General features: G+C 41.6%; 8 protein-coding genes across 12 annotated transcripts; 7 read left to right on the top strand and 1 right to left on the bottom strand.

Annotated features, from left to right (window-relative positions):
* The first annotated feature begins 3212 nt into the window (after positions 1-3212).
* On the top strand, positions 3213-7481 carry manea (mannosidase, endo-alpha). The gene is made up of 5 exons (XM_061062921.1): positions 3213-3478; positions 4460-5058; positions 5487-5596; positions 5961-6037; positions 6437-7481. Exons 2-5 carry the CDS (start codon positions 4569-4571, stop codon positions 7068-7070), a joined length of 1311 nt encoding a protein of 436 aa, XP_060918904.1. The 5' UTR covers positions 3213-3478; positions 4460-4568; the 3' UTR covers positions 7071-7481.
* Positions 7482-9251: 1770 nt separating this feature from the next.
* fut9a (fucosyltransferase 9a) lies at positions 9252-16033 on the top strand. The gene is made up of 3 exons (XM_061063075.1): positions 9252-9804; positions 11630-11867; positions 12172-16033. The coding sequence occupies exon 3, from the start codon at positions 12180-12182 to the stop codon at positions 13260-13262; it is 1083 nt and encodes a 360-aa protein (XP_060919058.1). The 5' UTR covers positions 9252-9804; positions 11630-11867; positions 12172-12179; the 3' UTR covers positions 13263-16033.
* A 6673-nt stretch (positions 16034-22706) lies between these two features.
* On the top strand, positions 22707-26297 carry fhl5 (four and a half LIM domains 5). Of its 2 annotated transcripts, XM_061063278.1 has the most exons (6): positions 22707-22843; positions 23014-23191; positions 23382-23556; positions 24711-24880; positions 25052-25238; positions 25365-26297. In XM_061063278.1, the coding sequence occupies exons 2-6, from the start codon at positions 23030-23032 to the stop codon at positions 25514-25516; spliced, it is 846 nt and encodes a 281-aa protein (XP_060919261.1). In that variant the 5' UTR covers positions 22707-22843; positions 23014-23029; the 3' UTR covers positions 25517-26297. The 2 variants fall into 2 exon arrangements, with proteins under 2 accessions (XP_060919261.1, XP_060919260.1); XM_061063277.1 differs by having other exon boundaries at positions 22718-23191.
* Positions 26298-26628: 331 nt separating this feature from the next.
* Positions 26629-33414, top strand: si:ch211-266g18.9 (transforming growth factor-beta receptor-associated protein 1). 4 transcript variants are annotated; one of them, XM_061063026.1, is made up of 11 exons: positions 26630-27642; positions 27842-28036; positions 28236-28390; positions 29365-29447; positions 29581-29928; positions 30099-30156; positions 30244-30387; positions 30558-30692; positions 30778-30922; positions 30995-31416; positions 31513-33414. In XM_061063026.1, exons 1-11 carry the CDS (start codon positions 26967-26969, stop codon positions 31654-31656), a joined length of 2505 nt encoding a protein of 834 aa, XP_060919009.1. In that variant the 5' UTR covers positions 26630-26966; the 3' UTR covers positions 31657-33414. The 4 variants fall into 4 exon arrangements, with proteins under 4 accessions (XP_060919007.1, XP_060919006.1, XP_060919009.1 ...); XM_061063024.1 differs by having other exon boundaries at positions 26629-27642; positions 30995-33414; XM_061063025.1 differs by having other exon boundaries at positions 30099-30387.
* A 21954-nt stretch (positions 33415-55368) lies between these two features.
* col10a1a (collagen, type X, alpha 1a) lies at positions 55369-60656 on the top strand. The gene is made up of 3 exons (XM_061062856.1): positions 55369-55521; positions 55916-56057; positions 58190-60656. The coding sequence occupies exons 2-3, from the start codon at positions 55931-55933 to the stop codon at positions 60022-60024; spliced, it is 1962 nt and encodes a 653-aa protein (XP_060918839.1). The 5' UTR covers positions 55369-55521; positions 55916-55930; the 3' UTR covers positions 60025-60656.
* A 4584-nt stretch (positions 60657-65240) lies between these two features.
* On the bottom strand, positions 65241-68108 carry LOC132993149 (myristoylated alanine-rich C-kinase substrate-like). Its single transcript, XM_061062827.1, has 2 exons — positions 67835-68108; positions 65241-66779 (listed from the first exon to the last, which is right to left on the bottom strand). The coding sequence occupies exons 1-2, from the start codon at positions 67928-67930 to the stop codon at positions 66180-66182; spliced, it is 696 nt and encodes a 231-aa protein (XP_060918810.1). The 5' UTR covers positions 67931-68108; the 3' UTR covers positions 65241-66179.
* Positions 68109-74444: 6336 nt separating this feature from the next.
* fyna (FYN proto-oncogene, Src family tyrosine kinase a) lies at positions 74445-96350 on the top strand. The gene is made up of 12 exons (XM_061062717.1): positions 74445-74620; positions 83038-83294; positions 85808-85904; positions 88147-88245; positions 88702-88805; positions 89183-89332; positions 89490-89654; positions 90730-90909; positions 91282-91358; positions 91863-92016; positions 93510-93641; positions 94710-96350. The coding sequence occupies exons 2-12, from the start codon at positions 83048-83050 to the stop codon at positions 94916-94918; spliced, it is 1614 nt and encodes a 537-aa protein (XP_060918700.1). The 5' UTR covers positions 74445-74620; positions 83038-83047; the 3' UTR covers positions 94919-96350.
* A 295-nt stretch (positions 96351-96645) lies between these two features.
* Positions 96646-100839, top strand: LOC132993068 (E3 ubiquitin ligase TRAF3IP2-like). The gene is made up of 10 exons (XM_061062718.1): positions 96646-97015; positions 97178-97621; positions 97733-97875; positions 98753-98900; positions 99054-99253; positions 99617-99705; positions 99800-99868; positions 100027-100131; positions 100251-100325; positions 100473-100839. Exons 2-10 carry the CDS (start codon positions 97194-97196, stop codon positions 100641-100643), a joined length of 1428 nt encoding a protein of 475 aa, XP_060918701.1. The 5' UTR covers positions 96646-97015; positions 97178-97193; the 3' UTR covers positions 100644-100839.
* Positions 100840-101577: the final 738 nt, after the last annotated feature.

Raw genomic sequence — 101577 nt, forward strand, 5'->3', positions numbered from 1 at the left:
GGCAATTAACTAGTACCAATGGTCAGTTATTTACCTGCACACAAAATCACATTCATGGTGTACTAAAAGTGCTTACAAAATAACCGTTTACTTGTCTTTGGATAAAAAAAAATCAATAAAAAAGGAATGAACATATTTAACAGCACATGTTGCAGTTTTTGAAGTGTCTAACTTATCTGAGTGTGTACAGTGTGAAGAGACCAAATATTCAAAATAAACAAAATGCAACCTTCAAAATTGCTCCACAAAAATGCCAGCTTTACTTCTTTCGCATCACCAATCTTCTTCAGGTACACTGTAAGAAGGCTGGTGGAGTCAGGAGTGGGTGGCAGGACCAGGCAGTTTTCCTATGTGATAGTGATGCCACCTGGTGGTTAAATACAGTAATGCAGAATTCAAACCAGAGAGCTCATGATGGGCTCTTCAGAACACTGACAGTACCAAATGTTAGGTTGTTTACCACGAGGAGGAACTTCAGTTTGACTGTTCGACTAACCAGCGACTAGCCTGGTTGACGGCTTAAAGGAGATGCAGTTGATCCTTTTGCGGACAACAGTTGCCTCTTTTTTTTCTTCTTTACTGCTTTTTGTGGAATATTTTTTTTCTGTTGTATTTCTTTGTTCTCTATTCACATTGTTTACTTTTTATTCACTTAATTTATTTCCTAATAATGATGACAATAATAGAAAGGAAACAAAGCGGTGTTACCAAAAGCTGTTTTGCAATTTGTACAAGTTTGTTGGAAAGTCTACAAATTCAATAAAATGGATGGAAACCAAAGTTGTTGCCATTTTTTTCTTCTAGAAGTCAATGCTTAAATAATGTCTCTATTTTGTCAACAAAAATAACAATTTCCTCTACACGTGTCTCAAAATTAAATGAAATCTTTTAAGAGAGCCTGACAAGTTTATATACAATTAGTGTGTTTCTGTGTAGAATTAATAAGCTGAGCAGAAGGAAAAGGAAGTGTTTTACTGATCTTTCATTCATGTATTTCTGTCACTCCACCAAGTGTGACTTTTTTGGCCAGCAGACGCTTCCTGGCCCATTTTGTAGCCGTGTGCATGGGCTCTGAATACAACCACAGGACCAAAGGCAGGAGAAAACATGGAGCGCCCAGGTGGAGGTGAGACAAGATCCAAGCAAAGGCGACCCACAGTCCCACTTTCAGAAAGAGGAGCGTGTAGTAGATGATGGTGTTCTGTAGTTGGGCCGAGGAGTTCTTCTGAGGGAAGATTTTGATTTGTGAATTCTGAAACATAGTGATCAATGGAGAATTAAAATGGCTCATTTTATGTGTAATTTGCTTATGAAATAGCTTCTCTTTACAAACCTGCTGATCCAGTTCCTCAAACAGCATCTTATCCCAGTCTTCAGCGCTCAGGGAGAAGAGCATATCATTGGAGAGAAACCTTTTTCTTCTTCGCCCAGAAGACTTTCGCACGTTTGATTCTTCCTTCATCAACATCGGTCTGTCTGAGTTTTTCAATCAAGTGTGGACTTTAATTAACATTCAAACAAATGTTTCAATATTGGCATGAACGTTGATGTAATTTTTTGCCAATGTCTGAAAGTTGAATAAATTCAAAACTAAATGACAAGACAGATGGATTAACATTTTAACAAAATAAATCAACCAAGCAAGCAGATCTTGTTCTCTCTCCTTGAAAAGAAACCATATTTTGTAGCCAAGAGATATTTAGCTGCAAAAAAAAAAAACATATATCTCTTCATTAAAGATGCAGTTTCTGTAGAGAAATGTGAAAGTTGGCGAAATTGACAGATTCTGTGGTATATGTTCATAACTCCATACACAAACTCCTCAGAGGAAAGTTTTGTTGGCGGGCCCACAACATTGAAACTGCTACACTCCTGCTAGCTTTTTCCAATCAGTGTTCCAGGGAGCCATTTTCTCCTTTGAATAAAGTTTGTGTATTTAGTTCAGAAACATAGAATTGTTTCACTTCTCCAACTTTCAAATTTCACATACATAGTGCATCTTTAATATGTTAGCATTTGGTTTAACTTACAGATTTTTCCAGTTGATGAAGTTGAGCTCCAGTGTTGTTTCTTTTCAGAATTCGATGTAAGCAAACTACAAAATAAACAAGAAACCACTTAGAATGTTTTTATTTGAAATAATGCAACATAATGAAACACAGAGGCTTATAAAGTATTTTGCAGTTCATTTATTGGTGATTTTTAATTCGGTGATGTTTGTGTTACATACGTTTCCAAATGGATGAAGGATGACATTTTTCCTTCTCATCATAAACTGTAAATAATAGTTTCTCACTCAGTTTCACCGCTGCAAGGCGAGAAACATCATCTTCCTAATTCTTAACAATCCTAACTTCTACAGCAATGAACAGTATGTCATTTATTTGCCAAATTCTATCTTCACAAAATAAATGTTTCAGAGAAATGACCTTCTTATTTTATGTTTGAACAAACTGAGTTAAAAATATACGTAGCGATACTCTCACACCTAAAATCCTCTCACAAAAAATATAATAAAATAATGAACCTATGCAGTCACCTCAATATTTTACCCAATTAAAACCTCTTGTGTTGTTATTTAACTCTTACTTTTTCTCTCTATACAGACCTTTTTAATTAATAAACAGACCTGTTGGTTATTGTTGTTGTTATTTTTGTATGTTTGTCACCATTATATCTGTACAATCTGATTGAATTATTTGTTTGTACCATAAACGTGATGAAGAAAGTTTTAATAAAGTGAAAAAAAAGAAAACATCAGCCTCCTACACAACATGAATGGGTCACGACCATTGCGCATGCGTAGTAGAGCTGTTTACATCTCTGATATTTTGCGTAACCAATCACACTGTTTTTTTTTTTTACTATTTTCCCCCTTTATTCATAACAACAGAACACAATTACAAAAGTCATTGTATACAACAAATCAATTACCTATTTTACATATCACGTCCATGCTGTAACGTTACACCGCTGAAATCATGTTAAATGAATCTGATTAGAGGGAATTAAAAGTGAAATAAGAGGAAATAAATATTTAAAAATAAAAACAAGGGATAAAAAGGTTCAGTTGTATGTGTTTGAGGGGTTAAAGTGAAGTTTTTAAAAAAAATACTACAATCTGTAATACTTTCCGTTGAATCCCTAACCCAACGACAACAACCAGCCAATCAGAGGCAGAGTAGGGTGGGTCCCACCTTCGCCATTGGTTGAGTTTCCTATGTTAACTTCCGGAATAAGCAACTGAACCAGAAGTGCTGGCTCCGTCTCGTCTCGTCTCATGCAATGTAAATAATAAATGAATTCTCGTTCAAGCTGTTCGGCTGTTTCTTTGAGAACGAATAAACATTAACTACTAAACGGACCCAGTTTTAAATTAAAGCACGCTACATTTTTAGTAGCGGAGGATTAAAGTGACCATGGTGTAACCTCTGTTATTCTGCACAGCTGCTGACCAGTCCAAAGTTCATCAGTGCAGGTAGAGTTCAATGTTAGCTTGTTTTCTGTCTATAGGTGTCGATTAACAGTAGTATTTGCTACAATGTATTTTATAAAGCACAGGAAGTGACTGTTACTGTATCTGTGTGACAGGACTTCCTCATGTTCTGTAGTCATTTAAAATAACATACAGTTTAACATTTTTATGTTTATAAGCACTCCTTTTGTTTTCAGAGCCAAAAGCCCTAAACATACAAGGCAAGTTTATTTCTAAAGCACATTTTCAACAACAGGGCATTTCAAAGACATCAAAAGCATCATGACAGAGGAAAGAAAAGAAACATTAAAATAGAACATTTAAATTTTTTTTTTAAAAATCACTGGAATTATTAAATCTGAACATATGTTAAAATAAAAATAATTCAAATAAAATTAATTGAAATAAATAAAGTAAAAATATAAAAAAGAATTAAAAGTTACAGTGCAGAGTTAAAATTAAAAATCTTATTAAAGCTGTTTAATTAAAGGCAGCTGTAAACAGGTGTGTCTTCAACCTGGATTTAAAAGAGCTGAGAGTTTCAGCAGACCTGCAGTTTTCAGGGAGTTTGATGCAGATATAAGGAGCATAGAAACTGAACGCTGCTTCTCCGTGTTTTGGTTCTGACTCTGGGGACAGAGAGCAGACCTGTCCCAGACCACCTGAGGTCACTCATGTATTTTGGCCCTAAACCTTTAAGCGCTTTATAAACCAGCAGCAGGATTTTAAAATCTATTCTCTGACAGACTGGGAGCCAGTGTAAAGACCTCAGAACTGGACTGATGTGATCCATTTTCTTGGTTTTGGTGAGGACTCTATCAGCAGCGTTCTGGATCAGCTACAAATAGATATATGGTTTTAATATTTATTTTCAAACCAAACCCCTCAATCGAGGATTTAACCTTTTGGTTGCATTGCTGTGTGTGTGGTAAACTGAACCATAGCTGAAAAACACTTATATCTCTTGTTTCCTCAAACCTCCAGGTTAAACAAAAACTCACTGACCAAGCTTCGATGGCATCCTGTCCGACAAACATCCATCACCTCAGGCTGAACAGTGAAACGTGGAAAAGCCTCGAGCGCTGACTGAAGAATGGCGAGGTTCAGACGTAAATTTTGCATTGCGTTGATCACTCTGGTGTTGCTTGTGCTCATAGTAACGGTGGTCTTGAAGGCGCTCACGCCAGAGGACTCCGCGTTCGGCAGCCCTGATGGCGTGGAGCTCAATCAGATCCAGAGAGATGACCGTAAAGCCGAGCAGACCAGAATGAATGACTCTCCTCAGCCAGGCAAAGATGCTCAGCTGGAGGCTACACTGAGGAAGTTCCCTCCTCCAAACTACTATGTCCACGTCTTCTACTACACGTGGTATGGGAACCCAAAGTTTGATGGGAAATACATCCACTGGGACCATCCTCAGCTGCCACACTGGGACTCTAAGGTGGCTCAGGGGTATCCACAGGGGAGGCACATCCCACCTGACGACATCGGGGCCAACTTCTACCCCTCTTTAGGGGCTTACAGCTCCAAGGACCCCTCTGTTATTGAGGCTCATATGCAGCAGCTACGCATAGCAGCCATTGGTAAGAATGAACCCAAACTTGAGTTAAGGGCCCGTTTTATACAGATATGATTGTATTGTGATGTTATGATTGGCCCGTGCTATGTTCTTTGAATCTAGGGATGGTTATCGACCAATTCAAATTACATTATATAAAGTTTCATTATGAAAATTAGTGTTTGTACTAGTTGCATTAATTTAGTTATTTAAAGCTGTCGAGAGGCCGACCCCACTATGCCTTCATGTTATTTTACATACATATGAACTCACCAGTGTAGGATCAGTACTCACTACGGGCACTGCATTGTATTTACAGTGTATGAATAATCTTTCATTACATTTATGAACATTTATTTTTAGTGTTCTTTTCTCTCTGGTCCTGGATTTATTTATTTATTTATTTATTTATTTATTTATTTATTTATTTACCTGTTGTATGTTTACTCTCAGGTGTCATCGCTGTTTCCTGGTATCCTCCGAACATGAAGGATGATAACGGTGATCCAACAGATGTCTTGGTGCCTTTACTGATGGAAGTGGCACATAAATACCACATTAAGGTCTGTATCAGGAGATGAGTGAGTTTGGATTTGTATCTGGTATTGGACTGAAAGTTAGATGTACAGAGATCCTTAAAAGTACAGATTATTGGGGCGCAGTGGTTAGTGCGTGCGTCCGTCCCATGTATGGAGGCTGTAGTCCTCAGAGCGGGCGGCACGGGTTCAAATCCGGCCTGTGGCTTCTTTCCTGCATGTCATTCCCCACTCTCTCTCTCTCCCTGATTTCTGAATCTATCCACTGTCCCATCTCTCCAATAAAGGCACAAAAAGCCCCAAAAATAAATCTTAAAAAAAAAAAAAAAAAAAAGTACAGATTATTCTCCAAACTAAACTTTTTCTGTTTCTGTCATTGATGTGTTATCAGGTCATTTTCCACATTGAACCATACAAAGGAAGAGATGAAGTCAACATGTTCACTAATGTCAAATACATCATAGACAAGTAAGTGTTGCTGTTTTCAGTCAAGTTTCAGCGCCCGATTGGGGTTCTGGTAACCTAGTGGTTAGTGGGTGCGCCCCATTTACAGAGGCTGAAGACCTCCAAGTGGGCGGCCCGGGTTTGAATCCGACCTGTGGCTCCTTTCCCGCATTTTTCCTGCATGTCACCACTCTGTCTCTCTCTCAGATTTCTGACTCTATCCACTGTCCTATCTCTAAATAAAGAAATAAAAAAAACTCAAAATCAACCTTAAAAAAAAATATATATCAGCCTGAAGATCGTTGCGTATCCATTCTGTTGTGATTCATTTAACCGATCTGTTATTATCATGTTTGATCCGCTCCTTCTACTCCAGTGACGCTGTCTTTGTTGTCGTCGATCTTGTTCGTCTCCTCCTCTCAGGTACGGAGAGCACCCTGCTTTCTTCAAGTACCGGACAAACACTGGCAAGCTGCTCCCGCTCTTCTACGTGTATGACTCGTATCTGATGAACTCTGAGCAATGGGCCAAGCTGCTCAAACACACCGAGAGCAACAGCATCAGGGACACGCCGTATGATGCCATCTTCATCGCTTTGCTGGTCGAAGAGAAACACAAGAGGGACATCCTGACTGCTGGTTTTGATGGTCTGTATACTTACTTTGCCACTAATGGGTTTTCCTATGGATCCACTCAGAAGAACTGGGATTCTATTAAAGCATTCTGCGAAGACAACAACCTGATATTCATCCCGAGTGTGGGTCCAGGGTACATCGACACGAGCATCCGACCCTGGAACTTCCAAAACACCCGAAACCGCATCAACGGCAAGTATTATGAAACCTCTCTGAGTGCCGCGTTGCAAGCCCGTCCCGACTTCATCTCGATCACATCTTTTAACGAGTGGCACGAGGGCACTCAGATTGAGATGGCGACTCCCAAAACGAGCCTGACTGTTTACCTGGACTACCTGCCCAATAAGCCTGCAATCTACCTAGAGATAACTCGCAAGTGGGCTGCCATATTTGGCGGTGAGCGACGAAAATGGCAGGAATGATGCGGCTGTAAGCCATTGCAAATGTTTATTTATGGTGGTATAAAATAATAACAAGAAGAGTAAATGAAGTTAAGACCGCACAACAAACTGAATATTTAGATGAGTTCAGCCGAATGATTGACAAAGCTGCAGGCAAGTGGACGAGATTGTCTTTATTTGGGCTGTGGTGATGTATGTGATTTCATTCCACTTGAATTAATTGGTTTAACCGGCGTCATATTTTTCTTGTTTACACAATCAGTATGATAAGTCACCGTCTCCACTGTGCACGGCTGAAACTGTGGAAAGGCATGTTCAGGTGTTCCTGTAATCTGTGACTGTATTAAACCTTAATAGAAAGGAATCAGATGCACCCTGTAAAGAAAAAAAGAGTGAAAGACACAAATAAACAAAGCAGTCTGCCGGTGAAAAGCTGTCGCCTCATTCTGCTTCCAACTCTGACTCAGTCCAAAAAAACAGCACAAGAGAAACACAACGTAGATCTGCTGTTTGAAAGTCGCGTCACTTTTTAAAATCTGAGATGAATCATGTTGACAACAAAAGTAGATTATGTTGCCTGTAGAAAAGTTGACCTTCTCTTGAATGTTCTGACCACATGGAGAATGGTACATGGTGTCAAAGTGTTTCTTTGTGAATGTGTCACTTTCACGCTCTTCCTATATTTCTTTGAGATTTCCTTAAGGTGAAAACTTTTAATCTGTGTCACTATAATGAGCTAAAAATACCAAGTTCATATCAATATCACCTGGGAGGGTAGAATATAGATGTTGCATATGAAAACCACCTTACTTGTCAGGTGTGTTCCTCGTGATGTTATACAATGTCCCATGGGGCTTTGCAGGGAGCTTTCTAGTTTAAGTCATCCGGGATGTGATACAAAACATTAAAGTTGCCAGATTGCAAAACGATGAGCTCTGAAAAAGGAAGCTCCCAGTTCAGACGAGCATTCTTAATATGTGAATTACAACAGTCAGTATACTTCTTCATGCACAGTTTAATGTGAGCTACACTTAAAGCTCGATTAGATCATTTAATTAGCACAAATCATGTTCCACTTCCGGGTAGAAGCCCAGCACGGGCAGAAAGCCTCAGACCAGTTTGGGTCTGATTGAGGCGTATTTAATTAAAGAGTAAATCGATCCCTAACTGTGTTATCAAGGTGTTTAAGTCCGACTTTGAGAAATTCGATTCAGTACAGTTTCAGTCGGACTAACATGCTTACATGTATTTGTAAAAGTCCAGATTTAGCCGGACTATAACACAATACATCGACTTATTCTAACTGCATGTTTACGTACTGAGTCCTGCATGTTCACAAACCCATTTACTACATTGTAAGTACAAATGTTTCTGCTGCGGTCATCAACAAAAACACCAAAGTCAAAGTCAAAGTCAACTTTATTGTCAATTTCAAAATATGCCAGACATACAGTGGAATCGAAATTTCGTTTGTCTCCGTCCCGCGGTGCAATACAACCAAAATAAGGTAAAATAAGATAAGGTAAAATAGATCAAATAAAATGAGGTAAAAATAAGATAAATAATATTTACAGTAATAAATTCTAAATTGTGCAAAAGAGATTTAACATTGGTTTTAACATACAGCACAATGGTTTAATGAAGGACATTACATTGCACTGTTGGAGTATCCAATGGTTTTTGCAACTTCACTTGTCTCTTTTAAGTCCCCCAACTTAACGGAGGTGCAAAAATGAATGGCTTGAGCGTCCCCTTTGAATGATTAATTAATGAGCTCATAGTCATAACTGGTTTAATGGTGCAGTAATGGACACATTTAGAAGCTCAAGTGCCTCTTTGTAGAATCAGAAACCAAACCTTACGTACTGAGACATCAATCTGTTGTTCAAGGCAGTGATAGGAGTAAAAAAAAATGTGGCATGAATTACTTAACTGATGCTTGATACAATTAGTGGTTGTGTTGCAGTATCATCACTGACAGGCGGTCACAGTGCTGCCAGTGGTTTAACACCGCTACATGGTAAGAAAATGGTACAAAAAAAACAGTTTTTCTGCTATTTGGATAAACGGTGGAGCCAGGCTAAGTGAGGGGAAACCTTTTGGTCCGTGTTTCCTCTCAGAAGCAATGAATCACCTGTTTATTCAATGAGAACCTTGAGCAGATGATTGAAGTGTAATATGCTCTAACGCTGAATCTCAGCATCCCCCCACACCCACACACACCCACACACGCACACACACGCTGAAACGCGCACACACTGGAGCTCCGCCACAGCCTGCAGCTGCATTGACGGTAAACAGAGCAAGGTAGCGCATGGGCAGCCAGCAGGGAATTATTCCACATCGCATCACATCCCTGAGCATACATGGCGTCTTCACACACCGAGCCATGATTTTAACGTGCAGGCTGACGGGGTAGCGGCACATTTTTTTTTTTTTTCTATCTTTGCAATTTTTTTTTTTTTTTTTTTGCAGCCATCATATTCTGCGTCGGTGTGCATCACTTTGGGGGGGAAGAGAATCGGCGCACATTGCTACAGTAAGGTACCATCGTTTTTTTTGTGTGGAGTCAAGACGATGGATGTAGCTTCATCCGGATCTTTTGCTGCAAAAACGGCGGACAGACGCGGTTTTTTATTCCAAACGCATCCGCATCTTCCGTACGTTGCAAAGTGTCTTTGAGAAAGGGGGGAAGCGACGGACCTCTGGAGGAAATGAGAAGAAAGGTCTATTTTGACTCACGCCTGTCGAGATGGTGAGTGAAATGCATGGCTATGTGTTTTTTTTTTTTTTCCTCCTCCTCTGCATCCCATGGATGAGCAGCGGCAGGCTATCTGGGTTTGACAGCAAATCTTCACGAGCTAATTAAAAAAAATGTCAGAGAAATTTCACATTTTCCTTTTGCTCTTTGTTTCTCTACATACCGTCTTAGTGCACCGGGCGATTATGTGAAATGTTGTTTCTCCTCCATTGAACGTGACTTCTATTTTAACTCTCATATGGTTACCCTGAGTGGTGTTTGCGCTGCACAACCCCGTAGCCTACATTTTTCCAGCATCATCCTCCCCGCGTATATTTATATTCTGCGCGTTTTTTTTTTGGTGCACAAAACTGTGCAGTCCATCAAGTTAGATGGACGCCAAAAGACAACCATTTTAAAGTGGACCATACAGCATCACGTTTTTAAAATGACCTTCAGTGCTCGATGGCTGCAAATTGATTCTCACCTGGGATCAAGTGTCCTTTCGCAATCACTTGATGTGGCCTTCCTGACAGAGTAGGCTACACACAGGCTAAATCACGGGGGGGTGGAATAGAAAACAAATGCCTTTTTTGCAGCACATGAGCGTTTTTCCCATCACCCTTTAGCCCACCTGTCAATGAAACCACGCCAGGGATTTGATGCATCTCTGTGACTGATGCTACAAAAATCAGTGGCTGCGTTTTTTTCCCCCTGCCTCTCTCCACAGTCTTTTCAAACGTAGCCTCTCTGCAGACTACTCACCCATGCGGTGCTCTCTCTCTCTCTCTCTCTCTCTCTCTCTCTCTCTCTCTCTCTCTCTCTCTCTCTGTCCTAAATACATCAGAACGCATTTGACAAAAAACCCAGGCTATGCTATTAAAAATCTGCATGAATGCATGAGTTTCACATGCATCCCTTAAATCTCTTGTGTACATGGATAGAAAGAGAAGAGGAAAACATTACCACCTCATGTTAAACACTCTGACCTTAGCGCCATCACCATGGAGACACTATAACTTTACCACACACTGCATATTTAATAGATTTTGATCTCTACACTGCCATTGATACTCCTCAGCATTTCTGAAGTTATATTGCATATTTTCCACCGACATATATAAAAAAAAAAAAGGTATATGCATGGGCTGCATCTTCTGTGATGCACAGGGCTTATCGCTGCTGCCGGCAGAAAACATGTTTCAGCATTATAAGAGGATTTGCAAACATGAAGTGTATTGATACCATAAGCCTTTAAAAGGAGTTGCACTTATCTGGCACTGATTTGTGTGGCCTCTGTGCGCAGATCTGTGCACCAAAGTCACAGATGGAAGAGTTGAAGGGGGGCTGTCGTACAATACGGCCAAAATGATTCACCATATGTCATGTTTGACATTTCATTTGGGGAGAATCTGTAATAAAAACGGGATTTATGAAACGATGAAAGTCCTCTCTAAAGGTCAGTTTTGCCTTTTCTTTTGCCTATCTTTATGCAACCTGCAGGTGTGTTGAGCCCTAGAGAGCTGAAGAGTCAAGGGGCCTTTCTCCTCTCCCCAGCCTTAAGATGGCAGTATTCTCATACATTACATGTTGCACAACTAATAACAGCTGGAAGCTTACACCCATGCTTAACCAGCAAATTTGAAATAGCACTCAAGATTACCTGGCAATTTGTTTTTGCAATAACCTCAGTTGTTTTCATTCTATTTTCCAGCTAATATGAAAGATTTGTCGGTGAAGATGAAGCCCATCTCTGCATGTTGATTGATAAAGCTTTTCCTTCATGGATGCATTAGCACTAATTGAATGTCTCTGATTCTCTCTTCCTGCTCACGTAAAGGAGGCATCATTAAGAAGACCTTTACATTCCAGATCAAACACACCTCATTTAGATCATTGTTATTCTGCGTGAGAGCAAAGAAGCCTGTCTTAGTTGTGACCTACACATTTCTTTTGCCTATGAGCTCTGAATCACAAAGAAGATTGATCCCACCCTCGACTCCATGTAGGAACTGCTCCCTCCGATTCCCCCGGCCTCGATTCGTGCTTGGATTTCAGCATTCAGTCAAATCCACAAGGTTGGTAACATAATGAGCCTGCAGAGGCTTCACATTTTGTTTGGGAGGATTGATTGGAAGTCGTGGGTGCAGGGCGTATTCTCGTATATATAGCAAGAGTAAAAAAAACACTTTGTTCCCATGCAGATGCTCGCAGGCTGTAATTAATGCACAAACTATGTTCAGGTCCAATGATCCAGCATGATAGTAATTATTAAGCCATGGTTTGATGTCAAACAGGTTTACATGGCGATGAGTGGGGTTGTTGTTTCCTGTTGATCATGTCTTTAATCTGGCACTGTTTTCCTTCAATGTTCCCTTTCAGGACAGAGTATGCCATCTGCACCTTTTCACAGAATCCTACGACCCCTTCTGCTCGGCACTTTCATTCTGGGATGCTTTGTGACTCTGTTTTTGATGTATTTTAAACCATCCACCAGCTGGTTATCCGGTCCCGTAGAGTCAACGGTATCCACAGACCGGGTCAAGAACCTCTTCTCCACCAGGAGCGATAAAAACGTGACCACCGTGCTGATCTGGCTCTGGCCTTTCGGACAAACCTATGACCTGGGCGTGTGCAGCTCTCTCTTCAACATCGAGGGCTGCTTCATCACAGCGGACAGGAACTTCTTCAACAAGTCCGACGGGGTCGTCATCCACCACCGGGACATCTGCACCGATCTGTCCAACCTGCCGCCGCTCCAGCGACCTTCTTTCCAGAAATGGGTATGGATGAACTTAGAGTCGCCGTCCCACTCCTCCCAGCTGCCTGGGATCGAGAACCTGTTCAATCTGACTCTCAACTATCGTCAGGATGCTGACATTGAAGTGCCTTATGGGTCCATCGTAGCAGCGGAGGGCGAGGAGGACTTTGTCCCACCCAGCAAAAACAAGCTGATCTGCTGGATTGTGAGCAACTGGAACCAGGAACATGTGCGCGTGAAATACTACAACGAGCTGTACAAACACATCGAGGTCCACGCGTACGGGCAAGCCTTCGGAGAGTACATCGCTGACCAAGACTACTTCCCCACCATGGCCAGCTGTAAGTTCTACCTGTCCTTCGAGAACTCCATTCACAAGGACTACATTACTGAGAAACTCTACAACCCGCTCTCTGTGGGGACCGTGCCAGTGGTTCTCGGCCCGCCAAGGCAGAACTACGAGAACTTCATCCAGGGGGACGCTTTCATCCACGTGGACGACTTCACCTCGCCCAAGGAGCTGGCTGATTATCTGCTGCTCCTGGACAAGAACGAGGAAATGTACCTCAGGTACTTTGAGTGGCGACGGCACTTTAAAGTAAAGAAGGCCTATTTCTGGGCAGAGCACACATGCCTGGCGTGTGATTACCTGCGTAGGCACAAGGAGTACAAGTCTTTCAATAACCTTGACAAGTGGTACTGGGGCGGATAGTGCTCTGAAGGGCTATGCAGTGCTTGTTTTTGTTATTGAAGGCAGTGCTTTAAGATTTTTGTCCTTCGGTTAACATGAAGGTTCATCACTGTTCTGTCCCGTTCTCCCCAATGTTTTTTTTTGTTTTCTTCAGAGGCCCAGTGAGACATCCATCTTGTTTTTTTTATTATTTGCAAGCCAATTTTGCTAAGCCTTATTTTGCCTTCTGTTTTTCATTTATTATTTATTTTTAACGGATTACCAATGCACTTCATTTTTATTGCTATTTTAATCTTTATTTGGCTTAAAATGCCCACATTTGCTGCTATTTTTTTAATTTATGATTTGTCCTGACATTAGTATGAATGTGTGATGAGTTAGCGTTTGTATGGATATTCCGGTGTAACAGATATCGTTCATGATGCAAGGTTTTTTTCTTATTTTTTCCTTAAATATCACCTTTACTTTAAATGGCACGCAGCATCCACAAGACTATTGCTGGCTGCAGAGAGAGCCTGGTTTAAAAATAGAAAATATTTATGTAATATTTATTACAGTGAGGCATTATAAGATAACTAATCTCATCTGTGCTAGTGATGCTGTCACCTATGCAGTGTTTACTGAACTTAAATGTGAAAGAAGTTCAGTTGTGTCATGTACATATGGTGTATTTTTGGAAATATGCATTCGTCATTTCCCCCCATATTTTTATAAGTTTGCATTTGCACTTCTAATCCAACTGTTTTTACATAATGTACATTATGTGGCTGTAGTTGACATATGGTGATCATTACCGCAGTAGTCTCTGACAGCAGATGTGACTCCACTCCGTGAGAGGGAGGTTTCTATTTTAATATTATTGTGAATTGTTCATTGTCACATGTGATGTGTCGAGGAGCAGTGGGATCCTGGTGGATCATGATGATAATACAGCACAGAACCATTGTACTGCAATATGAAACTCCCACACACCACATTATGTTGCAGTATGATTTCATCTACAGAAGTCTGTAATTTAGAGTTGAACACAGTGATGGGAAAGAGCACAAAACGAACATCACCCTCATACCTTCGATTAAGCTATTTTATTGTGTCTACTGTACTGTCATCCCACAATGTGACCTTATGTATTTACACTCATATTCTCTTTTCAATAATATCAAGCGGATGATGCCATGTGGGCCAAGTGGATATGAATAAGGATGAAGTCAGACCAGCTGAGATTCTGTCCACATGTTTGGGATCTGTAAAGGAAAATGTGAAGGATGTGAAATGCCCTCAGTTACTGCAAGATCATCCATATTTCTGTCTTTGAATCATCACTCCGCCGTGTTGTTCGGGGAGTTAAGAGGTTGCATGTGAGAAATATTTTTTTTCTGTTTACGCTCCTGTTTACAGTTGTGTGGCTTGCCAGCCAACCTACACCACTTGAGATCACACTACTCAATATCTGTAGATAAAACACATCGCTATTAAATGTTGTCAGAACAGCCAATCCACGAACAATGCATCTCAACAGCACTCAGCAGCTATTGACATGAAGAGTCAGTTTATACAGAAGTAACTGTGCGAAACTATGTCAACATTTTATGCAAGATGAGCCGGCATTTTCTTGGTCAAAGTACTCTAACATGTTTCAGGTTATTATCATTTTGATATGTCTTCACTTTCAAAGGGACCATTGATGTAAATGAGGATGAATTCACTTATTTTTCTTACAAAATATGGTTCCAAATGCCATATTGAAACCTGTATATAAACCTTGTAGTGTACTGAATCTTCACCTGGATCAAACCAGCCCAGTTACACTGATCATTCCTGATTGTGCACCAGACTGAGGAAGCTCCAGCAGTGTTTGCGACAACGAAACAATGTGTTGTATATATTTTTAATGTTCAAATCTCTTTATAACATGCCAGTGTTGTCATGCAGTGAATGTGACCTCGCTGCATCTTTAAAAGAAATGTTGGTGCTTCAAAAGGCTGTGAATCAAGGCAAATGGAGAGAAACACTTGAAAAGGAATACAGCGTCAGAGACAATGGTTTTAGTGTTGTGAGTTTTCATCCAGGCAGAAAGCTTTACACTGTTTTCTTTTTTTTCTTTTTTTTTTTGAGTGGGCAGTTATCTTTTTTGGCAATGACATAATTGAAAAAGTCGTGCCAAAATGCAGCAGAGATAAATTACTTTTATTAATGTGGAGTTTTGTGGCTGACTGTGCTGATGCCTGTCTTAGATGGAGATGTTGTGAGTTAAAAAAAAAAAAAAAAACTGTCATCCAAGGCCTCGGCTGCCCCACAGATTACTTCTGAAACTGCCACTCATGGTTTCATACTGTACAGTCCAAACTCATGTAGGAAAACAAAGACTTCTTGTCCAATGTCGTTGGTGACTTTGAGGATCAAAAGATTTTGATTTTTTTTCCCCGTGTTGTCTGTCTCTTTCATCCCCTCTCCCGCTCTCTATTTTTGCACAAAAACAAACATGAGGAGCCTGAGTGTGTCACAGCACCAGAGAGTGAATCAGGATGTCTCTGAATACTGTCTGACCTGGCCCCTAAATTAGCTGGAGAGTCCTTAAAAAACACTGAATATGGATGGGGATGAAATCTTTGTGTGTGTGACTGAACATGAAGTTGTCTCCAGTGATGCTCATTTTCTGCCAGTTCACTGAAATGATCAGTGAGTCAATCAGTTGAAGTTTTTTGCCAAATCATTGTATTTTGCCAAATGTTGTGTTTTAACTGTAGATGTCTGATAGTGTCAAAGAAAATAAAGATATTGATAAATGAGAACGATTGAGTTAAGCATACAGACCTTTTTTTGTTGAGTAACTGCTAATAATGAAGAAGTATTAGATGTAACCTTTGAAATAAATACAACAAAATGTTTCTGATATGAAATGCATAGTGGCTCATATTAAAGCAGACAGTTACAGCATATTTGTCGTGAACATATTTAGCTGTCTCTTCCACCACGATCTCTCCAGAAACCTTACGCAGCGGGGAAAACGTTGCAAGAACCAGAAGCTAGCTTGATGCTAGCTTAAACAGGAAACAGATAACTGACTCCTAAGCCTTTGAAATTATAACTGAAACTTTTATCATCCAAAAAAAATCGATGAACAGCTTCAACGTTTTTTCAAGTGTTAAATGAGAAAATGTACATCTCTCATGTTTTACAATAAATACGTAACAAGCTAGCTAGATGCTAGCAGGCAACAGAGGGAAACGACTATAGCTGTCCCAGAACTTGTACGTTTGAAACGGGAGCTTGCCGGCCAGCCAACTAGCGGCTTGACATAATTACTGTGATGGATTACATGTTGCCGAATAATATTAAAATGATCACGTAGTTCCATTAAAAATAAACGCTTGCATATTGTTGTTGAATTCTATTTGCTTTTACTCAAGCTAACTTGATGCTAGCTCATCGAACAGAGCTCAGACTGGAAGTACGGCGGGTGACGCATATTTAGCATATTGCTAACGGCATACTAACGGTCTTGTTAGTATGCGGTATGTATATTTTGATTTATTAGTAGGCACTGTGATGTAGGCTATGCGGTGTCGGACACAGCCTAAGTGTTTCCCACTATTTGCTAGTGTTACTATGACTGGGTTTGTTAAGCTAACTAGATGTCGGCTGTAGATTCAGACCTGACAGTGTAGCTTCTGTCATTTGTTTCTCTACAAGAAAGCATGTAAGAGTAGCCCACTTTTCCAACTATTCCTTCACATTTGAGTGCCAGCATCCTTTTAAATTGATCCTGTCTGTGAATTTTTGAGAGTTTCATACGTGTCAACTTGATGCCACCTAACACAGCGTTCATTCATCTGCATCAGATATTATTTCAACATATGTAGGCCTCTCTGTTCTCCACTGCCATGTAATTCAGGCCGGCGTATAAATAGCTATTCAAAGGCCTTGATAAGTGATTAATGAGAGCGTGAAGAGTGTGTTGTGTTGGTTACACCTCAATCCTCCGACTGTTGTTGGTTACCCCGTAGCCTCTCTGGCACTCTGGTATTTGAAGTCGCCTTCCTTCACCACACGGAGATGACACATCCTTGTCAACTGCCTTTGCTCAACGCTGCGGGTCAAAGTGTGTGATACATGTATGTGTAGGCAGGATCCGTGACAAAAGTAATCCCATGATGTCAATTGGGGATTAATGTGAAAGTTCAGGTGGCGGGGAGGATTTTCCCTTCAGTTTTCATAACTGACAGAGGAGAACATTGACCTCAGGTGTGGATTTCACATTAAAGATATATAGCATGTAGGCTACATGTCTTTAGTGGTTATGATCAATATCTTTTTTTAAACAAAAGATAAAATACTGCATGTAACCTAAATAGTGTTTTTTTATGAGACAGGCCTACTCTGAAGTTGTCGCAATTGTGTCTTCAGCCAATTGTATTTGTATATCTATGAAAATCAATATGCTATTGAGCCAGCATCAAACTGAAGATGGACAAACTTAGTAACTCATGAGAGAATAAATTACAGTATTTAGAAACTAAAGAGCAAGATATTTTTGTCGAGGCGTTAAAAAAACCACTAAACAAATAATTAAAAGTTAGATATCAGACTTTCTTTCATCAAGCTGCCAGATTAGCTAGAAGATGAGCCAATATTGACAAAGTGGATAAAATAGTTGCCTGCAAAACAGTTATTTGGCCTATTGCTAGTTTGCAACAAACATAGAAACATTCCCCTTCTCAAGAATTTAAATTCTCTTTTTTGAATCTTAGCAGGGAAATTCAGAAATTGAAGCCCAGAATAGATTTCTGCAACACTACTAAAATATTCTTTTTGGACCCGTGCATGAAGGGACAGGACACATTTCACCAAAAGGCGAGACCACACAGACAAAAACAAAACAATAAACGATGGTAACATGCAGTAAAAGACGTGGTATTAAACTTGCATATCATACAAATACAGTTTGGATGCTTAAGCTTAAAAATAAGAGAGAAACTAGCAGAATCACATCACATCCTTTGCTGGCCCTGTTAGCACAGGTCACTGTGATGATACCAGAGGGGAGAAGATTAACCTGCTAATGACCCATATGTTGACTGCAGATATGCCTCCACTGAGTTTTGTGGAAGGAGAAAGCTTCTGTGCAATTGATGGCGCTTATCGAGCTGGAATATATGCCATCATCACGTAGAACAAGAGCTGAAAAATGTATGAGGAGCGCGCAGTAGAATGGAGCTGAACTGCAAAGTGTCTGTTACTAAACAGCTCTCAACACACATGTTACCATCACTTGTCATTTCATTCAGAACTTGGATTTGAAGACCGCTGTCCTACAGACACGCGGTAGGAAACATAGTGGGCTACCGGGAGGTCCATGTCCGACCATCATTTTTTAACTTATAATATAATTAGCGAATACTCGTTCATAAAATAAGGCAAGGACTTAAGCATTTAGATTACTGTAAATGCCCATCACTAGACCCATGTACTATTTTGGAACAAATACAGTTAACTCAGGCTTTTTTATTTGTTCAGCACTTCATCAGAATTAACGATGAAATGATTTGGCTTTGTTGGAAAAGTGTTCTTGAAAGCTGGAGCATTTTAATTTCAAGCTCTAAAATCCCTACGGTAGAATCCCCTCCTAATTTTGCATTTATTTTGCTTTTCAATCACATTTCTGTTTTGCAGCCTGACCCAAACTCTGGGTTGACATTTCTTTTTTCAGGTGATATATTGAAGCATGTTTTTTTTTTGTCTCTTTTTAGTGCTGCTGCTTCAGGCACCTCAAGGTAATCAGCAGCTCCGTCTGCACCGTTAATCCAAATACCACCGAATCCGCAGGCTGGGAGGGGGGGCGAGGCATCGTTTAGGCAGACATTTTAATGGGTTGTGCATTCCTAGGAGGAGACAACTTTCACAACTCCTTAGCGTTCGGGATCATATATCTGACTCTTTCATAGGCCTTGTCGGCCACTCATAACATGACTCATTTTGGTGAGGAGGAGGGGGGGCGAGTGGATTCAGCATAGGCATTACTCGTGCGATCATGGGTCCTCCCTGAAGGGGTGTAAGGTTTTGTGAGATAGTAGACTTGGTAGATTGTATCTCCTCGCCCCCCATCAACCCCCTTTGTGGCTATCCTGTTCAGTCAAAAAAACGTTGTGTTGAAAGCCGGCTCTCCAAGTCGCAGGAGAAGAGCGCAGAGGCCTGCTCAAAGGACCAAATCTGTGAGAGTCCTCTCATTAACAACTAGAACTGCCCCTCATCTCGTCCTAATGGATCCCACTTATGCTGTCATCGCCATGCCAACCAGCTGTCAACTCTGCTGCATCGTGGCTTTTGTGCTCCGACTGTTTGGTGCTGATCTGTCTGCAGTCTACAAGCAGTCACCACCTCAAAGGAGCCACCAGAGTAACAGCTTTTTCATCTACTGTGAGATCTTTTCCATCAAGAGGGGACAGAAGGGGGGAGGAGCCCGCCCTACTCCATATTGTGAAGACTGAATGCATTAAGATGAGAAGACACCAGAGTCCAGGTCAAATAGAAGGGCCCTTTTTATTGGGCCGAGACAGGCCGCGTACTGAATCTGTTGGCAGCTGCTCAGTAGTCGACTTCAGAGGATTAAACAGGCAACAAGGAATACGCAAGATCAGCAAGCCTTTTTTGCTCCACAGAGTGGGCCCTGTCTGGTGTGGGAGTTAATAACCCACGAGGAAAAAAAAAGAGCAGCACCTGTTATCTATCAGATAGAAATCAGAGTGTTTATGATAGAACAGGCGCTCGCACAGTACAGATTAACACTCACAATATAAACACAGTATAAAATAATCCTTCGCTTTTAAATCCTGTGAATTATGTTGACATGCAATTTCCTTTTTTTCATGACTTTCAAACAAAATACTCTTGAGGAGATGAGAGTTTTTGTTTTGCTGGTGAATATAGGTCATCTCCGCGCCGGGCCGATGTCACGTGATGACAGACATACAATGAGGCGACCAAGATTAGAAAAGCTTTTGTGAGACAACGACTGTATTCGTCCCACAGTTGGTTGAAGGTTTTAAGGTTTTTAAGGTCTGCGCGGCTTTGTGTTTTGTAGTCGCTGATCTGCACATCAGCAGGGAGCAAGGCTGCAATGCAATACAGTGTGAATTTAATCCAGAACAGCCGATGACTCCGTCTAATCCTGCAGATCCACCTACTCAGACGTAAACAGAACCTAAAGGACCGCCCGACATAAAATCACAAGTGTCTCCCACACCTTCAATCCAGACATGATATGGTTATGTTGTCCTGAGAGCCTTACATAAGATGCAGCGTTTAGGTCAAAAATAACATCTTTCATTATTCCTCGGAGGTTTGCTGATACCACTTACAAACACAAACCACATGTTCGAACATCATCCGCTGATCCTAAAAGTGGAGCACATCTATCTGTCAATCTGTCTATTTACAAAGACCGTAATGCTACATGAATTTCTTTACAAGGAGTGGTGCTGAAGTGGACGCAGAGAGAAGAGGAGGGGACACGGTGAGGGGGTGAGGGGGGGGGGGGAGGGTTCATGTAGACAGAGTTGCATTCCTGTCGGCCTCATCCCTGCCACTGACCTTCCTGTGTGCGTGTACCAGGGATCCGGCCTGTGGGCTGGGCTGGTGGTCTTCCCGGGCTATTTTTAACAAAGATGTCCGCTCTCCCCTGATCCTTTTGGAAAACTGATATGAGCACATGATCCAAGAATCAAATGTAATTAGTCGACTGTCAGTCAAAACGGCTGAAGAACTGTGATATTTTTCAACCAGGTGAAAGGATTTCTGAACTGTTTTAGATTTAATAAAATGGTTTTAACAACGTTGGTTAATTGTATTCAACTTGGGTCAGGATAGCAGCAGCACAACAACTCTACCACGCAAGGCCAGGGCGCCCCAAAAGTGTTATTCTTCAATTTTACTAACGCGTAGTTTTGATCGACAGTAACATACTCTAGCTTCTTTGAATATGTCATTACTATTTTACAATAGAAGGCTAAAATCAAGTGATTTGATTTGACCAGAGGCATTTCATTAGTGGTGAGAAAGAATATAACAACGCTTGTAGAGCTGTTGTTTAAAAGCGTTATTACACCAGAGGTTATGCTGTCATAATAGATTTGAGCACGGCTGTGATAACATCTGACCGTTCTGACATTCAGTATAACAGCACTCCCTCTTGTGTACAGCTAAAATAATAAACGGATCCTTTGCGTTTTAGTTGCAAGCTCAGCTTTCTCGACAACTGACAATAAACTGACAATAAATAATAATAAACGCTCTCCCCGAGCAGCTGAGGGCTCCACAGTCTGCAGACGCTTTTAAAAGGGCCCTAAAAACCTTTTTAACAAAGCCTTCTGCTTGTGCTTTTAATTTCCTTAGTTGCTTAGTTGACGAAAATTGTTTTTTATTTCTTTTTTTTTTTTTTTCTGTAGCACTTTGAGATTTTTTTTTGCAAAAATGTAAAGTGCGTTACAAATTAAATGTATTATTATTATTATTATTATTAATAATAAATTCAGAAATTCTTACGATGAACTAGAGCCTGAAGAAACTGCAAGGGTGACAAATAAACTGCATTTAGGTATGAGTCATTTACGCAATAGTAAAATGAAATAATACTTCCAGAAGAGGAAATAAAAAAATTGGTACCATTGGAAACAGTTTACTAAGATCTACTGTATGTACATTTACTCAAGTTGTTTGGCCTTAAACACACATATATTTAAAGTGTATTGCTGTTTATTTTTGTTCCAAAGCCATATACCAAGAGAGTGTTTTTTAATGAGTTTACAAATGAATCACTATCAGCTAGACTGTCACCATCAAACCGCCATTCTTGCTCCTCCTCCCTTATTTTGCCGTGGATATATTGCACATCCACGGGGCCCACAGCTTCCCTCTTCTGAAGTGCTGCCAAGGCGCTCTCGATATCTACTGAGAGGTCCTGGCATTATAGTACAGTACCTGGCAGCCAAAAAAAAAGCTGCTGGCGCCTACCTCTCATCAGCCATCTGCAACTGCTTGTGTGTGTATCAGGCACTGACAAAGGCCACAAGTGTGTCCAGGCATGTCACAGCATCTAAATAGACGACTACGTCTGCCGTGGCACTGATATCAAACTAATACTCGAGGGGGAAAGGGAAAATTATTTTGCCTCTTTGGGGTTTTAAAAAGTCCATCTTTTTCCTCACGTGTATTTACGAGAAATTTATCCAAAAAAAAATGTTTGGATGTCATGCTCCTTAACGTTTACCTGTCTTTGAGACCTAAACCACATTTCTTATTGCTTTTATACATTCCTGTAAAAAAAAAAAAGAAGCAACTGTGATTAAATCATTTTTAAAAGCTTACCCATCCCTGCACCACCAGCTCCCTTAAAAGGTACAGTATGAAGCAGTGGAGCATGCATGGCCATTCTCCCCGGAGATTATCGCTAATAAGAGGGCCTGTATTTATAGAAGATCCCCCCCCCACAGTTGATACCCCTAATCCTGCCTCACCCCTTTTCATCCCTGCCTGGACTGCTCACTCTTTGCAGCCCTCAGATTCAGTCCCCAGGTTAGCCTCATCCACTCCACTTATCATCCGAGGTAGAGACTCCTCTCCTTCTTGCATCTTTCAGATCATTTTAAAAAGAACTGGAAACATCTGTTTGGCAAGATTTTCTTGGAAGCATTCCAAGCGAGTTTCCATTTTTCCCTTGACTTCTTCGCTTGTCCAATTTTTTCTTCCTCCTGCTCTTTTTTGACCTGCAGCTAAGAGTAAGCAAAACAAAAATGTCGACCAGCGAGCGTTTCGACTGCCACTACTGCAAAGAGTCCCTGTTGGGGAAGAAGTACATAATGAAAGAGGACACGCAGTACTGCACTAAGTGCTATGAGAACCTGTTTGCCAACTGCTGTGAGGGCTGCTCTTTAGCAATTGGATGTAACAGCAAGGTAAGGAAGCAGAATCTCTACCCTGAGAGTTTTTCATTTTATTTTGGTAAGTTTTAAAATAGGATTGTTTGTATGTAAAGCTTCAAAGTCAGAGTGTCACATGCATTTTTAACCCGTGCATATTCCCAATAAATATTTCCCTTACCTGGAAGTTAAAAGTGAAATATACAATGTGCTAATATGCCTATAGGACCTGTCTTACAAGGATCACCACTGGCACGACCAGTGTTTTAAGTGTGCTAAGTGCAGCCGATCTCTGGTGGAAAAAGCCTTCGCCGCCAAGGATGATCTGCTGCTCTGCACCGAATGCTACGCCAATGATTATTCCTCCAAGTGCACGACCTGCAAGAAGACCGTCATGCCAGGTACATGTCTGGATAATGGTTATGATGATGATGACCATGAAAAGGGTTAAACCATACCTTCTAAAATGTACATCTCAATACATCGTCACATGTTTAGTAGTGTTAGTGTAAAAAGACTAAAAGTAAGTAACTTTGAAAGTACTAAAGAACCCATGTTTGACAATTGAAAGGTCACTTCAACACTTTGTGACTGATGTAAAAAAACAACAACATGTATATATATATATAATAAATATATAGATACAATTTGGGGAAGTTAGTATTTCCATTTTGATATTCACAGAGTTTATCTCTGTACAGTAAATATGAAGCCTCTTTATTGATATGAAAGATCTCAATCTAAAGAATTCCCTGCCAGCAGTTCTTGTGCAAGCCTAGCTTAGCAGGGGGGACCGGAAACAGAATAAACCAGATGGCTTGAATCTGCTTGGAGGTAACAAAATCTTCCTAAACCAGCGCCTTTAAAGCTCAGAGTTAATTGGTTGAAAAAAAAAAAAAAAAACATGACAGAAAAAACAAACTGTCAAAGTTGTATTTTACTAATGTGTCACCACAGTATGAGAGGCTAATCAGGCTTAGTATGGGAGACTCTTTTAAGTACATGCACCCCATGTACAGAGGGTGAAGTCCCCGAGAGCAGGCAGCCCGGGTTCAAATCCAACCTGTGGCTCCTTTCCTGTGTGCCATTTCCAACTCTCTCTCTCTCTCTCTCTCCGTGATTTCTGCTTCTATCTACTCTCCCATCTCTACAATAAAGGCGTAAAAAAAAGCCCAAAAATAAATCTTTAAAAAAACTCCATGACAACAGAGTTCAGTCCATCAAACTGAGTGAGATTTTGTGAGCAATGGAAAGCTCCAGAACATCGATTCAATGGACCTCAAGTGTCTTTTTAATTGCTCAGAAAACGCATGCTGGAACATCTGCAACCGCATGACAAACAGACATCTTCGTCTGGTACATTTAAAACGTATACACCTTAAAAAAAACACCAGAAAACAATGCAGCCTCACTCTTTCCCAAATGTCTTTCCTAGATGATTAAGACTGCAATCGTCCTCCTCCTACAGATCAAGCAGGACTATTTTGGGCTGCAGTGTGTTTCTGTCATAGAGGTACCATATGCTGACTAAGCTGCTCTTCTCCCTCTGTGCCAGGTTCCCGCAAAATGGAATACAAGGGGAACAGCTGGCATGAGACCTGCTTCCTGTGCCACCGCTGCCAGCAGCCAATAGGAACCAAATCCTTCATCCCTAAAGACACCGGCTACTTCTGCGTGCCCTGCTTTGAGAAGCAGTTTGCCTACCAGTGCTGTGCTTGTAAGAAGGTACGGCTACAGCTGAGTGGTTTTCTTTTATGTATCGACTGCTGCCGCGCAGAAAATCCCCCCGACTCCCTGATGTTTTAATCACACTCAAGCTGTGGCTGCAGAATCAGAGGATGCACGGTAACAGGAGTGTGTGTCTCTGTGTGTTCTCGTTTGTCGCTCATCTTCCAGGCCATCACAACAGGTGGAGTGACCTATCAAGACAAGCCGTGGCACCGCGAGTGTTTCCTATGCATCAGCTGCAGAAAGCAGCTGTCGGGCCAGCGCTTCACCTCCAGGGAGAATTACCCATACTGCCTCGAGTGCTTCAGCAACCTGTACGCAAAGAAGTGTGTGGGCTGCACCAAGGCGATCACCAGTGAGTCAGCGGCAGAGCTCATGTTTACGTTCACTCTGACCCGCCATATGAGACGCTGATTTGCATTAACGTAAGACTTTGTCTGATTAAATATAAAACACTTGCTGCTTTGTTTGATGTGTGCAGGTCTGGCGGGAGCCAAGTACATCTCGTTTGAGGAGCGTCAGTGGCACAGCGAGTGTTTCACCTGCATGCAGTGCTCCGTGTCGCTGGTGGGACGCGGCTTCCTCACCCAACGCGACAACATCTTGTGCACCGACTGCGGCAGGGAGAAGTGATTCTTTCTTTCCCTTGAAGGGGTCACGGCAACACCGACAGCTCTTATTCTGAACGAGAATGGGTTTTAATTCATGAATATTTCTCCACAGCATGCCAGGAACATAAAGAAACTCTGAGTGTCAGATGCTTTTTGGTTTTGAATATGAACACATGGCCCACAAACACTAAACAGTGATGTTTTCATGCAGATGTTTTATGAAGACTCACATGTATGTTTAATTTAGGACGCCATTTCGTCTTATTTTGATGAATGTTTATTTTGCTTATTCAAATGTAATATGCTCCTTTTCCTTACATACGTTGATTTCAGTCAAGGCTATTTACAAGCTTCTGGATTTAGAAATGAGTCTATTGACACATAAACTTAATTTATTTAATAATCTATTCATAGCTTGAGTCTTTTCAGAGTGTAATCCTGGACATTTGCTGGTTTTAGTTTCTTAGGCCTTTTAAATTTGTAATTATTTTTGTGTCATATGACATTCAACAGTTTGTTTAGCTGCTTGTGTGGATACAAAAAAGCACTTAAAAATGCCATTTTGGATTTGAGTAGTGTGAGTATTTTCTGACATTTAATGGACAAAAATGTTTATTGATGGATCTAATAAAAAGTGTATGAGTCACAGCCCAATTTTCTGACTATTATTAGACATGTTTTTCTGTTATATGTAAGAAAATTTAAGAAAACATTTGACAAAAATGACTTATAATAATAATTTCTGCTTTGCTCATGTTAAATAATACACACTTCAATAAAGGCCTTTCTGGGAATATCACACTCATGTGGATATCATTCCCGGTCTCCTTTAGTTCCTCATAAAAATTCCAGAGCGACAGATTTAGCTGATGTTAGGTTTGAAATCCAGATTTTTATAGGAGCATAATGTCCCCTCTCAGTCACCCTTTAGACAATCATTGTCTGAAACAAATCAGCGTGTGCTTCTTCTGTGCTTCCCTTGACCCGGTCGCACCCAGCTCGTTCACATTGTAAACAAACCAAGAGCGACTATATATGGTTTGATCAGCAGATCACTTGCGCTTCTACTTGTCAATTATCCACCGACCAAAATCCACAACTTTGGTTCAAGCCAAAGAAAACAGGCGGACGTAACTGTGGGTAACCTCGAAAATATCTGTCCTCTTCACCATACCTATTGTTTTGATACTTGTAAAAGACGTTTTTTTCTGTATGGGCAGTTTTGATGAGTTGTGTAAGTGTCCTCACTTGGCAGGATGAGTGGCGGAAAAATGCTGACTAAGGTTTCCTGTCACATGGGGACGAGAAACTGGTTTTCACTTCATCAACTTGTGCAAGATTCAAAGAGGGAAGGGAGAGCAGCGGAGAGGTAGGGACATTGTATTTTGCACATTTCATTAAGACCTTTTTTTTTTTACCCTGATAGTTTGTTGTATTTGACCCTAAAAGTCAGGCGTCTTTGATTTCCTAAAATGGCTTTCAGAGCATTCACACAAACACACGTGTATGAAAAGCAGGCAGCCTTAAAAGAAAAAGACAAAAGCAGCATCCAGTGCATCGAGTGCTATGATCAGAATGTGTACATAGGAAGTAGGGATGCAACAGTGCAGCATCTAATCCTTCCCAGCAGCACCGATGGAGACCGGATAAAAACCAGAGACGGTAGGGTGAGAAAACTGGGCTCGAGCAACCCCGTTGTCCAACTTAGAGTAGTCCCGCTTTTCAACCATCTTCTGGTCCTGTGGGACCGGAGCGTCACAGCCCTCAACATGTTCTCCTTAGAGCCGCTTCCCGCGCTGAAAAAGATCCAGCACGTGTCTTTGTTCGAGGTGTGCGACTCGGCGCTCGTATCCCAGAAAGCGCGCGTGGAGATGGTGACCTCCTCCAGCCGCAGGAAGGTGATCCGGATCCACGTGGTGGGCGTGGACAGGTGGGAGGTTGTAAAAGAAGTCCCTCTAGTCCAGGACCCCGTGGCGTTGGCAGTAGACGGCGCTTGTTTGTGTGTAGCCACCGGCGACAGGTATCTCCTCTGTGATGTTTCAACCGGGAGCAGCCAGGAGCTTTTCCCTCACGCTCACGGCAGGCAGCGTGTCTTTGTTACATCAGCTGGCAGAGGGGAGTTCCTCCTGAACGGGCCTGAATCTTTGGGTAAGTGCTCCAAAAAAAAATAAAAAATATTCAGACACGTGTTGCTCTCCAGACTGTCGAGGAAAGAAGCCTCCATGTGTCGCCTCTCTTCTAAAAGCAGCCACACAGTAAATGATCTCGTGTCACTCCTCCGTTTAGCAATCTAGCCAGAGGATATTTGTTTAGCCAAGATATCATTTTCTCCATCCTCACCCCTCAGGCATGTTTGTGATGAAGACGGGGATCTGCCAGCGCCCCCCCCTGCAGTGGCCTCAGGAGGTGCTGGCAGCCCGGGTGTGTTTCCCTTACATCTTAACCCTGCAGCCCCAAGTGCTGTCTGTCTACAGTGTACTAGATCAGCAGCACAAGCAGACTGTGAGCCTCAGAGGAGCCAAGGGTCTGCACTCCACATCAGGTACACCGGGCAGCACCCGTCCATCACCTAATCCTGCAAAGATTGCAGACGGAGAGGCCGTCAAATTGTTTTTGTTTTAGTCAGAAAGAGATGTCTCTGTCTCAGTTTGCGCCGATTCAGTCAATCATTCTGCCAATCTCCTGTTCCTGGACTCTTTTGTTTCTGAAACCCAACAAAAAAAAAAAAAACTCCTCCTCAGATGGTGTGTTAGTGTTCACAGAGAGAGACATTTTCAGCCTGCGTCTGCTGCCGTTCGAGGAGCAGGTCCAGGCACTGGTGAGGCTTGAGAGGGTGGAGGAGGCCTTAGTGCTGCTGGATGGAGTTCAAGAACGTCACCCGCTCGACTCATACGAGGTGAAATGAAATGTGTAGACGGAATAACGGAATCTAAACACACCCTGAGTTTGAAATCGAAAGATATCTGTGTATAACTGACACAGGCCTATTTATAGTACTTACTCTTTTCTCTCTTTTGAAACCTAAAACTGTAACATTATTCTGCAACACAGCACCTCAAACTTATAAACCAAAAGGAGTATATAACCATACTTTTAATAACTATCTTTAGGGTGCATGCTTGATTGATAATGTTTGCTTTGTTCCTCTTGTTAGATTTAGATTTTAACATTTGCAAAAAAAAAGTAGCTGTGACAGAAACAAGAAGACACTTTCCATTCACCCAAGCTGTAAAATAACTGCAGTGCAATTATTTTCACCACTTTTTGGTCATGAACTTTTAGAGAAAATAAAAATATACACCTTTTGTAAGCACAAGACCAAAATTCAGAGATCCACACAGTGAATGCAATTAAGTAGGTGCATAGAAATTTGACAAAATCAGTAAAAACTTCAACCTGCTGTCGTCGTTAGAAGAAAAACTCAGTAGTTGTTGACGTGGTTCAGTCTGGACCAAAGCGACCTGTAGTGCATCAAACACCAAAAGCACAACTTTAATTTTAGATTCATACAAACCACTGATGTGTAGATAATAATCACACATTACAGCCCAGTGTTTGATTTCAATATTCCATCGCTGATATGAGCTGCTCATGAGCGTTCATGCTGTTGGATGATTACAACCGAGGGCAGCAGATGGTGTGAGAGATTTAGTGTCATTTGTGGCTCATAACGCAGGTCACAGCGTAGAGGTGACGAGGGTAGAATTAACACGCCGATGAGTCATCAGTAGTTCTTTATAATTAGTTGTTTATCGTCCTCTTTTAATATGCTCGTGTTCCTTTGTCCAAAGATTTGAGTTCGCTTATTGTTGGTTTAGTAAGTTGATGCATTATGTTGCTGGTTTAAAGAGGATCTTTTTGTACCTACAGGAGCTGCAGCAGGACATCACTTGCCTGGCTGGATATGTTCATTATTACCAGCAGAGTTTTTCTGAGGCCAAATATCTATTCATGTGAGAATATAACCTTTTTCACATTACATTCTAAACGTCCTATATACATCTGAGCAAGCAGAGGGAATTTTGTGAAGAGTGGGTCTGCTGAATTCTACTCCAAAGTCTAACAAATCAATACTGCCTTGAACAGTAAAGGTGGTCTGGACCCCAGAGAAATCATCCGCCTCCACCCCGACATACAGTGCGGTCAGTGCGAGGACTTTCAATCCCGGCTTGATCAAGAGAACAAGGCCAGGGATCTGCAGGCGCTCTGGCAGGAGGACAGGAAGGCGCTTCATCATTACCTGGTGTTCCTGGGAGACTTTCTCAGAGCAGTCAGGGGAACAGAGCGAGGCCTGGGGTGCAGTCGGGAGGTGGACTGCGCCCTCCTGAGGCTGTACGCAGAACTGGGAGACGATGAAAATCTGCAGCAGCTTGTAGCTTTCCCCAATGAGTGCAGGCTGGATCACTGTGTTCCTGTTTTGGAGCGACACAACAGGTGAAAATGAATTATTGCTGAAAAGGTGGACCGTAATCAGACTTAGTAGGAGCTCAAAAAAAGGCTTCAGTTTTATTTTTGGACATTTGGCCGATTTGCATTTTCTCTGATGGTGCACTTGCTCTTTTATTTATTTCTCTCTCTCTTTTTTTCTTGTTTTTTTTCTACAGATATTTCACATTAGGCTCCCTCTATCAAAGCCATGGAAAGGAAATCGATGCACTCGAGGTATCATTTCCCCAAACTCCACAAATTGTATGCATAAGATTTGTTTTGTGTAACAGTCGTATGTTTCAGCCTTTTTTTTTCTTCCAGACTTGGGTGAAAATCGTCAATGGCGCCCACAAAGACCCTACCTGCTCTGATGTGTACGGACACATAGTTTGGACCCTCAGCCAACTGCAAGACAGTGATGCCGTGTGGAAATTTGCAGACTGGACTTTGCACAAGAAACAGGAGGTACCTCTTTAATTTGTAAGCTCTGAACCTAACTGCAGAGGGCAGAGTTGTACAATACAACTTTGTGTTTCAGAGATAAGCACAGAGCAAATTGCCGCCCAATGTATGAACTAAATGGCTTTGCTCACAAGACTTGATTGGTGATTACATTTTTACTTATTCCAAAATAGATAGGTGTGCAGATTTTCATCGGGCGTCCACCAGATGCTCCATTAGAGACACAGGATGTCCTTGCTTTCTTGGAGAAGTACCCGCTGGCGATGCTTTTGTATCTTGAGTTCTTAATCCATGAAATGAAGAGTGAGGTGGGTACAGCAGCCTCTACCTAATCTAATCACCTGACTCCTTTATTAAATGCGTGTAAACATGATTGGTGTAATTCACCCCCAGGAGGAGAGGCATCACAGCCGTCTGGCCCTGGCATATGTTAGTGAGGCGCTGCGGAAGGAAGAGGAAACCGATTTGATGAAGACCAGGGGGAAGTTGCAGCAGCTGCTGTGGGAATCTGAGTTCTTTGACGTCTCTGTTGTTTACGGTGCGTGGACGCCCGATGAGAAATCAAATAAGAGCTACATTTCGCTAAAATTATGTTTTATTCTCATCGCAGAGAGAATCAAGTCTACAACCCTGCACGCGGAGAAAGCGATCCTCCTGGGTAGAGTCGGTGAGCACGCCGAAGCGCTGCAGGTGCTCGTTCACCAGGAGAGAGACCTCCAGGCTGCGCAGGCCTTCTGCTGCAGGGCCTCCCAAAACCAGGACTCACAGTTCAGACGGACCCTGCTGTTGACCCTGCTCCAAATCTACCTGCGCTCCGACGACCTCACTAACGCCGCCATGGATCTGCTCAACGACAACGCGCAGGTCTTCACAGCGGAGAGCGTGATCCGGATCTTGCCGGATACCTGGTCCGTGCAGCTGCTCTCCCAGTTCTTAGTCGCATCCCTCAGACAGACCTTCCACCAGAGGCGGATGGCAAGTCTGCAGAAGGCTCTGAGCCAGGTGGAGCTCATGCGGCACAAGGTCATTTGGGTGAGTCCAACAGGATGGTTCACATTTTTCTTCGCTCGGTTGAACATTCTGTGTATTCTCTGTTTCCTTTTTTTTTTTTTGCTCTCTCCTCTGCAGATGCAAACCACAAAAACAAAGTTCAGGCTGGACGAGGAGCAGAAGTGTAAGGTTTGTCAGAGAGACTTTGCAGAGCCACAGTTTGCTTGTAACCTACGCGGTGAAATGATGCACACAAGGTGTTGTGGCCCCTCATCGTCGTAAAGAGACACAGACACACCAAGTCTATTCTGTGTTTATGCAAATACGCGTGTCTGTTTCCTACACGGTCATTCCTCGAGATTAGACTGGGCAAACTCTGTACAAAGATTCCCTTCATGCAGTCTGGACCAGACACTTTCCCTAATTAGAAAAAAAAAATACATTTAGTAAATAACAGGTTTCAGAATGCAAAGAGAGCAAGCTGTGCACTTTTCAAGAGTGGCATGTCTGAGCCGTTTCCTTCAGACATTGTGGACAGCAATAGCTATAAAGTGAATCTTGGAGGACACTCGGGTGGATGTGTTCACTGATCAGACAGTACTGTTTTCACATGGAAACCAGCTGTGGTAAACCTGATGACTGGAGAGAGCTTGACCATCTTCCATCGCCCTATATATGCATCTCCGCCATCCTGGTTTCCATAAACTGTGTATATTTGTCTCCACAGAGCCGGGAATAGAAAGTCCACTGAGGAGCTTTTTTCATGCAGCCTTTTGCATGAAAATGTATGACCCCTGCAGATAATCACAAGTACAGGTTTAAAAAATGAAAAGCAAACAACTTCAAGAAATGAAGAGTTTGGGGTCGCTTCTGTTAGTTTTGTTAAGCAACCTAATAAGATGTTTGTGATGTTTATGAACGCGGAAAACAGAGAAAATCATCCACTCTGTATTATTAGGGAACATAAATAGACGTGTACTCCAAATAGTAGCACACAAAAACTCCTCTGTGTCCACACGTACAGTATAAATCTGGTAGATCAGCGTAAACACATATAATTAAGTTTGATGACACTCAAACTGTATTTATTTTTTCTGTAATTTAGTCATTAAGTCTAACCATAACTGTTAGTATTTCTTCATCCTGATGCATTTTGGGACAGGAGCGAAGGAGACGCCTAAACGAGCAGAACGGTTGCAGCATTTGGCTCGAGTCTGAACGCTTGTTGGCCTTGGGTGAGGGACTAATTGCACTGTAGATAAATAGTAGATAATGAGTTCATTAGAAGGCAGTATCACTTTGTGATGCCCTTGCCAAGATTTCTTCTGTTTTCTCCACTAATGAGGAGTAGTTGGAGTTCTCACTGAGGGTTTCATATACTGTACAGTGTGGGTGTTGTGAAGTCCTTTCAGAGTCCAACTAGAATTATGGTCTACAAGATTACACCGGGCTCAAGCTTTGACCTGAAATTTCTCACTTTGATTGTATAACTTTAACCTCTGACTCATGTAAATGAGCTGAATCATGTCCCAGAAACCACAGTGTTTCTCTTATGTGTGGTCAGAGTGGAAGATGCCACGTCCACTCCTGAATATCTACATGTCTCCCTATCTCTAATTCTCGTTTAGTTTAGATCATGTGGTTCACACAAGAACACAAAATGTACAAAGCACAAAGAGAAAATGTGTCAGCATGTAATGTGGGCAATGTAGACACCAGTGATGCCAAAAACACAATTAAAAAGAAATGTTATAAGTCATACAAAACAACCGAAATATCAGTGTTCGAACTGAAAAAAGAAACAGAAAAAGAAAGAGGTGATGCTGAAATATTGCACATTTGATTATTTTAGTCATTTTCTCTTTATTGTTTCTTCCTGTCTTATTGCTTTTCTTTCTATTTTTCATGGTTTTCTTTCAAAAGCCCCCTGTGGACAGGTGTTGAGAACTAGCATGTATGCTGAAACACTTAAACAATGCATCTGGTTCGTCCAATGTATCTGTGATGTCCATGCCAAATAAAGTCAATCTAATCTGTAAATAGGGTATGACAGTTTCTAATAGTGGTCATTGTTGTTTTCCAATCACAAGTTCCAAGCCTTTTTTTTGTACGTAGACAATGTCACATAGGGGTTAATTTTCATTCAACAAACATTCCCGATACTCGATGGAGATTTGACCAAAAGATGTTCCCTAAAAATGAAGATGGAGATTTTTAGCCTGTCTAGTTAAAACATGATGTAATTTGGGTTCATTAAAAAAAAAAAAAATCTCTAAAATATATTCAGTGTTTCTGTATCTTTCACCCTCCTGGATCAGCATCTAAAATGTTTCAGTGCAAACAAAAACAGCAACGTCAACGTCTTCCTCACTTGTTTTGAGAAACTGTCGTTTTTATGTCTTCACCGTTTGTGCTGCTGCTCTGTGATTGGATGCAGTTTGGGCCGTGCCTGATGACCAGGGACCTCTGGGTGGACCTGAGGTCAGGACCATGTCCACTCCTCTCCCCCCTCTCTCTCTCTCGCTCTCTCTCTCCCTCTCTCTCTCTCTCTCTCTGGCTTCCTCTGGGAGCATTTATGATGTTTTGAACACCTGAGGTTATGCTGAGCCTCAAATATGTTTCTCCCATCTTTGATGCTGACCAGCAGCAGGTAAAAATAAACACAAACAAGTCCAAGAACAACTTCTCCTACCTAAATAAAGATCAATACAACCGTTTGCTGCATTTAACTGTCTTTTTTAAACTTTTATTTAGTTGAAAAGGATCCCCCTGTTATTGAATATGAGACACCGATATCAGTCTCTAATGTTCACTTGATTGTGACTCATTTGGTTTGATCAGCAGAAAGGCTCATTCATGGAGAAGTCTGGGAGGGATATCCAGACATTGGCCTCCCATTATAAATACATATGTCACCACAGACTCAGTGCAAAGAGGGACAACAAGAACATTTTCTTCTTGTACTTTTCTAAATATAAGAAAAGACGTCCACAGTCTGGACTGTAGGATGTTTACATGGTAACATAGCTTCGTTTGGCACCGAGTACAATTCCATAGAGACGCAGACTGACTGACTTGACTGTATGTTAAACCTAGCAGTGACCGAAGATCATGTTAAAACCAAAGGATTTACTGTCTAAGCACTTACACATATTTGAGGAGTATTGCTCATAAATGCGATGGTTGAACTGATGTTTGGGTATCGGACAAGGTGATGACCAGCATGCTGCAGCATCAGCCTTCTTTAACATTTCCACGACAGAGACTCATTGTGAGTTTAACGATTCATTTAAAAATCTAAATTTTTATCTTCTGAGATTTTAAATAGTCTCATAACTTCCAAGATTTTTTTTTTTTTTTTGTTGTTGTTGTTGTGGCTCTCAGTCAGTCAAGCGCTAAGACTAGCTCCTTAACTCAGTAGAATATAAAAATGGAGCAGCAAGAAATTCAGCCAGTCTCACAAAATGACTGGAGTAGATCCTGAAGTATGTACTCATTCAAAAATAGACTTTGAATCCAGAATGGTTTTAAATCAAAAATAGATTCTGAATCAAATCGTGACCCCAAGAATCGAAATCGAATCGAATCGTGAGACACCCAAAGACTCCCGGCCCTTCAAAGAACAGTGAGATTATTTTTGTCAGAAAATACTAATAAAGCATGGACAGGACAAGATCAGCCCAAAAATAAGTGGCACCGCTTTGATCCACAGGGGGTGCCAAGATCGTCAAAACCAGATGCAAGAAAAAAAGTTTTATTTTGAAAGAAAACAAGCGGGAGAGGTGTTTGTGAGGCCAACATGCAAATAAGAAACGTCGATGGCGACAGATAACAAAGAGTGAAGTGTATTGTTTGAAATGTAACATTCATTTAATGTTAATAAAAATACATGAGGAGATATATTACACACTAACACAGACTCTGGGACACATGCTGTCTCAGGATTTAGAAAATCCAAGCAGGTACCAAACTAAATCAAACGAGTGGGAAAACGAACACACAATGCTCCTCTGTGCATCATGCTTCATATTTAGAGTCGAAGCCACAAATTGCTGTATCGTGTCCCACATGACGCATTTTTCAGTCTCTTAGTGGTCGCGCAGAGACAAGGGGAATCTTAATTTGCAGCCCTTTTTGGTGGCAATAATAGTAAGGTAGCAGAAAACCTAAAACGATTGAACTTTAATTTCCACTTTTCTCAGCAAAACTAATTCTATAGATATAGCGGGGAAAACGTTTGGGGAAAAATAGCCGAAGAGGATGATCAAAACATGTCTTTTTTTAACTCCTCCCGAAGGCAACGCTCTCATTTTCATGGTTTGCTACCTTGGGGTTTGGCTGAGTGCCACTGGGAGAAATGTGTAGGGTGGCCCACTGGAGACACACAGGGCAGAGACAGTGACCACAGACACCCACCCTGCCCTTCTGCACGGAGACTTTCCCTATATACATCGTGCTTTATGGTATAGAGAGTCAAACCCCCGTCGACAGGCCTGATACTGTTCACTGTTCTGCCTCTTTGACGGCTCAAATCTGTTTTCTACACTGCACATTTCCAACCCTAATCCTAACCCTAACCCAGGAAGATATGATGTACTTTAACTTTACCACTTCAAGAATGATCAACCCCGCTCCAAAAACAAGATTTCCTGTTATGTTGTTCCCTTTAGACCATCCGTACAGACTTTACCATCCATCATCGTATTGGTTCTTTATCTTAGCCATCCTGTTTGACATAACTCGGGGTAGATTCAATGACATACCATTAACTTCCCTCATGTGTCGTGATTTAGCCTCATCTAACAGGACTACAGAAATTAAGAGCTTTGTTTTTTGTACACCTTATACCATGCTCCATGATATTGATATAGTGTTGTAGTCAAGACCACACTAACCGAGACCAGAATGCTCCGAGACCGAGACAAGACCAAGACATTTCGGGACCGAGGCCGAGTCAACACCAAGACCAAAGCAGGGCGAGACCGAGACAAGACCAAGACCATAAACATCAATGAAAAATCATCATCTTGTGTGGGGCGGACGAGTCTCTCACTTAGAACGTAAGACCGGGAAGTTGTGGCCGTAACCGGGGGATAAAAATCAAATTATGAATGAATTGAAGTTATGTATTCTTGGTGTTTTCCTTCCAATCAAAGTAATTGACCTGGAAAAGAAAAGAAGAATCAGAGGTGGTCTTGACTGGCCTTGATTTAAAATCCGGAGTTCGCCCAGTCCGAGATCGAGACAAGGCGGAGTAAAAATGAATGAGACGAGACCTTCAAAAGACCGATTTGGAGTGCTACAACACCACTGTATATTGATGTCTTTCACTAGACCAGCGTCGGTGAACCATAGGGGTACGATAACGAGGTTTTACATTTTCTTTGAGATTGTGTGGAAATAAATGATGCGGTTACACAAGTCAATGAACTGTCTGGTGGTTGATCACCAACATGTTTGTTTGTGCCTTTATTTTAGAGATAGGAGAGTGGATAGAGTCGGAAATCAGGGAGCGAGAGAGAGAGAGAGAGAGGATAGAGTCGGAAATCAGGGAGAGAGGGAGAGAGAGAGAGAGAGAGAGAGAGACAGAGAGAGAGAGACAGAGAGAGGATAGAGTCAGAAATCAGAGAGCGAGAGAGAGAGAGAGAGAGAGGATAGAGTCGGAAATCAGGGAGAGAGGGAGAGAGAGAGAGAGAGAGAGAGAGACAGAGAGAGAGAGACAGAGAGAGGATAGAGTCAGAAATCAGAGAGCGAGAGAGAGAGAGAGAGAGAGAGAGAGGATAGAGTCGGAAATCAGGGAGCGAGAGAGAGAGAGAGAGAGAGAGAGGATAGAGTCAGAAATCAGGGAGAGAGAGAGAGAGAGAGAGAGAGAGAGGATAGAGTCAGAAATCAGGGAGAGAGAGAGAGAGAGAGAGACAGAGAGAGAGAGACAGAGAGAGGATAGAGTCAGAAATCAGAGAGCGAGAGAGAGAGAGAGAGGATAGAGTCGGAAATCAGGGAGCGAGAGAGAGAGAGAAAGAGAGAGAGAGAGAGAGAGGATAGAGTCAGAAATCAGGGAGAGAGAGAGAGAGAGAGAGAGAGAGAGAGAGGATAGAGAGAGGATAGAGTCAGAAATCAGAGAGCGAGAGAGAGAGAGAGAGAGAGGATAGAGTCGGAAATCAGGGAGAGAGGGAGAGAGAGAGAGAGAGAGAGAGAGACAGAGAGAGAGAGACAGAGAGAGGATAGAGTCAGAAATCAGAGAGCGAGAGAGAGAGAGAGAGAGAGAGAGAGGATAGAGTCGGAAATCAGGGAGCGAGAGAGAGAGAGAGAGAGAGAGAGGATAGAGTCAGAAATCAGGGAGAGAGAGAGAGAGAGAGAGAGAGAGAGGATAGAGTCAGAAATCAGGGAGAGAGAGAGAGAGAGAGAGAGACAGAGAGAGAGAGACAGAGAGAGGATAGAGTCAGAAATCAGAGAGCGAGAGAGAGAGAGAGAGGATAGAGTCGGAAATCAGGGAGCGAGAGAGAGAGAGAAAGAGAGAGAGAGAGAGAGAGGATAGAGTCAGAAATCAGGGAGAGAGAGAGAGAGAGAGAGAGAGGATAGAGTCAGAAATCAGGGAGAGAGAGAGAGAGAGAGAGAGAGAGGATAGAGTCAGAAATCAGGGAGAGAGAGGGAGAGAGAGAGAGAGGATAGAGTCAGAAATCAGAGAGAGAGAGAGAGAGAGAGAGAGAGGATAGAGTCAGAAATCAGGGAGAGAGAGAGAGAGAGAGAGGATAGAGTCAGAAATCAGGGAGAGAGAGAGTGAGAGAGAGAGAGAGAGAGGATAGAGTCAGAAATCAGAGAGAGAGAGAGAGAGAGAGAGGATAGAGTCAGAAATCAGGGAGAGAGAGAGAGAGAGAGAGAGAGAGAGAGAGGATAGAGTCAGAAATCAGGGAGCGAGAGAGTGAGAGAGTGAGAGAGAGAGAGAGAGAGAGAGGATAGAGTCAGAAATCAGAGAGAGAGAGAGAGGATAGAGTCAGAAATCAGGGAGCGAGAGAGTGAGAGAGTGAGAGAGAGAGAGAGAGAGAGGATAGAGTCAGAAATCAGAGAGAGAGAGAGAGAGAGAGGATAGAGTCAGAAATCAGGGAGAGAGAGAGAGAGAGAGAGAGAGAGAGAGAGAGAGAGGGGATAGAGTCAGAAATCAGGGAGAGAGAGAGAGAGAGAGACAGAGAGAGAGAGACAGAGAGAGGATAGAGTCAGAAATCAGAGAGCGAGAGAGAGAGAGAGAGAGAGAGAGAGAGGATAGAGTCAGAAATCAGAGAGCGAGAGAGAGAGAGAGAGAGAGGATAGAGTCGGAAATCAGGGAGAGAGAGAGAGAGAGAGACAGAGAGAGAGAGACAGAGAGAGGATAGAGTCAGAAATCAGAGAGCGAGAGAGAGAGAGAGAGAGAGAGAGAGAGACAGAGAGGGGATAGAGTCAGAAATCAGGGAGAGAGAGAGAGAGAGAGAGAGACAGAGAGAGAGAGACAGAGAGAGGATAGAGTCAGAAATCAGAGAGCGAGAGAGAGAGAGAGAGAGAGAGAGAGAGAGAGAGAGAATGGGGATTGACATGCGGGAAAGAAGCCACAGATTCCAACCCGGGCTTCCTGTTGGAGGACTACAGCCTCTGTACATGGGGTGTGCGTGATTACCACTACGCTACCTGTGCCCCTTATCTGAGTATTTTTACATCAAATAATGAATATCTCATAATTTCAACTTCTTTCTTCATATTTATGATTTACCATTACTCATATTTGTTCAAATAAAAGTTAGTTGTGAACTTGTACTAATGTGTGTCGAATTGGACATTTGATTTTGGATAAATTAAATTATAAATAGCACGGTTGTTGGGAATAGTGCACTATTTCTCGTAAGGCTAAAATCATTTATCTCCAGTAAAAGGTTGTGAACTAAAGCGGGCTGGTCTGAGCCATGAAACTGCCAGGCTTTAAATGAGTCCCACTCCGGCCCTGATCTAGAGGATTGTAATCAGAAGCTAATTTAAGGCCAGAGCTTAGTGCTACTGCCAGGAGGTCATTCTGCTCGTGCCCCATTTAACTTTATATTCAGTTTTTATGGTTATAGACCAAGTTCCTAGTTCGAGTATGTTTCCATGTATTTTATGAACAACATCTGGGAGCATCTGTGTCCTTTGTGTTCGGTTTGGGAATTCTTGGGGAAAGATTTTCACCTGTGTCTCTGAGTCTCCATTTTGGGTCTTTTTACCTATCTACCTAGGGTTGTCATGGTAACAGAGTTGTAAAGTTTGATGCGATACTATTGAAAAACAAAAGTTTACCTGTTTCCAAACCATGGCAACAAAAATAGATGGCAGATACTCCTACATGCACAGTGTGTCAGAAGAAGACCTCTGGTGGAAACCTTGTGATTAAATAAAAACTTTTTGTGACATTTGACCAAGTGTGCAGCCATATCTTCTTCTTTCTAATGTTTGGGTATTACCAATGTTCATGTGCACTTTTGACACTGTCTTGAGTTGTCATTCAAACATAAAGGGTATAGAGCCCGATGTTAATAATCTTAATTATCCTTCACAATCCAGATGAACCGACCTGTATGTTTTCATGGACCACCGCTGCACATTGTCTCTCACTGGTAGCCGCTCTACGAAAAGGTCCTCACTGTATTTCAAAATAAAAGCAGGGTTAAATTCAAACAGCGAGTGATCTAAGCTAAAGAAGAGTACACAATTTCAAAATAAAAGCCTCCATTTTTTTTATTGTCAAATGTGCAATAATAGAGATTGATTGTGATTAACTATTGAAATTTGGCAATTAATCACGATTACAAAATGTAATCATTTGACAGCCCTGGTTAACGTGACTGATCTCTATTTAAGAAACACAACGTTGGTACTTTTCGTTGCAATTCATCATTTAAATATAATTATAATTTATCCTTTATTTATTTAATATCAGACATTGTGTTGTTTTAAAAGATTTGGTTTTGGAAAGTATCGAAGTACTGAACATTTTGACAACCTCACTACCTCTTGCAAGTAGTTTTTAACAACTTCTGTAAAAGCAAGAGAATCAATCTAAGTTGTGGGGCTTTCCGATGTACACAGAAACTTTGATTCAACCATTAATAGATGTATTCCTTAACAACCCGGGCAGCTTTAGCTTAATGAGCTGTGCTGTGTACAACTAATGACTCAATTATGGATGAATAATTAGAGTTCATTTCAGGAAAGTGGAGGGCTTTTTTGGCAGCCTCTCGTGTTGACGCTGCTCACTTCTAATGACTGAATTTCAGGTGCAGATTGAAGTGCTCGTCCAACACGTTCTTTTAAGAATCTGGACGACTGCGTCCAATTTCCAGGATTAGCTCCTTTTCATCTCTGGAACATTTGGGTCTCTGGGAACAGAAACCTGCAGAGTCTGTTTAAAAGCTGGGGTGGAAACTGCAATCTGGCCGACTAATTGCTTTGTTGTTACACGCCTAATCATACAAATAAACGTCATTATCCATACAGGGAACACTTTTTAATAGTGCAATCATATCTCTCATTAAGTTTCATTTCATACACCTCAGTGTCAACAAATAAGTCATTGAATCTTATTTACAAGACGCTCTATTTTTGATTTCTACTCTTGTACGTCTAAATTCAGAGCATCCTGTTGCTGACATAGAAGGAAGTGTACTTAGCGAGCTGCAGGTGATGAATTTAGACACACAAGTGGCTTCACGGTCCGTCCTGCGTGAAACAAACATAATTAAAGCTGTGGACGTGTGTTCAGCAGCGCGGGATCCCAAAGTTTTATCTGTTTTAACTGTTGTTCATGTGGTGTTTGACATCACTGATTAGAGAGCGAGCGCTGCGATAAGTTACTGTTACTGTACCCTGGGAAAGTGCACAACGTGGGATACTGCATAATTAGACATTTAGCGCCAATCCTCCCCACACACAAACACACCCTTCACCACAACCAACGGCCCGGGGAGTTAAAAATGTCCAAGCAACCCCTTGATATCAACCGCCAGTGTCAAAAACGCCCTCCCTCCGCTATCTAGAACTGAACTTACTGTAACCCACGCAATAAAAGCCCGAGGGAGGCATGAAATCCAATACTAAACCCGAAAGTTAAGTCATTTAATCTTCAGGAATCTGTATATGAGAGCAGAAAACTATCATAAACTTATACATAGCAATCAAAGCCCCAATCAGAGCTCAGACAAATTAGAGGTATATCGTGCTTTAGCATAGAATTACAATCTATTTCTACAGATCGAACATCCCTGGAAGCATCAAACGGATGGCATTTTAAGGCATTCATTAAGTCTTTCATGAACCCAAAACTGAGAGCAGAAGAATAGAGCGATTCTCAGCTGACGTGAAGCTGCACGACATGTCAGCACTTTGTGGTTTTATGCGGCAACACATACCCATACTTGTGGTTATTTCAGGAGTGCCCGAGCATCACATTGCATCCCAACCAAAAAAAAAACAAAAAAAAGGTCAAATCCCAAAGAGTACAAGATGTTCTTTGACGTGTACATTGTACAGGAGAGAAGATGGACAAGAAAAATGATTAATTCTTGAAAAGAATGCCTTATCTCTTTGTTTTTTTTAATCCATTTTAGGTGTTTAATTAATACTTTTTCAAACTAATTACAAGTATCAAATGTTCTCTGTGCTCTTGACAATGTGAAGAAAGGTTTCAAGGCACATGATTGGGCTACTCAAAGTTTTGATATTGCCTCCAGTGATGTCACTTGAGTCGTAATCAGTTGGGGGGGGTTTTTTCAGTTTTTTTTTTTTTTGTTTTTTTTTTAAAGAATTTGGTCGGTCGAGCCAAAATGAGGTGAGCTTTTGAGACCTCACCACCCAACACTCCTTGTCTCTCCTTGATGCTAATGACTGAAACTTAAACACCTGAATTTCTCTTAAAATGATTGAGTTCAAGTTGCATTGTGGGTAACGTACGCAGTAGGTATTGCACAAGCGTTAAATAAAAAAAAATATGATATCCGGGGATGCTGCATCTTTGCCGAATAATCTGAAAAAACTTCACAAACTTGAGTGTTTCCACTTACATTAGTTTATACTTGAACTGCACTACATTCAAGTGGAACAAACTGTGCTTTTCCCCCATGTTTTTCTCACAGCTTCAGCGACAAGCCACTATTTAGTATTACATTTAAATTGATGGACTATTAGCTAATATGTAGCATTATTGGTTTTGTTAAAATGTAAAGTATCGTTTAAGTGTTGCCAAATGTTTTCTGCCTGCAATCCATTACAAAAACGTCTTTCTTCTTAAAATAAATTCAGACTCCTACTACACTTACACACGCTCCAGTAACAATGTGTAGATAACAATACATCCGTTTCTTTAAATGAACACATGGCTAATAAAACGTAAAAGTTATTGACAAGTAAGGTCCTGAATGCAGGCCTGCTTCTGATATTTAAGTCATTTGAAAGTGTTTTATTGGTATTTCTGTCTAAATAAAGGTTGTTAATATATGGTCCACTGGATTTTGGTCCTTCCTTTAACTGAAACATAGCTTTACCCATGATGGATCATTCGCTGAGTGACGTGTTCAGGCACCTTTTCATCATATGTTCCAACTCTGTGCGTCAACATACAGCAATAAATCACAAAGCAGTCCTCATTGTGGTGACAGCACAGTGAATTAGAAATCCTAAATAAAGCTCTCTAGCTTGCCATTGTCCAAACAGCGAGACCAACTCCAAGCTCTGTATGATAACATTGTGTACGCTAAATTAATGAAGTAACAAAACCAAGGCAAAAGCAAACAATCATGAGGGAACCAGGGGGAGCATTTTCTTCAAGCCCATAAAAACCAGGGGACGCATAATTGGACGTCTTGTTCCAAACCTGAGGCGAAATGTGCTGTAAATATCTTTAAATCCTTTGAACCGCTTTCCCTATAGACATCATAAAACTGTGCAGACAGACAGACAGACAGACAGACAGATAAACTTGCAAAGCAGATAAAACAATAGAAGAATAAATACGCAGTAAATAAACCCTAAAAATAAAAATAAAAAAAGATAAGAAAGAAATATTGTTGGGGACTGGTACAGTTGATTTAAGCCCGTTTCAGCCAATATAAAAAAAGACAAAAGACATGTGCATAATGTAAAAGAATGTTTTCATTATCTGTTCTCCAGCTAACTCATTTCAGACCTTGTTTGACAAAGTGTGTGTGTCTGTTCACCTCTGTGTCTTTTTTCCCCAGGTGATGACTGACATTTACAGTTTACTGCTGCATTTCATCAGCTCACTGTGCAGACTGGTTTCCAAGAAGCTCATGCTGAGCTCTACGTTGGCGGCTTTTGTTAAACTGGGACAGACTGACAGACTGGAGGGACTGGGAAGATTTTGACACCGTAGAAAAAGAAGAGAAAAAAAAAATCTCCCCAGTTTTTAATGTCAGGTTTTGGCACATTTCCGACCTTTAATTAGGAGAGGGTGTTGCACAGTCACGAAACCGTAAGAGAGATAATAACTGGTGAAAGTATAGCTTATGGTGGCTGCATTTGTACAGGCGGGGAATATAATTAGCTTGATTTCAATGAAGCTAACCGCGCGTCTGTGAGGTATAGATGGGATGTGCGATCACCAGAGGGGCTTCTCACTGTGTGGCTCAAAAAAGTGAAAGTGTTTGAAGCGAGAGTGCAAACATCAAACTAATCTCATTTAGCTTTTTGCTTTCTTTTTCCAAACCTCTGAAGGGAACGCTAAATGAATGCAATTTACAATGACTTAACAAGAGAGTAACAGAAGGGAAAAACGCTGTGTGATGAGACAGGAGACAAAGTAAACCCTGTCTACAAACATTTTCCATCAGTGTGAAATCCTTTATGGAGCGCCATTTAACAAAGGCTCACATTAGCAGGAAACCACCACATAGCTTGATAGAGTTACACAATGCAAGGCTATAAAAATAGGGCATGAGTTGCTAGCTAATGGTTACGCTAGCTAGCTCCCTTGGGAAAGTGTTGACTAAAAGTTAAGTTAGTAAGGTTATTTTAGCTAGCCAACAATGTTAGCTATGAGTTGGATTGCTGCTAGCATTAGCTGTTGACTTGTGACTCAGCTTATTTGGCACCACAGCTTAGCTTGAAGTTTCACTCAGCTACAGTGGTTTTGAAATCTGTTGTTCTTTCTGTTTAAAACCAATGGAGATGTGCTGAAATCATCAACTATTTTTGATCGAATTTGTTTCGTACAATAAAAAAAACTGGACCAGTGTGGTATAAAATTTAAGCTGCAGTAAATCTTCCCAACCTTAGTGCAATGTCGAAGGAAAATGTGTAAATATGGTCAATATAAGGCGTCTATTCTTAATTGACATGGTGTCTTGGTAAATCAATCTGTCAGTCACAGGGTAGCTACACCCTAAAGACCTGCTTCCACCAAGCGGTTCAGTTCAGTTTGGTTGGGTACGGTACGCATTTATTGGCGTTTCCACAGTTAAACGTTGGGAATGGTACCAATATAACCAACCTGTACCGTCCTACTTTTTTTGCTACCATTCTGCTGGGTCGCCAAGTGTACCGATCCAACCCTAAAAAGGTGGCGCTAAACACATCACAGTTCATTGATTGGTCGAAAGTATCGTCACTTCCCTTGCAACAACTGTAGACACGGACCAACGCAAAATGCATCATGTCAAAAAAAAAAAAACCCCGTTGATTTAACGGAGACTAGCTTCAAGGCTGTTCAGTTTCTTTGTGTGAGTGCATAGCCCTGCACCATGGATGACCTCAGTGGTGCAGATCTTCCGTGGTTTCATTGGGGAAGAGGAGCTCCAGAGGGGACTGGGTGGGGCTGTGCAGGAACAAGAAAGTGTACTGCTTGTTGCGCAAAGGATGGCTGTGGAGGGAGGACATCAGAGCAGTGCCGGACGAAATGTAAGAAGCTCTGCAGCGAGTACAGAAAGGTACTCCCTACTATATCGTTAAAGGTTCCCAACATAGCAACCTAACACGTGCACATGGCCACCCTCATACCAACTTTTATGAAAAGAATGAACTGAAACCAAACGAAGCCTCTGACAGACTGCACTTACTTTCACAAATTCAATGTCAAGGATGCTTGGGTTATATAAAATATAGAAATATTACTTTTTATATGGTAAAGGCATGGGTACAATAGTTTCAACATTGAAAAATACAGTATATCATTAGGGTAAATACTAACAGATGGCTTTGATTAGTAAATTCCTGTTGGATTCTGGTTGGTTTAGCTCACTGAATGACATGCACGCAGTAGCACAGTCTGTTAGTGATGCGTGTTTCCATCTTGGAAAACTAGTTTGATCAGATGTTCTCTCCCTTTCTTAGACAGCCACTTGAGAAAGCTGCTGCCATTTAAGTGCTACTGCAGGAGTTTCCAGACACAGCCTTGTCCACCTGTCTGTCTGGCATACGATGAGAATCAAGCAGCGGCTACCACCACCACAGTTTTATTCAACCGCGAGCTGTTGCAATCTGACCAGAATATGACTAGACCAATGTAAACACTGGAGCAGGAAAAGAGCACTGGTATTAGAACTGTAATTCTCTCTTCCTTAACCACAGGAGCCCAAAACTTCCACATTTGGAAGAGTTTGTTTGAAATACAGGACCGTAAATAGCTGAGAAAAATACCAATTGGAAAGTCTTCAAAGTCTCAGAGGGGACATTCAGCAGAATTAGCCGTTCACCCTGTGCCATCCAGACGTGACTGTGAGCTCAGCAAGAGACAAAGATGTATACTTACAGGCTTCAGCTGTGCCTCAAAAGTAAAGCCCATATGCTCGGAAAAATGGTATTTACAGTAGCTTCATTATCCAGGGAAAAAAGGAGATTCGGTTCAGGAATTATAGAAGAGATTGACAGAGGCTCTTTGTCGGGAAAAGAAGGTCAGAGACCCAAAATAGTCATCAGGCCTGTCCTAGAAAGATCTTCCAGCAGGCCGTCATCGCAGTTAAACCTATACATGCTGCAATTGAGGGAAAGGGCTCTGGGAAGTGACATTATAATTATTATGTTAGGAGGAAGGGAAAGTTTTACATGTGGATCCGTCTGGTTAACAGGTCTACAGCCGTGGTCACGTAAGACAGCTGCAGTGTGCCCAAATTACAGAGCACAATGAGTCACACTCTTTCTGTGTTTAGGACCACTTGGCTCCGCTTCGGGACGGGACGAGGCCTTACAGTAAAACAAGCTCTCCACACAGAAACAGTTGGCTCATCAAAATAACAAACCCTTTTGTTCTTCTTCTTTTTGTAACCCTGACCCTGCAGACCACCTGGAAGCATTTATTATCATGTTTGATCAAATTAAAGACAAATGTGAACCCTGGGTTTTACACATCAGGTAAAAAAAATAAAAAAAAATTTAAAAAAAGGCATGATAACATATTTATGAAGCACTGCAAAAAAAAAGTTAATCTCGACCCACCAAGATGCTATTCTCAATTTTTAAAATACATTTCCATGGCTTTCATCTATATAGTGCAGCTGGTTCGCATACATCATTTAACCCAGCCAGGATTCAGTCCATTACAACTCTGCCTTTTCCTTTGTCTAAAAAAAGCTTTTCATTAACAAGTGCATGTAAAAGTTAGAAACTAAAGGAACACAAAATGCATTTTCCTTGTACCTCATCCTGAACACTTGCTTCCCTTGCTAAAAAAAGGGACGGTTAAACAGCTCATTTCATATAATCGCAGGTCTAATAGCTCCTTTGAAGACGGGCTCTGCCATGACTTTTCTCTGTGAAAAAGCGTTAAATCACTTGGTGTTTAACAGCTTCCTGCAGAGAGCTCTTCCTGTTACATTTCTCAGTAAACGTCCACTCAACACGACACGGACAAATGTAGTCTCGGGGCATTTTTACACTTTGGATTTGTTTGGTCTGAATGTCAGCAACAGTCTCAAATGACCTGTGGTTAGACACAGTTTAATGCTCTTTGGTTTTTCTGATGGAGGGACCCATGCTGTGTCAGACAGCCTTCCATTTCCACAATCACTCGCCTCGTGAGGCCCTGGACAAACTCACTAGAGGTTTTTTTTTTTTTTTAACATCTGTGATCCACCTTTGGCATGTCTCGTCAAAAAAATCCTACAAATATAAATGGGTAAACCCTAAAAACAAACACAACAAGGAGCCAGCCACCGACGTGCAAACCATACGGAATGAGACTTGACTTTGTGTGTTTGTGTTTGGATTTATTCTGAGATGTTCTTCAGTCTGTGGATTACCAACAACAAACTCCAAAACATCTGCAGACAGGCACTTGTCTGAAAGACTGACGTTTTTTCTTATGTCTTTTGTGATAGAGAGCCAGTTGAATCCATTCTAGGTTTTGGGAAAACAAATGTAAAGTTTGTCAAAGTCTTGGTTACAGTCGACTTCATTTAACAAGCACACTGCATGTTTCTCCTTTTTATGATGCTTCATATTTGTAGAGACTTGTACACAGTGTACTGTGGCTTTGATTTTTCTCCAATATCAAACATATAAACTTCACATGCAAGCAGGAACACCGGGGTCCAAGCACTAAAATTACTTATGACTAAAGGAAAATGAACTTGGGGGGAAACCAGAGGCCTGAGACGGTCGGTGCAAAAGCCAAGAGCAGTGGTTTAAAAAAGGTCTGGTTAAGAGATCAAGACCAGCTACAGCAGTGGACTCAATAGACGTTAACTCAATTTACATTTCTAAGCATTACGCAACAGTGTCATGGTAAAGATTTTTTTGTTTTGTTTGTTCTGATGCAAGGACACACTCTCATGCATACAAACTTGAAGGAAACATTTCTGCAGAGAGTTTCATACCTTCATATAAAAAGTGGACGTGGCCTCTTGGTTTCAAAAGTGAAGCCAATGCCAAAGTGCCTTAAAACGGTATCTTCAAAGCTCAATCAAAAGGGCAACTGGACTGGTTGAAGATCTTCACCTCTCCTCCGAAAGGCTTCTTGTGAAACATCTTTAAGATCTTCAACCAGTCCAGTTGCCCCTTGGATTAAGCTTTGAATTGACCATGACCTGGATGACTGAGAACCTACACAGACATCTTAAAACGAACATCATTTTTACTGGCGAGCAGAGGGTGCCTGCAGTCGTCGCAAAAACAAGTCTTGCTGCATCAGACTGACTGAATACTTCTCAGTTAACTTATCACACTGGAGTCATTTCCTCTAATGCAACAACGCTGGCTAGTTTCAAGTCTTCTTCAATACTGCAGGATTTCACGAGCGCTGCTGGATCACAACTGCTCCATGATTGGGGCGGACAGAGGATCTCAGCACATCGCTTTAAACTTTATGCAACTACGTTACCGTGTGTCGCAATGTGAAAACACCGCAAATGATCACACTGAATGTGTTAAAGCATGTGGCAACAGAAAGACAAAACCCATGGCGTCACTTTTCATGCCCTTAGACTCAAGTAACCGTGTCACTGGTCTTCAGAGTGACCGTGTCATCCTCCAGTAGACGTGGAATACCTCCAGCAGCAGCAGTGAAGCGCTTTGACAGCACGGTGGTGCACAGCAAGGGTACACACAGGAAGCCAGGGAGGCATTTGATTGGTACTTCCCATCCGGACCTCAGGGCAGTTTTTACAGAATTACAGCAGCTAGAGGTGACGGCTGTTTCAGAGCTCATGATTTAATGACTGCTGTCGGGGGTGTAAAGACCGTTTTAATAACAAATAGTGTCTGCTGTATAAAATCACCAACCCTACCTTTAAAAATAGTCATAATTATTTTACTGTACAAGCTGGTTGAAAAATAAGTCTTTACGCTCTATTTATTGGTACAGTGTTTTAAGAGGGGGGCAGACAGGATGATAATGTTTGTGTATATTTTGTAAGTTTGAAAGATTCCGATATAGACTCTGTAAGGGTCATTGATTCTGACTCGGGTTGGGGTATCAGCCGGCAAAACAAACCTCCACACCGCACCGGATTGGGCCCCCCCCGGCATTGTTACAGACACACTGTCGGTTTCGGCTTCCTGTGGTCACGTCTCTATATACAAACACCGCGAGCGAAAACATGCATGTAACAGTTAGGCTCGTACATTTATTTTCAAAACAGACATGCCTGCGACTAAATTTAGCGTACAAGAAACAACGCGCGTCTTGTCGCGCCGCAGGTCACTGTGGTGCAGAGCTAACTATCTGCTGCTGAGCGTGAGGTGACATTCGGATGTATGAACATTGTTCCTCGCTTGTCGCTCTGCATTTAAGGCATAGACACAAGACTTTAGCACTCCAACTGCAGTGTGTGCTTAAGTCAAACATAATTATGAACTGACGAGTCAAATATAAACCTCTGCTCCTCTAGAGTTTACTCTGTATTAAGAGTTTTCATGCTCCTGTCTCGCACTAAGACTTCCTCACACACTAAGACTTGGTTTCTCTTTTTTTTGGTGCTTGTTGTGCAATGGCTGACGCTGCCTGACACAGACAGCAAAACCCAACATTTTCACAGGATTCATGTAGCGGATTAGTCATTATCCCTAAATACAGGACTCCGCCACCTACATTTAACGCTGAAAATCCCATCAAGGTGGTTTTGTTTGACTTTGATATCTTTAAATGATCCCACATTAAGCAGATTGGGCCCAAATCAAGCAGTCTGTCTTCTGTTTGAGGGAATTTCTTAACTTTGAGGAGGTTTGGAGCTAGACAGGATAATCCGCAGGAAAGTTATAATTGAATGAACTACTCAAAAAGATTGTTCGCATGCATCAGTAACAGCCAACTGTGAGGAAAACGACACGAGATGCATATGTATGTATGTTGCTCTGACCTTTTTACCTTTGGAATACATTGTGCGCACAAGTGCTGTTTCCAGCACCTCATAAACTGTCTGGTCGAGTTTTGAGTTAATTTAGTTTCTGGCTCCTGCAACCCTGAAACTTAGATTTCCTTTAAATAGCTGCTGAGTCAGAGCTTTCCCCCGAAATAAACCTTACAGCAAACTGAAGTGTGGAAACAGTCTAATCTTACAGCCGAGATAAAGCAGCGTGCTTGGTTGAAGCGGTTGAGTTGCGACCAAGAAGCACGTTCTCGCTTTAAACCGCATGCGAGAAAGCAGACTGGTGATAACATCTCAAGCAGCATTGAGGTGCAAAAATTTCCCCAAAAATGTCCTCAACCCTTTCTATAAAGAATAAAACTCTGTAAAGTTGCTTTCTTTGTGTTGCTCTGATGTTTAGCTGTTTGTTGCAGCTCCATGCGTTCACACCTCAGAGAAGGGGAGTAATATCAAGTCCTAACTTTCTCATCCCTCCTCCATCATCTTCCTGCAATTCTGGGGTTTCAAACTGGTGACCTCCCATACATTAGCCCTACCCCAAAAGCTACCACCACCATTTTTCAGTTACTTTTACACTTCCGGCTCCCTGTTTGTTTTCGAGACCCTGTAATTTCTGCGCCAATCGCTCGCAAGGGCCCCCGTCAAGTCTGCCATTCATAAAGTTTAAAGTAGCTCTTAGTGGTCCGTGGAGTTTATTGAAACATTAAATTTGTATCCCAGCCGTGATGGTGTATCTTTAGCTGTAGCTTAACTCACGTGCTCGCTTTCAGTCCCCTTACATCAACCACCAATTATGTCCTCCTCTTGGGTGTGGGTTGAGACTCGGTCGGCATCGTGGAGAAACCAGAAACATCAACTGCTGGCCAGCGGAGCGACCAAAAACAGACAAAATGCAAAAAAAACCTTTATTCTGAGCTCTGTTATCATTGCACAGTACAAACATCAGTAACATTGCCAGTAACACTGTCCGGCGGTGCTTTCTGGGGATTTCTGTGAAATCTACAGGCTTGGATACAGTTGAAGGCCTTTAACAACAAGGGGGACCTCAGGGAGCCTCTACAGAGGGTTTGAGAGAAATCTGCACTGTCACCACTTCCCATGCTTGTATTTTCATTTTTTTTTTTCCAATTCTTTCATTTATAAGATTCTATACATTTTACAGGTTCATCCATTTAATATGTACCAGTGGTGGAAGACTGGAAGTACAAGGTTTGCATTTAAAATTTGACTTCTGTGGGGTGCAGATGGCCTAGTGGTTAGGTCTTGCCCCGTGTGTGGAAACTATAGAGCGGATGGCCCAGGTTCAAGTCTGACCTGTGGCTCCTTTCCTGCATGTCATTCTCCTGATTTCCTACTCTTTCCACTATCACATCAAATAAAAGCAAAAGTCCAAAAATAATTCTTAGAAACAAATCTTTCACTCCTGTAAAAGCTCATCGAACGACACTTTTTTTCAATTTGGACTTATTTGGCCAATAATTTCACGATATTTCAGTCAACCTTCAAGACTATAAAATGCTTCTTCTTTTTTTTATGTGGGGGAAGCAACGTCTTCTGTTTGTTTCTTTTGTCTTATTGACAGTCCAAAACCAAAGACTGTTTATGAATAACAATGAAAAACGGCAAATCTTTGATTTAAGAGTCAAAATGGTTTGTGATTCATTTTCCTTTTATGGATCAATCAATTAGTTGATTTATCTACTTTATTGACCGGGATGAGACTTTTTCCTTGGGCAAATGGAAAAGAAAAGAAACAGCTCATTTCAACTTGTAAACCATAAAAAACTGGTAACAATAGATAAAAGTCCACTGGAGTCTAAAACCACTCGGTTAGAATAAAGACTCTTCAAAATGCACTAAAATGTTAAATATGATAAATACGGTATAAAAGATTAGAAAGCAAAAAAGTCATGAATACAAAAAAAGTAGGATGTTGGTTTTTTTTGTTTTATTTCTTGGGCTTCTCTTTGACTCTATTAGATAGGACAGCTGAAGAGAGACAGGAAGTGCAGGGAGAAGAGAGTGGGGGGTGACATGCATCAAAGAACTGAGATTGGATTTGAACCCACAGCTGCTGAAAGGATGACTACAGCCTCTGTGCTTGAGGCGCGCAACATAACCGCTAGGCTATATGGCGCTCAAGCTCTAATACGTTTTAATATGTTTTATATGTACTGGTTCTTAAATGTGTAAGAATCACTTTAGTGTTTTAGGCGGGGCCAGAAAGCTTTTTCTATAATAATACATTGAGTTATCTGAATCTACACATGATCTAAAGCATGCCATGAAATAATATTTATTTTTGATGCATAGTGGACAAGTGCAAGTACCTGAAAATAGTACAATTGAGTAAATATACTTTTCACCACTGACACCAACTATCACAAAAACACATAAAAACCCAAATGGGGCATCACTTTGAGACTGTGAGGCTCTCTGGGACTTTGGGTGTGTCATCTTCATAATGACTCTTTTTATTTCTAAATTCAGTAAAACATTTAAGTCATATATTAAGTAAGCGACATGAAAATGAAGGCATGTGCGTGTTTTACAGCGAGGGTCTCTTAACAATTAGAGAGCGAAGCGACGTCAGCTTGAAGGCTGTTAACCTAATTCCTAATGGTTATTACAATGAAGCCTGTCGACCACATCAAGCTGCTGCCGCGGCGCTGTAATGAGCTGAGCAGAGAGCGCCCTGCCGTGCACTTTCACAGCCCTCAATTCCGCCACCATGAGCACAAGGACACAGAGTCCTTCACAAACAAGTGCAGAGGCGTGTTGACTGTTGAGAGAATTAAAAAGAAATGTGCTGCAAGGTTATAAACAACATCCAAATTACTCGGTTAATTCAAGTCTTCCTCCAGCCAAAGTACACTTTGGTTCCAAGGCTCAGCATAAACTTTACTGCCTCTTCCCAAGCTCTCATGCAGATGCAGAATGTGGTTCTTTTTTTTTTAACGGATGAAGAGATGAATCATTGTTCTTTTGCACTGGATCGGCTGCAGAAGGTTTGGAAAATAAAATGAATAAACTGAAATCATTGGAACCTATAAACAAATAAAACTCCACCCTCTGTTGCTCTGTCATTTCATCTAAATGTGACTAAGTCTGGAAGAGCTTGGCCTCCTCTAAGGGCACAAGCATAAAGAGATTTTAAAATGTTTTAGTTGAACTAAAATGTATAAAAACTGGTGGCACAGGGAACACATAATCAAACTGGAGGCATGCAGGATAAACATGATTTACTTAAGCTGATAAAGCAAGACCAAACCTGTGCGATCGGTCTGAAAAATATGACTCGCATTTACGACACAAAACTTATCTTCCTCCTGCTCGAGTTGCACGTGTAGGGGTAATGTGGCATTTCTCTCCCGCCGCACAGCCTCAGGTAGTCTGCACCTTTTGCTGTCAGCTATATCACCCCTGTCTTGGTTACGGGAGAATTTCAAACATTTGGAATTGAAGATCACAAATTAGATTTGAAGTACAAACTTAAACAATGCTTGCCAAACATGATTAAGTGCTTGAAACCAGAGAAGGTAGCACTTTAGAAAATTGCAGATAATTTGGTCTAATTTACAGAAAAAAAAGGTTCAAACGAGTTCCATGTTTTAGAATCTTAATTATAGCTCTGGTGAAAGACGCCTGTCAAACTCACGTGTTGTAAACGCCACATATAGAAACTTGGTGAGGACCCTCAACCCAGCAACGCTTCATTATTTTTTTCTGCAAATGTGCTCATGTTGTCAGCAGTATGTATGTGCATTATGGGTGCACAGGATGTGCCATACATGGTCCCATGTTCGGGGAAGATCCTGGGATTGGGATCCACAGTACCCTACACATCGTTTATGGCCACTTGTGTGTTTGAGAACATGTGATTATTTGGGTGTATGCATTTCCGATGTGGCTGGGCTGAAATTGAGAAATTACAGTTGGAGTATCTCAGAGTAAGCAGGGCAAGGTGGAGGGCGAGGGAGGATAATACTGGAGGATAGTGCTGATTGAGGAAATACAGCATCATGACAGAAGCTAGCTGTAATTGTAGGAATCGGCCTGAAACCCTCTGATGATGTATATGCACAGCGGGGACCAAAAATAACAAGTGACCACAGGGGCATGGCGCCTTCTCTGCAGCAGCGGCCTGATATTGGTCCATGCACGGAGACGGCTTTGCAACAGTGAAAACCTGCCCTCTGGTGTCCAAACATCAGTACTGTTTATGAGGGCTGGGTTGATTTCAAAAGGCTGCACAGAAACTAGCTCAAATGTCTTTTCCAGTGGCTCCTTATATAGTTTTTATTAGCTGTGTTGAGGGTGAGAAACTTGCAAAAGTACACAGCTTAAGAGAAAGTGTTCATCTTAAAATAAAGGCTGAAATAAAGACCCCTTTGTCCAAAATGACAAGCTGACCAAGTAACACTCAGGAAATGTACAAAACTAAATCTGTGAATCCCTTAAATAATGTAACTACATCAAAAAATAGACACATTTATTTGCTTTCAATCCAAGTAGGCTCAGCTCCGCGCTACCTTTCATGCATGGCACTCTGGACAACCCTTCCCCACCACTTCCCTTGTTTACCTTATCATGGCAGGCGTGCAGGGGCCCAGACAGTCAGGAAAAGTAAAGGCAAGTCTCCTGCAGCCGGCTGGACAAAATGTAAATTTGCAGATGAGTCTGGTGCTGTACATCCTCAATGCAAGCTTTGTACAAGCAACACGGGTGCCACTTCAAGTTGTTTTTCATAGATTTGTTCGGACTATTTTAGAAGTTCTCATATTTGAACAGCTATTAAATCATAAAAGAATACAACTTTTTTTTTAAAACATGTGTATAAACATGTCCTGAGCAATAAAAATGTTGATTTTTGCTTAAAAACTTCAACATCTAAGTGTATAAAAAGCCTGAAAAAGTAAAGGTGTTCTTTGATTAAGTCGATTCCTCCCACCTTGCATGTTTGTGTTCTTTGTTTGGCTTTCAAACATTTATTTTGTTGCTGCAAACATGATTATTTTCTAGTTCAGAAGAAAGACTGAAATAAGTGATAATCATGTGTCTGGATAGTCAAGACACAGAGGCACCCCTGATGTGACATGCCCGCTTTGGGCAGATCTGTCTGCTAATTACAGCCTAGCTCGGAGGAGGGAGGTACTTGCATGGTGGGGGCTTTTCTTTTTTTTCTTAATGATGCGAGGGGTAGATATAGTATAAATACCCTCATCACTGTACTGGAGGACAGCATATCCTCAGTTGTGCTCCTACCCTAAGGATATACAGCAGCATCAGGGGCTCACTGGTGCTGAAGAGATTGATATTTTTTTTTCCCTCTTGGATGCTGGTACGTGTGTTTTCTCTTCCCCTTCAAACAGTCCTAACTCTGGAGGAGTTGTAGTCGACATCCAGGCTCTTTCTAGGCCTGTGTTGTTCCTGTGGCAGGCTGGGAAAGGGAGGCAGATTCTGGCTGACTTTGAGTTTTCTCGGTCACATTAGGGAGAGTCCTGTAGGATTCAGGATGCTCATACTGACTTTGTATGCACCCCTGTTATCCTAACTTTTTCTATGTATTATACATTGGGTATTTCTAAAAGCGATATAGACTGTTCAGTTACTCAGAAAGTTTTCAAGCCCTGTAAAGTAGCTCCAAACTAGAGAGAAAGCTTTTCAGAAACTGTGTACCTTGAGAGTGGTTGTGCTGACTGTCTCCTTGTTTTTTGTTTTTTGTTTTCCGGCAGGTTTGACTTTGCAAGATGGACATACGTGTAGCGTGCATCCTCCTCTTCATGGTGGCCTCCACGGCAGCCCATGGTAAGGGCTATGTGGTGAAGAAGTTGGTGAAGGCCCCCCAGTACCAGCCATACTCTGTGAAGAGCCAAGGTAAGAAAATCTTCTTTTTTTTACTACAGATTATGATAGCATTTCTCCCATTTTATCGCCATAAAAGTCAATATTTCTTCTCTAAATACGATATCTAGCAACACTTTTGTGCCTTACCTTTGAATCTTCAAACTATTTAGCATGTTTAAAGTGTTAAAAAAGAGCAGCAGTGACACAGATGCTAGTCACAGTCAGCTGCACTGTACTTTGAACAGCCTCCACCTTGCGCTGGATGTGCCCTGTGCTCTGATTGGCTGCAACAGTGCTCATGGCTGTCCAATCAGATTCAGTCTCTTTAAATCAAGGCGTTTTATTATGAACGCTTTACACAGTGTGGACCTTAGTTTTCTGTTCCTCTCGTTTGATAGAATCACATAACTCTAGGGGTTTATTTATTTCCTTGTAGCATTTACAGAGGTCTTTATTTTTGCTGCTTTTATTCAGCTCAAGCTGAAACGTACGATGATGTTGGGACTCCAATTTGCCTTTCTTAACAATCTACTAGAAAATGTTTTTCAGCATGTCTGAAGAACTAGTTTGCTTTTCTATTTTTATTCTTGTTTAAAACAAACTAAAACTGTTGAGGATAATATTTTGGTAGAGTTTATTGTTGCTTATAATGCATTTACTTTTTAGATTTGATATATGTTGGTCATTTTTTTGTTATTTCAGCTGTAAAAGTTGCCACAGTGTGCCACTAAAAGTTTCATATTTCCAACATATTCAGATAAAAAGAAAGCCTTTTTTATTACTCTTTAAAATGATAAAGGGGCGTGGTCTTGAGTGTTGGCTAAAATGCAAATACAGAATATGAAATGTTGCTTCTGAGTAAATCAACATATTTCTATTTTTATTCGAGAAAGTAGCTGTTAGTGAATTATTTTTAGTTTGACACTGACAATTACAGTGCAGTCACCCAGCAATGTGGTTTGTTTTGGGTGTGCCTGTTTCACGCAAAAGCAGAAACATCTGTTTGGCTTTATCCAAACTCTGCTGCTGTTCGCCAAGGAGTGAGCCTTTTACACTCAAACACATGTGACCACATTAAAGCAGCAAATAAAAAAGAATCCTTATTTAGACCAGTTTTCAACAAGTCTTAAGATGTCTCTTAAAGCTTTTTGACTTGTGTAAACCAGTGTACTTCTAGTGATGAAAGATACAACAGAAAGCTCAAAGTACTTGGTCTTTTTCTATTTTCTAGTTTTTTGACATTTTCAAAATCCAAAACAAAAAACACCAACCAGGATTTACATTTTTAAACAAACTTCAAAACCATTATCACCCCTTTACCTTTTCTAAAGATTATTTCCTTTTAATATAGATGTAATTGGAAATAACAGGAGCAATTTATTTTGTTTATTTGATTATGTATATACATTTTCTATTCATGATATTACTGTGCAATTTATTCATTTAAAATACATTAGGAGGTATTTGTATTTATTTATAAAAAAATGTTTAATTACATTACATTTAGAACTGAACAATGAAAAAGATAAATATGATGTATTTTACAAAGAAGCTAGAGACTATTTGTGCATTTATTTTAAAGCTTCAGAGTTTTAAAAGTTGTTAAAGAGTAAGTCCTAAAGTTGAAGAATAATATACAAATTTTGCTTATGAATCAGATCCATGCAGTTAAATTCAATACTTGAGACCTGCGCCCCCTACAGGAATAAAGTATAATTGAATAAAGACCAATCATGGACTGTATAGAAGTATGTGCAGTCAATGGTAGCAGTAGGTTAATGATTTAGGTACAATATTATACATCCATCTTTTTTAACTTTATGAAAAACATTGAAGAGTAATAACTGTAAAAGTGTCATTCATCATGAGTTTGACTGGTGATGGTGGAAAATTAAACTTATACACAGAGAGCTAGCCAATACATTCATGATTTCATCCATCAGCATCAGGAAGAGATACTAAACTGAGATACTACTAAGTACAACATCATAGCAATGTATAACACTGTTACTCTTACAGATTAATATATGATAAATGCAACATGGGTTAGAAGAAGAGCTCTTGGATGTCACTCTGTATCCATGACAACATTAATATCAGAGGTATCTGTGGTGTCTGGATTTTTGTTTTTGATTGAAGGATGATGATTTTTCTCTTCACAGCAGGTGAGCCAGGTCCACCCGGTGAGCCCGGCCCTGAGGGCCCTGAGGGACCACCTGGCCCCCAAGGTGAGAGTATTGAAGGTGCACCCGGAGCACAAGGACCCCCTGGACCTCCCGGAGCACCTGGCCGCTCCATTGCAGGCAAAAATGGATCTCCTGGTGGACCTGGAAAACCCGGCAACCACGGAGGACCTGGTGAGAAGGGAGACACTGGAGCCCCTGGCCTTCAGGGACCTAGGGGAGCCCCTGGATCTTCTGGAAGCCCTGGACCCGCTGGACTCTCTGCTACTGGCAGGCCTGGACCTTCAGGTCTGCCTGGAGCAATGGGACCTAGAGGAGAGCCTGGTCTGAAAGGACACCCAGGTATCCCTGGACTTCCAGGTTCTAAGGGTGATAGAGGGGTGGGAGCTCCTGGACCTCAGGGTGAGACAGGACCTGAAGGGCACATGGGCTCACCTGGAGCACCAGGTGAGGCTGGAGTAGGAAGGCCAGGTAAACAAGGTATTCCCGGTGAGGCAGGAAAGTCAGGTAGCCCAGGTAGAGCTGGTGCCACAGGTCCCACAGGACCAATGGGACCCAAGGGACATACTGGTGCCCCAGGTGTAGGTATTCCAGGTAAATCAGGTGATAATGGTGCCCCAGGTATGCCTGGCCCAGTTGGCCCTAAAGGTCACATGGGACCAGCCGGAGCCACTGGTGCCCCTGGAGTCCCCGGATATGGAAAGCCAGGTGCAAATGGAGAGAAGGGTGAGATGGGAGCTACAGGTGCCACAGGTGCCCCAGGAGCAAAGGGTGAGCAAGGTCCAACAGGATATACTGGTGCTACAGGTGCAACTGGCTCCACTGGTCCTGCTGGATCTCAGGGTCCAAGAGGTTTCCAAGGTGAATCTGGCCCTGCAGGCGCTAAAGGTGACACAGGTGCAACCGGACCTTCAGGACCTAGTGGAAACAAGGGAGATCAGGGAGCACAGGGTTTCGCAGGCAAGCAGGGTTATCCAGGTGCAGCTGGTCCTCCCGGACCCAGAGGAGCTACTGGACCCCAAGGTGACAAAGGTCATGGAGGTCTTCCAGGTACCCCAGGTGCCCCAGGTATCCCAGGCCCTGCTGGACCCAAGGGTCATACTGGTCGTGCTGGTGAGACTGGTGCCTCTGGTTCTGATGGTGCCCCAGGTTCCAGAGGACCTGCTGGGCCTCAAGGTCCTGCTGGTACTCCTGGTCTTAAGGGACACCCAGGTCTTCCTGGCCCTTCTGGCCCAGCTGGTTTGGCAGCTAAGGGTCTCCAAGGGCCTCAGGGTCCCCCTGGTGAGTCTGGTGAGCCTGGTAGTGATGGAGCAACCGGCCCAGCTGGTCCTCCTGGTCCCCCTGGTCCTCCTGGTGAGGTTATGTTTGAGAAGGGGAAGGGGATGGGAATGGAAATGGCTGAGGTTATGGTCAAGTCTCCCATGTCTGCTTTCACTGCATCTCTGGCCACCCCCTACCCTGCTGCTGGCAGCCCCATTAAGTTTGATCAGATCGTGTACAATGCTGAGAGTCACTATGACCCCGAGTCCGGCATCTTCACTTGCCAGGTTCCTGGAGTTTACTACTTCTCCTACAGCATCCACGTTAATGGAGCACATGCCCTGGTGGCTCTGTACAAGAATGGCCAGCCTGTTATGTTCACTTATGATGAGTACAACAAGGGCTTCCTGGACCAGATGTCCGGTAGTGCTGTTCTCTTGCTCGATGAGCAGGACACCGTCTACGTCCAGATCCCCGATGATGAGGCCAATGGCGTCTTTGCAGCTGAGAATGTCCACTGCTCTTTCTCTGGGTTCCTCATTGCTTCAACGTGATACGTTGATCGTGAACGTCCCAAAAGCCAACCAACTAAATTTGCAATCTATTTCTCAAACTAAAGTAAACTCCCTGTTCATTTTTTCCTCAACCAAGCAGACAGGCAGTTCACCCTTATTTGAGGAATAGTAGCATTGCGACTTGAAACTACAAGAAATAGGTGCTTAGAAGAAGGAAAACTAATTTATGAAACAGGTGATCAGGGATGGGGGAAGCAATCCACAAAGTTACCAGTGAGCTTTTGTAAAGGAGACAGCATGTGAAATGAGGTGTTATGTCTGTTGTGTCCTGACTTTTTTTCCACTCTGTTTCTTTTATACTGACTTCAACTGGTGATTCTTAATTGTTTGTCTGTTTTTTTTTTTTGTTTTTGTACCAGCTTGTTTTTGTTTGGGTGACCAATAATCGTATTAAAAGTACACAAATACTTTCTGTGCAACATGTTGTAACTGTTAATCCTTGTATGTGACTTGAATATTGTGAAATTGTAATGGTCAAATTGACCATTAAAATGAAATCAGTCACCAAAATACTGTCATGCAAACACAAACGACCAACAACATGGTTATATTCCCGAACATGCATTATGTCGTGTAAAGCATAATGACCAAAATAAAGGTTTCTAAACTAATGTTTTGTGTAAGGAGCTTTTTTTCCATGCTATACACAAGGGTATTTTGTCTATCTATTGAAATAGTGTTAATCTATTTTCATGTTAAACTTTAATAAGGTTGATTTAATTATGGTTTTGTTCTACCTAGCTATCTGCCATTTTCTCTATATGATACAAAATACGATTAAACCCCTTCTACTAGCCTTCCTGTATAGTACTTTGGTGCAAACCTTTAACTTTAAAATATTTAGCATAAACATGAAAACAACATTTAATCATTAGACAAATGAAAACAGAAAACTCTCAACTCAAAAAGAAGGAAACTTTAAACCGATTATAATATTTAATAAGAACTCAGGACTTTAAATTAGAAAATACTCAACTCTTCAGTTATTTCAATAAGTTCTTTCAAAATAAACATTCCTCAGTTCTCTGTTCAGTCCATGAAAATAAACAAAAAGGAAAAAGAAAAAGGTCACTCTAATTCTACCGCTCTTGGTAAGAATGTGGTAACTGATGGAGTACTCATCTGGCTAAAGTTGATTTAGCTCGCCATCTGGTCATTGGAAAAAAAACCTAGCCTGTTTAAAACCAGGCCAGAGCTTTAAACTACTTACAAGAATAAACTCTAAGAATATTAACAGAATCAAAATATAACTCTCTAAGTGAAAACAATATACAATTCAATTCAATGATTCACATTAGCTCAGCCCCGCACTGTGTATAAAACAGCTAGTTTAGGTTAGCAGTAGCTCAGTCTGTAGGGACTTGGGTTGGGTAACAGAAGGGTCGCCGGTTGAAGTCCCAATGCGGACCAAACCTGGAAGTTGGTCTGGTAGCTGGAAAGGTGCCGGTTCACTTCCTGAGCACTGCTGAGGTGCAAGGCATCAACTCCCAGCACAGGAGCTGTGGGCAGCCCCCTCACTCTAACATCTCTCCATTAATGCATGTCCATTTGATTCTGTTCGTGCATGTGTGTGTGTTTCAGCCTATGTGTGTGTAACATGTCCAACATCAGAGTGTGAAATTAAATTTCCTCTCATGGGATTAATCGAGTACATCTTCATCTTCTTCTCCTTTAACATTTCAGAAATTACACTGACTTCATTCAGGATATATTTCCAAACTCATTTGTTAGAACGATTAGGTCAAACCAGGTAATTTGATTGGACAAGAGGCGTTTTATGTATACAGTATGCTGATATCTAGTTTAACTGCACTGGGACTTTTTACTACCCATGTACCACTCACGTTGATCAATTTAGAACAAACACTCTTCATCTAGAATGAGCGATCTGATTCCTCCATATCAACCGCAACACACTCTTATTTTACTAATTGCGTGATTAATGGAAACAGACTAATAAATTAAATGCACACAATTCAAAGCAGCTGGTAAGTAGTCTAGGCAGTGTGACGGTCACTGCCTCACCTTCAACAGTCAGGCTTCTACTAATGGTTTCTGTCTCCATTTTGCTCAGAGGAATCAGCTCGGTCAATTCAGAGCATCTGGGCGTGGTGCTTTCAAGGCATAAAGGCAGAACACCGGTGTTGCTCTGGCTCTCTCTCTCTCTCTCTCTCTCTCTCTCTCTCTCATTCCACCTGGACTCATCACCATCATTTACACATTTTGGTCTTTGTTCTGTTTTGCTTCACAACATCCCACTCTTCATTATGCCACACAGCAACACAAAATTGTTGTTGGAAATAAATTCATATTGAGGTTTTACTGTTGTACTGAATATCAGCACTGCTGTGATGATCACACTTTAATTAATATTAAGTGTGTTCAGAATGACTTTGAAACCTTTTTAACATTAAAGGCAGATTATGAACATTAAATTAAATATTTAGTTATCAAAAATGTAGGAAAAACTCGTTTTATCATCAGTAATTATTACAGCAACAGCCACTTTACCTCCTTAGGTTTAACAATAATTGGGAGGCTTTTGATTGAACAGAAGATTGTAATATGAAACTTGTTTTCATAGAAGATGCTGTGAAAACAAATACCACACTTCAAGATACACAATTATATCATACATGCTTACCACCATATTTAAGTTAAGTGCTAATAAATCTGGCTGACACAAATAAAGTGAAACTCCTGTAAAAAAAAAAATGTTGACTTCAAAATATTTGTTGCATAGCCAGGGCTATCAACACAATCTTTTTTTTGTTTTATCATTATTTAACCAGCTTGGTCCCATAGGGATTAGGGTTGGGTTAAGGCTAACCTTACCCTTAAGAACCTCTTTTCAAATGGAGACCTGGCAGAGACAATCAGCGACAAAGACACAGAGGGAGACAGAGTACTATTTACAAAACACTCAAATTTGCATTAAAAGAGAACCATCTATGCGTTAAAACTGGGAGTCGCCAGTTCAAGCATTCAAGCCATCCACGTCCTATAGAATCGGCTTCCATTTTAGGTTTAAAGAAATCTAAGGACACCAGCTCCTTGAGTTTCATGTCATTCTGCAACAGATTCCAGGTACGAGTAATCCTTAAGCAAGTTCCTCTTTCATATGAAGAAATATAATGTGAGGTATTTTAATGGGATGAAAGTGATGAAGCAAATGAAAAATAGTACCAGATGCATTGAGCCAACTTTAACTCCATCCCATACTGTTTTAAATTATACTAAATGTATTAATCCCCGAGGGAAATTCAAGGTTTACACTGTTATTGAGAGACATGCTACTCACACACAAAGGCCTGAATCACACACGTGCACAAACAGGACCTGTGGACACGCATCAGTGGAGAGATAACAGAGCGGGGGCGGCTACACACCGCTAACCAGGGAGCGCGCCAGAGCTGTTTGGGGTTCAGGGCCTTACTCAAGGGTACATCAGCAGTACTCGGAAAGTGACCTGACACCTCTTCAACAACCAGACCAACTTCCATATTCGGTCAGCACCAGGACTTATCATTATCGACTGGTTGACCGATCTTTGATTTATCTGTATGAGACCATACATCTGCAAGGTAAGCGGTCACTCTAGCAGTCAAATAAATCTAATGTAGTTGACGTATAATGGAACATCAAACTGCATGCACATGAGTGAATGTTAGTTAGTCCACTCCTCATGTCCCTGGATAGAAGCTAGGACCATAAAAGTTTGAATTTCTCCCCACATGATGGCCATGCTTTGGCCGCCTGAGATTTACTCAGAGCCACTCCACCGCGCAGGTCTGAGTGTGGCTGCACTGAAAATAGTCGGCTTGCGGGATGGGGGACAGGGATGGTCCTCTCTGGCAAGGGCCGCAAGCTGTTTGATCTGCCCTGGTAGAGGGAGAGAGAGAGAGCAGGACGGTGGTTAGGTGAGAGAGAGGAAGCTGGTTGCAGGAAACCACTCAAGGGGACTGCCATTCTGAGACGGCCTGTGGTCTGAGCATGAGGTGGGACAGACAGGAACACAAATGCAGCACTGACTCCACAAGCCATACTCCAAAATATCTGCTGCTGTTAAAGGAATATTTTTCACTTTAATATGTGTTTTTTATACACGTATATATACTTTTTGGTTTGAAAGAAGCTGAGAGAGGACACGACTCGGGGAGTGGTATGTGGCATGCATGGTTTAGAGCTGCACGTGAGGCTCACTAAAAGGGCCAAAATGGACATGCAGACCAGGATGCAGAAATAGAAAAATGATGTGTAAAACACACCCATGTTGCGGTGGGCAAAGCAGCAGTACAGAGGGTTAAACTGGGTAAAAGGAAATTGACGGTTTGAATTCAGAATGTGTACAGCTGTGGGTGGCTAAAACATCCCACAGATTGTTTGCAACAAACCTTTTCTACTCTTAAAAAGACACTGGTGGTGTGTTTTTCTTTTTTTTTTTTAATGGGCTTTGGGGTTTTGTCAAAAGAATCCCAACATGTTGACAGTGAGCTCAGGGATCAGATCTGTTTGTTTCAGATACTTAAAACTCCAGACGCTGTAAAAATGTTTGTTTCAAACACTGTCATTTAGGTCGCAAAACCTCGAGCTCTGTCGTCGAATCAAAAACAACTTACGTCAAAACCCCGTCACGTAATTACGTTGCGGCCGTTTCCCCGAGTAAGTCAGCAATTTCCTAAAAATACAGGAGGGTGGCTGAACATATTGTTTTATTATCAAGGCAAAATGAGGCTGCTTTAGTGAAGGTTAGAGGATATCATGAACACACACTTTTGGTTCTTACTGGGAACTTTGGAGTGTAGAGCTACGGCTGTTTGGGCTCCACTTCATTTAATGTAAGGGGATTTTTTTTAAGTTTTGAAAACTGATTTACCTTCAGAGATTTTCTTTAGACACTGCATTGATCTTATTTTCCTTCTTGCTAATGTGATAACACATCACGGTCTGCTAATTTATCTTCAAAATGTGAGCCGTTACACCTTTATAATAAAATATGAAGTGTTCCACATACAGCTCAGCATCATTGTGTAAATGCTGCCTGATGGGATATCAGGATTATTTTTAAATGCAACACATGAGGGTGCTGTGGAGCAAAGAATCAGTGTGTGTGTATTTATTCACCACCCCCTAAAACACTTTAATCTCTCAGTCACATGTAACAAAAGGGACAGTAAAAGAGCACAGGGTGCCGATTCAAACTTAAGTCCTTTATTCCGTACTGTTCACACATAATAAACTTAACACCTATAACCAGTTTGTGATGTACATTTGGATAAAGTGAATCCTAGGTATTTACAGAGAAATGCTGTTGAAACATTGCACCCACGACCCCCTTCCATTAATGGTTTCTAGTGTTAAGTTGTGTTTCAGTCATCACAGTGCGATACAAAGTTTGCTTAAAACATCTCCCAATTTTATTCAATCTTACAAATGGTGAAAAACAAGAAAACTTCATTTACAATGGGTAATCTGTTAAAAACTTCAGTCATTTAGGTACATCTCAGTCATAAAACCAGTAATATCAAAGTCTATACAACGTGCATTACTACAGAGTTTTGAAATGGTGGGATCTAATAATGGGAAGTGATGAGCACCTATCGTTTTTGACAGTTCACTAAATCTAGTTCATTCAAGGAATGGTTGTGTCCACAGGAGCATTGAGAGTTTAAGAGTTGTAAACAACTGTGCACTGCAAAGACAACATTTAAGACTTGGTTTAGGACTTTCCCTTTAAATATCACAATGTCATTTCTTGCAGACACAGCTTTAGCTGCTACATCCAATTGCCCAGCACCAAATACTTGGATAAAATATGTCGAATTCAGGTATGTGTCAACACAGTCATGGTTTCATGTAGAAAAGCATTCACACTCGCATTCACACCTTCACACTCACCCACGTCACAATTGCAAGCACCAATGAGCAGTGAGGAAGCAGCACACTCTCCAGTACACCTCCTGTCCATCACTGCCAAGGACGTTGCAGTCATAATGGATGAGATGGTTGTAGAATAGTAAACAAACACCAACAAAAAAAATGAACAAAAAAAATCCCTGGTTTTAGACAAGTCCTCGCATTTCCTTCACACGGGCTCCTTCACCTACTTCATTCCGGTTTCTCGCTCAGCAGGATTACTCAGCAGCGGCCTCTGGACTGGCTGCCGTCTCTGGCTCAGTAGGTGAAGCTTCAGCTGGTTTCTCCTCTCCGCCTGCTGCTGCTGCCGCCGCCGCCGGTTCCTCCGCCTTCACCTCCTCCTCGGCTTTCGGCTCCTCAGCTGCAGCCTCCTTGGCTCCCTCGGCGGCCTCAGCAGGTTTGGCCTCCTCAGCGGGGGCTTCCTCAGACGCAGCCTTCTCTCCCTCAGCTGGTTTCTCCTCTCCTCCGGCTGCTGCTGCTGCTGCTGCGCTCTCCTCTGCCGCCTCCTCGGACTCCTTCTTGGTCTTCTTGAAGGAGAAGCCGCTGAGCTTGAAGGAGGGTTTCTTGAAGGAGAAACGCTTCTTCTTCTGCTTGCCGTCCTCGCTGGTGGATGGAGTGCCTTCCTCCGGCTTGGCAGAAGCCTCTCCGTTTGTGGCGGCGGGCTCCTTCTCGCCGTTGGCCTCGGCACCCTCTACTTTTTCGCCGTCTTCTTTTGGCGCCTCCTCAGTGGGAGTGCTGCCGTTGGCCTGAACATCAGCTTTGTTGGCCTCCTCTGCAGCTGGAGAGGCATCCCCATTGGTCTTGGCGTGTCCATTCTCCTGGAAGGAAAAAAAAAAAGGAAGAATAAAAGATTAAATGTTTGCGATGCGCACATCACCATGATATTTAAACTAAATTCAACTGTAGACCATTTACAGCCTGTAACCACGCATCTGAGGTCAGCACTGGCCTACATATGAACATGTGGCTGCAAGACTAACCCATGAAAAATCTGGCGTGCTTTGGTATTTAATCAATTTCAGCCTCTGGTAGTGGCCAATAGGAAAATAGTCCTAAAACTGCAGCAACATCTGTTACTAGGAGAGTGACGACAGATCTGTGGCCCTCAGCAGTAGGCTGGCTTGATAGACTGCAGTACCGCCAGGATCCGCCAGGTGGCGTTCAGTGAGGATTTTGGCTACCAGAGGAATTTGGGATATTTATATTCGGTTTTTAACGACTCTTTTAGTGAAAAAAAATAAAATAAAAGTGTGATATTTAAATCTACACATTCTTCCATCGAATTATTTCAAGTATTTTAAATATGTGTGGGGGATTGGATTGGTGCTGTGTGTGCAAAAACATGGCTCCTTTCTTGAATCTGGCAACAAAGGCGTGGTGGTATCGTTTTTTAAAATGGCCATGCCATCACCAGTGAAAGCGGCCACAAACCCATTGCGCACACATTTCAACCAAAAAAAAAAAAAAAACACCATATTCAACCTCGTAATCCCGGAGACATTATGAAAATGAATCGAAAATGCAATTTTAACTTTGATTTAATTCAAAAAAAACATTGATTTATTTAGTAATGCAGTCTAGTCTCATTCATTGTCGAAATATACATTAAAAATTAACGTGTTTGAAGAAGAAGCATACATTAAAAGCTTTTCTGCAGCACAGGATTTCGATGCAAAGTTGATCAAACTGGGGGGAATAAAAATCCCTCGCCGGTGAAATTTAACATGTGGCCACTTTCCCTGAAATGCCGGTGAGCGTGGGGATGCGCTACAGGGAACAAGGAGCACGCCATTGACGCAACACATTGCTAAAATGAGACAAAACCCCCCGCACGACCGTTCAAGGCTTAAATAATTAAAGCTTCGTTTTTTACCTGTCCGTTTGTCTTCGCTGCAACAGCTGCACCTTCTGCTGGCTTTTCCAGCGCAGCCTCGTCTTTTCCAGCGGTTTTGGAGATTTGTGCTCCCATGCTCTTTTTTTTTTTTTTTTTGGTACAACAAAGGAACCCAACCGATCAAAAATGAATGAACAAAGACCGCAAGCTTCCTCCCCAAAAAAAAATTCCGAGTCTAACGCCGACACCTCCTTCTCCGAGCGAAGCCCAAGGAAATCAGCCCGAAAAAACCGAAAATGACCACAAAAAGGGGGGACGTGCGAGAGCTTGCAGAAATGTGGCAAAGGTGCAAAAGAAAGGCGAATTCTTTCGATTTTTTTTTTTTTTCCTCGAGCCGAGTTTGTAAATGGAGAAATTGGCCCCGCCGCAAATGAGATGCGGAGTACAACGCCCAAGTCCACTGATGAATGGGCGCCGGGGCTATGACGACAAAGCCACCCCCTCTCCGCCAATCACAAGTCCCCAACCCAACGAGGAGGCGGAGGGGGGTGGGGGACTGATGGAGTCGGGGGGGGGGGGGCTATGGACAATAGGGAAGGCACAACAACATGGCCAACAACTTGTTTTTAAATATCACTTCAATGGTAAGAATTTGACTGATTTCTGACCAAATGAACGTCTCAGACTCCCCACAGAGTCCAAGAGGGCCAAACAGAACGAGATGGACATTGATTTCAAGGCTCTGATAGCGAGACAAATAACAAACATGCATGTTAAAAAGCATGCTTTGGAAAGGTACAAAATGGCCAACATCTGGTGTTTAAATGTAGATGCCAGTCATTTGGATTGTTTTAACCTACATTTAGAAGCACATATTCTCCCTGCTGACTAATATTTAAACATTACTGAATACACCCTCTACTCCCTCTGCAAGAGAAGATCTTTGTCTTCTTGTAAATAGGCCTGTTTTAATAAAGTAGTGGGGGGGAATACAACACATCTTCTAACATTATTGTAGATTGTTAAACGTAGGCTATATGATTTTTTTCCCCAACCTTATTAAGAGCTTAATGCATTTATAGGTTAACAGTACACAAATGAGGTCAAATGAGATGTATATGAATGATCCAGCAGGGTCAAAACAACGGTAGCCTATGTCTTGGACAGCTGAGCTGAGAAAGCCCTGCTCAGCTGGTCTTGTGTGATTTCATCACGCACCTCCCTGACATATGCTTTCTCTGTAAACAGACGTCCCATGTACATCTATAAGCCCTTGTACCCCTTATTCCCCCTCATCCCTCTTCTTGCATAATAGCGTCTTGTCTGCCTGTTGCAGCTGGAGCATCCTGGTGACCCAGATATAATCAGAGTTTATGGCACTCTGCTCCAGCAGCCTGCAGTGCTCTGACTCCACCACCAGCCACAAGTCTCCTCTCCCTGCCATCACTTCATGACCCACATCTCCATGGTTACCGGTCCAAAATGGCTCCGAGGCAGAAGGGCTACACACCACGTTGGCGATCGTGACTCCTGGTCATGATGGAGAAGAAGTAGGGTGAGAGTGAGTTCAAAACGAAGCGGCGCAGACGCCAGTTTGAGGATTAAAAATTAGACGTCTTTCAGTCGCCCTCCCTTCATCAGGCTAACTAGGCCACGCTCATTGTTGTTGTATTCTGATTACATGCAAAGCTGTGATTATTATGGAGGGCTGCCATGAATATGTAAGCCAGGGGACAAAGCCTGGAGGGCATGAAGTGTTCTCAAAAAAACACCCTGCAAAAAAACCAGACATGCAGACATAAAGACTTGATCTGCCAGGAAGATTCTGAACCCCAGGTGGAGTGTGTTTGTGTGTCAACAAGGTGGAGCTGTGGCACACGGCACAAACCAGCACATCTTTAACATGCAGAAGGTTTCCTTTAATCTTAATGTCTATAAGACATGGAGAGTGTCAGTTTTAAAAAACAAAACTATAAGATCAGGATAAAAGTCCTAATGTTTTTTTTTCAGCTTCATTTAAGTGTTTTTTTAATTAATGACAAATCTTTTTTTTAATTGTGAGTTTCCACCAAGCAGTTTATTTGTTATTTTATGGTGAGTATAAATTTCTACCTAATGACAAAATGTTAATCTACACTTAAAGTCATTTTATAAACTACCTGCAAAGGATTTTCTCCAGGTCAGAAAAAAATATGTTTTAATGATATTATATGGACAAAGGTACGGAGCCCCTGAAGTCCCAAAAAGGACAACAAAGGTATTATCTTGTGCGTACAATATAATTAACTTCAGGGGCTCCGTATAAGGGCAATGTCAAAAAAAACTATATATTTTTACCAACTTTGAAATGTCTTTATTAATAAAATTTAAAAAAGGAAAAAAAAAAAGGTGTTGATCTGAGACCCCCGACTTGAACAGCTGGTCCATCTGAGTCTTTTAAACTCAAACAAAATTGGAAGAATCGCCCAAGATTAAAGCCAACAAATTTCTCTAATATTATTTCTAACACCAATAAAAAGTCAGAATGTGTTTTAAAGCTGCGCTGGAACCAAACATCAGTCAACACACACAGTAAATAACAATACTGATCATCCATTTATCATGGAGTCATTTATCGGTACATTAAAGTTAAATCATTGCTGTACTTGAGAATAGATTTGCATCTTTATTGTTACATATAATCATATTGTTGAATTTCTTTGGGCCTTGAACAGTTTGAAACCTCTTGTTGTAAATTTATACAGACATGTTTTTGCTCTTTTTTTAATACTTGTTTTTATTTGCCTTTTATTGAATAGGACAGCTGAAGAGAGTCAGGAACGGGAGGAGAGAGTGGAGAGGATGACATGCGGCAAAGGGCCGAGACTGGACTCGAACCCATGGCCGCCGCAACGAGGACTGTAGTCTGTGTTTATGGGCCGCGTGTCATAACCGCTAGGCCATCCAGCGCCACTTGTTTTTGCTCTTTTGTGATATTTTATTGACACAAACAGTAAATTATTTAAGAAAATGAATACTCAACTGTTGGGGTCAAGTTTTAAAAGCATCAAGTCATGTGGTGTTAGGGGATAGTAGGTTCACCACTAATGACAGGAATGGTTGATTTATTTTTAAATACAGCTCATGACCTTAGTAACATGGAGCACAAACAGGACACACAATAAGAACAAAACATGACAACAGCACACGGCATGGTCGAAATAAAACTGATATTACTTCAACAACAACAGAAGGAAATTCTTCCTAAAGGCGCTTCTTTGCAGATAACTCCTCCCGGCTTATCTGATTGAAACAACAAAGATTGACGGTTCACATCATACTTCGGCAGGTACCTTTCTCTGTAGTTCATGACACTCCAAACCGATTGTCATCACAAAGGTTTAACATCTAAAGACTGTAAGTATTAATGGACGAAGCCTTAGTGACGTCAACGATCTGTTACTGCAGGGGGCTTTAGAGTCCCATCGATGGCGGTCGCCATGCTGAAAATGTTCCCCTAACTTTCATTCGACCTAAAGACAGGCTGAGAGCTGGAGCTGGAAGCGTGTTTTAAGCCTCATGACAAACTGTTACGTCAAGCCCGCCTGTCAATCACTTCAGCTAGGCGCCTTTTTTGTGATTAAAAGCTTATCATTCATCAACTCAAAACGGATGAGTTATCAAAAAAATAATTCCACGTAGCCTACAGAGTGTGTCGATTGAGACATGAGCCTCTTTTGTTGTTTTTTTTAACCAGGCTGTAAACATTTTCATTTTTGCTGTAAAAACATACTTTTTTTTTTTTGGCTGTAGGTGTGCATGCGACTTTGTGTACTCACGCTGCAAGCCTCAAGCGGACACTCAACAAACGTCAGGATTTTGCGCTTACGCATCAGCTTCATTTTTCAACACCAACGGTTTGCTGCTGCTTGATCCAACCCTTCATATCTTACAATGACCGTTTGAATTCTGGTGTTATTCACTCTAAAATAACCGATTACTTGATTGTTCAGTGGCTGTTCAACAGTTAGTTAGTAAGACAAACCACAGTCATCCAGTATCTGCTTAACCTGCGAAACCCAGGGTGATGCATATACACCCGTATTATTCAAGCTGTGTAAGTGATTATACATTATTCAACTGAGTTTCCTTACTTTACCCTCTAACAGCCTCCCCCAGTATCCAATGATTATTTTTTAAAACTGTGACACAGAGCTGGTATCTGCCCAGTTCTCCATACACCATATTACTGCAAGTAATAATAATAATAATAACTTTATTTATATAGCACCTTTTAAAAACACAGGTTTACAAAGTGCTTTGACAAACAGCAAAAACAGGAACAAACTAAACCAAACACAGAAGAACATAAACAAAAGCAAGAACAAACAAATGCAAAATACTAAAAATAATTAAATACAATTCAACAGAAAAGAACCCAAAGTGCACGATACCCAACAGACATATATAACCCGACCGTCACAAGAACCATCATAAGAACCCAGGCAACACAAGAACCCAACAACACGAGCTGAGACCAAGAGGAACCAAAGATTTAAAAAGATGTAAGTAGTCATTTGATCTTTTAAAATGACAACGTGATTCCTCCTGCAAACATGTGAAACTTAATGAACTCTGGAATATGAATAATCCTTGTAACTCAATCTTTCTTTAAAGGAAGAGTGTGTGACTTTTTGATCCGGTACATGAGCACCAGCATTAAACCAAAACGAACTGCTGTTTGGCCACACCTCCGCTCTCCTCCAGCGACACACCTCCAACCCCCTCTTCACCTGATTCACACAAAGACGTTATCAATTTAAAACGCACCAAGCAGCAAGCTGACAAAATTGTCCTTCGTTGGAGCTGCAATTGCCTGTGGCCTGCTTTACTGTGTTAGCAGGCTAATGTTAGCACACTTTGGTTAACTTGTAGCTTCATATTGCACATAAATTGACACAGAATGACCGAGATCTAAAGACACTTATGTGACATCCAAATAAGCAGTGAGTATGTTCTTCTTTTCTCTAGTCCTTGACTAAAACAGCTTTTATACACAAGGCCGTCCCGTCCATGTAAACATGATGTAAACACGGAAACAACAACAAAACAGCTGGCGGGACTCACTCAGTGTGGACACTCATGACTCAGAGAGACATTTACAGAGGGTTTACTTGATTTCTGCTGTATTTATGTGTAAAATGTTGCACATTCTTCCTTTAATTTTCAGTGTTTATTTGTCACGTCTTCCTGCTCTTACGCCAAAGAAACAATCCTGAGTGCGCGTGTGGCAAAAACAGCTGCAACACTGGAGAGCTCTTGAGTGAACAGGGGTCAGAGGTCAGCTTTGTGTTTCATAGTTACATTCCTGAGCATGTTTGAAATCACTGCAAATCTTCGTAAAGTCTGAAATGATCCGATTTTTTTGCCTCCACAAAATTCCCTCCCAGTGGCTGAATGTTGCGAATGTTTTCAGCAAAACAAAAGGCGACAATGTTTTCAAAGTTCAGCTATTCAGAAGCCTTCGGTGAGAGCAGTTCATCACTTGAATATCACCCCAAATAAGAAGCTACCGTTCAGTTTTTCTGCCTATTTAATGTGACAAAGTGCGAGATTACTCTGCTGTTATCCATGTAGCAAAGAAGTTATTATGAAAGCAGTTTAATTTCTAACAAGGAAATAAACAGCATCGTTTTAGTTTGACCGTAAACGACTGCAATTACTACTACAACTGGATTTTTTTAATGAAACGTGATGAAAAGGAGAAAAATACAATTTAAAACTTAATTGATTTAGTCGTTTCCTGTATGAGGTTGTGTGCACTCTCTTGTTTCTTTTTCCACATTTAACAGACCGAGACAGGAGAGAGCGCTCTGATCACTTGAACAAACACAGACAATCTGCCAACCTTGCCCTGTTTTTCAGTCACTCCACAGACGAGGCGGTGACCCACTACACATTGTAGGCCCCTATTGGAGGAGTGCGCTGTCACTCACAGCTCCTGGTCGGCGTGAGTCCGCATCAGCCGTACGCAATCACAGCTGCGTCAAGACGCACGCAGATAACCGGAAAAGCCCACAGAGCGTGCAGGATGCAATAAAAGCACCAAAAGTTAAACATTAGAAACGATTTAGAAAGCATATATAAAATAATAAAAATCATGCATTCTTTGTGTAGTTTTACTTTTATTAATTTTTTCTTTTTTTAATTTTTTTGTTTGTTTGTTTGTTTGATTAAATACTATGATCAGATATTCTGGTGATATACTTTTTCTTAACATGGTTTTATTTAACTTAACTTATGTCAATACTGTCCATTACAACTCTGTTTTTTGCACATTTACATTTAATCTTTCATATTTAAGACTAGTAATGCTAAGTTAAATCCTGGTTGTATGTATTCTCATTCTTAGTTTTGATATTTTTAGTGCTTATTCACTTTGTATTTAATATTATATTGTGTTTAAATTTGCTAATATTGTGGGGTTTTTTCTTACTCATATTGTGTGTTTGGAGAACCTGCTGCTGTAACGCCACAATTTCCCAGTTTGGGATCAATGAAGTAATTCTATTCTATTCTATTTGTAGTGCTTTATTTTGAAAGAATCGACCGGAATCTGCGTGTGTTGTTGTTGTGAGCTTTGCCCTGGTCGCAATCGTCATCATCTGTACGCACGACGGCGACAGGAGCTCCTGAATCGGCAGGGACTCGGAATCCCACCGCTTATTCTCCCCCCTCGATGCGAGGAGAGAAAAACAGTCACAGAGAGTAGAAAAACCATCGGCGACCCCACCTCACGAAAAGCCCCCTCTGGAAACTCCGATGGATTAGTCTGATTTCTCTCCGGTAAGCACGCTAATTTCTTTCCTCCTGTGTTGAATTTCAATTGGTGCACCCGCCTTGTCCCCTATTCTTTGCGATGGGAACTGCGAGATGAATTCATCTCCGGAGAGAGAGAGAGAGAGAGAGAGAGGGAGAGAGAGAGAGAGAGAGAGAGGGAGCAGAGGAGATAAATAACACACTGTGTCAAGCCAACATTCACTCCAGTCTTACTGCAGATGCAGGGCCATATCAGACGGTTTACTGCAGCCCGAGAAGACGTAGAAACACAGGGAGAGGGTCAGTGGTGGTCTTGTATTTGTGCATGATGTTTTGCAGTGAGGGGGCTCCTCTTGTGTTGCAGCAGCAGCAGCAGCAGCAGCAGCAGGGATGGATGCGCTGCAGAGCTGAGCTGACCACTGAGGCCATGCACACACACACACACACACACACACACACACACACACACACACACACACACACACATAATAAACGCCACAACGGCCTGCAGACAGCCTCCTATTGATTCATCTCAGAAGAATTGTCATATGCTACAGGCTAATTGCATTGCCACCTCGTTAAATATCCAATTAAAGCTGTCCTAATCGGGTTATCTGATGAGTCTGGAGCTGCAGCCATCCATCTTGTTGGCAAACACCAGGGATGATACTGAGACTGTGTGTGTGTGTGTGTGTGTGTGTGTGTGTGTGTGTGTGTGTGTGTGTGTGTGTGTGTGTGTGTGTGTGTGTGTGTGTGTGTGTGTGTGTGTGTGTGTGTGTGTGTGTGTGTGTGTGTGTGGGGCAGGGAGCATCAGTTGTGCAATAAGTTAGCCAGGTTTGCAAACATGCACCGAGCACCCTGGAGCTCTTGTTTAGCCTGCCATTTGCCCATGAATAGACTGTACACCGTTAGCACGCGTGATATGCTTCACATGTGAAAGAAAGGAGCTGCATATAGTTCATGGAGCATGTTGATTCCCCCCCCCCCCCCCCCCCCCCCCCTCAGGTGCTCTCTGTCCATACAGCTGAACAGACACAGAAAAAACTGGCACACACGCTTTTACTTCTGGTAAATACAAACATGTCAAGAGGATGTTTTGTTTTTTTCTACGCTTAAAGCCACTAAATGTGTTCAAGTATAGGAGATATAAATAGTTATTGTTTTGTGTCAGTCAACAGATGTCACTCAGTAGATTATGGGCTGCAGTGATTCATTGTTCTCATGTAGAGATTAATCGATCACCGGAGAATTAATCAGCAGCCAGTATTTTGACATTTGATTGAATATTTTGAGTCATTGTTGAGGCCAAACGTTTGATGGTTCCAACTTTTAAGGTTCTCGTTGTTATTCTTTTTTTTTTTTTTTAAAAAGATTGATTTTTGGGGCTTTTTATGCCTTTTATTGGAGAGACAGGACGGTGGATAGAGTCGGAAATCGGGGACAGAGAGAGTGGGAAACGGCATGCAAGTTGACCACTCGGCCACCGGCGCCCCCCCCTCATCATCATCTTGACATTTATATCTCTCAGATTTTGGACTTTTGATTGGACTAAATAACACGGTATAAGGTCTTCATCACGTTAGAAAGACTTGTGTGTGTGCACATTGTAGCCTTGTCTTTCATTATGGTTTAATCCGCTAATGGTTTACTTGATTGATTGAATTCCTGGTTGATTAAAAAAAAAAAAAAAAAACATTTTGGGACAAACAGTCCAACGTACAGTACATTGATTTTAAGTTCATAATTCTTCTAAACAGGAGAAAAGTATCAATCTTCCACATTTGGAGAACCTGCACTGAAGGATTTTGGGGTTTTGTTGATTCAGTTTGACCTCTTTTTCTGTATAGTACTGATACATTTTGTGGTTGGTTACTCAGATCTACCAGAAAACTTCCAACCTCCATCATTATTTCCAGTGCATTCTTACATTGAACACTACCCTCCATTGGCACCACAATTGGAAAAGAAGCACTTAGACCCTGAGTGCGGACTGACAGGCAGAAGAAGCGAGAAGAAAAAAAAAGTGTTTGTTATTCTCTCCCATTTGGAAAAAATCTTCATCTATTAAGGGCCCAAATCTCACTGACTTGAATGGCCGTTTTTTCCACAATCGGCTCAGTGGTTTAACAACATGACTCAACTCACTCCACTGTGGACATTGTGACACCGAAGCCCCGGTTAGTCTTAAACCCACACGTAAGTACTGTATGAAGCTCAGCTGTGGGTTTCAAATAACGAGCTCATTGAGAAAGTGAAGAATGCTTTGAAAGCCTCAACACTGCGTTTCATTGTGCTGATAATCTCGCAGCAGAGTGAAATGTGCCCATTGTGTTGTCGTCGATATACGCTGAATGAACTCAGTTGTCCGACACAAGCAAATATTGTAACTATCCAGAGAATGGCTTCCATAAGGAGGAGACTGTCCGAGTTGTACCCGATCCAGTAAACACAAGAGCGAGATTCATACGTATTGAAATCTGCACACAATCGCAAATGATCCTCTCTTTTTTTTTTATGTCATTTAAGTGTCTGAATGAACAGAAAGTTTCATTTTGGAGTTTTAATAAGGTCGTCGCGAGGATGACTCCAGTAGGAGGGGTGTCGGAGGATTGACCTTGTTTCCACGTCAACGATCCGAGCGTAAAGACTCCCCACACTGAAAATCAAACAGAGCTGACTTTTTAAACGGCTGCACTGATTTTCCAAATTATAATTTTTTGAACAAGAGAGAGATTGAACTCATCAGGGTTGAATATAAAAGCTGAAGTATTTAAATATCAAAGGTCTAAAGCTCAAGGTAGGTTTAGGATGATTCATAGACGAACACAAGGTCAGCTTGTTACACATTAAATAGAGCTGTAACCAATAGCCTCTTGTTTAACCATTTCCATCTTCACTTCATCTTTCTTCTGACAGTTTTCAGGCAAAATGGACAAAATATTCTTAAAGTTGTAGAATAGTTCATACAAGGAATATAAAAGGCTTTTGAGGTTGCAGTTTTTGTAATATTTCTGAATGAGATGGGGGGAGAGGCTGTACTAATGACTCATTTTTGTGTGTTTTGATGTTAAACCAACTTTTTAAAGTCTTAATTGAAAACCCTTCATCTATTGTATGACACTATAATTTGGACATCTGTTCTCAGTTTGTCTGTGTGTACTCTCTTGATCCCTGTTAAGAATGTATCTCTCCTTCAACCAGATCTTAAAACTGGATCACTTTGAAAAAGCTTATGTTTTGGACTGATTGAGGAAAAGATCAAGAGGCGACCTCTGGTGATTTAAAAAATGAAGCCAATGCGGAAGTGAAAAAAAATCCTGCAGTTCGTCGAGTGTCCACTTGAGGCTGTCTCCTGGAGCCTCGGAAGTCACACAGACACCACAACCACAATTTTTAAGATTTATTTTTGGGCTTTTTGTGCCTTTATTGTAGATATGGGATTGTGGATAGAGTCTGAAATCAGGGAAAGAAGTCATTTAAGGATACCTTTCCGATAGAACAGGACAGCTGTCATTAAAAGTAACGCATGAACACCAAGATTCCTTCAAGTGTTTGTGTCGGCGTCCGTCTGCCCGCACCTCCCCACCGCCCCGCCCCAAAGCTGTAAACCTAGGGGAAACACTGGGTCTGACTACTTCTTGTCATCACTGGCACACACTGTACAGGGGATGAATTTTATTAAATGGCTTCGTTTTAATTTCATGAACGATAACGTTGACTGAAAGTTAGGCTGCGACAGGATTTCCAGCATCGGCGGCTGCTGCCGATGAGCCCCCTGCAGGAACAGATGGCTGACGTCACTCAGGCGTCAGCCGATCAATCATTTACTCTACGAAATGTCAAAAAAAAATGTTGTCCATTAACATCCTCCCAGAGTCCAAGGTCATGTTTTTTTTTTTTTTTAAATGTCCTGTTTTAGTCCAAAATCCAAAATGTTTCCTTTTAAAAAAAAGTCAACATTTGAGCTCTACTGAACCAGTGCTCTCGGTCGTTTCGGTCTAAAGAAAAACAGTTTCCATTCTGCACACATGTGTGTTTCTCAGGCCGGACTAACTGTCGCCTGTTAAATCCATCAGTCACGTTGTGTGACCCTGACATGTCTGTCCTTTTTAATTTAGTGTATTGATCCGACAGCTTTACTATAACGGGCTGAGGATGTCATTATGGCTCCCGGCTCTCCCTGTTATTGTACATCATGAACACTTCAGCCTCGAAATAACAAAGCACTATTATTCCAGGAAATTAATTTCTCCTTTTCCTGTGACTTTGCGTTCCTGATGTTGGCATCTTCACGTCTCTTCACTTCCAGTTTCTGGTGTGAAAGGATCTTACAGCAGGGCTGATGAGTACAGTTCAACAGACATCAAAGTCAGATGTCAGTCTGCATCTTTAGCCAATCAGGATGAGGGGCTTTAATTTAAACCCCCCCCTGTCTGGTTGTGTGTTATTGTGTGTGAAAGCCTCCTCCTTCTTTTTTCATTAACTGTTACAAAACGACAAGTAGATACAGTTCCCTCCACATCGGACCTTTTATTATCACGGCAGCAGCGCGGCCCTCTCGGTGGCAAGCTGTTCATTTGGGGTCTGAAAATAGCGTGACGAGGGTTCTCTCAGGCTGAGGTGGTCATGCGATACCAAGGCAGTGCCACGAAAAGGAATAAAAAAAAAAAGTCCAGCGGCTGTGATGCCATCATCTGCTTTTTTTTTTTTTTTTTTATTTTTAGGGGAGGAGAAAGTTGAGCTCCAGGTCGAGCACAGAGCGGTCTGCTTATTATGTGTGCGTCTCCTGAAATGCAAGGCAGAAATCATCACGTCGCTGCGCTTTGTCTTGACGTTTTGATATGATCCATAGTGTTGATTCATGCGCGTAATCGAATAACGGAGAGGAGTCGGCCCCTCTGGATCTGAACGCATGTGATGAACACTCTTTTAGTGCGTTATTGTGATGAATCTGCCTGTTGCTGCAAGACGCGCTCATAAGCTAAACGTAATAAATCAAGAATAACCGTCTGATTCAGCAACTTTAACGACGACGCAAAGGCAGCACACAAACACAGCTCATATGCAAATGTTTACCAAGCTGACAATGCCAACAGCAAAACAAAGCACAGAGGGAGCAAACGTATATAAACAAAACAAGATGGCCTAGTTTCTGTGCGGCAAGAAATGCTTACAGACATGTCGAAGATGTGGTCGTCCCTGGGCTTTCTTCTCTTCAAGGGAAGGACTTTTTCTTTTTCTTCTTTTTTCTTTTTTTATTATAATCCTCCACAGGCAGCACGACGACGACGTGCGATCTCCCCTCATTTACTGTGATCCCTCCAGGAGAGGAAGCTATTTCAATCGCTGCAGTTCAAGAGCAAATCCTGCAGGGAAAAAAAGAACACACACCACACCTGTGTTATCATAGTTCAGTTGATATTTACCTGCTCGTGCAATTCTCCTCCAAAGTCCTCAAAAGATTTTGATGTTACTAACTAGTATTGTTGTTTTTGTGTTTGCTTTTTTTTTTCATGCAGAAACAGAAGAAAAACTGCCTTAACTCTGGTTTATTATTGTAGCCTTGTTATCGATGACTGGGTGGCCTGGGGAGGCTCAGTTGGTAGAGTCGGTCGTCTCTCAACCGGACGGTCGGGGGTTCAATCCCCAGCTACTGCAGCCGCACTGGGCAAGACATCTTCTACAACCGTCGACGACTTGTGAACGTGTGTGAATACGACTGGCTACCACTGATGGCCACTTTGTCAACAGCAGCCTCTGCCATCAGGGGTGTGAATGGTTTAGGCGTGACCCGATTTGCGTTTTGGAATTTAACCAGAAATGGAAGTAAGAGGCGTGAAGCGTCTTTTAAAGTTGTTGTTGTTTAACCTTAAAATATACCTGAGCAGCTCTGGAAAAGGAGTGCAGTGAATATCAGCACAGAGGAGATATAGACTCTCCTCCTCCTCTTCTATTTCAGTCCGTGGTCTCAGCTTCGGTCTGGATTTATATTGTAACGCTATCGCAGGGCTTGTTCCTTTCAGGGTATTTTAATGGAGTTTTATAGGCAGTTATAAATCACAATGATCTTCTTCTCTCTGCAGTGACTTCCTTTAGTTAAGCATGTGGAGCAAGGGTAGGAGAAGAGAGTCAGTGCAGGAGGTTAATTCAGTGTTTGGTTCTGCATGCATGTTTTAACTTTCATGCAGCTGTTGACTGCAGGTTACAGAGCAGAGTGTGATGAAGGGTTAAGGCCCGGTGTGGTGATAACGTTTTAGGGACAACAGATGGAAATGAGCTAGATCTGGTACAAAACATCTCTTCTCTTCTGAGACTCGTGTTTTTATTTTTTGCACACTGTCCCTGATTCAAATAAACCATTAAAATAAAAAAAACGAAATTCCATTAAATGTGAATTGGAGCAGCTTCTGGTATGTGGACGTAGTCTTCCTTTTGCCCCTGTGTCTTTAAATGTTTGGTCTGGCACCCAGTACTTAACGATTCAGATCTGAATGCTGTTTGATATTTTTTCGTGCAGAGCAGAGAAATACACTTGTAGGAATCACACAATAGTTGGTTACTTATAATTGCAGCTAATTGTTCCTGCAGACTGAGAAACATGCAAATGACAGCGTAGAAAAGAAGCATGCTAACTTGCCTTTGTGCTTTTTTTTATATTCGATTGTGTTTGTTTGCTGTATTTCAAAGAGTCTTCTTTAAGAACATTTCCAACATAAGTTTGGAGTCCACAGATAAAACTATCAAAGACAATTTTACTTCTTATGTAGACATGAGGAACCGAACACTCGCTTAAAAACACTTAACTTTTCCTGTCCCCTGCTGCAGTACTCAAAGTGACACATCTGTTAGCACTTTTTTTTTTTTCTGAAGCAGGCATTGAGGTTTTCTCTCTAGTAAATGTGAAACAGGGCCAGAAAGAATTTGGTCATATATTCTGCAGCTTTCCTTGTAAACCATTAAACTCCAGTGTCCTCCAGCACACGGCTCACAAACCAGCTCAGTTTGGACTGCAAAGTAACTTCCTTTTCATTCATTCATTTTTACTACATGACTCTGAGCTGAGATAAGAGAAAAGTGTCTTTTAAAGTCATAATGGAGCTGAAACTAAATGATACAAGATGCTGGGGTTCACACGGACATCTTTCCATTTCTCCAAATGTCCCAAAAAAAAGGACAAAAAAAGAAATATATTAAAAAATAAAACATTTACGTATCATAGAAAACATATAAAACAAATCATTTTCCCATTGAGGAGTTTAAACAATTGTTTTTTTCTAAACATGAGTGATGAAGTTGTGATTTTAAGATGGCTTGGATTGATTCTTTAGCTCTCCATCTGATCAATAATGTAACTCAAAGATCCCCCCCCCCCCCTCCTAAATCTGTCACTTGACCGTTCTGCTTTCCCTTTTCATGACCTTTGTCAAAACAATTGTCCTGTAAGTCTGTACCATTCTTCTTGTTACACTGAATCGCTCCTGGCAGAAAAGAGGCGCCACCTGTGACCGACTCTCCCATTAATGTGGATTTATCCGAGGTCAGAAGTGGTGCGATGGTTCTCCTCTTCCTCCATCTGCTGTAGCTCTGGGCTTTGCCCCCCCCCCCCCCCCCCCCAGCACTATCTCTCTTCATCCACAGCGACTGAAAACAAGTGTGTTTCCAATTAGTTAGCTCCAAAGTCAGCTGGCTGCTAATGCTACTGAAAGACAACAGTGCCGTCAGCGGACTCTGCATAGTCCTGTTGAACTGGCTCAGAGGGGCACACGGGGGGGGGGGGGGGGGAGCGCATGGGGGCGACTTGTGCGTTAGTATATGCATGGGTCTTTTTAAGATGGTTAGGCTCTTTCTAATTGGCAAAGGAGATTGCCTTGCTCATTACAGAGACCGGGTTTAGCTTTGCTTTAGTGAGGCCAAATGCTCCCCCCCCCCCCCCATGAGACTCAAGAGTAGAGCCGGGGAAAAGGTTCTGTCTTTGTGCTGTAAATCTATTGACGGGTGTGTGGGCTCCTTGTAAAGAAAACAAAAATAAAGGGCAATGCCAGCTTGTAAATGCACGTGTGGCCGTGCACTAAGGTGGGAAAGCAGAGCGTGTATAAGTGGCGCTGTTTTTTTCCTGTGTGCCAAACTAAACCGGATTTTTCTCAGCATGAAGTGTTGTTAGCATCAACATGTACACACGCTGTATTTACGTGATGATTGCTTTAGCAAGACGGCACAGCTCTGTCACATTAGGCTCTGTGTAGTAATAGAGTTTGGAGTATCCCGTTTAATTTCAGCCTAATTGAAAGATATCTCACACGGCTCTGTGTAACTCTCAGAGGAAACGCTGGAATAATGGAATATTGAATCATAATTTCCCCGACGGAGCCAGCTGTTGAGCAGTTATTCTACCTACGTGCTGATTTTTTTTTTTTCCCCCCCACTCTCTCTTTTTCCTCCCGCAGAAAGTAGAGAATGGGCTGTGTCCAATGTAAGGATAAAGAAGCAGCTAAACTCACTGACGAGCGGGAGACCAGCATCTCACACAACTCGGGGTACCGCTATGGCTCCGACCCCACGCCGCAGCACTACCCCAGCTTCGGGGTCACCACCATCCCCAACTACAACAACTTCCACAGCGCGGCCTCCCAGGGGGTCACCGTGTTCGGGGGAGTCCACACGTCCTCGCAGTCCGGGACGCTTCGCTCTCGGGGTGGAACAGGTGAGGCAGAGGATGAGCTGAGAGATAATTCTGTGAATATGTGTAACCATGTGGGGTTACGTTGAAGGGAAAATATACACGTTGTCATACTTTTTCCCTGCGATAAGCACTCTTTTATTCTTTTTTAATTATATTGAACCCGTTCTTTCACCAGGTGTGTCCCATTCAGATCACTATTTCACAAGAGAATGAGACAAGAATAGCAGCAACACAATTGAACAGATGACAATATGTTAAAGTGACAATAAAATAATCAGGTAAAACTATTTCAAACAAACAACCTTAACCTGGGCGGAAGAGGGCTGAAAAAGAGGGATTTATAGGCATGGTCAAATACAGGAAGAGATTTCACAGACTTGTTTTGTGGAGCTTTGAGAGTAAACTAAACTTGTTGAAAAGGAGGAGAATATTTGACCTTTTTTTAAGTAAAACATTCTGAAATGTGTTGCTGTGGTTGAAGTGGGGTCGATCACAAAAAGAGCAATTCAATGGAAGTGAAATATAATTGTGCAGGTTTTTTTAAAGTGTTAACTTCTCCGAGGTCTGCTTCATATCTGGTTCTCATCCAGTAGTTAGTTTAAAAAGCTGAGTGTGTCGACTTTCCAGTAAGTTTGTACCCTTTTTTTCCCCTCTCCTGTATTTTAAAGTCAAACAGAAATGATCCCCTACTGTTTGTGTTGGTTTCTGTGTTGCTGTGATGAGTTTATGTTACAGCAGAAGATACATGCCCACTAAAGTTAATGAAAAAAAAACAGAGCGACCTAAATTAAAGCCGGTATTCTGTGAGGCACTTCTGACAAACCATAAAGATCAGACGTTTTGCTGAATAGTGCAAAAAGTCTTGTTTTTTTTTTTTTCTGTGCCAGAGAAGCTTTACAGTCGTTCACTTAAGATTTTAAAGATACATATGATGCGCGATGATGAATAAATTAGCACAATCTTTCCCTTTGATGTAAACGACTTTAGTTTTTAGCTCCCCAGCAGAGAGAGATAAACACTGTGCATTCACAGAGTCAGCACCAGCAGCATGTATGAATAAGACATTACTTCAGGAGGGGCAGCACTGAGCTGCACTTTTTTTATCCGAGCATTTAAAGAGAAGACCTCAGGACAGAAACCTCATCTGAACTCCCTGAATAAAGTCAGTGTGTGCCTGTGAGACAGAGGGCAGTTTTGTTTTTATCTTGTTCTGAAGGTCACTGGAAATGTGACTGGAAATGTGCGGCGCTTTTTATCCGAGCACCGCATGTGGCTCTTGACTGTCCGGGGAGCATTCAGATCAGATCAGAAAATGAAATCATTTTTAACAGTTTCAGGCTTATTCAGGCCGTTCCAAATCACATCTGATGAACTGGATTGGCCTCGGCATCCTTTTGGGATGTTCTGTGAGATTAGACTCAAAAGGCAGATTTTTTTATCTATGCAAAACAAAACGCTTCTTTCATTTTCATGTGAAACTTGCAACTGTTGATTTATTTTGTATGTTTCCATGGGGGCCTATACCACCCCCTGGCCACCCCTCTGGACACGCCCCCCCCCCCCCCCTGCACTTTTGGGAGCGCTCCATTAGCTGTTACCTCGACCTTTACATTTTAGTAGCGCCCAATAGATTTGCAACGAGTGACTAAGTAGACAAAAGCCCAATTTACGCATCAGGCAGACGCAAACATGCTGACAAATACGAGTCCGATATTCACCTTGATTTGAGTTCTGATCCAAGCCCACTAATGAATCCCTTTAACTTAATCCTCTAACATGCTAACCAGCTAGTTGCTAACTGTGTCTGTTGTTTGGTGTTGAGAAGGTTATGTAAGAGATACAGCACAGGAAAAAAGCCTTTTAGCTGCTGCAGTAACAACACTTAGGAGAGTAGGAGAGGTGAATAACTTCAACATAAACTTCATTATTATAGCTTAGTCTGGCAAATATAAGGTAGTAGTAAGCAAAAGCATATTAAGATCATAATTCATGCACAACAACTCTCTATCAATGAGCAGTAATTAGGAGGGTATTCAGACAAACTCTTAATAATGACTAATAAGAAGCCAGTATGCTACTAATTAGCATGCTGAAGTTAATGGGGAATATTGCAACCTTTATTTCAAAGTGGTACTCGTTATTTTCTGCATCTTTGTTGTATCTCGTAGATAAAAGTATATCAGAGCGGGGAGCGCAGCGGCTGTCTCTAATCCGACCTCTGCCCTTTGCTGCACATCATCCTCTTCTATCTCCTCCCAACATTTCCTGTGACTCTTCAGCTTTCCTACCCAATAAAGGCAAAAAGGCCCCAAAAATAACTTTAAAAAAAAAATACAAAGTAAATCAGAGAACGATGTAGATGTGTGACGAGTAAATAAAGAGGACCGTGATGTGTTATCATGAAGTCACTGCTCTCTCTTTGATGGAAAGAACCGAACACTTTAAACCAACAACAACATTCCCACCAACACGACTCTTCCTCCTCCTCCTCCTCCTCCTCTAACCGCCGCATGCCGCCTCGTGTCTCCCTCCAGGAGTGACTCTGTTCGTCGCTCTGTACGACTACGAAGCCAGGACCGAAGATGACCTCAGCTTCAGAAAGGGGGAGAGGTTCCAGATCCTCAACAGCACGTAAGTGTGAAAACATTTGCATGACAGAGTGAGGGGTGGCGGTCGTGTTCCCCCCCCCCCCCTTCTCTGTTTTACATCACTTGTCAACGTTTGAATGTTGTTGAACAGATGCAGACAAAGAGAACGGCTCTCTGTTTTAAAGGCCCGGCTCAGTTTATGAGGCGTTTGCTACATCTGAAGTCTGATCTTTTTTTGATGTTTTTAAGATTACTAAGACTAAGCTTTTATGTCTTTGCTCTTTTTTTGTATAGAAAATACTAATAAGATGAAGGATTCTGCAGGTTTCCATACATTTTTTATATTTAACGACATGATAACAACATTTTAGTTAATGTGATTTAACACAATTTTCTTTTTAAAGATATTTTTGTGGCATTTATTTTTTGCTTTTATTAGATAGGACAGCTGAAGAGAGAGAGAGGAAACATTTGGAGGAGTGAGCGGGGGATGTCATGCAGCAAATGTCCGAGGTCGGATTCGAACCCACGGCCGCTGCAGAGAGGGCTATAGCCTCTGTACATGGGGCAACATAACCACTAGGCTACCGGCGCCCCCACAATGTTTTTTTTTATAACAACTGCTCTCATATATGAACTTAAATTAAACAAATTTAGCACCCAAAAAATGTACGATATATTTTATATATGATAAAACAAAGAAGTTGTTTTGTAGTGTTTTGAAGTCGGAGGAGTTCAGATGAAAACTTTAGAGATGTACTTTTGCTAACTGCTTGGAAACGGATGAAGTACCTGACAGCCACAGTTTTAATAGAGCACTTAACTAGATTCAAAGCTTGATCCAAAAGGCAACTGGACTCGGTTCAAGATCTGGAAGACGTTTCACCTCTCCTCCTCCGCATGGCTTCTTCTTCTTCAGTTCTACACTAACCGGGTGGACAACTGACGTTTAGAAGTGAAGAAGCCTTTCAGAGGAGATAAGAAACATCTTCCAAGATCTTCAACTAATGTCCAGTTGTCTTCGGATCAAGGTTTGAGTTGACCATGACCTGGATGACTGTGACCCTACACAGACACGTTAATGTACTAGTCCCTTATTGAACATGTATAAGACGGTTGTCCGAGTACAAACATATTTGTGGAAACATTTTCTAATAGCAGAACTGAAATCTGAGAGTCTGTGATTTCATGTCGATATGTCGTCTTCTTACCTAAATCTCATGTAAATATAAATTCATTAAAATCAATTCTTAACCCTACTAAAGCTGTAACCTCACAAAAAAAGAGGGTGGCTCTGAGGGAAACGTCATTCTAACAGGAAAGCGTTGGAAAGACTTCTGTCTTCTGAACGAGCTCCCCACTCCCTTACAAAGTGAAAGCCACCTCACAACTTCATTAATATAAGAAACTAAAACACACAACTTCTCCCCTGGGTGACTGAATCAGGCGCATTAGCTGCATATGAAAGAATGTCATATAGGATGCAGGGCAGAGCAGAAAGATATCTCCTGAAGTGGGGCATGTGTCCTGATACTATTAATAGGCCAGAGTGAAGATCGAGTGGATGAACATCAGTTTGGTGGATCAGGGAAAGGAGAAGGATTTTTACTATTATTTCTTATTGTATGTTTTTGCATGCTGGCCCCTCTTGGTTATGGTTTTGTATGTGTATGGGTTGGGGAGGGGGTCGTTGTAATGGATTGCTCTTTGTATACCGTGTGATATGACTGTTTTTGTTTTTTATAAAAATTACATTTAAAGTCATAAATACAAAATAAAACACAGTCTATTATCTATTATTATCTATCGATTATCTATCTCAAAAACATCTCTTGACTTTTTCATGAGCTCTCTCTCTCTCTCTCTCTCTCTCTCTCTCTCTGGCGGTCTGCCTGCTGCTGTCAATCAAACACGAACACCCGCCTCTAAGCAGCCGAGCATAAAAGAACATTTTACAAGATTCCCCCCCAAGGATCCTTTGTCTTCTTGTTTATTAACAGAAAACTATTCACAATAACTTTTTTTAAAAAAACAAGATGACATTATGATTGAGAGAAAACAGAGATGACAAGCTGTGATTTCAGTCGGACATTAACGAGATGATTCACCAAAGCTTCAGAGGCCCACGCACTAGAAAGCACTGGTTTTGTTTTGATGAGACAGCCAGTAAATCTGATCATCCATATCTCAGTGTTTATTTGTGCCTGTTGATTCCAACCTGCCCTCTCTCTCTCTCTCTCTCTCTCTCTCTCTCTCTCTCTCTCTCTCTGTCCTGTTCTCCACAGCGAGGGCGACTGGTGGGAGGCTCGTTCTCTCACTACAGGTGGAACTGGTTACATTCCCAGCAATTACGTCGCTCCGGTGGACTCCATCCAAGCTGAGGAGTGAGTAAAACTTCCCTCACACACTCACACTCACACACACACAGAGTTTGAGGGTGTACTGTAAATTCTTTAGAGCAGTGTTTTTCAAGTGGTGGGTCGGGACCCAAAAAGAGGGTCGCGGAGCTGTTGTGAAAAACAGAAAAATTGTGTCAAAAAGTTTATGTAGTGCTTTTTTAACAAGTTTGTTTCATTCAGTTTTTTTGTTCCGCCACGCTTTGTACCGTCTGACGTTTTTTTATTGTATAAAATCTGACTGATAGACAAAATACCAGAAATCTGGGTTGCTATTTCTCTTGAAGGAGTAGTTGTTGGGTCCTGAGGCTTGACCAGTTGAGAACCACTGGTATAAAGCTCTTTCAGCAGACATGCACATAATAAATTTAGAATAAAAGAAAGAATATTCGGAAAACTTTTAAGTACTTCAAAGTTGTTTTCTTCCCTCCCCCCCCCCTGCAGCTGGTATTTCGGTAAATTAGGTCGAAAGGACGCAGAGAGGCAGCTTCTTTCCAACGGCAACGCACGAGGCACTTTCCTCATCCGTGAGAGTGAAACAACCAAAGGTACTCCCGACCGAGCAGGGGCCTCACATCCCGAAGTGTTGACTGCTTTCAAGTTTAGGACGCGAGCAGAAGTGTTTCATGAATAAATAAAAATGTAGTAACACTTCCCCTTTAAATGTGTAATGTGGCTGTAGTAGCAACTTATTCATAGCCATCTTAGAAATAAGATCCTCAGCGCAGACAGCCGCTTACAATCCAGTTTTGCATTATGTTATTTAATATGTAGTTGCTCCACATTCAGTGCCCTGAAGCTTTGCATTGTGTGCGACCATGCAGCGTCTAATCTGCTCTTCTGAAAACAAACATGGTTAAGCAGAGATTGTCTGCTTGAATTTGTCCGTTTTTTGTTCTTGATCGTTTTCTTGTTTCTGTTCCAGGGGCCTACTCCCTCTCCATCCAGGATTGGGATGACATCAAGGGAGACCACGTTAAACATTACAAGATTCGCAAGCTGGACAGCGGAGGCTACTACATCACCACCAGGGCCCAGTTTGAGACGCTCCAGCAGCTGGTGCAGCACTACTCCGGTGAGACTCTGCAACAGTTGTGAGGGGGGGAATGTACAACCAACACATCCCTGTCGTGATGGATCTGCATCTACTCACTCTCTAGTTAGAAAAAAAAAAATCTGTCCTATTGTTTTCTTCTACATTATTTAAAATTCAAACCGCCTTGTTGTTTCAGCCCGGGCTGCAGGGCTGTGCTGCCGCCTCATCGTGCCGTGCCACAAAGGCATGCCCCGCCTGACTGACCTGTCCGTCAAAACCAAAGACGTGTGGGAGATCCCCCGAGAATCGCTGCAGCTCATCAAACGTCTCGGCAACGGCCAGTTTGGAGAAGTCTGGATGGGTAGGTGTCTTTTTTTTCTTTTCTTTTCTTTTCTCTTTCTTTTGTGCATCCTCATTTGGCAGGGATGAAGGGGTTGGAACGTTTTCAGCGGCGTTGCAAAACATCACTGTATGTTTTGGACCGTTTTAAACTAACAATGAGCTAATGTTACTCACAGGGTGGAGTGTTTGCTTTCAGTGATTTCATTCAGGAATTCAGCTTCATCTCTGCACAATCCCAGTGTTCATTTTCTGACTTGGAAAAAGATTCTCTTCAGCCTTTTAGAGAAGTTAGAAAGTTTAGAGAACATGGTAACGGTTATGTCGGATAAGGTTTTGCCAAGGAGTATTTATCTCGGCACAGACACATGCTGTTGTAGTTTAGCCGACTTCAGGTCAACATGATTTGTTTTCACATGTGGATGTGAAGATGCATGTGTGTCTAATTTGATTCTAGATGAACATGTTGTCTGAGCCACGAACATGTATTCAGTCTGAACATGTCAAACATCTCTTTACTCAGTGTTCCATATACCAGAGTTATAATCTGTTACACTGCGATGTGCCAATGGAGAACCTACACACAGTGGCGACTCTAGACTCTGTTGGGGGGGGGGGCAAAAATCTATTGTGGGGCCCTCCAACCAATATCAGCAGCACATAGAGAGTGATCGCTGTCAGATGGGGTCCCCTAAGGGAGGTTTCCTACTGTCGTTGTTAAATGTGCACATTTTGTGGCACTGCTTTGGTTTAAGTTCGTCAGCAACACAGGCGCTACTTTTTGCGGCTTTTTTGGTCTTTATTCGATCGGACAGCTTAAGAGAGAGAGGTAATATGGGGAAAGGGGGAGTGGGGGATGACATGGACCAGCAGCATCTGGAGAGGGAGTCGAACCTGCAACCAGTGCGACAAGGACTTTAACCTCTGTACATGGGGCGTCACTTAAAACTAGCCGTATATAACACAGTTTATTCTCCTCCATTACCTCTCATATTTCCTTTGATCAGCATTATATTCCTCCTTTCAAAATAAAAGCCCGACACTAACACCCAAAGAACTACCCTGAAACAAAGCTCTTTTTTTCTTTCTTTCGTCAGGCACGTGGAACGGCACCACCAAGGTGGCGGTGAAGACTCTGAAGCCGGGCACCATGTCACCCGAGTCGTTCCTGGAGGAGGCTCAGATCATGAAGAAGCTCCGGCACGACAAGCTGGTGCAGCTGTACGCGGTGGTGTCAGAAGAACCCATCTATATCGTCACCGAGTACATGTGCAAAGGTAGAGGCCGTTTGAAGCTACGCCATGAATATTACATCCTTTTCATGCATGCACACACCTATACAGTGTTTGAATGATTTATGCTGCTGTATGGACAGTACAGTATGTGTCCTACTTTATAATACGGCATCACATGTCCACACTTTCTATACTGTGACTAACACGTTTAACCACACTGACACAGAAACAACTTGTTGTTTTTGTGAATTGTTCAGAAACAGTGAGATCCTCGTAAATCACTTGCAAATTAAAAACTCTGAGCCAAGTGTAATCCCAGGATTGATTCTTAGTTTTTGATCCAAATCTGAGCTGGCATCTGAAGACGCAAACACAACAACACACTGACTCCTTTTGTCATCTGTTTCTTCTCAGGGAGTTTGCTTGATTTCCTGAAAGACGGAGAAGGACGAAGCCTCAAGCTGCCAAATCTGGTGGACATGGCAGCTCAGGTACGCCGCTGAAGAGAAGCAAATCTGGCTGATGCTGAAAAAATAGTCTCCAGCTGTTTCCAGTTATTTCCTTAACCTCTTTTTGTAGCTCAATTATCCACGTTTCATCTTGACTGTACGCCAGTGTTAACAGTTTTAGAAAGCCAGGTGGATATGACTGAGACGTTTGGAAGTGAATTAAATGTAGCACTTAATAATAGTGGTTGATATATACAAAGAGTGAATACAGAATCTAGATTAATTATGAACAATACACTGATGCTCTCAGTTAGTTATAGTACTCTGCTCTGAAGCTCTATGACTCACTGCTTGAAGACAATAAGTATTCAAACCTCTACATTTTGCAAATATGGAAAATGTTGCTCTTAATTGCAGCTCCACTTTTTTAGGATCATAAAATGTCTGTTAATGTTTGTAAATATCTTTCTGACCCCGCTCAGTGCTCAGTGCTCAGTTGATGTGATTTTCCATTTGATTAATAAAAAAAACGACTCAATTTCCCAGGTGGCAGCGGGCATGGCATACATCGAGCGGATGAACTACATCCACAGAGACCTCCGCTCTGCAAACATCCTGGTCGGGGAAGGCTTGGTGTGCAAGATCGCTGACTTCGGTCTGGCCAGGCTCATCGAAGACAATGAATACACAGCGAGACAAGGTAAGGCTGGATGCTGGATGGGTTGCAGATTTATTTCAACAAGTGATGATCGGGGGTTCCAACATTACAACTTCAAAAATGTGCAAATCACTTGCTAGAATACTGCAGAGATAAGTTGAAAGTTATCGACTGAGTGAAAAGCAAGCTTTGAAAAAAAAACGCTCTTAGATGGGCAAACTTTATTTTCTTCATCACGCACTCATCTTCAGTTTCATTGTGAGTAACGTTTCCTCTCTATAACCTTATCTCTGCTATCCCTTGTATCACACAGCAGAGAAGCAGATTTTAAATAATAGAAGAAAGGCTGTTTATACCTCCATGAATTACAGGAGAATCATGAGGGTTTAAAAAATGTTCTTTAGTATCATCGTCTGTGTACTACAAGGCGAGAAAAACATGGATCAAACTGTAGAGCACAAGTTACTGAAATCATGGCAACATAATACTTCTGCTGAACATTAGAACATAGGGATCACCCTTTTTTTTTATTTTGGGGCTTTTGATTTCTTTATTGTAGAGATAGGACAGAGTCAGAAATCGGGGCTTGAGAGTTTAGGGAATGACATGCAGGAAAGGAGCCACATGTCAGATTCAAACCCGGGGTCGCCCACATTGAGGAGCATAGCCTCTGAACATCAGGCGCACAGACACCAACCACTAGGCCACCAGCGCCCAGGATCACCCTTTTTAATATGATTTACTTAGTATACACTTAGCAACGTATAATCAAGCTATAGACGAGTTACCAGCAGCTGCAGCAACCAGCGCCCGAAATATAAAGAGGTCAACAACTAATGTTTTAAAATATTGAAATCTGTTTCTTTCATGTACTTTGTTGAAACCGAGATGAAGTTGTTACTTTATCTGCTGTCTTACTTTCACGTGTCTCTTATATCCTCTACGTCCTCCGACCACAGCACCTCCTGAAAACCCTTTTACTGTCAGAGGAAAAAAGTCGGTGAACTGGCAGATGTTCTTATTCCACTTCATACAAACGCACCACTTTTCAGTTTAAGTGCCGTAAATGAGCAGGAGTTTGTCCTGGCGACCGCAGTGGAAAAAGCAGGAGCGCGCGTGGTTACAGCGTGGCGCACAGAAGACGACGGGAGATCTCGTCGGTGCGGGGACTCCTTTACACTTCAGAGGTCCCGCTCTGGTTGGAGGGCTCCTCCCTGACTTTGTTCGGCAGACGTGAACTCCACCAGGAGGCTCTGTTAGTCATTGTGTCAACACGATCACCACCTCACTTGTGAGCCATTTAATTGTTTACTTGGGCCGAGCGCAAAGCAACACAGAGAGAGAGAGAGATAATGGAATTGTTCCGTTGTTTCCTTGGTGGGATGTTATCTTGTCCTCATGTTTCTGCACTAATGAAATCCCTGAAGAAGGGAAATAAATCAGCAGGGGAGAGTGGCCTACTTACTGCTTCAACGGTAAAATAACAGGTTTTTAAAAAAGGATTTTGAACCATATTGTATGTGCATTTCTTTTAGGTGCAAAGTTTCCTATAAAGTGGACGGCTCCTGAGGCGGCTCTCTACGGAAAATTCACCATCAAGTCGGATGTGTGGTCGTTTGGCATCCTGCTGACGGAGCTGGTGACAAAGGGCAGAGTGCCATATCCAGGTGAGAGCGTTAAAACCCTGCGCATTATGTGAACCCCTAATCAATTCTGGATGATTGCTCGTGCTTCATTAATGCAGATTGTGGTCTAAAAGCGTTTAGCTAGCAGTGGTTGTGTTCGCTGAAAAAAAAAAAAAAAGAGAGAGAGCAGCATGTTGCATAATGTAGATTACAGCGTGCATTATGCAAGGCAATGTTCCCAGATGATGGTGCGAACATGCGATGTGACAGGCTTCCTTTTCATCCATCGTACACATTTAGGAATTATTATAAAACCAAAAAAAACATGGGTTGAAAACAAATCTTTTAGTACGCTTGCATGCTGCATGAGGAGATTTTCTTTTTTTCATGTTCTGCTAACATCTGTTAACCAGCTCTGCTTTAAAGTCCCTACTCATGCACACAAGTGTTGGAATGACTCCAGCTGATTAAGCCGCCACTTAGCAGCAAGTAGGCTGCACTAATAGTTCAGGTTGTAACATATTGAACATAACTAAAGAGTCACTAAAGTTTGTCAGATACAATCAGAGGCCAAAATGTTTAACTTCAAAACGGTGGTCCATGCCCTAATGGGTGATGATTGATTTTGTTATTGTAGTGAGATGATGCATAAACTCCTTTAGAAAACTATCTGTTTTATCTTTGTAAAATGTTTTAATGCAAATATATCAACTGGTATTACAACTCACTCCAAAATGAGACATATTAGCTAGTTTTATTTTGAAAGTTTAAGTTTAACATCTTAGGAATGAAGTACAGGTCAGCCTCTACCTTTATTATATTCAACTATTAAGTATGGACATTGACCTTTGACCTCTTTGAACATTGTACAATATGTCATCTAAACAATCCAGTACAGTCTAATTAGGTCAAATTAGAGGTACTACTTTTTTCACCTTGAAAGCAGGGAAGCGTCACCTTTTTTCTAAATATGTTCAAATGTTTGTAATTTGTCTTATTTCAGGCCGAAAGCTGTTTTAAAAAATAAAAAAAAACAGAGCGAGCTCATTAGAGAAGAGAAAAAAGTCATTTTGTAAAGCCACATGTACCTTCATGTCTTCCTCTCTCCAGGCATGAACAACCGCGAGGTGCTGGAGCAGGTGGAGCGGGGTTACCGGATGCCGTGCCCGCAGGACTGCCCCCCGTCGCTGCACGAGCTGATGGTGCAGTGCTGGAAGAAGGACCCGGAGGAGAGGCCCACCTTTGAGTACCTGCAGGCCTTTTTGGAGGACTACTTCACTGCCACAGAGCCTCAGTACCAGCCGGGGGACAACCTCTGAGCACCGCTGCCTTCATCTCATGCCATTTCACCAGCTCTCCACCAGGGGGAGCCAGACTTCCACCTTCTCTCTCTCTCTCTCTCTCTCTCTCTCTCTCATCCTGTCGCTGTAACGATCTTTAAAGCTCATTGACTTGACTTCTTGATTTCCAAACTTCATACAAACGGAGACAGCTGCCTCTCTGGAAGGAATCTCATCAAATGAAAGGATGTTTTTTGAGGCGGGAGGGGGCGCTGAGATGACTGAAGACTTAAAAAGGAAAAAAAAAAAAAAAAGACTGCCATGGATGAACCAGACAAGTCATGTTGTTTAACTTGTATGTAGTGTAAATATAAATTGCTTGTTACTTATCTTTTTTTTTTTTGTTTCCTTTATATTACTTTTGATATTTTGGAAATGTGTGGATTTTTGTTTTTTAATCCAAGGTCAAAGTTATTTCAGATTTCTGGCTCGTAGAAAAGCGTGCGTGCGGCTCACAGTTAGTAACAGATGGGGACAAAATAACTGTAGGAATGGTTAGAAGCGGTGGACTGAAGTATCTCAAGGAGTTTTTCTGGATGTTCAGTCCACTGGCCTTTTTTTACGAGGTTAATATAACAATACTACTCTCCTCTTCTCAAGGAACTTAGATGTACTTTAACACCTGTTCTTGCCTTTTCTTGTTTAGTAATATTCTTATAATGTAAAGGAATGCCTTCATGCTTTCTACACACTAACCTAGTGAATCATGGACTCTTCCAGCCCAACTTATATGCCATCTGCACTAATATTAAGTGCAGTCATCGCATTTTTAGCTTCAGCCAATGAGTTTTTAGATCGGCTTAAAGTAACTTTTAGTTCGGCTTTTTTTTTTTTTTTTTGTAGTTGGAAAGGAGGCAGATGTCCTCTCCCGCTGCTGTCACTGTTCGGCTGACTGCTTATTATACAGGCAATATTTTAAAATGTATGTTGCATAATTGTATGGCAGCAGGCTGTGTAAGAATTCTGCATCGTCCTTTTTGCTTCAAACAAAAACACAAACTGCCACTCACATTGTCCCTCCATAATGTGTATCTGGAAAAGAACGAGACCAAACGTGTTTTATTTTCTTTTGTGGTATGTTCGCTTAAGTTTGGTCAGTCTTGTGTGTCGTTTTTTTTTTTTTAAATCACATGAATATTTCTTTCTCCTGCAGCTCTGGGTGACATGTCTCTCCCTCAAGTGTCAAACTTCTCTCTGTGTGTGAGAAGGTGCATTTTTTTTTTTTTTTCTTCCGTTTCTCTGTGTTTTCAAGTTGCTTTCTTAAAAGTGAGCAGAAATGTTGTCTTTGCATCACTTTTGTGTCGTCCCACTTCTGTAGATATACAGAAAATGTTTCTGGTCTCTGCATTATTTATTGTCTCTGTCTGTTACTTGTACACAACTGGTTTTGAAATAAACAATCTTGCCATCATGGTTCTGTTGACTTAGCGCGCTTCGAGACAAATCGGCTCGCAGCAGATGACAGGAACTTCCTCCAGGCTTCACCTTTTGACAGCAAGCCGACAGCAGGGATCAGTCATTAGTGTGTACAATGAGTGCAGTGTTTGTGAGAGGTATTAAGTGTGATTTCACCTCAGGCTGAAGCTGACACAAAGACAACATGACTGAACTCAATATATGCAAATCACCTGGTAGGTGTCTACCTGCTGATTAGAGAGCAGCTCACTGCACACTGGACAAGGGAGAACTCTTTAATTTGTGCTCTGTGAGATGTTTTATTTTAAATGGATTGAGCTTTAAATATTAACTTTAATTCATCCTCGGACTCATTTTTGGGGGAATACCTTCCATGCTGGTCATTCAAGAGGAAACCTTTAATGTCTCACAGCTGCTCGTTCCACTCCCATAACCGCAATGAGATTCCTTACTTCAACAAAACTCCTAAAATTAAAATCTACTTATCGACACTATCGTCCTCCAGTTAACCTTTCCTGGAAGGTCTGGCTGAGCCGCACAAACTCTACACTCATGGCTCTGATTGGACGGAGCTGAAGTGTGAAGAATTTGCATATAGCAGGCTGTAACACACACAAGCCTCTGCACCTAGAGGAGTGTGAAGAATCCAGCAGAGAACAGGTAGGTCTTTGTTTCTCTCTACAGTCTACCTGCCCTAGTAGCTACACAGGATTCTTTTATATGAATAAAGTTTCTTTCATGTGTTGTATATTTAATAGAGTATGTATGTGTGGCTTTGGTTATGCATTAAAAATGTCATTTTCATTTTGTTTTTAATTGTAGGCACTAACCTGGTTAGATGGAGAAATCTGAAAAAGTACCTTCCTCTTCAAACGAGTCTAAAAGTCACCCTCCATTTTTCCCTCCTGAAGTCACAGTAAACAGAATATTTCGCGCTACTCCACATCATGACAGAGTCACGCCACTCTGTTACATGGACGCTGATTATTTCTCCCCAAAGAGCCCGCGCAGAGTCGAACAGGCGAGCCAGATGTTCAGCAGGAGTCATCATACTCATGCTGCACAAAGTGAAGATCTGATGCAGCGCAGAGAGCCGGACAGTGGAGGAGCGACTTCTGTCGGGATGAATCTCCATCATCACTCCTCTCCGGGTGGTTACTCCTATCGTCCTGCAAACACCGAGGAGACTGACACTGGAGGAGAGTGCTGCTGTTGTAGATCAAAGCAGAGTGGAAGAACAGGACCTGCAAATACACTCAGCATGAGGTGACTGAGGGAAAAAAAATCATGTTGATGTCAGGAACTAGGTTAAAAAGAAGGCGTTTGAATTGGATTGGATGTTTTTATGGGTTGATGTCTTTTTCTTTCTTTCTTTAGCATTTCTAGAGAGCAGGGTGATTACAGCTCTCAACCTCAGAGCGATGAGGAGGAACTTGAGCCTCCTTTGCCACTAAGAGCTGATGATGAGTGGCAACACTACAGTCCTTATCTTCCTCCTCAACACCACAGACACGACTATGGTAGGAGAACTCTGCCGAGAGTTTATTTACTTATTTGTTTATTTATTACCAGATGAGGCCAAAACTGTAAAAATGACAAGAGAACTAAAAAAGTTAAGGTTGCAGAAGGAAACGCAGCAGGAAAAAAAAATACAAGTTAAAATACTAGCTGATGATATAAACATTATATTAACAGAATAAAAAGTAAAAGTTATCATGCATTACTATGTTCCATTTCAAAACATGTCTTTTCATGTCCATTATTATTACGAATGCGAAAAATAATTTCATCAAGATTTTAATGTTAAGAAAAAAAAAACTTGTTTTTGTTGCCAAGTACGTTTACGCATACAAGGAATTTGACTTGGCAAAGGAAGTATAAAAACAGCAGAGCTCCTGCTGACAACTTAAAGAGAATAAGATACAAATATAAAGAGCAACTCAAAATATATAATAGAATATAAAAATGTACAAAAAGGTGCAATGAAGGAGCGATGCAGTTGTGCAGGTAAGTGCATGATTTGCAGTCCAAAACAGAGTGCAGTGTAAAGAGAAGAAACTGCAATCCAGTGAGCGTTAATGTAACGCATTTATTTATATGAATGCAGCATAACATTTGAGAGGATTTGTTGTAAAATGTTCATAATTCATCCTAAACTATGGCGACGTAGAAAATTAAGTTAAGTACAGGTAGGCCACTTCAAAGTGTAACTATAAAAACCTTCAGTGAAAGCTTCAGTTAGCAGCAGCTGAGTTTTTATTATGCTAAAAAATTTGATTTGCATTCATTTGTGCCTTTTTTTTAATGGAGTGGGTGGTGGGGGGGGGGGGGGGGGTATATTCTGCCTCTAAGCTCGTCAACTTTTCATCAGGTGCTTAAAATATTTTGCATCCACAGAGCCTCGTCATACCATGGATGTTAGGTTTTATGATACTGCAGGAGAAAGGCAGTACAACTTTAATCCCTCCAACAGATTCCCTCCTCAGCCATATTACTGTCCTGCTCCCCGGCAGCCCATGAGACCCTACGATGACCCCCACAACTGGTAAAAACAACAGAACTGAGTTTCATGGTTAACATTTATGCAAAATGCAATATACCAGAGCTCTTTTTTCCCACCCAGTGCACAAACTCATTACCTTTCAGCATTATTCAAATGCAGAGCCTTTCTGAATCTTTTTCTATGTTGCTGCTTCAGGCTCAGGAGTCGGGATGACTTAATGAACCCCAGCCTGGCTCAGGGGAGCGTCTCGGTCAACGTGCCCCAGTTCTTCGTCCCGCCTGTGGAGGGCGTGTCACAGGTCAGCGTCATGAACCCGAGCTCAGCCGGAGCAGCAGAGGCGTCCGTCTCACATAAACACGAGAAAAGAAGAACCATCAGTCTGCCGGATGAGTGCCGTGAGTCATTTCATTTTGAAGGAAAGGTGCTCGTGTTTTAAGGCCGCCCTCTGTTTGTGCCACTCAGTTTCTATTTGAGTGAAATGAATCTTGACAGCTCAAGAATTTACTGATCACGGAACTTGATGAAAAATGCTTTTAATTAGTGTCTTTGTCAATAAGTTAGAGGAGGAATCAGGGTGTGTTTTTATTATTAATGTATGTTGTTTTAACAAACCTGCCTGGCCTGTTGGGGCTTGGTTAGATACATAAAATTACTTTCTAAATTCACAACACTCTCAGCTGTTTTTGCAGTTTCAATACCTGAGTTGGTTGCAAAGCTGTTGAAAATTAATTTGGATTTTTCTGTTATTTTCTTTTCAGGAAATGTTTTTATAACTTATTCTTCTGACGTTTCTTCAGAGGTCGTCCCCTTTGTGGACTTTCTCACCAAACAAGGTTTCCGACCAGCTGTAAGCCACTTTGTGTGCACTTCAAATAAAAACAGTAATGGCCTCTGGTCGGCATTTGATTGTAAACTTACACTTGCTGAATGTCATTTTTCAGATTGACATATTTGACAGCCCTATCAGACGCATGGACATCAACAAGTGGAAGGACAGCTACCTGAAAGACGTAGGTGAAAACAGCTCTTAAAACCTTAAATACAGTCTTTGAAAAAATTGTACAAAGAAATCAGCAATTACTAAGAGAAAAAAAAAATATGTACATTCCACGTTGCTGTTGTCTTTTCAGGCAGCGATAAACCCAGTAACATGTTTTTTTTTCCAAAGCCATCAAACCTAATTATCGTTGCCATCAGTCCAAAATATAAGGATGACATTGAAGGATCGGTCGTGGACAGTCATGGTCTACAGACGAAATATATTCACTCCATGGTGAGGACGTTTTTTTTGTTTTTTTTTAATCTTCTGTAAATAAAATATAATTCTAATATTTTGCTTATACTTAAAATTTTGAATATAATAATATTATATTATAACATTTATTCTGCCAGATGCAGACTGAATTTATTCAGCAAGGCAGTTTGAACTTCAGATTCATACCTGTTCTCTTCCCCAATGCATCCCAGGTAAGACTATTTCTTTTATAATAACAACCAAAAGCATTTATTTTAACTCTGAAGTTTTGTAGTTTGTTAATATCTTTTCTCATTTCCCCACCACTTCTGTCCCTCAACAACATTTTCTTTACCATAACACAAAATGTAAAACTGCAGAAGCACGTACCAACCTGGCTCCTGAACACTCGCGTGTACCGCTGGCCACAGGACACTGAGGATTTGTTACTGCGGCTGCTCAGAGAGGAGAGATATGTTCCTCCACCTGTACCCATGGAGCTGACCCTCATCATCAGGCCTGTGGCCCCCAGCTCTGCAACTTCCCTGTAAAAAGCATACATGATAATGAATTTGTGAAGCATTTGATTGTTTTGTTTTTCTAGTGCATCTTATCTGGAATATTGTGCAGCTTGTGAATCTCTTTATTGCTCCAGTTAAAAGCCAATAAGCTCATGGTATATGACATTTATCATATGCAGGCCAACAGATGTTTTTTTTCATATGTCAATAAAGTTTTTTCACTGTGTATTTATTGAAAAGGCTCATTTTATAGCACTTTTTTATGGTGTGGCCCCAGTGAGAGTAAAACATGCTGTCTGTTAACTGTGAACTCTCCAATTGTCATTTATCTGAACAGCTCTCAGAGGAATTGCTGTGAAATGTTGTAGGCCTACTGATATTCAACTTTCTGAGAAGGTGAGTCCCAGTAGTAGCTTACTGAAGTGACTTTCCTTCAGTGCTAACAGGAGATTGTTATTTGCAGTTTTTCCATGTAGCAGCAGCTAAAGCATCAATATTAACCACTTTTGGTGCAGTAATGTACGTCTACATTAAGTTCATATTTAACAAATTATGAATGATTAGCATGATTGTGTCTTTTACATCTACTTCTCTTTAACTTCATTAGTTTAACTTAAACTTAAACGTTTAAGACTATTGTACGAAGCCCTGGGATTGAATTTCCAAAAAGTAAAAAATAATAAAAATCTTGTGTGCAAAAGTTTTTGTATTCTGGGCATAGGACTTTTTTACTTTTTGGGCCTTTAGGGGCTTTGTACCCTTTGTACTAATGCACTACTGTATGCACCATAGACTGTAAATATTAAGATGCACAGCAATAAAACAGCAGTTTAAGGTGTTGTAGTTTGCGTTAATGATCACAAGATGGCGCTGTTGTAATTTACATGCTGGGCCTTTCTTTTTGGTTCACTGGTGAGGTTCTGAGGTAGTTTATAATTTGGGGAACATGTTTGCTTTGAAGCTA

This window comes from Labrus mixtus, chromosome 18 (assembly GCF_963584025.1).
Source record: "Labrus mixtus chromosome 18, fLabMix1.1, whole genome shotgun sequence".
Taxonomy (NCBI): Eukaryota; Metazoa; Chordata; class Actinopteri; order Labriformes; family Labridae; genus Labrus; species Labrus mixtus.

Excerpts from the sequence above, each read along its gene's own strand:
- manea (XM_061062921.1), top strand. The coding sequence starts at position 4,569 with ATGGCGAGGTTCAGACGTAAATTTTGCATTGCGTTGATCACTCTGGTG. Across the intron at positions 5,597-5,960 it reads CACATAAATACCACATTAAG|GTCATTTTCCACATTGAACC; the intron begins GTCTGTATCAGG and ends ATGTGTTATCAG. Across the intron at positions 6,038-6,436 it reads GTCAAATACATCATAGACAA|GTACGGAGAGCACCCTGCTT; the intron begins GTAAGTGTTGCT and ends TCCTCCTCTCAG.
- fut9a (XM_061063075.1), top strand. The coding sequence starts at position 12,180 with ATGCCATCTGCACCTTTTCACAGAATCCTACGACCCCTTCTGCTCGGC.
- fhl5 (XM_061063278.1), top strand. The coding sequence starts at position 23,030 with ATGTCGACCAGCGAGCGTTTCGACTGCCACTACTGCAAAGAGTCCCTG. Across the intron at positions 23,557-24,710 it reads CAAGAAGACCGTCATGCCAG|GTTCCCGCAAAATGGAATAC; the intron begins GTACATGTCTGG and ends CCTCTGTGCCAG. Across the intron at positions 25,239-25,364 it reads CTGCACCAAGGCGATCACCA|GTCTGGCGGGAGCCAAGTAC; the intron begins GTGAGTCAGCGG and ends TGATGTGTGCAG.
- si:ch211-266g18.9 (XM_061063023.1), top strand. The coding sequence starts at position 26,967 with ATGGCTTTCAGAGCATTCACACAAACACACGTGTATGAAAAGCAGGCA. Across the intron at positions 28,037-28,235 it reads GGGTCTGCACTCCACATCAG|ATGGTGTGTTAGTGTTCACA; the intron begins GTACACCGGGCA and ends ACTCCTCCTCAG. Across the intron at positions 28,391-29,364 it reads ACCCGCTCGACTCATACGAG|GAGCTGCAGCAGGACATCAC; the intron begins GTGAAATGAAAT and ends TTGTACCTACAG.
- col10a1a (XM_061062856.1), top strand. The coding sequence starts at position 55,931 with ATGGACATACGTGTAGCGTGCATCCTCCTCTTCATGGTGGCCTCCACG. Across the intron at positions 56,058-58,189 it reads ATACTCTGTGAAGAGCCAAG|CAGGTGAGCCAGGTCCACCC; the intron begins GTAAGAAAATCT and ends TTCTCTTCACAG.
- LOC132993149 (XM_061062827.1), bottom strand. The coding sequence starts at position 67,930 with ATGGGAGCACAAATCTCCAAAACCGCTGGAAAAGACGAGGCTGCGCTG. Across the intron at positions 66,780-67,834 it reads CAGCGAAGACAAACGGACAG|GAGAATGGACACGCCAAGAC; the intron begins GTAAAAAACGAA and ends TTTTCCTTCCAG.
- fyna (XM_061062717.1), top strand. The coding sequence starts at position 83,048 with ATGGGCTGTGTCCAATGTAAGGATAAAGAAGCAGCTAAACTCACTGAC. Across the intron at positions 85,905-88,146 it reads TTCCAGATCCTCAACAGCAC|CGAGGGCGACTGGTGGGAGG; the intron begins GTAAGTGTGAAA and ends TGTTCTCCACAG. Across the intron at positions 91,359-91,862 it reads TGGTGGACATGGCAGCTCAG|GTGGCAGCGGGCATGGCATA; the intron begins GTACGCCGCTGA and ends TCAATTTCCCAG.
- LOC132993068 (XM_061062718.1), top strand. The coding sequence starts at position 97,194 with ATGGAGAAATCTGAAAAAGTACCTTCCTCTTCAAACGAGTCTAAAAGT. Across the intron at positions 97,622-97,732 it reads GCAAATACACTCAGCATGAG|CATTTCTAGAGAGCAGGGTG; the intron begins GTGACTGAGGGA and ends TTCTTTCTTTAG. Across the intron at positions 99,706-99,799 it reads AACAAGGTTTCCGACCAGCT|ATTGACATATTTGACAGCCC; the intron begins GTAAGCCACTTT and ends GTCATTTTTCAG.